Source organism: Suncus etruscus, chromosome 1 (genome assembly GCF_024139225.1).
Source record: "Suncus etruscus isolate mSunEtr1 chromosome 1, mSunEtr1.pri.cur, whole genome shotgun sequence".
Classification (NCBI taxonomy): Eukaryota; Metazoa; Chordata; class Mammalia; order Eulipotyphla; family Soricidae; genus Suncus; species Suncus etruscus.
This window is the reverse complement of record NC_064848.1, coordinates 20,226,474-20,370,652: the sequence shown is the minus strand read 5'-3', so window position 1 is coordinate 20,370,652 and position 144,179 is coordinate 20,226,474. Positions and strand designations below refer to the sequence as shown.

At 37.5% G+C, this 144,179-nt stretch overlaps 2 protein-coding genes, 2 non-coding genes and 1 pseudogene across 5 annotated transcripts; 4 read left to right on the top strand and 1 right to left on the bottom strand.

Moving 5' to 3' along the window:
• Nucleotides 1–26,658: 26,658 nt before the first annotated feature.
• Nucleotides 26,659–26,870, bottom strand: LOC125995056 (small nucleolar RNA U3). Its single transcript, XR_007490708.1, has one exon. It is a non-coding gene; the product is annotated as a small nucleolar RNA U3 (small nucleolar RNA).
• A 2,795-nt stretch (nucleotides 26,871–29,665) lies between these two features.
• TUT7 (terminal uridylyl transferase 7) lies at nucleotides 29,666–96,024 on the top strand. 2 transcript variants are annotated; one of them, XM_049784130.1, is made up of 28 exons: nucleotides 29,666–30,207; nucleotides 35,597–35,778; nucleotides 36,263–36,379; nucleotides 36,830–37,007; nucleotides 39,705–39,793; nucleotides 41,767–41,818; nucleotides 42,978–43,047; nucleotides 45,293–45,419; nucleotides 46,506–46,625; nucleotides 53,410–53,562; nucleotides 56,791–56,971; nucleotides 58,030–59,075; nucleotides 60,092–60,242; nucleotides 61,774–61,860; nucleotides 62,621–62,721; nucleotides 65,653–65,710; nucleotides 66,337–66,440; nucleotides 68,400–68,489; nucleotides 69,263–69,376; nucleotides 73,554–73,631; nucleotides 74,210–74,387; nucleotides 75,515–75,562; nucleotides 75,647–75,738; nucleotides 77,872–77,987; nucleotides 79,831–80,156; nucleotides 82,757–82,833; nucleotides 83,147–83,210; nucleotides 95,808–96,024. In XM_049784130.1, exons 1-28 carry the CDS (start codon nucleotides 29,694–29,696, stop codon nucleotides 95,873–95,875), a joined length of 4,581 nt encoding a protein of 1,526 aa, XP_049640087.1. In that variant the 5' UTR covers nucleotides 29,666–29,693; the 3' UTR covers nucleotides 95,876–96,024. The 2 variants fall into 2 exon arrangements, with proteins under 2 accessions (XP_049640087.1, XP_049640085.1); XM_049784128.1 differs by lacking the exons at nucleotides 82,757–82,833; nucleotides 83,147–83,210; nucleotides 95,808–96,024 and having other exon boundaries at nucleotides 79,831–80,269.
• LOC126027946 (uncharacterized) lies at nucleotides 49,452–49,539 on the top strand (annotated as a pseudogene).
• Nucleotides 61,125–61,257, top strand: LOC126030305 (small nucleolar RNA SNORA72). The gene has a single exon (XR_007503100.1). It is a non-coding gene; the product is annotated as a small nucleolar RNA SNORA72 (small nucleolar RNA).
• A 4,669-nt stretch (nucleotides 96,025–100,693) lies between the features above and the next one.
• ISCA1 (iron-sulfur cluster assembly 1) lies at nucleotides 100,694–116,576 on the top strand. The gene is made up of 4 exons (XM_049784281.1): nucleotides 100,694–100,790; nucleotides 109,097–109,150; nucleotides 115,135–115,240; nucleotides 116,297–116,576. The coding sequence occupies exons 1-4, from the start codon at nucleotides 100,710–100,712 to the stop codon at nucleotides 116,443–116,445; spliced, it is 390 nt and encodes a 129-aa protein (XP_049640238.1). The 5' UTR covers nucleotides 100,694–100,709; the 3' UTR covers nucleotides 116,446–116,576.
• Nucleotides 116,577–144,179: the final 27,603 nt, after the last annotated feature.

The following is a 144,179-nucleotide window of genomic DNA, read 5'->3' as shown; positions in this document are numbered from 1 at the left end:
TGGACATTTTAAATTAATCAAGGGGTATGTTAGAACAGGGAAGAAATAACTCTCCTAAAGAAATATGCACCAAATGATGGGCCAGCAAAATATATAATACAATTGTTGACAAATCTGAAAAATAATATTATAATCAACACAATAATTCTGGGGGACCTTCAACATGGCTTTGTCAACACTGGATAGTCAACCAGACTGAAACCCAACAAGAATATACTAGACCTGAGGAGAGAAATGGAAGAAAGAGGGCCTAGTGGATATATATAGAACACTCCATCCCCAGAAACCTGGATACACATTCTTCTCCATGTACATGGGACATTCTCCAGGATAGACTACATGCTGCACATAAAACATACATCCATAATATTAAGAGGATAGAAATTTTTGCAGACTACCTTTGCTTGACCACAAGGCTCTGAAATTATTTGTGAATTTCCAAAGGGACACAGAAGAAAAACTTTAACACCTGAAGTTAAACAGACTCATACTGAATAACCAGTTGGGTCGGAGATGAAATCAAGGAGGAAATCAAAAGGTTTCCTGGAAACAAATGACAATAAAGACACAAACTATCAGAATTTATGGACACAGCAAAGCAGTTACTGAGAGGAAAATTTATAGCTTTGCAAGCACACATCAGGAAGGAAGAAGGAGCTTACCTGAGAAGCCTTAATGCCACAGCTCATAGAACTAGAAAGTGCTCAAACAGGAAGGACCCCAAAAATAAGGAGGATAGAAGGAAATAACAAAGCTAGAGCAGAAATAAATGAAGGGGAAACCCCAAAAACAATCCAAAAGGTCAACAAAAGCAGAAGTTGGTTCTTTAAAAAAATAAACAAGATTGATAGACCACTGGCAAACCTAACAAAGAAAGAGAGAGAGAGAGAGAGAGAGAGAGAGAGAGAGAGAGAGAGAGAAACTTGATAACTCATATTAGGAATGAAAAGGGAGAGATCACTACTGATATGACAGAGATGCCAACGGTAACCAGAAACTACTTTGAGAAACTCTACGCCACTAAAAATGAGAACCTGGAAGAAATGGATAAATTCTTGGACTCTTATAATCTTCCAGAGTTGAAGGAAGAGATGTAGCATATCTAAACACCCCCATCACCATTGATGAAATTAAAACGGTAATCAAATGTATACCCAAACACAAAAGCCCAGGCCCAGATGGATTCACTAATGAATTCTTTCAAACTTTCCAAGAGGAACTACTACCAATCCTGGCAAGACTCTTTCATGAAATTGAACAAACGGAAACACTTCCAAATTAGCTTTTATGAAGCCCAACATCAACTTGATACCTAAACCGGACAGAAATGCTACTAGAAAAGAAAATTACAGACCAATATTGCTGATTAATGCAGATAGCAAAGATCCCTCAACAAAATCCTGGCAAATAGGATTCAATGCCTCATTAAGAAGATTATCCACTTATGACAAGTAGGTATCATCCCAGAAAAGAACACCATTCACAACAAGAAGAAAAAAATCACACTAAGAACTGTGCTATATCACAGAAGCAAGTATTTCTCTCCGGACTGTCTTCTCTGTTGCAGTGCTCGGGCCTAAGATTTGATCCAGTGTGAGGCTTCATCCACGGAGGACTCCCCTCCCTTAGAGGCAAGTCAGCCCATCCAGAAAGGGGGGAGCCAGAGGAGTGTGCTGCCCTGCATCATATAGCCAATGAATACCACCACAACACATAGAAAAACCCACAATACAAGTCTGACAATGGGGAGAACAACGCAGGCCAGCATCAGACATAGAGAAATTACGTTCAAGCAAGCATCCTTGAGATTTTACAGCAGACCTATCACCAGAAATACTCAAGGCCAGAAGCAGTGGTGGGATATTGTGACAAGACTGAATGAAATGAATGCCTTCACCCCAGAATACTATACCCAGCAAAACTCACTTTCCGGTTTGAGAGAATACATGCTTTCACAGACAAAAAACAGCTCAGAAACTTTACAGACACAAAACCAGTCTTAAGAGAAAACTGAAAGACCTAATTTAAGACAAGACTAACCAAAAGACACACCAAATTTTGATATAAAGATGGTATTAATCCCAGGACAATTCTTTCTCTCAACGTCAATGGACTAAATGCAACAGTCAAGAGACACAGAGTGGCTAAATGGATCAAAAACTCAATCCAACCTTCTGCTGCCTACAAGAAACACACCTTGAATAGTCAGAAAAAACATAGACTCAAAATAAAAGGCTGGAGAAAAATTATCCAAGCAAACAACACCCATAAAAAAGCTGGAGTGGCCATACTAATATCAGTATTAACAAACTTTTATACTCAGAAAGGTTGTAAGGGACAAAGATGGACATTTTATAATAATCAAGGGGGTACGTTAGGCTGGAAGAAATCACTCTCCTAAACATATATGCACCGAATGAGGGGGACAGCAAAATATTAATACAACTGTTTGACAAATCTGAAAATTAATATCAATAACAACACAATAATTGTGGGGGACCCTTAACACGGCTTTGTCAACACTGGATAGGTTCAACCAGACTGAAACCAACAAGAATATACTAGACCGGAGGAGAGAATTGGAAGAAAGAGGCCTAGTGGATATATATAGAACACTCTCATCCCCAGAAACCTGGGATACACATTCTTCTCCAATGTACATGGGACATTCTCCAGGATAGACAACATGCTGACACATGAAACATACATCCATAATATTAAGAGAATAGAAATTTTGCAGACTACCTTCGCTGACCACAAGGCTCTGAAATTATTTGTGAATTCCAAAGGGACTCAGAAGAAAAAATTTAACTCCTGGAAATTAAACAGCCTCATACTCAATAACCAGTGGGTCCAAGATGAAATATAGAGAAAATCAAAAGGTTCCTGGAAACAAATGACAATAAAGACACAAACTATCAGAACTTATGGGACACAGCAAAAGCATTACTGAGAGGAAAACTTATAGCTTTTCAAGCACACATCAGGAAGAAAGAAGGAGCTTACCTGAGTAGCTTAATGACACAGCTCATAGAACTAGAAAGTGCTCAACAAAAGACCCAAAAATAGGAAGACAGAAGGAAATAACAAAGCTGAGAGCAGAAATCAATGAAGTGGAAACCCCAAAAAACAATCCAAAAAATCAACAAAAGCAGAAGTTGGTTCTTTGAAAAAATAAACAAGATTGATAGACCACTGGCAAACCTAACAAAGAAAGGAGAGAGAGAGAGAGGAAACTTGATAACTCGTAGTAGGAATGAAAAAGGAGAGATCACTACTGATATGACAGAGATATCAAAGGATAATCAGAAACTACTTTGAGAAACTCTACGCCACTAAAAATGAGAACCTGTAAGAAATAGATAAATTCGTTGGACTCTTATAATCTTCCACGGTTGAAGGAAGAGGATGTAGCATATCTAAACACCCCCATCACCATTGATGAAATTAAAATGGTAATCCGGTAATCAAATGTCTGCCGAAAAACTAAAGGCCCAGCCCCAGATGATTCACTAATGAATTCTTTCAAACTTTCCAAGAGGAACTGCTACCAATCCTGGGCAAGACTCTTTCATGAAATTGAACAAACGGAAACACTTCCAAATAGCTTTTATGAAGCCAACATCACCTTGATACCTAAACCGGACAGAGATGCTACAAAAAAAAAAGAAAATTACAGACCAATATCGCTGATGAATGCAGATGCAAAGATCCTCAACAAAGTCCTGGCAAATAGGATTCAATGCCTCATTAAGAAGATCATCCACTACGATCAAGTAGGTTTCATCCCAGGAATGCAAGGATGGTTTAACATCCGGAAATCTATCAACATAATACACAACATCAATAACAAGAAAAATAAAAACCACATGATCATATCAATAGATGCAGAAAAAGCATTTGATAAGATCCAACACCCATTCTTAATCAAAACTCTCTGCAAGATGGGAATGGAATAAACCTTTCTCAATATAGTTAAGGCCATCTACACAAGCCAGTGGCAAATATTATCCTCAATGGAGAAAAACTAAAAGCCTTCCCTCTAAATTCTGGCACAAGACAAGGCTGTCCTCTCTCACCACTCCTATTCAACATAGCACTGGAAGTACTTGCTATAGCGATTAGGCAAGAAAAAGATATCAAGGGAATCCAGATAGGAAAGGAAGAAGTCAAGCTCTCACTGTTTGCAGATGACATGATACTCTACTTAGAAAACCCTAAAGACTCTACCAAAAAGCTTCTAGAAACAATAGACTCATATAGCAAGGTGGCAGGCTACAAAATTAACACACAAAAATCAATGGTCTTTCTATACACCAATAGTAATAAGGATGAAATGGACATTAAGAAAACAACCCCATTCACAATAGTGCCAAAAACTCAAATATCTTGGAATCAACTTGACTGAAAATGTGAAGGAGCTATACAAAGAAACTATAAAACTCTGCTCCAAGAAATAAGAGAGGACACACGGAAATGGAAACGCATACCCTGCTCATAGATTGGCAGGATTAACATCATCAAAATGGCAATACTCCCCAAGGCATTATACAGATTTAATGCTATCCCTCTAAAGATACCCATGACATTCTTCAAAGAAGTGGATCAGGCACTTTTGAAATTCATTTGGAACAATAAACACCCTCGAATAGCTAAAGCAATCATTGGGAAAAAGAATATGGAAGGAATTACTTTCCCCAACTTTAAACTGTACTACAAAGCAATAGTTATCAAAACATCATGGTATTGGAATAAGGACAGGCCCTCAGATCAGTGGAATAGGCTTGAATACTCAAAAAATGTTCCCCAGACATACAATCACCTAATTTTTGATAAAGGAGCAGGAAATCCTAAATGGAGCAGGGAAAGCCTCTTCAACAAGTGGTGTTGGCACAATTGGATAGCCACTGGCAAAAAATTGAACTTAGACCCCCAGCTAACATCATGTACGAAGGTAAAATCCAAATGGATTAAAGACCTTGTTATCAGCCCAAAACCATAGATACATAGAACAGCACATAGGCAAAACACTCCAGGACATTACAGGCATCTTCAGGAAGAAACTGCACTCTCCAAGCAAGTGAAAGCAGAGATTAACAGATGGAATATATTAAGCTGAGAAGCTTCTGCACCTCAAAGGAAATAGTGCCCAGGATACAAGAGCCACCCACTGAGTGGGAGAAACTATTCACCCAATACCCATCAGATAAGGAGATAATCTCCAAAAATATACAAGGCACTGACAGAACTTTAACAAGAAAAAAACATCTAATCCCATCAGAAAATGGGGAGAAGAAATGAACAGACACTTGACAAAGAAGAAATACAAATGGCCAAAAGACACATGAAAAAGTGCTCCACATCACTAATCATCAGGGAGATGATTAGATAATCAAAACAATGATGAGATACCACATCACACCACAGAGAATGGCACACATCACAAAGAATGAGAATAAACAGTGTTGGCAGGGATGTGGAGAGAAAGGAACTCTTATCCACTGCTGGTGGGAATGCCATCTAGTTCAACCTTTATGGAAAGTGATATGGAGATTCCTCCAAAACTGGAAATCGAGCTCCCATACGATCCAGCTATACCACTTCTAGGAATATACCCTAGGAACACAAAAATACAATATAAAACACCTTCCTTACACCTATATTCATTGCAGCACTATTTTCCATAGCAAGACTCTGGAAACAACCAAGATGCCCTTCAACAGACGAATGGCTAAAGAAACTGTGGTACATATACACAATGGAATATTATGCAGCTGTCAGGAGAGATGAAGTCATGAAATTTTCCTATACATGGATGTACAACGGAATCTATTATGCTGAGTGAAATAAGTCAGAGAGAGTGAGAAAAACGGCAAAATGGTCTCACACATCTATGGGTTTTAAGAAAAATGAAAGACTTTCTTGCAATAATAATTTTCAGACACAAAAGAGAAAAGAGCTGAAAGTTCCAGCTCACCTCAGGTAGATCACCACAAAGAGTGATGAGTTTAGTTAGAGAAATAACTACATTTTGAACTGTCCTAATAATGAGAATGTATGAGGGAAATGGAGAGCCTGTTAGAGTACAGGCGGGGGTCGGGTGGTGAGGAGGGAGACTTGGGACATTGGTGATGGGAATGTTGCACTGGTGATGGTGGTGTTCTTTACATGACTGAACCCAAACACAATCATGTATGTAATCAAGGTGTTTTAAATTAAAAAAAATCCAAAAAAAAGAAAGAAGAAAGAAAGAAAGAAAGAAAGAAAGAAAGAAAGAAAGAAAAAGAAAGAAAGAAAGAAAGAAAGAAAGAAGGGAGGGAGGGAGGGGAGGGGGGGGGGGTGGGAGAGAGAGAGAGAGAGAGAGAGAAAGAAAGAAAGAAAGAAAGAAAGAAAGAAAGAAAGAAAGAAAGAAAGAAAGAAAGAAAGAAAAGAAAGAAAGAAAGAAAGAAAGAAAGAAAGAAAGAAAGAAGGAAGAAAGGAAGGAAGGAAGAAGGAAGAAGAAGGAAAGGAAGGAAGGAAGGAAGGAAGGAAGGAAGGGAAGGAAGGAAGGAAGGAAGGAAGGAAGGAAGGAAGGAAGGAGAAGAAAGAAAGAAGGAAAGAAAAAGAAAGAAAAGGAAGGAAATCAAATACCTCTGAATAAACTTTACAAAAAAGTTAAAAGATCCATATAAAGAAGGCAGGAGGAAATGGAAAATCACAACCTGCTCATGGATTAGGATTAACATCATTGAAATGGCAGCATTGTACAGATTCAATGCAGTTCCAAAAGGATACCCACGATGTTTTCAAGGAAATAGAGCAAACACTCTTCTTTTTTTTGTTTTTGTTTTTTGTTTTTGTTTTTGGGCCACACCCGTTTGGACGCTCAGGGGGTTACTCCTGGCTATGCGCTCAGAAATCGCTCCTGGCTTGGTGGAACTATATGGGACTCCAGGGGATCGAACCGTGTTCTGTCCTACTCTAGCGCTTGCAAGGCAGACACCTTACCTCTAGCGCCACCTTCCCGGCCCCAAGCAAACACTCTTGAAATTCATATAAAACAATAGAGCTCCAAGAATAGGTAAGTCAATTGTTGAGAAAAAGAAAATGGAGGGCATCACTTTTCCAACAGCAGACTCTGTTACAAAGAGGTAGTAATTTAAATGGCTTGGTATTGGTAGAACAGACACTCAGATAAGTAGAATAGATTTAAATAGTTTTGTTTTGTTTTGTTTTATTTGAGGGTCACATCCAGTGATGCTCGGAGTTACTCCTGGCTAAGCGCTTAGTAGTCTCTCCTGGCTTGGGGACCATATGGGACACTGGAGGACCGAACTGCGGTTAATCCTAGGCTAGCACATGCAAGGCAGACACCCTACTGCTTGCACTTGCTTTGGACCCTAGAATTAAATATCTTGAGAGCCAGGTATGCAATACTTTAATCTGTGGTAAAGGCAAAAAAAAATTGGAGTAAGAAAAGCCACTTGATCAAGTGTTGCTGGGAAATGTGGCCAACTACTTGCAAGAAAATGAACTCTGGTCTCTTTCTAATACAATGCACAAAGATCAAGTCAAAATAGATATCAGATATCAGACCTGAAAGTATAAGGGACATAGAGAAAAAACACGGACAGACTATTCATGAAATTAAAGCAAAAGATATCTTCAAGGATGAAACACAATTGATCAAATAAGTGAAAACAAAGATTAAAAAAAAGATGGCACTATATTAAAGTACTTTCTGCACCTGAAAGGAAATAATTGACAAGAATACAAATAATGACCATGGAATGGAAGATATTATTCACCCTTTACCTAGCTGATAATGGGTTAATATCTATAAGGCACTTGTAGAGCTTAACAAGAAAAAATAAAACAACTCTATTAAAAATGGGATAACAATTTGTGTAGACATTTTCTCAAAGAAGTAATATAGATGACCAAAGTCATCACTATTTCAAGGAAGCATATTTGAAGGTTACATACTGTGATATCATACATATAAAGGAGGGTACTAATGAAAGAGAATAGAGGTAACAAAGGCACATTTCCCCCAAATAACCATCAAATGATATTTAATTAAAAAAAAAAAAAGACTTAAGAAAAAAAAAGACTTAGGTATGACATTCTTCAGTATTTTATTTTCTGGGGCAGAAGCAATAGCATGATGGGTAAGGTACTTGCCTTGCACATATGTGAGCAGAGTTTGATCCTGGCTTCCAATATGGTCTCCAATTATTTGTTTAACATAAACTCACTTTCCTGTTTCTCTATTTTATTGTGTACAAACTAATGAAAACTTCCTAAGTATTATCAATCTATGAAACTGCATTGAAGAAGAATTGAGTATTTCTTTGAAGCACTTTTTTATTCTAAAATTCTATTATGTTAATGCTGCTTTATCTGCTTACTCTAAATATCCCATAATTCTAAGAGTCAAAGAAAACTTGGATAGGATAGTGCCGTATGGATGCTTGTAAACAAATATTAAAAATAAAACAAGACAGATTTTTTGAAAAAACTTTTTTCTTGTTCCAGGTAAATCTAGAAACTTATTTGACTAAATTTTATTTATAGCATCCAGCACCTACTTACAGAGATGGCCTTCTGTGGCAGAAGGTAAAAGTAATATATATCAGGGCATGGTAAATACTGGGGCATACTGTACCAAAAATTATTTTACAATAATTATCCACTGTATCTTTACTACATCAGGCTTCCCACATTTAAGTTTATTTTGCTCACCTCCAGTATTTTTATTAAAGTGAAATTATTATGTCTTCTTTATTTTATACATCCCTGGAACAAAATTACGTTATACTAAAATACTTTTACTTCATTGCTTCTTGGCCTTTTGGGCTAAGATCAAGTGTAAAATACTTTACTTCATAATATTCTCCAGGTATCAGAATTCATCAAAGTCATGCATTTCTTTAAGATTTATCAGTTAACTCTCCCTACCATATTCCCAAGCAGAGATGGAAGAGAATTCTAGTCCTGGCCTCCAATAAAAATTCACCTATAAGTAACCTGTACATTTTTCAGATGACAGGGTACTATATTATCCTATTAAAAAAATAGAACCATAAGAAAATAGCACAGATGATTCAAAGAGTCACTGAGAAGTACTACTGCCAACTTATAATTACAAATGCAGGAGTAGGTGGAACATCTATATTATGAGTCACCACCCTTTCTAGCTGAGAGCAAATTATTACTCTTCCTGTAGCATTAACCTTTGTGCCTTTGGCAAGTAGCTCCAGCAATTTACCACAGTTTACTATCTTCTAAGACAGCAACTGATCCCTCCTCTGCTCTCACAGAATTCAATATATTTTTAAATAATTTTAATTAATTGACCACCACCAGGAAATTTTTATATATCTTTTTGTGTGTGTATGGGGTGGTGGTGTGGGTAGTTACTGAAAAGAAAGTAAAACTTAAAGTTCTATTTCTAACTTTGTTTCTCTCGTGTTTGGGCATGAAATACATTTAAGCATATTAATTTTGGGGTAAGAGATACGTTTTTTAATCAGAAGAGAGACAAGTTTTATTTTTTCTAGAAAAGTATTACATTCCAAAAGAGAGCTAGTTGGGCTGTTTTTATTGATGATACATAAAGATGATGGCTATTAGAAAAATAAGACTAATAATAAAAAAAAAGTAAATACTAGAGCTAACAGTAGCCAAGCAGAGCCAAGTACACCAATGTATTTTTAGGAATTACTGCCTCTGCTTCTGTGACTCTTACAGGGAAATTTTATTGTTTGAAGTCTAAGCTTACCTGCTTACAAGAGAGTAAATATGTAAAAATATCAGCCCCACTTCCACTAACCATGGCAAGATGATCTGCTTTTAGGTCCTCAAGTACTGGTAGGAGTTTTGAACTCTGGATATACTATTCATGTCATTTTGTGTAAAGACATACTTATCCTGCATGTGTAAGGATTAAGCTTCCTATTCTCATTGCATCTGTCTAAAAGAGGTGTAAGCTTATCAAATTGAATGGACCACTGCAACAGCCCAGTACTGAGCACACACAGACGTGTTGATAACTTTGCATGAGATAACATCTTTACATTTGATTTTTATCTAAATAAAGGCACCCACTTAACAACCTGGTATATAGATCAGAGAGTAAGTACAGTGAGTGGGTTATTTGCCCTTCATGTAGCCCACATTGACTCCATACCTTGTGCTGTACATAGCCCAAATTTAGCATCACTGAGAGTGACTTCTAAGTATAGAGCTGGGAGTAGCCCCAGATCACAGAAGAGTATGGGCCAAAACTAATAAAATATATAAAGCTTTAAAAGTGATACCATATGAAATATTTGTACAAGATAACTTTGGGAGAGAAATGCAACAGAACTTAAGAACAGAGAATGGCATAAATACCATTTAGGACATTTAGATATACTCAAGTATTGTGATATAGAAGAATGACATTACAATTAGGGACTCCTGAAACTTTTCACCATAATGAACAATAATTCAAGGGGTATATTCTGGGTTTAGAAGTCTGTTTAATATGGGAAGACAGGATATACTTACATAAGAAGAAAATTTACTAATGAGCTGGTAGTGCAACCTTTAAAGGACTCCTAATAACTGAGAATGGTGTATAGACTGAATAAAAAAAGATTAATTCATTAAACTAAAGTCAAATGGATGCCAAATGAAGCACTATGGCTAAGGAAACAAGAGGAGTGGACAGCGTTTATATATCTTGAAGAGCCTCTAAAATAACTTTAAGGAAAAAATATAGAATCCATATGAGTATTTTCCATCGTAGGGCATTAAAGGGGACATACCTGAGGGTAATGATATAGTTATTAAAGACTCTAACACAAAATTAAAAAGTAAATAATGGGTGAAATTAGTAATTAATACTACAAGTATTTCAGGACCCCAGACTAGCAATTTGATGCCTGCCAATTTCTACCTTGTTGATACTTAGAGTACTTCAGAAGCAACTTGCAAAGACAAATAAATGTGTTGTCAGAATCAAGTAGGTTCATTGGTCGCAAGCCGTGGCTTGCGTAATGGGCATCATCCATGTCCAGGTTAGAACATTGTTATTACTACTAATATCCAAAGGTATTTACTACTTTAAGGGGGAAATTCTTTAAAAGGATTGAAGCTCATGGTAGATTTATCAAAGGTTACTCAAAAAAAAATGACTATCAAAATATACAATGAGGGGCCAGAGCAGTGGCACAAGTGGTAAGGTGTCTGCCTTGCCAGCGCTAGCCTAGGACAGACCATGGTTAGATCCTCCAGTGTCCCATATGGTCCCTCAAGCCAGGAGAAATTTCTGAGCACATAATCAGGAGTAACCCCTGAGCATCACCTGGTGTGGCCCAAAAACTAAAAAATAAATAAATAAAAGAATAAAAAAATATACAATGAAATTCCTTATTTTGAACCTTCTCTCTTCCAGGAATCCTAGATCAAATACCCAAGGTATCCACTAGGACCTTTGAAGTGGGATCAGATATTTCAGGAAGAAATCTCTTAAAACTATTATTTTTGGTGTTTGTGAAGAATGTTACTTTTCCTAATTATCATTTCTGTCACAGTTTGCCATTATGAATCTAGTAAACCTATCAATGCTCATATTGCTCCTAATTAATGGTGATAATTGAGCTAAACAACATGTAAGTTCAGATGGAAATGAGACCTTTATTGTATATTGGCTCTATATAGGATAATTATACAAGAAAAATAATATTGTAGGATTGTATCACTGCTTTTTCTGGCAGTGTGGATATAAGACCCCAAAACAATCCTCATACTTATAATAAACCTGTTTTATATATTCCTATCCTTTTTCTCCATTCTTCTCCCTTCCCCTAACTTTACCCTTTTTTTCTTTTAAAAGAAATAATTAAGAGAAGCCAGTCAATTGGCTTCTCTAAAATTGTTCTCTAAGTGTCATTGATAAGCTGGTAGTGGCAGTTATTCAGCACTCTATATACCCTGACAGGTATTGTGCAAAAACAAGCAAACAACTAACTCTTGGATGCATTTCCAACTGATTGAACAGGAATTTGTGACATAATTCAATTGGTCATTCTATTCAACTTAGCTTTTCACCAAATAGCAAAACAATATTAAGATGATCTTTGATCAAAGAGAGCACTAATAGGGTCTTTTGACTCTCCACTTTTTCTCTGTATATTTAATAGAAATCCAAAGTGAGCTTCCAATGAATTCAAAGGCTCAAAATCAGATAGCTTTTGGGTATGCTCTCTTTCCCAGCCTATGTGTGTGTGTGAATATAACCTCTCTTGGCTGATTTAAAAAAGCTTGTCCATAGTATTGGCTGATTCAATGTTTTGTATTGAATTCCTTACTCTCTTGAGTGAAGATGGGCTTTAAACCCCTCGGTATTTTTATATTGTGCTAAGACTTGTCTGAGTGCTTTCCAATACATGCAGTGGGGAAATGTTTTCTAATGAAGCTAAAACCAAGTTTCACTTTCTATATTGTTCTGGAACAATGATTGCAGAAGTTCATTTATCTTAGAAATTTTTGATAAGGAAAGAGGCTTCCTCAGAACCCCACAGACAGACAAATTTATCCAGTGCTTTTTTAGAACTACTCTGTAAAATTGTACTGTGTGCTTGGAAGAATATTGATGCAGATGAAGAATTTAAGGGTAGTTTTACAAAGATTTTTCAGACTACATTAGAGTCATATGTAAAGTTTTTGAAAAAACTAATGGATTCTATCTAGAGACAAGTTAAAGGCAAGAAAGTACAGCAGTACCTGGCAAAAATGTTAATTTTTGAGAATACCAATGAGGACTGTCAGGATATCCTGCACCCTCTAAGAGAAAAGAAGGATAAAATGGGATTTATACAGGTTTATAGAAGTGTTGAATCTATAGAACATAAGTCTCATGTGAATGCTTGTGTGAATGGCAGCCTATACTGTATGAAGGCAAACTTGGGGAACCAGATTGGATCAGGCTATCATTTTAGAGAATAAAAAGACCCCTACAATACCCCCCTCCAAGAGGACTACCTGAACTTTGCCCAAGATGTGATAAAAAAAATTCCACTGGGCAAGACAGTGTTTCTCATCTTATTTTATCTAAAGAAAAACTGGAGAAGAGATCAAACCCTAGCTCCACAAGTTCATGTCAGATGCTTTAACTATGGCAAATTGTTACATTTTTGTAGAAACTGCAGGATTCCTCCTGAACCTGCTGCCTGAGGCCAAGATCTAGTCATCCAGTCTTGGAAACTGGGTTGGGGTCTGTTCAAAGCCCAAAAAATCAGGGAACATTGACATCAGTAATTCCACTTCTTGACCCAGACTAAGAGAACTGCAATTAATAGACTCATTACAACCTGCTACAACAGGAAGCTGTGCCTTGATTATACCCTGCCATGAAACTATGTCTATAACACTGGCCCACTTCCCTTATAAATCTTACAGATCTGGCATAAAGGGGATGATCTCCTGAGGCACACTGGGCTTCCTAATGGGGAGAAGCAGTCTATCAAAAGTATTTCTGTTTACCTGAAATTATAGATTCTGATTATGTTGGCTAAATATACTTGAAATTTCTGTAAATACTATTTGAAGTTTTGAAAAAGGTGAACATGTGATTTAAATTTTATTACTTCCTTTTGTTATGCCTGATTGTTCTGATTGCCCTAGGATCAGAAGCTTTTTGGAGTACAAACCCCCATGCCTCCCTTAATCCTCTAATAGCCTTTACTGATAAGCTTACACAGTGTTAACGAGTGAAATTCATGGCAAGAAATTTATGGGCATCTTTGACACAGACACAGAGTTCTCTGTGCTATCTTTACAACATTGGCCCCATAATTGAACCTGGAAAGATATACCTTATGGTCTGGGTGTAATAGGTGGTATTTTGTCTTCATCCTCTGACTGAAAAAGCTCAAGGCAGCTCAAATGTATTCGCCCTGAAGGCCAGCAAGCTATGTTTCTGCTATATGTAACTCCCATTTCTCTGACCGTCTGGGACCGCGATCTACACAGACTGTGGGATGCTGAGTACCATATCCATGAACCAACCCCCTCACAGGCCTCTAGCTCAGAGGTTTTGCCTTTTTAGTTGGGGCCTCTGTGGTTTAGCACCCACCACCTCTACCTATCAAATGGAAACCCAACATAGCCATTTGGATACCCCAGTGGTCCTGAACAATACAAAATTAAAGGCATTTATAAATTTGTGGAAAAACATTTTAAACTGGGGCACATTGAGATCTCTTTTTCAGATTGGAATTGTCTTGTGTTTATCATTCAAAAAAGTCAGGCAGATTGCATATCTTAATGGACTTAAGAGCTGTGAATTTAACTATGATAACAATGGGCAATCTACAACCAGGTTTACAACCGGCAGGAATTTTGAATGAATGACCTTTGGTAGTAATTGACTTAAAAGATTATTTTTACAACACATCCATCCACTCCACTGACCACAAATGCTTTGCATTCTCCATCCCAGTTCTTAGGAATAGGGATCCCATGCTGAGATTTCAATGGACTATTTTACTTCTGGGCATGAGTTATTTACCCACAATGTGCCAATATTTTGTTGATATGGCTTTTATACCTTGTTCGTGTAGTTTTCCCCATGCATATATAATTGTCTACACGGAAGATATATTATTGGCATGTCCTATGGACAGAGTTTCATTGTTTGTGTAACTATGCCATTACTTCCTTGCCAACAACTGGCTTAAAAATAGCCACAGAAAAAATCAGACTCTTCCCCATTTCAATATTTGGGCTACATTTTGGAATGCACCTCACTGTGCCTTAGAAAATATCTATTTATCAGAAAAATATTAGAATTCAATGAAGAGCTTTTCTGACTTTGCAGGAGAAATTTCCTCCCACAAGCCCACTGGAAAAACTTGGGATATTTTCAGAAGGATGCATATTGTAATTTCTTCAATAATTTGTTCCTTCCCCATAACTGATGCTCCTGTATTTAAGATTGATTGCTCATCACCAGGGAAAGGCAGCATCACTGGTTCCTCACTGACCATAGTGTCCAAAAATTCCAATTCTGCTCAACAGGTGGAATTTGCTACTTTAATGTACTTACTCTTCCATGTCTCAGTACCATGCAACTTGTTGAGTGACTCAGCTTACATGGTAACATTTTCCCTGTAATTATCACTGACTCTCTAAATACCTGCCACCAAGTGTGTCATGATTTGCTTCAGTAATTACAAGCTCTTTTAAGAAAAGTGCTCCAAGCAAATTTTCATCACTCATATAAATTCACATTCTGGTTATACCAGGGCCAATGGCTCAAGGAAATGAAACTTCTGATCATTTAGCCATGACAATATTTAAGTCATAGGTAGAACATCAAGCCCCACACACAAATGACCACTGCTTTCATGTGGATTACCACATTCCATGGAGGCAAGTCAGACATATTATTAATAAATGTACTATTTATGCTCATTTGCATAAAACATCACCTGTAGCTGGGGCCAATCCCCAAGGCTTACAGACAAATAGATTATGCAAATGGTGTTACACATATTAACATTTTTCAAAAAAAGAAACAACCCTATATCCATGTGGCTGTGTATACTTACTCTCATTTTATGTGGGCAATACCTATGACTTCTGAAAGATATAATGCTTATTGCAACTTCCTACTACAATGTTTCTCTGTCATGGGCATCCCCAAACCATCAAAACTGACACTACATAAGTAAAAACTTTTAATCATTTTGCAAAGAATGGCAAATCAAGCACATCACAGGGATATCCTACAATCCTCAGGAACAAGGCATAATTGAACAAGCTCACAGAGATCTCAAAATTCAATTATTAAAATACATGAAGAGGAGCACGCCACTGGTGGACCTTCTATCCTGAACACTGTTTTTACTAGATTTCTTTATTTTACCCAAAGGAGAGCCTCACATAGCCACAAAAGACACTTTCAAGAGGATGCACAGATTCAAAAAACAATTCAGCTATTTGGGTAAACATTGATAATGAATGGAGTGCTGGTAATCTCCTCATTTGAGGAGAAGGATATCCTTATGTTTCCACAGATGGCAACTTTACCAAGAAGCTCTGAGTCCCACTATGCCTCATCAGAAGCAGAATTCCCACAAATGATGAAATCCAGCCACAGGTACCTGCAAAGGCACCTACAAATCAAAGAATTCCTGTTTTTCCCAAGATCCAACACAGACTACTCTTGAGGATGAGAGAAAGAAACCAACATAGACCCCAACAGGTAACCACGACAACAAGCTAACACTTCATACTAAGGCAGAGACTACAGGAATTGGAAATAACCAGTTCCAGAACCTCAGTTCTGTTTAAGAGGGAACTGGTCCTGCTCTCATTGAACTTCATAATCTATAAAACACTTTTTACATAAACTCAATATTAAAATGCCTGTGTAACACTTCAGATACAACTGATTATTTTAATCAGAACAATTACAAAGGTGATCTAAACAGGTCAAATCCATTGGGGCATACAAGCTAAGCTGGCAAAATTATGAATGCCTTATGGGCAGGACAGAACAAATATATCAACTCAAAATATAACCATTGGGAAGCTAAATCACAAGCTTTCAGGGCACTACCAATGAGATTTATAAGAACTACTTCTAGTTCTGATGGTCTCAATGGAGACCTGAATAAAGCTAATGGGAAGAAAACACATTCAGAAAAAAATAATATTCATCTCAATGACTTAAAAGCTGAGGAGAATGTTTGGGAGAGACACATGTAGCTTAATGAGTCTATTATTGTTACACTTTTCCAATGTCAGCTCAAATCCACAATCCAGGGCCTTACATAGAAAGTTTCAGACATTTGAGACTTTCATGTATATATTCTTGCCATTGGCATCCACAAGTAAATGTATCTCACAGGACTGTCTCAAGCTGTTTTTCAAAGAAGAAAAACTGACCGACAAAATAAGTCCTACTGCTACCACTGCAAAGCACAGAGAAACTCTACAAAAAAATATAGGTATTTGGAAATGCCACCTGTGTCTTTAATGAAAGCTATGTGTTTAATGAAACACTTTTCCTATGATGGCAAGCAGATCTAAGTGGACTTCCTCTTAGAAAAATTTGACTTGTCATGATACATTATGGATTCTAAGAACTAACTCTGAAGAATACAAATTACTCCATTTTGAACCATTATAGTGACATAGACTAAAGTCACTGCACAGCATATTGTAAAAATACAGCAAGACAAACTTTGTCTTAAATTTGATGATCATGAAGTTTCAAAAATCCCCAACTTATCTGTGAAATCTTTAGCAGCTTATATCCTTTTTTATACTTCAAAGAGACCTGCAGCAATGGATACAGCTGCATAAATTAAAGCAGGTGTTCAGCTAACTTCACATTATAGATGTCTATGCTAATGTTCTAATGTTTCTACCCACAGAAACATTTGCAGAATGGATTTGGATGCCATGGATTTCTATTCTAGTCTCACTATAAGGAATGTTTTATTGATTTAACTTTATTTTTTGTTTTGTTTTGTTTTGGGGTCACACCCTGCAGCGCTCAGGGGTTACTCCTGGCTCTGCACTCAGAAATCGTTCCTGGCAGGCTCGGGGGACCATATGGGATGCCGGAATTCAAACCACCGTCCTTCTGCATGCAAGGCAAATGCCCTACCTCCATGCTATCTCTCTGGCCCCTTTGCTTTAACTTTAAACTAATATGTTTGCAATAGCTTCCTAATGCTTTTGTTCACAGAGGTTCTTGGAGAAAAATGTTGGGTGCCCTAAGTACACACTAAAATGCTCTATATTATTATACTCTTATTACAACACTCTTTATAAAATGTCTTAGCAAATATTCAATGTCTTAAACTAATCATTTCTAATTGATCATGACTGCTAAAATGGTTTAATGTTTTTGTCTATAGATATCTTTGAAGAAGGTATCTGTATGCCATAGACTCTTGCTACGTGCTCATTCATGAGAATGTTTGCAACCTATTTTCAATTTAAGCATGTTTGCAATCATAACCTAATGATTTTGTTCACAGATTCCAACAAGAAAGGAACCTGAATGCTCTAGACCCATAATATAATAATCCATAATGTAATCTATTTTCTTAGTGATTATTACAGTAAATTATTTAGTAAATTCTGGAAAAAGCTTCTATGATATGCTGCAAAATAGGGTTTGTAAAAGCTAATTGTCTTGAGAATGATGTATGCACAATCTAACCTATTAAGCTTCTACAGCCAAGTTTACTCTCACCAGCAGTGATTTCTTGGAATTGAAAAAAATATTCTATCCTACATGCCGGTTTTATATTTTTTGAAACACTTCAACTCACTTCTAGCTAGGTCATATTGACAGTTGTAACTTATTGATTTATCTACAATGTGTGTGTGTGTGTGTGTGTGTGTGTGTGTGTGTGTGTGTGGTGGCCAGCCACCTTTATGTTAGTCTAATGTTCATCTATACTGTACATTATATCTATGTTGTATATAGATAGTCCTTCCTCCTAGCCCATCCCATGCCTATCTACACTACAAATCCCTTTCTATTGTTTTCCTTTGTTCTCTCACCCAATATTTAAGCTTTCTTTTACTCCATAGCTCTATCACAGAGCATTGGCCCCCACAACCCCTTCCCTTCCTCCTCTCATCCCTGTGGACTGCTGCATGTAACTGTATTCGGCTTTTGAGACAGCATCACCTCAAGGATATATCCTGATCCAGACAGCCACTTTTCAGACTGCCACAAGTCACTTCACTGGCTGAAGCTGTGTTCTGCATTCGACCACCTCAGGTTTATTCAAAAGACATAAGAGGATATGTATATTTCTTTAGGTGTATTTCTTCACTATTTGTAACTCTTTACGCATACTTCCTTATTGAGATGTAATTTTGCCCCCTTTAGACTTTTAGCAGAAAATTTAGGAGATATGTATTTCCTGGGAACTGTGTTGTTGCCAGACCCATGTAATGGGGATTGTTTAGCGTGTTATTTATGCCCCCCTAGTGCCCCAATAGTAAGTTTCCTGTGACATTATTCCCTTTTGCATAGATATAAGAAATGAGGAAATCCTAGGTAAGGGAGAAGTTTCTATCTATTAGGGATAGGAACTCCAAATTTTTTGTTTCATGAGGGCTTTCCACCTTAAACATCTGTCATAAAGGGGCCGGAGAGATAGCATGGAGGTAAGGCGTTTGCCTTTCATGCAGGAGGTCATCGGTTTGAATCCCGGTGCCCCATATGGTCCCCCGTGCCTGCCAGGAGCAATTTCTGAGCCTGGAGCCAGGAATAACCTCTGAGCACTGCCGGGTGTGACCCAAAAACCACAAAAAAAAAAAAAAACATCTGTCATAATGACTTTACTTAGGCTTCAGTTGCTTGGACATTGGCTGTTCACTCCTGAACCTTGGATCCCATCATTTGGAACTGACATGGGTTTCTGCACCGCACTAGGAATTGACCTACAATCAGGGTAGGCTTTTGTGCTGCCCTAATGATGACCTGGAAATAGCAATGACTTGCATCCAGGTTAGGTTTCCATACCATGCTACTTGATGGCAAAATGAAACCAGGACACACTTCATGATGCCCTGATATCAACACAGAACATGTGCAAAACCCAAGATCACTAATTACAGAAGCCTGACTGCAACAACCATAATAAAAAGAGCTTTTCCTGGGACCTAGAAGAAAGACCGTGGGGTTAGATAAATTTAGACTACCTGAAGCCTGTAGTTGATCTTCTGACCAGATATTTCATGGGTAAGGACACCCTGCTCTTAGGCTATAGGTTTTTTATTTTTATTTTCCCAACTTTTACTGTGCCTATGCAAAATGAAGCCACCCCTTAGCCTCTAAATAGGGGCTCCCACCTATTACAGAGGATTTTGAGACATGATTTAATTCATTTTATCTCAAATTTCTGCTTTTTTAAATGAAGTCAATAAGGGGGGAGTAACCAGTTTTCACCCTAATCAAAGTGATTTCTTCCTTGTATGTGTTTGTCCCACCTGTGTGGGAAGAACCCCTGATAGGCCTCTAACCCTACCTGTTTTCCACCCAAGGGGACGGTCCTATGCTTCCCAATAAAGACCTTGCTTCAGAGAGACTTCTGCCAGTTTTGGTTCCACAACCTATCTGTCTGCGAGTGTCCTTTGCCTGCTTGCTGCTAGCTTGTGATGGAAGTTTCTGAACTTGTTTTATCTCCCTAACCTCTCCTGTGGATTATTTCTCATGTATGACATTGCTTCCAAACCCACATTCCCAAATACTCTTAGGATTGGGGTATGAGGCTTTCTCTACACTTCTCAAGGGTGAGAAAAACCAGCAAATCATAGAGCAATTTAAAAATAATGTAAAGGTAAAAATGAGAATTCTGAAAAATAAATAAAAATATAATAAAAATGAACATGGGAAATGGGGAAAATTTGTTTAAAAAAAGTCAGTAGTTGCCCGTTTTCAAGATGAAGCATTTAATCTTGAATGGAAAGTTTACAGTAACATGCCTACATAAGGACAGGCAGTTATAATAGAGTATTTGAACAAACAAAATGTCAGAATTGGGGAGCAAAAAAAAGTGTCCAGAAAGTGCATATCCTAGAAAAGACTTTCTGCTACAGGAGAACAAAAGGAGACAGAGACAACAAAAGCTTACTTCTAAAACTCAGCCAATTCTATAGGATGCAAGCATTCAAATTATCCAATAAAACCTAATAAAATTTAGGTGATATTGGGGATGATTTTATGCTCTATAATACTCAGCTAATGTGAAATGGATGGATACTTGCATAGTAGAAAATAAAATGCTTGGAACAACTACTTTGTATGTACCACCTACCAGACACAGTATCTTGAAACACTATCACTACCCACCTCTTTTTCACTGTGATTTCATATTCCACAGTGTTTCATGTCTCCATACCTATTCTTTCTATTTTGGACTGGATGAGTTTGTTTCTCACAGTTGTTTCTACCAGTTGTCTTGAGCATTTGTGAAGCCCTGTGTCCCCATCATTTTCCCTGGATTTGTAGCACTGCACAATCCTTGTGGCTGGTAGTAATCCATGTACTGGGATGGGCATAGGTCGCCTAAACACAACCAAGTATTGCCCTCCAAAAGAAGCAAATTAAATTTATTTATAAAACATTTCTTTTTTTTTTTTTTTTTGGTTTTTGGGCCACACCTGGTGACGCACAGGGGTTACTCCTGGCTATGCGCTCAGAAGTCCCTCCTGGCTTGGGGGACCATATGGGAAACCGGGGGATCGAACCACGGTCCATCCAAGGCTAGCACAGGCAAGGCAGGCACCTTACCTCTAACGCCACTGCCCGGCCCCTTATAAAACATTTCTAAACTATTTAAAGAAAGGCAGCATCATAGCTAGGAAGTAGAAAAATATCGCAATAAAATGTAGCATATTGAATTATTTCATAGTTTCCTATAAAGGGTAGAACAAGGCCATTAACCAAAAATATTGGTACTTCAGGCTAGGCTGTCTTCTTTTAAGGAAAAAGGGAAAAGCAGAGGAAGGGGGCTATATCTTGAAAAATATTAAATTGAGCAAGAATCCCCAGATCTATATATTTAAAATTCTACTTGTTAGAGAGACTGAATGGAAATTAAGCTATTATTGAGTCTTGACAAACTTACATTAAAAAATACATTTTGAGCCAGTTGTTTTTTTTGTTTTTTTTTCTTCCCATCTCTTCCTTCCATTTTCATCCCATCCCCTAATCTTCACCTCTTTCTTTTTTAAAGTAAACAATTATCAATAAAAATTATAAAAAAATAAAATTAAAATAAAATAAACAATTAAGAGAAGCCAGAATTATCTAAATGATTACCCTAAGTTTCTGGAAATGTGTTTGAACCATGAAACAACTTCACAAAGAATCTGAGAAATTTTATTTCTTCAGTTCACATTCAAAGGAAAAACAAATGGAACTTTTCAACAGAATTTTAAGAATTCCCATTACAGGGGCTTCTCTTGGTTTAGAGCCTTGCTCTCAGTTATGCATGGCCGGGGGTGGGGGGTAGGGAGATTGCTGCCTCTCAGTTGTGTTGAAGAAACATGCTGTGCCAGATTATACCTGGAACTCCTGCACACAAAGCATATGCTCATTGCATTAAACTCTCTGTCAATATTAATGTAATGGATTTCACTTAATCATACCAAAAGCATTTTTAGGCTAAAAAGCAAGGAGACTTTATTAGTAATGTCTAAATGGACTACAGTTATGCAAACTGATCTGAAGCTACAACCAAGAATACGGATTCACAGCACTTTTGTAGGAGTTTTTCTGGTAATCATAGCAAATGGTCCACCAAAAAGAAAAGAAGGCATAATAATGGAGTTTTATAACAGCCCAGCTCCCCAGCTAATTTCCAAAAGGACATAAAAGCTGCCAAATCTTCCCAGGAAGATTGGTCTGGGATGACAACTATGGGACCTTCTCAGAATAGGGACAGATTCCCCTTTCTGCCTAAAGGTACAGGTGCCTGCAGCAATATCTGCCCTCTGACAGAAAGGGCCCAGTTCCCCAACTGAACATCATCAAACTGCCAATCCACCAATTTGTTCCTAAGGATTTTACAGATCCCGGAGCACACAGCTATATAACACCTCAAAATTTCATGGTAATGTCAGCCCAGTACGATCACAGCAAATCCTATCAGCCCAATAGAATCACAGAAAAGTTGCGCAGAAAAACACTAAGCTCAGTGAGTCTCAATAATAACACAGAAGGTAAACTAACGACTGTAGCCCAGTAAATCCTTAGACAATGATTTTGGTTATACCAGAGATATAACAATTATTTCAAACTGATCCAGATTGATCTAAATTTTGAATAATTCTATTTACCTTTGTTGTAATAAGCAATAAGAAGTAACTTTGTGCCTGAATGAAGGCAGGCTATGATATTGAGTGGGAGACAGGGGACACTGGTGAAGGGAAGGTCACATTGGTAGTGGAATGGAATTTTTCATTGGTTATTTCACAATTTACCTTGCAAAAGAGGTACTGTGGGTGGGTGGGGAGATTATAGTTAAAAATATTTGTGTTGGGTCCATTCTTTTATTAATTTACTTACTATTTTGGTGGCTCCGTCCCTATTCTGGCCAAAGAAACAGGTTGGTCTGGATCCCTCTGTTCTGTTCTGAATCATAGCTTATAATCCATTCATCTCTGTCCAATTCCTAAAATAGGTCACTCAAGGTACTGCCTCCTACTTACCTGCTTAGCAGCTGTTTATGCTCCGAACTTTCGCACTGCACTCACGAGATGGTAGTTTAGATCAACAATGCATCAGGGGGCCAGAGTGATGGCGAAGTGGTAGGGCATTTTCCTTGCACGCAGCTGACCCAGGATGGACAGCGTCCATGATGACCCCAGCGTCCCAAATCATCCCCCAAGCCAAGAGTGATTTCTGAGTGCATAGCCAGGTGTAACCCCTGAGTGTCACCATGTGTGGCCCAAAACAAAACAAACAACAACAGTGCATTAAGATAAAACACTCCCTAACCAAAATGTAAAAATATTAAAAGTAATCAAAAACTAAAATTTTGACTCTTTTCATGTCCTTAATATATTTTTGTCAGCATTTTCTTTGGTTTTGTTTCCAATAAGAGAACTGAGGACAATTTTAAAATAGAAGTTAGACTTTGGGAAAAAGGAAAATAAACAAGAAATTTAAACCTTAAAGTGATGTATTGTCTATGGCTACTCTGGAACTCTAAACAACTGCTGTCCAACTTTTCCTAAGCCACACACTACTTAATGGATGAAGTGATTTTGCTTCCACATAATAAAATGTAAGCATGTGTCATCACACTCCATTTAACCTCTAATAAAAGATAGCTGCCATATTATTGGCTTGATTCTCATGCAACTTCAGAACTAAAATATTTTACATAAGACATTGTACAAAAGTTGTATGAATATGCTTCAAATCACTTAGTGTAGACAATGATTATGTATAGACTGCCATGTTAGGGTTTGGATTTCAGTTTGCTGCAAATATTTCATTTTTCATTTAAAATTTAAAACTATTTAATTTTTTCTTTCTGATTCTTCTCTAGATTTTCTTTTCCTGATGGGTCCATCATCTCGGTATGGAGTCTGGATTTCAGCATCTTGGTGGTGCCCCAGTTTCTTCTTTAGTTCAGGATTTGTATTTCAAAGAGATGTGGGCTTTGTTTCTTTGGGCTATTTCAGGGTTAGGCAATTTCTTCTGAAATTCTATAATTTCTATAACAGCACATTACCATCTTTCCCCACTACGTATATGCCTGGAAAAATAACTTTGGTGGGGCCAGAGCGATGGCGCAGTGGTAGGGAATTTTCCTTGCACACGGCTAACCCTGAGTGGACCTGGGTTTTATCCCCAGGGTCCCTTATGGTCCCTCAGCCAGGAGCGATTTCTGAGTGCATAGCCAGGGGTAACCCCTGAACATCACTGGGTGTGACCCCAAAACAAAAAAAATAATAATTTTGGTTTTTACTTTATTTTGGTTTTAGTCCTTATCCAGTAGTGTTGGAGAAAGGACCTGATCCTGGTACCTTTGTACAGTGTGCAGAGGGGAGCCTGCAATTCCTGCATACAAAGATACTCCAACCCTTTAAGCCATCTCTCTGCTCTCTGTTCATCAAAACTTTAACTATTATAAAACTGTGGCCTAAAAGCAGAGGCATGGAATGTCAGCTCCAGACTGTAAAATCAGATGGAAAAGATAAAATATATCTATGCAGCTTCTCATAAAATGGCCTTAGCAAACAAAACCAAAACTTGCTGATAAACTTGCTGATGAACTTGGCCTAATGCAGTGTTTTAGGAAAAATGCACAGGAACTATGTTAGCATTCTCTTTGTCCTGAGAGAGCCTGCCTTTCATCAGGTATTTGATTTTTTTTTTTACCCTAATTACCTTGAACTCTACTTACAGTTTTCAAGTAGATAGGAATAAAGTTTAAAGCCCCTCCTCCTGCAAAACATTTTCTGAAACAAAGAAATGAGGTTGATGGAGACTTATACCTTCCTTCATTGCACCAGGGACTGCATTTTCTTTCTTGCTAGAGGGATCACACTGATGGCATTCTGCTTCACACCACAGAGAATCATTAAGTCTTATTCAGATTATGTTGTCATACAGAAACCCTAGCATTGAAGTTTATTCTTAAAACACAGAGAAATCAAAACTATTCCTCAACACTACTTAATGCTTTTATTTGTTTATTTATTTATTTATATATTTATTTATTGTTTTTGGGCCACACCCGGCGTTGCTCAGGGGTTACTCCTGGCTGTCTGCTCAGAAATAGCTCCTAGCAGGCACGGGGGACCATATGGGACACCGGGATTCGAACCAACCACCTTTGGTCCTGGATTGGCTGCTTGCAAGGCAAACGCCGCTGTGCTATCTCTCCGGGCCCAAGAAAGTATAATTTCTGACTGCTGGGCTTAGCTTTTCAGAAATTGAGTTTCTTTCCCTTAGCCCTCAGTATTCATTCTACTTTGCTCACCTGCAAGACTGTTTAAACTAGCCGCATATGCTTCCGGTTCTCAAACCGAATAGGGTGGGAGACGGCAGAATTGGAACTAATTTCTAGGAAGTGGGGTTCACAGCCTGGAACTGCTTCGTCTTGCTTCTCTGGCCTCCTACTCTCATACTCTGGTTTTACAAATGTTTTCAGTAGGGGACGGAGATAGCACAGTGGGTAGGGTGCTTGTTTTGTGTGCAGCTGACCTACTGTATTTTCCGCCGTATAAGACGACTTTTGAAACAAACAAAGTCGACCGAAAATCGGGGATTGTCTTATACGCCGAGTATATCCCAAAAAATGTTTCAATATGCCCCTAAACGAAAATTGTCTGAATATTGCCACCAAACGAATTTTCCAACTCCATTCTGCAACAATCACTGCCAGCCTGCTCTGACCGTCTCTCTAACTCAGCCAATCCAAGCAGGCTTTTGATGCATGCAAATTAGACAATGTTCTAGACCCGAATCTACACTGTAAAAAGCCTGCTCAGATTGGCCAGAGTCAGAGAGGAAGTCTATTACAGTAGAACCTTTGGACCTTTGCTTGTTGTGATTGGCTCACTGTGGAAGATACAGTTGTAGCACAGGAACATTCTGTCTTATACAGCGAATATAGGCCTAAACCTATGTTTTAACTGCAAAATTAGGGGTCGTCTTATATGCTGGCAAATACGGTAGCTTCAGTCTCCAGTGTCCCATATGGTCCTGATTACCGATTACCAGCAGGAGTGATACCTGAGTACAGAGCAAGGAGTACCTCTGAACATCACCAGATGTGGCCCCAAAACAAGAAACTTTTTTTTTTTTTGGAGGGCCACACCTGGTGGTGATCAGGGGTTACTCCTGGCTATCTGCTCAAAAATAGCTCCTGGCAGGCACGGGGGCCCATATAGGACACCGGGATTCGAACCAACCACCTTTGGTCCTGGATCGGCTGCTTGCAAGGCAAACATCGCTGTGCTATCTCTCCGAATGCTTTTATTTTTATTTGCTACAGGTTCTCAAAGCTTTTACAGCTCAACAAGACGCACATACAGTAAGGACTGAAAGTGAGAAATAAAAAAAGAACAAGGGGTTATTTATTTATTCCAAGTTTTGTATTTTTTCTCTTTATTTTTAATTTATTTTATACCACTCAGACTGTATCCTCTCCCTCTACCCTCTCCAGAGGAAAGGGAGAACGATCATCAAAGGCAAAAGGAAGCCACAGAAGCAACACCTAGAGCCGGCTTCACGTTCAGGAGAGGACGCTCTGGCTCCTCCTCTTGGCTTCGGATGCTCTACACTATCAGAGAAACTTCTCTAGTCAAACTATAGAAATGATCCCTGAAAGTATAGTCTTCCAAGTGTTGTATTTTAAGGTCCAAAAATTCGACTAAAAACCCTTCCTGGAAATGCTCCTGAGATAACAGATAGTGTTCAGAACATACTTTCTTTTTACTTTTTAAATAATTTTATTGAGACCAATGTGAACTACAAATGTTTCACAGTTGTATTTAAGGTACATAGTGACAGTGAATTATGGTCATTCCCACCACCAGTGCTGACTTCCTTCTGCCATAGTTCCCCAGCATGCATCCTATACCTTCACTGTAAAATCACCCCAATTCTCTGTATCTCCAACCCCAGGTGAGAGAGTTTGAATCAGGGTCTCACATGAAATAATCCAAACCAGGCTGAGGGCTAAAGACGTGCAGTCTGCCAGCCTTTGGGTGAAACCAAAACAGATACAGATACAAAGAAACAGGGGATAAACTTTGTTTTAGGTGAAATAAATTGTAACCCAACATCCCACCCTTAGCCCACTGGACTGCTAGTGTAACAGGTCCCTTTTGTGTATAGCTTGTTGTAGTTTGGGTCTTTGATGCTATTGTCGTTGACTTTTGTTTGGGTATTTAGGTCTAACCATTTTTTATTTCCACTCAATGCTCCTGAGACCACTTGGCCCCTGGATCCCATCCACTTTTTTCCCCCTCAATTTGTAGGAAGACATAAAAATATGAGACAGAACAAGATAATTCGTGTTTTATGGTTCTGTAAAATAAATGCGGATGGGGACTCCTGTCTAGCATAGCTATAAATATAAATAAAATGAAAAGAAAAATAAGGAAAAAAAGAAGTGTGTGGGGACAATTGTGACAGTTGTTTGTTTATTTATTTATTTATTTATTTATTTATTTATTTATTGCATTAGCGCAGTAAATATTGGAGAAATTAGAAAGGAGATTTCCTTGGCCTTAAGAGATACAGGGTGTCTCTACTGTTGAAGCATACTGTCATGAGAACGACTACAGGCTCGGGACATGTTAGTTGTCAAAGTCCAAGGTCTTTCCTTAGGGTGCCAAGAAACGTTCTGCTCAGTCAGTCGCGGTGGTCAAAGTCACAGAAAAAATACTTTTTAAATCAAAGTCAAAGAGATTCGTTTGACAAAGCCTAAGAAAAAGGGCTGAGTTGTTTTTTGTCTGTAATACCTCTGGGACTAGCTAGGTCCAGGGTGCTTCAAGGGATAGTTTAAATCATTCGGGATTACACGAACAATGGCAAGATCTCAGATCTAAAGTCTGATCACCTCGGAAGCAACGAAGACTCTATCCACTAGCAAAGAAAGACACGCCTCTGCGCATCTCTTCCCTTAGAGCTGTTCAGTTCCCCAACTGAGACAGCTGTAGGCAAGAACAACTGATCCCAGCGCAGCCTCCGGAGGAAACCCACACCCAGTTCCGGGTGGTTAGTTGAACGTCGGCGAAAGTGGGCGGGCCTAGTTAGGGCATGGGCGGGGCAAGCCTCGCGAGAGGGGCGGGGCGAACAAAGAGCCTGAAGGCTCTTGTGGGTGGGCGGAGCGAGAGGAGACCTCCGATCTCGCGGCGGGATTATGGGGCGTGGCTATAGGTGGGGCGGGGCTCTCTGGAGAGGGGAGGGGAAAGGGGCGGGGCCGGCAGCGCGTTTCCGGCCTGCGCGGTGGGAGGAGGAGAACTCGTGCGTGGAGGCGGGGAGAGGAGGGGAGGGGCGGGGAAGCCGTGTGGTTCCCGATCGCGCACAATGAGCAAGCGCTGAGCGCGCCGGAAGTGGGGCTGGAGGCAAAACCCGGAGCAGGTCCAGCCGGGACCGGAAGCGACGAAGGAGCGCGGCCGAGGTGGTGAGTTAGTTTTCTTCTTCGCTCTCGCTTCTCCTGGTTCCTCCCACCCGAGAGTCGGGGCGGGGGGGGGTGGGTCTATGGCGATAGCGGGCTATTTCAGAGCCTGACCGGAGTTAACGTTGGCTCCCCGATCTCCGCTTCCCCTCTTCCAGGGGGTTGAGGCTTCCTTCGTCCTGGGGTGGGTTGAGTCCGCGGCCGGGGAAACCCGGAACCTCACTCACCTGCGAGCAGGTCACTTCCTGCTTCCTGGTTCTGCGGCGGTTCCAGCCGGGAGCGTCCGGACTGCGGTCTCCCGCGGGGGAGAAAACAGGCCCGGCGGGTTTGGGGCGAAGCGGGAGGAACCTTGGTTGTGACCGGGATGCTTTACGTCCTGCCGGAAATGAGGATCGGCGAGGCTGCGTGGGGTGGTCTCCCCTCCCGGAGCTCGCCCGCTGCCACCCGGACTGGGTCCGCGGCCCCCTAGACAAATCCCCGTGCGGAGTCCCAACCCGGCCGCCTAGTTGTGTCTGCTGGATTCCGAGCCGGGAGGCAAGAGCCAGAAGCAGCGTGTGTGTGTGTGTGTGTGTGTGTGTGTGTGTGTGTGTGTGTGTGTGTGTGTGTGTGTGTGTGTGTGTATGTGACACTTCAAAGGAACTGTCAACTTGTTGAAGAAGGGATTTGGGCGACGTTCCCTTTGTTTTCATTGGAAGGGAAAGCTTTTATTTTTTTTTTGTACACATCCAAAACACCTATCTGCTTTTGGGGCGAGAGACCTATTTTTATGTTCAGATCTATCTAGAACGCCGATATTGGTTCGTGACTAATTTTTTTTTTCCACCAAGAATAGTGCTTTGTCAAGTCTTGAAACGACTCATGGGATGTACAGACTATCCAAGTGTGACGGAATATATTAAGACTCGAAAAAGAATTCCCCGGTGTGTGGTGAATCGGGATTATTTTGTGTCCTCCGAATCTCTTGCTCGAGTTTGATCTTTCCTTCACATGTTTCCTTTTTCAGGTACAAAGTAAGAAAATTGAAAGAAAAAGACCATGGGAGATGCAGCCAAGCCTTTCTTTGTCAAGCGTGGTAAAGACCGGGGGAGTATAGATGATGAGGATTTCAGAAGGGGTCATCCCCAACAAGATTATATAATAATGGATGATTATGGCAAAGGCCATAGCAATAAAGTAGAAAAAGGCCTTCCCAGAAAAAAAGTGATGCCAGGTAACTATGGGAATGCCCCAAGGAAAGGACCATATGCTGTTTCCAGCAATCCCTATGCATTTAAAAACCCGATTTATAGTCCACCTGCTTGGATAAATGACAACCACAAAGAGCAGAGTAAGAGATGGGTATCTGATGAACTCACTGGCAATTCAGATCATTGGAGAGAACTTAAAACTGGGCCTAGAATTCCTGTTACAAACAGACCAAGAAAAGACTCTTTTCAAGAAACTGAAGATGGTTATAGGTGGCAAGATGGAAGAGGCTACCGGAGACGGCTGTTCCATAAAGACCTAACAATCCTGGAAACAATGGCAGAAGCAGAAGCAGGAAGCCCTGGTAATGTGTTCCAACTTGCCAAGTTTCAACGTCAAAGTCAGCTGTTTGTTTTCCTTTTTCACCCAAATGAGTTTTATATTCAGGAAAGCAATTTCAACTTTCTCAATCACTGTTTAATGTGCTTATTTTTATTGGTTCTTCGAAGGGTTTACTTTGCCATTGGGCTCATTTTACTTTGATAAACATTTTGCACTGGTACTTTTTTAGAGTTAGGGGTTATATTCTGGTAACTGTACGATAATTTCCCAATGGGGAATATGTATTTCCAAATAACTTGATTTTGTATTGAATAGTGAATGTGTGTATGCTATATAAGTGCCAAAATATAAGCTAAATAAGTATTAATGTGAAAACAACAATATAGACAGCAAGACTCCGTCCATGGTGGATTATACAATTACAAAAGCTTTTCTCTCTAGGGGCCCAAGAGGTGGCCCCTTGCATGCAACTAGCGTCTTTAGATCCCTGATACGGCATATGTTCAGCCAAACACCACTGAACATAAAGCTAGAAATACTGGATATGACCCTAAGGTCAGACCTCCACATACTTCCTCTACAAGAAAAGAAGAAACGTTTTGCCTTTACTTTCTGTAAAACCAAAACCCATTTCCAGGTATAATTTCCTAGCTGTATTTTTTGTGTATTTTTAGTATGTTGATATGAACTCTATTTAAGAATTCCTTGAAATTGGGCCTGGAGCGACAGCACAGTGATAGGGTGTTTGCCTTGCACGCAGCCGACCCGGAATGGACCCAGGTTTTATTCCTGGCATCCCATATGGTCCCCTGAGCCTGTCAGGATTGATTTCTGAGCACAAAACCTGGAGTAATCCCTGAGCACTGCCGGTGTGGCCCAAAAACAACAAAAAGGAGTTCCTTTAAGTAGGAAAAAGTTGACTGGCTAATTACTAAAAAGAAATCACAAATCTTAGGAAAAATAAAATATTTAACCTAAAAGTGTACATTGTGCTTGAAAGATGGATTTTGCAGTTTATTGGCTTAAGGTTATTTGGTGATTACATAGACTAGGTTTCAAACTAGTTGACTTGTTAAAAGTTGTTTTGAAGCTTCAGTGTATTTCCTTAGTTCTGGCACCTTCTGTTTCTCCAAAACCCTTTATCTTTTTGTGGTACACACTTGTATGTTTGAGTGTTTGAGCATTTGTTTGTGTGTGTGTGTGTGTGTGTGTGTGTGTGTGTGTGTGAGAGTGAGAGAGAGGAGAGAGAGAGAGAGAGAGAGAGAGAGAGAGAGAGTGAGAGAGAGAGAGAGAGAGAGAGAGAGAGAGAGAGAGAGAGAGAGAGAGAGAGAGAGAGAGAGAGAGAGAGAGAAAGGGGAGCGTGAATGACGTAGATACTGACTGACAGACACACACACAACCTGGAATTTGAAAGTAGCCTGGACTTTGAATTTATGACCTAGTCATTTAGAATAATAAGGGAAAGGCAATATAGATTTCTACTAATATTCAATAGAAGAAAAGATACTATGTGTTATAAAATAGGAAAAGGAGGAGCTGGAGAAATAGCACAGCAGTAGGTTGTTTGCCTTGCACACAACTGATTCAGGATGAACCTGGGTTCAATCTCTGGCATCGCATTTGGTCCTCTGAGCCAGGAGCGATTTCTGAGCTTCACAGGGTGTGGCCCAGAAATAATAATAAAAAAAAATAGGAAAAGGAAGAGAAAATGCATCTTCCCTACTAAATAAAAATAGAATAATGTATGAAATAGTTCGTTCTGCTGGGGTAAATGTTCCCCTGTGAGCCCCCAGAATATTATTTCACTGTAGGTGAAAATTGCGTAAGAGGGTGAAATTACATGGCAGGGAACTAGGAGGTCAGCTGGTAGGACAGGGGCAAGCCACATTTGGTAAACTATTGAGAAATACTATTAAAAAACTAAGATTGAAGGAAGAGAACTTTAATCTCATAAGTCTTTGAAGCAATAAAGAACTTGGAAGTTTTTCTAAAGACTTGATCAGTCATAATATATTAAAGATATACTCACAGATTGCCGGGCTGGTGCTATGTCCTTTAGAATCTTTTTCCAGACTAGTTTCTCTGAGCAGTGGATGAGGATGTGGAACTGGAAAGCTATCTGCACTGTCACCAGCATAGAACTGATGGGTCTGTAGCCTGTCAGGGATTCTTGGGCACATACCTCACAGTTAGGGCATGTATTCTTTTGCTGAACTACATCCTATTTTTACTTTTTATCTATTTCAAATTCCTTTACTTTAGTCCCTGGACATCCATGTTTCCATTGGGGATAATAGCATTCATGATCACTGTAGGAATTCATGAAGCAATGAAAAAGTGTTGGCATAACATCTATCACCTAATAAATAATATTGGTAGCTTCCTTTTGATGTCAGCATCTAGAGAGAATCTCCACAACTGTTTACTTCTCTCTTTAAAGACTCCCAAAGGAGTCTCTGGGTCGGGGGAGTGGGAGATGATATCTTTTATGAATATGAAATTGTTATTTTGTAAACTAAAAAATGGGGAAATTTATTTTGTGACAATGTAGTAAAGGAATTTTAGTTGCTTTTTTCATTTTGGTTACTGTTTGGTGAACCTTTTCTGTAAGGTTACATATTAGAGTAGCTCTGTTTTCTTAAGTTAGATACTCTGTCAAGGAGACTGAAGTCAGAAACAATTATTTGGTGTTTTTACTAATACAAAGGAAATAAGAATAGATACATACAACTCAGAAGAAGGGCTTAACCTCAGAATTTGAAACACTTGTGTAAATTTAGAGTACTTACTACCATAAAGCATTGTGATTATTGCCAATAGGAAAATGCAAGTATTAAGGTAGCCCAACTTTCTAATGAAATGATTATTTTTGATGTTTTGTACATTTTGATTTCTTAAAAAACTATGACTATTTTGAACATTTTTTCTTACCCTTTTTTTTTTTTACCATTGTTAGAATTATTTACAGAACTTAATTCTATCTTTATAGTAGTTTTAACACAATGCTTGGTGACTTTTATTTTTCTCACCCTCCCTCTCCCCTTCCTTTCTTTGCTGTTGATGTGATCAAGGTTGCACACACAGGACTGTGATGCTTGCTAGGGCTTGCTTATCATTTGCTTGTAGGCACAATTTGGCCTGAAGCTCACAGAGGTTTGCAAGTGGCTGAAAATTGCTTGTTGCACAGGAGATCACAGACAGCAAAGCAAGCTCCAAACTCCAAGCAGTATAGCTGCTGGGATCCTATTCAGTACATGTGGAACATTGGGGGAACTGAACTTGTAACCAAACTTGTAAAGCAAGCACTTTTAAGTCCCTACATTTTTAACATCCCCTCCCATCCCATGATAATGGTTTTCTTTTAGAGTTTCTTTTTTTTGGGGGGGGGGGGGAGGGGACAACACTGGTGATGCTCAGAGGTTATTTCTGGCTATATGCTCAGAAAATCGTTACTGGCTTGGGAACCATATGGGACGCTGGCGATGAAAGGTGGTGCGTCCTGGGTCAGCCTCGTGCAAGGCAAAGGCCCTACAGCTGCACCATCACTCCTGCCCCCTTTACAGTTTCTTGTAATGACTTCCTTAAAATTAAGAGTCTCATAAATTCCTCCCCCCCTTTTTTTTGTTTTGTTTTGTTTTGGATTTTGGGCCACACCTGGTGATGCTCAGGGGTTACTCCTGGCTATGCACTCAGAAATCACTCTTGGCTTGGGGAACTCTATGAGATGCCGGAAGATTGAACCACATTCGTCAGGTTAGCATATTCAAGGCAAATACCCTACCACTTACACCACTGCTCCGGCCCCCATAATTTCCTTTACTGAGAGAATTTTTTTATTCTGATTTCATTGTAACTGCTCCACAAGTAAGAGTTTCACTAAAGAACTAGAGATAGCACAGAGGACTGAGCACATTCTTTGTATACAGGAGACATAGCTTCATCACCTGGTCCCCTAACCACCACCAGGAATAACCTCAAACTGGGTATGACCAAATTTTTTTTCCAAAGTTCCACCAAAAGCTTGACCTAGTTCTATTTCATAGTACTGGGAGTTAAAGGACTTGCCTTGCATATTGCAAACCACAGTATAGTCCATGACACTATTTACCCTGTACACAGAGCCAGATACAAGCTCTGATTACCATGAGGTGTGACTCAAAGTAAACAACTTGATTTGAATGTGTGAATCTCTGGGTATAGTCCTTCTGTCTGTAAAGGGGAAAAAGAAATCTCAACAACCTAGAGTTCACAGTAGTTAATAGTTCATTAGGGCAGTTCAGTACATTTTTAAAGACAATATTTAATTCATTTATTACAGTTCTAATTGGAGACTTAAGTTTTACTTTAATGTTATGTTGTTGTTTTTTTGTTTGTTTGTTTGTTTTGTTTTGTTTTTTTGGTCACACCGGGAGCTCAGGGGTTTTACTCCTGGCTCTTTGCTCAGAAATCGCTCCTGGCAGGCTCGGGAGACCGTATGGGATGCTGGGATTCAAACCATCATCCTTCTGCATGCAAGGCAAACACTTTTACCTCCATGCTATGTCTCCGGCCCCAATGTTATGTATTTTTTAAAATTTGATAGATGTAATCAAAGTTTTATATTTCAGTCTCAGAACCTCTATTGGCATAGATTGAATTGTTCATTAAAAATAGATTTATTAGTTTACAAGAATAGTGTGAACAGCGGAATTTATATCAAATAAATTAGTCTTGTAGAAAATTTATCAAGTTTTTTTTTCCCCTTGAAATGTGCTCAATGTGCAGGGGCTAAAGTTAAAGTGGGCAATTTTTTTTTTTTACAAAAGGTTTAGTGAATAGAAATTTGGCGTGGACTTCTTGCTAAGAATGTAGAAGGGAAGTTTAGTTGTATAAAGAAAACTTGCAACTACTTAATGCTAAATTTACAATTAAAAGATGAATTTTTTTACTACGGATGAAAATGTATTGGGTCTGTAAGTTCTCTGGAGGCATATTAGCTATATTTTTCTTTTTGAGATATTCACTTATCAAATGTTAATAATTTTCATTACAAGTATGCTTGTAGTATTTAGGATATTTTATATACATTTTATAGTCTGATATATTAGATGAATTAGAAGTACAGGTATATTTGCCTTTAGAGTATTAGTTTTACTCTTACTGAGTGTGGTTATCCCCATCAGGAAGAGATAAAATCAAAGTGTATGATTAAAGTGGACTTTAAAGATTTTCAGTAGCTTGATTATATTCAAGTATTCAAATGAAGTTCATGATGAATATTTAAGTATTTTATTAGTGTGAAAGCTGATTTTTTTGTACTCTAATCAGATAACGATCAGGTAACATGATATAACTAATATGCATGTAAGTTCAATTTTTATTCATGACAGTATTTTTCAATATTACCAATAATATATTCCTCCTAATTTAAGAAAATAAGAAGCAGAGGGCCAGACCTAGGAAGCCACGAAGGACTAGAAATGACGAGAATGAACAGGACGGAGACTTAGAAGGCCCTGTGATTGATGAATCTGTACTGTCAACAAAGGAGCTACTAGGCTTACAACAGGCTGAGGAGAGATTAAAGAGAGACCGTATTGTGAGACTAAGGAGGGTAATGTCTTTGTATATATTTTTTGTTCATTAAACAAAATACTTGTAATAGTTCAAACTGTGTTAATAAATAAGTGCTTTTGATAAATTAGGGTATTGGGTTTGGTGATCTATAATATGAAAGCCCTAGAGGTTACAAAAGAAATCTGATTTAGCAACATTGCTTGAAAAACAGAATGATCAGTAGGGGCTGGAATTCATGCCTTGCATGCGTTCAAACCTGGGTTTGATCCCTGGTACCACAAATGTTCCTGAGCACACCAGGACTGAACCCTGACTGCAGAGCCAGAAGCCCTGAACACTGCCAGGTGTGGCCCAAAAGGAGAAAGAAAAATAGTTGATTGCTAGGATGGTAAAAAAAGACTGAAAATTATACATTGGTAATTTTTAAATGAAAATTAATTTCGTGACAAAAGTTTGTTTGCCTACATTTTACGTTACGGCATGTTTATATATATATCACTCTAAATCTCTTCAAATTATAGCGACTTCGAAACTACCCAACAGCCAAATACATCTGCAAACTTTGTGATGTTTTCATTGACTCTGTTGCATTTGCCCATAAACATATCAAAGAGAAAAGGCACAAGAAAAATATGAAGGTAACTTGAATAAAATTCAAACAAAAATGTGTCATTAATATATCTGTGGCTTTCTTCTGCTTAAGACTATGATTTTAATAACTTTACTAATAATTATTAAGTTATATTTAATCAAAATAAACATCCAGATGTGTTTTGCAGAGCAGTTTTATGAATTTTCTTTAGGACAGTGTTAGAAAAATGAAATCACTGGTAAAATTTAGGTTTTAAGTGAAGCTCAATAAAGCATGTAAACAAATGTTATGATTGCTACTTCTAATGTTCTTGCCTTGTATCTTCTTTGTCTTCTTTATATTATTACCTGATGTGCATAAAGAAATGTGTTTTTGATATATGACAACTAACACAGCTGAAAGGGCTAAGAAACGTATTCCAGAAACTTCTATAGGTGTTGTCTCAGTGAATGTTAAAAGGTAGAGTTATTATTAATTTTAGCATTAATCTTAAAAGGAAAAACAAGAGGAAGAATTACTCACGACGTTACCCCCACCAACACTCTCCCAGATAAATGCAATTGGTAATGCCATTGACAAAGTGGTACAGGAGTTTGGTTTACGCAATGAGAACTTGGAGCAAAGACTAGAAATTAAACGTATCATGGAAATTGTATTTCAGCACAAGTTATCAGGTATTTTCTAGATTTATTTTCTATTTAGATATCTAGAATTACCGAATTCATTTTCTTATGCCAGCGATAATTATGTTTTGATAAAAAATGAGTTGTCATGTCCTGAAGCTCTTCATATTTTATGCATTTTCTTTTCGTTGGTTTCATTTGAGATAGATTATTACATGTATTGTTAAGATTATTACATGTACTGTTATTGGACTTGAGTATTAATTTTATGTGTGCAAATACAGCGGACTTTTGTCCACATATTTGTTTATCTTTCTAAATTGACAATATTTTGAGTTACAAATATACAGATTCTGTATACAAAGAATACAGATTCATTTTCAGGTTACTCATCTCCATAGTTCTTTTTTTTTTTTTTTTTAATTTTAATTGTGGTCATCTCCATAGTTCTGACTTAAAAGAATTATTGGGTCTAAAATGAGCATTGAACTAAGTAGTAGTAGATTTTTGTATGTTATTTAATTGATTTTTTAATGCATGCCTGAGGAGTTATGTTTAGAAATCATTCCCACAAGTGATTTTAATTCATTTGTAATACTTTATTTAAATTAATCATGTTTATATAATTCTTTCTTTTGCTGAGATTATATAATCTATCATATATTTTGATGTATATGTGTTTAGTAAAAATAAAGGATGTGACCCAAAATACAAAATACAAAATAATTAGAACCTGCTCATTTCCTTATGCCATTCTTCCTTTATTTTTAATTGTATTTTTTTCTTTTTGTTTCTCTTTGTTTTTTTTTCTTTTTGTTTTTATTTGGTGCTCTGACTTATTCCTGTCTCTCTGTTCAGGGATCACTCTTGGTGGTGCTTAGGGGACCATCAGGAATGGTGGGGGTCTAATCTGGGTTGGACACAAAACAAGACAAGTTGCCTTAGTGGCTGTGCTATTGCTTCAACCCCATAGATCACTGTTCCTTTAAGGTAGCCATATCTGAAGGATCATTGTGATGTAAAGCATCAAAACCAGACCTCTTGCATGCACAGTATGTGCTCTAGCCATTTGAACCATTTCCTAGTCCTGTTTATTTTTTATAATAGTTTTAATCCTGCCCCATTCGTATGTTATCCTGCCCATGTCCTCGTCTCCCTTCCTTCCCCTTGTAGACTCAGTCCTGTTGCCAAGAGTCTAGGAACTTTCCATTTTCGTTTTTTGTTTCTTATATGGGGAAATACATTTTAGGCTGCACGTGGTAGTCTGTGGCTGGGGTGGGCTACCCTGGACTTACTTGGGAATTACTTCCTGTGATGCTTGGGCCTATGGTGCCATGGATTGAACCAAGGTTAATCAGCTGCAAAGAAAGCACCTTAAGCCCTGTATTATCTTTCCAGTCTTCCTTTGTGTCTTTATATGCCACATAGGAGGGAGATAACCTGGCATTTGTCCTTTCTCTGAGTTTATTTAATGTGATCGCTTCTAAGTCTTATCAGTGTTGAAGCAAAAGGCATCTTATTGCTGAGTAGTATTTTATTGTGTATATATACCTCAGTTTTTATCTTTTCATTTGTTGTAGGTCATTTGGGTTATTTTTAAATTTTAGCTATTATAAATGGCATTGCTGTGAACATGTTGCATATATTAAAAAACAAATTTCCTTGCAAACTTCACACAAGTAAACTGAGTATGTAAGTAAGTGGTAGTATACATGCCTTGCATATATAAAACTCTGGATTGGATCCCTGGTATTGTACACATGAGAAAAGATTGAACCCTTGTAGGCTATTTTTTAAAGGTAGAAGGGGAGATCAATATATTGAGTTTGTACTTTGCATGCAAGAGAAATGACTAGTATCCGGAGCCACCTGGGTCTCTTTAACACTGCTAAGAGCAATTCCAGAGCTTGGAGTAAACCTAAGCACTGCTTAGTTGTATGACACAAAAACAAAACAAAAACAACCTCACACAGATCTAATAAAAAGAAAAAAAGATACATTTTTGGACAATAATAGTTAAACATTGTAAAGTTTAAAATGCCATTTATATAAGTAAAGGTAATATGTAAGCATGCCACATGTTTTCCTCTGAAGAATGAATTGATTGCTACCTCATATTTAGTTTTTTACCTTTTGGGGTTTTTGTGGACCTGGTATTGAATCTAGGACCTCCTAAATGCCAGGTAAGTTCTCTAGTTCTTGAATGTCTAACATTTTATGTTATGCTATAATTATTTTTATAATAGTTTCCTAAGGGAATTGTATTATTTGAAAAGTAATTTTCAAATAATTCAGACAATTTGAGTATTTAATGAGTAACTTAATATTAAAATAGCTACAAAGTCATTTTTATTATTTTTCTAAAACATGCTTTTATAGTAAATTACATCTATATCATTCTAAAAGGTTAAATGTTTGCATTAATTCTGGTTTACTAGAATGTATAAATGTAAACTAAATATATCCTTTTTGAATTTCACATTTAAGAGATCACTGTAAATATTATCCAATCTAGGAATTTTTAATTAAGGTGTTGGCTATTAGCTAAATCACAATCAGTACTATTTTTCCCTGTTAAATAAATGGAAAAAACAATTAATTTAGTCATATTCTGTGTTTATGCTGTTCTTTAATACAGTTCTGCTTTTATGTTGTTTTTTAATTAATGGTTCTTATCCTTTGCTAGTAGTGTTTTGCTTTAACTTCTGAAAACATTTGATTTTGACTTGTATTTAAATTATCTTTTAGATTGCTCTTTGAGATTATACGGATCATCCTGTAGCAGATTAGGGTTCAGAACCTCTGATGTAAACATTGACATTCAGTTTCCAGCCATTGTAAGTATAAAATGAAAGGGGGTTATTGGTGTTGGAAAATTCTTATTTTGAAGTATGAACTACATGATTATACTTTAGACATTCGAAGAAGTGGTAGCTTTTTCCCATGCAATTTTATCTTCTGCCAGCCTCAGTTCTAGAGCTTTTCTTTCAGTAGTCTTTCTTTTACTTTTTAAACATTGATTTTTGAAGCTTATTAATGCAGCTCTGTTAAATTCATAAGGTGATAAAGTCAACTTTGTAAAGACAGGCAAGGATTTCATGTTTTAAACACTGTAGCTATGTGGGCACATATGATCTGACACATTTATTCAATCCTAAATTTTCGTTTTCCCTCTGTGTTTTTGAAGAGCCATACACAATTTACATTACTGATTAAAGCATTACTCCTAAAGAATTTGGTTAGCCAAGATGGCTCAAAGGACTGGCACTAATACTTTGCATTTGGAAGCCACTGTTTCGAGTCACAGCACCACATAGATCCTTGTGCACTATTGAAGTGACGTCCAGCACTAAACTGGGTGTTGCCCACAAACAAAAATTTTTTTAAAATGTTGATTCAGGACTAGATGACATATTAAGTAGATAAACCATTTATCCACCTGTGGTTCCTAGTCTCTTTATCAGTATTTTATGCCCATTTAACTTGGGATGCTAAAGATACAGGTTACTGGCTTTTATCGCCAAATGCTCTAGTCACAGCCTCTTTTTCCTTGTTATTCCTGACTTGTAAAAGCCACATAATCACCTGAACTGTTCTTTTTCCTTAAATTATGATTAGAATTTTACCAGCAGAGCAGTTATTTTGGTTTCATTTCATTCATTTGTTCAATATATGTTATTTTACTGGGCCCCTATACCAAGCAGTCTGTGCTAGAGCACAAACGAGGATTCCTCTCTCAGAAATGATACCTAGTGAAAGAGAATTTTTAATATATATAATTAGAGTTTTAAAGAAACATTTGTCTGATAGAATAAGGAACTATTCCAAAGCTCTCTTTGATGAGGTAATATTTAAGCTGGGCTATAAAAACAAAAAGTGGGATTTGGGGAAAGCAAAGACTTTTAGGCAGAAAATAAAATATTAGGAAATTCCCAATTAAGTTTAAATTAAAGTTTCATTTGCTTTTGAGTGTGTGTGCACGCGTCCCCCACCAAAAACAAGATGTGTTCTATCACTAAGCTACATTCATGGTCCTGAAAATTTTAAAGAGGGAGGCATGACTAAATTAAATTAATGATTTAAAACCATCTCTTTCCTGAAGACAGAACCCTATGTATCAACGCTAAACAAGCAGTTTAGTTTTTTTCTTGTTTGTTTTTGGTCATACCCTGTATTGCTAGGGGACTACTCAGTGATCTTTGGGGACCTTAAAATAGCAGGGGAAAGGCTAAACCAGAGCTCTACCCTTTGAGCCATGTCCTCTACCCCAGTCATAAAGTATATTAGTTAGGACAAGGGGTAGGGCACATGTCTAGCATTTGCGGTGCCCTGAGTTTTGTTACTAGCACTACATGACCCCTGATCAATACTAGATGTAGTCTTAGTGGTCCTTGATTACCTTACTGCCTTCTACTTTCTCTACACACTACCTATGCTGGATATAGCCCTTCAAAATAAAAATAAAATCAAGAACTAAAAATTTTCTTATATAATTAGAGGTAAATACTATGTAGTAAGAATTAAACTGGCACCTTTTCATGACAGCTCTTGAGACTTAACAACAAGCTAAGTATCTTAGATATTAGGAATTATCCTTACAATTCTTTTGACTATTTCATCCTTGTTTGGTTCTTTTCTCTGTCTTTTTTGATGTGTCCAGAAAGATTAATGGTTGATTTCTTTAAGGTGTCAGTGTACAAAGCAATTTAGATAACTTGAGGGGTTGGTTATATTAGAAAAGCAAAAGTACTGATTATTTAATCTATTTGCTAAAAAATGTATTTATTCTATCTGTTGATTTATTTATTAGATGTCTCAGCCAGATGTACTCTTACTTGTGCAAGAATGTTTAAAGAACAGTGGTAAGGACAGACTTTTTTCCTTATTTTGATCTTATAGTTCTTATGTTTTTCACTGTAATATACTTATTTAGGAAGCCATTATTTTCTTATTTATTTTTATGTAGTTCTCAAACAAAACCAAATGTATGTGACTTAACAGCAAGTTAGAATCCTATTAGAATATCTTTTGAAGTAAAGATTTTAGTTTGAATTAAATATCAAATATAAAAGATAAAATGAGTCCTAGAATAAAACTAAAAAGATATAGAATGTTACATCTAATCTACTCTTAAGGTAAAACTTAAAGATAATGTTTTAGTCAATGTTTTAAGTTAATACTTTTTTTTCCTCCTTCCCTAAGTTAGTAGTTTTATAAGTGTAATAGTAACAAGTGTGGTTAATTAATAACTAAATAGTTATTCCTAGCTAGGTTTATCAGTTGTCCAAAGTACTGTTGAACTAGGATGGATTTGGGGGGATTGGGGACAGAGTGGGAAATTTGAGCTGTACCCAGAAGTGCTCAGTGACTACATCTGGATCTGCTCAGGAGAGATCTTTGATGATGTTGGAATTGGGGCACATGTATTGTTCAGAGTTGAACTAGTATTGGTTGTCTTAAAGTTCTTTATGCTTTCCATAGGCCTTATCAAACTACCCTATACTTTGAATTAGTATTTTTTAATTCTTTTAATTTCAGTTGGATAAAACATTTAAAAATTACTTCAGTATGAGTGCTGGAGAGATAGTAGATGGTATAAATAAAGTGCTTTATTTGCACAGAACTGATTCCTGTATATAGGGTCTCCTGCTAGGAGTAGCCCCTAAGCACTGCTGGGTATGTCCTAAAAACCAAAAAATAAAAAAAAATGTTTCAATCTGTATTTTTTAACAGCAAATATTTTAGTAGCTTTAGCAGCACTTTATATATATAACACTGAAATATACTGATCTATTAACTTTACTTTCTAAAGAGTTTTGCAAAGTTAGGATTTTAACTTAATATGATTATTTGAGGCTGGAATATAATACTGTTTTTTCTTTTGAGTCATGTAAAGGCACTATATATTGTAGTGGTCTTTGTAAAGGCTGAGCAGTTTACAGCCATCCCATTTGTCACATCATCATGTTTATCATGTTTTGCTTTAGAATCTACTTCGAATATTTTTTCTTCTTTTCTCAGATTATTTTACTGATGTTGATGCAGATTTTCATGCCAGGGTACCAGTAGTGGTATGCAGAGAAAAACAAAGGTACGTTTCTTTAACATTTTTTTTCTTTTGGTTTTTGGGCTGCACCCAGTCACCTCAGGGCTTACTCCTGGCTATGCACTCATTGGGATCTAACCCTGGTGCTTACAAGGCAAACACACACTACCACTGGGCCACTGCTCTGGCCCCATATTTCTTGAACTTTTATCTTACTAAATAGCAGCTTTGTGAAAGTAAATGCTTTGCTAATTTCCAATGTTTTATTTCCAGTAGTTAATTTTAAGTAGTTATGTTTATGTTGTTAATTTTATGAGTTTATTACTGACATTATCTTTATATTTTTGGTATTTGCTACAAGAGGGGAAAGGTTTTATTTTTAAAGAATAAATGTAAATGAAGGGAAGGTAAAATCTTCTACCTATTTCAGCTCAAAATAAAATGACTTGATATTATCAGGGGCCAGAGTGATAGCAGTGTGGAGAGAGCTTTTCTTTTGCACACTGCTAACATGGGACTGACCCGGGTTCGCCTTTGGCATTTCCTATGGTTTCCTGAACCTGCCAGGAGCAATTTCTGAGCACAGAGATAGGAGTAACCTAAGCACTGCCAAGTGTGCCCAAAACCAAAAAAACAAAATAACAACAACAACAAATATTGTCTTTATCAGATAGGTAAAGGTATCTTGGGCTGTGGGGGAAGACAGATTGTTCTGTTCCTACTGTGACTCCTGACAGTCTCTCATAGAGGACCATGTGGTTGGTAATAGGCTTTACTCCCTCATGTGGAGCTCTATTTCTTTCAGTCATCTCCCCAAACTTTTTTTTTTGATTTATAAAAATGAATTTTATTTTGTTTTGGGGCCAGACCTAGCTGTGCTCCAGGCTTACTTCTCGCTTTGTATCCAGGTGTCACTCCTGGTGGTGCTCCAGAAACCATATGGAGGGGTCAGAAAGGTAGCATGGAGGTGGGGCATTTGTCTTGCATGCAGAAGGACGGTGATTTGAATCCCGGCATCCCATGTGGTTCCCCGAGCCTGCCAGGAGCGATTTCTAAGTGTAGAGCCAGGAGAAACCCCTGAGTGCTGCCGAGTGTGACCCAAAAAACAAACAAAAAAAGGAAACTATATGGAGTTCCAGGGATTGCACGTGGATCAACTACGTGCAGGGAAAGTGTCCTGCCTACTGTACTGTCTCTCTGGCCTCCCATATAAACAAACTTTTACTTCTGGAAAAAGTAGTGTTTTTAAAATTTAATTTATTTGATGTACTACTATTGTAAATATAAATTATCTGTGTAAAACTTACTTAACTAACCTTATAGCACATTTTTTCTCATTTTATTTAAGCATTGGTTTATAAAGTTGTTCACAATACAATGGTTTCAAGCATTCATGTTCCAGCACCAATCTATCACCAGCATGGCCTTTCTTTTAGCATTGTCCCCAGTTTCCCATCCAGAACGTCAAGTATGTCCCCCTAGAAGGTACAAAATAATTTATTTTATATTGCTTATTACAATAAAATGGTAAGTGGGATTATAAAAAAGTCTGTAAAAGAAAATTTGTGAAAATTGTTTCATCTCACAATGGTGTTATTACAGTCATTGTAATTTATTGGACTATTTGTTGCTAATGAGCAACAAATATTAATTTAATATTTATTAAATTTATTTTATTTATTATTAATTAAATATTTATTACATTTATTAAATATTCATTTGCTATTAATTAATATAATTAATTTAATATTAATGTTTTTATTTTATTTTTTTTTATTTTTGGTTTGGGGACCACACCTGGTGATGGTCAGGGGTTACTCCTGGCTATGTGTTCAGAAATCGCTCCTGGCTTGGGGGACCATATGGGAGGCTGGGGGATCGAACTACAGTCTGTCCTAGCTTAGTGCATGCAAGGGAAATGCCCTACCGCTTGCTCCACCATTCTGGCCAAATATTTTTGTATATTAAGCTAAAGACTTGTATGCTACTGTACTGTCTAATTTCTATGTTACTATTGGGCTGTGAGTTTAGAATTTGGAGGTGTCAGATCCAAGAATAAAAGGATCTATAGAACTGGTATAATTCTCTGCCCATCCGACTTTTGAAAAGGCCCCAAAGTTTTTAGCCTAAAGACCAGTGTACCTATGACTTTCTTTGACTTGGAGTCTCTTTCAAGTAGTAGTGAGGCTGGGCTGCTTAAAGGCAGCAACTGTGGGATATAGGTGTTCCTGTGTAACACTTTTATTTTTTTTCTTATTTCTCTTATTCTGTCTTTCCTTATTGCCACCAGTGGTCTTCTTTGTAAAGTGAGTGCAGGAAATGAAAATGCTTGTCTGACAACAAATCATTTGACTTCCCTTGGAAAATTAGAATCGAAGTTGGTTCCTTTGGTGATTGCATTCAGATATTGGGCAAAGGTAGGTATGAGTTATTTAAAAGGATGAGTATATTCGGTGTACACAATAGGTAGCATACTTTGAATTTCACCTGGCTAATCTTTGAAGAAATCAAAATGATTTATAGTTAATTTATAGTGCTTTTTAACAGTATCATTTTTAGTCAGCTCCCCAAGAGTTATGGTCTAAGAATTTTTATATTAATTGGAATGAGGGGCTGGAGTGAACCTGGGTCTATATCCCCCAAGGTGCTCTCTGAATACAGAGGTAGGAGTAAGACTTGAGCCAAAAACCAAAACCAAAACAAACCTGAGATCATTTTTGGGCAAAAGAAAGTTTGACATGAGGCTTCTCAGTACATTTTCTAATAAAATAACCCAAAATTTCAGAAAAAATAAAGATACTTGCTTACCTCCATAACCTTTTAAATGTAGTGTCTAAAACATTATAGTGTTTAGTGGTTCCTGAAAATACAAGGTCCCTTTATGGTTATAAAATTGAGATCCTATGTTAGTATTATATAAAGAAAAGCTAAATATTTACAGATTACGGTTGTAATAATAGTAAAATGTAATTCCTGAACCTCGGAATAATATCTCACTTTTAATTTTGTGAATTGGTAATTACAATATGCCCTCCTTTGAGAGCTGCTTTATGTTCCATCATTAAGTAGGCCATACCTTTTAATTTGCTAATTCTTTTACTTCGATTGCCTATATTTTCCATTTTGCTAGTCTATTTGACTAACGAAAAGTCAGTTTATTAGATTAAGGGACCATTAAACTGAAGCAAATTGACTTGCATTTAAAATTAAACTAATTTTTACTTCATTAAAAGGTTTCTTAACCAAATGAATGGATCTACGGTGGATGTCAACCATTGAAAGAACAATTATTAGTAAGCTTAATAAGATTAAATATTTGAAATTAAAATGATCACTAAATGATAACGTCATTTATACAAAAACATAAGGAAATTTAATATTTAGTCACTGTTTTTGTTCTGAGATATATTTAATGTATACATGGCAGTGAAGTTAGAAAATTCAGATGAAATTGTTTAAATAGGTTGATACACAAAATGCTCATCCTCTTCTCTTATTTGTAGCTTTGCAGTATAGATCGTCCTGAAGAAGGAGGTTTGCCACCTTATGTGTTTGCTTTGATGGTCATTTTCTTTCTTCAACAAAGGAAAGAACCTCTTTTGCCAGTTTATCTAGGATCATGGGTAAAACACTTTTTTGTTTATGTTTTTGAAACTAAATTTATCACAGAGTACAATAACTTATTAGTACAATTCAGATTCTTAAAACCTGGCCAGAATTAACATGAATTTATCTGTTGTGGATATTGTCTATACTGAAAAAAAGTCCTACTTGTGAAAACCATATAGTCTTGAAGGTTTCAAACAAAAAAAAAATTTGTTTGAAATTACAAAAAAAATCTGTTTGAAATTACAAAAATATTGTAATTTTTTGATAGTTTTACAATGTATCACTTCTAAACAAATTATGGAAACATTTGGTTCACTATTTCCTAACTTCCTGTTTTTAGTTTTTTTAATGTTCGTTATTACCTATACCCCAAAAATAAGAAGATCGAAGTGTTGTAATTTTGTCTGCGGGTCAGTCTTGCCCCTGGTTTCACATGGCAAAAATCGGCACATCTTTTAAAAACCATCTTCCTGGCTCTGGAAGCCCCAGGGTTCAGCTAATGGTACTTGAATGGTATTTTTGTACCAGCATTATTATTTAGTACAGTGCCACTTCTCCAACATCAGGTTATTGATGCCCTATTGATCATTATTGACACAAGATAACAGCTCTGGATGGGGATGAGAAGTGTCAAAGGAGTCTGTTTACAAGAAGCCTTGAGAAGATGCAAATAGAGGCAACAAGACTTGGAAGGCACATTGCATACATCTTCTGTAAAGTACAAATTACAGAAAAAAAACAATGAAGATAAGAAAATTGGAAAAAACACTTCCTCAGATCTCAGACTTAATGTTTGTTCAGACAAAACCTTTCAGCTTAACCAGAGAAAATTTGAAAACAGCTTGACAGTATAACAAAATGGATCAGTGTGTATAAAAAAAAAATGGACCAGTAATTTGTAAATATCTTCAGGTAAAAGAAAATTTAACATCATCTGATACCAAAGTAGACTGGAGAGAAACTTAGGATTTTAGTGGACATGAGAAATTTTCCACTCTCGTGTCACACCTCATTAAATGTAGAAGTCAGACTGCAAGAAGCTCTTTTAAGGACTAATGAAAAACCTTTAACTTGATGACTTATCTCTTTAAGGACAAGAAAATTTATAATGGAAAAGAGCCAGTGAAAGTAATAAAACTTCATTGAGTATTTGAAATTGATAAAACTTAGGATTGTTAAGACTTTTTTTGTGTGTGTATGACATACCCATTCTACATTTGAAAGGCCCTACACAGAAGTTTTAAAAAAATGTAAGAAATATGTAACTACTTTCAGCCAAAAGTTAATTTTATTTGACAGAAAATTTCTACTGTAGAGAAATCTGTTAAATGTGGGAAAACTTCCATTCAGATGTCACACCTCAGTTAGCAGATTAGTAATAGTGGCCTTGTTGCCTGTAAGATATATGAGAAAGTCTTCAATCACAAATCAAATCTCACTGAGTTACGAGCATTTTGATAATAGAGAGAAACCTTTCAAATGTAATGTGGAAAAGTCTTTAGCTAGAAGCAATATGTCATTAAACATCAAGATACCATACCAGAGAGCTTTTTGAATCCAACTGTGAAAATCCTTCTGCTAGTAGGAAAACCTACTTACACCAGAAAATTCACACCAGAGAGAAACCGTATCAGTGTAAGGATTGTGGGAAAGCATTCACTCAGAAGTCAAACCTCACAAGACACCAGAAAACACACAGGAGAGAAGTCCTTTGCAAGGAGTGTAAAAAAACCTTCAGTGGCAAATCCAATCTTACTGAGCGCGAGAATATTCATATTGAAGAGAAACCCTTTAAATGTAATGAATGTGGAACAGTTTTTGGGCAGAAGTACCTTATTGAGTGTAACGAGTGTGGAAAAGCCTCTAAACAAGCATCACTTATTTTACATATGGGGATAAGACTTAATATGTATGGGAAAGGAAAGCCTTCTCACGGAGTTCCTCTCTCTCTTCATGTGAGAAATCATACAGGTGAGAAACCCTTAGAGGGTTATAATGAGTGTGGAAAGTTTTTAATTCTCAACCTAGATATGCATTTAATACACACAGGCAAGAAACCCTATCAGTGCAGTGAATGTGGGAAAGCTTTCAGTCAGAAGCCATACCACATCAGACACCAGAAAATCATACTCATTAAATGCCCTTTGAGGATATCATGGATATCTTGAAAAAGAATTGTATACTTCATAGTATATCAAGTTATTATTTTGAAAATGAGCATCACAAATGAAGAAAGTAAGCTAAGAATTAGGGATATGAGAATAGTAAACAGAAAGACTGTTGTATCTACAAAAATCTGATAGCAAAATTAGTGGTGAAACTGAACAATTTTCCATTGTATGTGGAAATGCAATCAAGTTTGTATTGCTCTCTGAAGATATTATAAGACAGAATTATTATAATAAAATAATATGACATATCATACAAGTATATGTTTGTATATAATTGTATATTATATAATATAAATATAGTGATATGTAATACATTATATAATCATATTATGTATCATATTATATAAAGTAATATAATATAATAGGAGACAGAATTATTGGGACAGAAGACCTGTTTTATGGTAGTGAACCAACAGAAAAATCTCTGGAAATAATGGCATTTATTAGAATTTAGAATATCAGCAATGGCATTAAGAATATGAGAATATGGGCCCAGAGAGATAGCACAGCGGCATTTGCCTTGCAAGCAGCCGATCCAGGACCAAAGGTGGTTGGTTCGAATCCCGGTATCCCATATGGTCCCCTGTGCCTGCCAGGAGCTGTTTTTGAGCAGACAGCCAGGAGTAACCCCTGATCACTGCTGGGTGTGGCCCAAAAACCAAAAAAAAAAAAAAAAGAATATGAAACGATATAGAGAAGATTAGCATGGCCCCTGCGCAAGGATGACACGCATATTTATGAAGCGTTCCATATTTTTTAAGAAAAAAATATGAGAATATAGTGGGACTATTTTTAGAAATGATTTGGAGAAAAGTATTTTTTTCTCTAAGAATAAAAAATAGACCATAGAAATGCTGGTTAAGATCCAAAGGTATTAAGTCAGAAATATGAAAATGCTTCATACACTAAAATGATTGTGACTTTAGGAATAGGAAAATATTATGGAAAGTTCAGGACAAATACATCAAGCTGTTTGCTGTGCTGTGGCTTGTAGTAGCCATAAATTGGAAATGACTTAAGCTCCCCTCAGCAACAAAATGGAGAAAACTAAGTACATAATACTGTATATATGTAAAATGAAACACATGTGATCTATGTATATTACAGTAAAAGTTCTCAAAATGGGGGGAAAGAAAATTGTAGAATCACATGATTGATATTTTTGTAAGTTTGAAGTAAATTCCTCATGAAATATAGAACAATATATTGATAATGGTAACGTGCTTGGTTTTTGTTTTTAATGTATCTACTAGAAGGACACAGCAAACTGGTAGGATTGCTGGTGAAGAGTGAAGGTGATGATGTGAGAAGGGGGTGGGGTTGACTTGAGTTTTATATATACACATCTTTTTTTCAAAAGCAAAACTGCAAGTAAATATTAATACTAGATAATTCTGGATTGTAGTAAGTATATGGATATCTTATCGTATTTTTTATATTTTTTCTGTATCCTAAAGTTTTCTCACTGAGAATGCGGGCAAAGATGAGAACACTACCTGTGGAAATTATGTTCTAATGGATTCTTTCCCAATCAATTACTAAACTTTATAGATGCTTCTAAAATTTTTTCAGTGATGAATGGATGGATCGACTTGTTCTCTTTGTAATATGAAATTATCTTTTATTGAAATAAAAAATGAGAGTTAAAAAATGTGTTAAGACATCTACCAACTCTACTAGATGTAGAACTTTACTGTCAAATACTATTTTTATATTGTCCTTATGATGAATAAGATTTCAGTCAAATTAACCATTGCTTTTAGATAAAGTTTTTTGGAGGGACTTTCAGCCATACCCAATGGCACTCGGGTTACTCTGGCTTTGAACTCAGAAATCACTCCTGGCAGGTTCAGGAAACCATATGAGAGCTGGAGATCGACCCTGGGTTTGCCATGTGCAGGTCAACCACATGCAAGGCAAATACCTTACCCACTGTGCTATAGCTCTGGCTCCTCTAGATAAGACTATAAAGCTTCTGAAACAATACAGAAGACGAAATGGACTGCTCTTTTTCCTCAATAGAAAGTCAATTTCCCATATAATATGGAGGCCAGAACTCCTCTTACTACTCCAACCTTGTTATAAATAACAACTACTAATTTTCAGCAAGATGCCCGAAAGAACAAGGTAAAGAAAGACTGGAGACTAAACAAACAAACTTGGGAGAAACCAAAACTTTGAGCCCAATAATCAGCAAAATATCTGTTTTTTCAATAGCTCTGTCTTTAAAGATAACTTTAATAGAAAAGCCATTCTTTCTGGGCCTGTTAACTGGAGTCACCAGATAATTGAGGATGAAAGCCAAGAAAGGAAAGATCAAAGAGATGGAACTTTTACTAGGGTGATACTCACTAGGGACATTTGATAGCAGGGCTTAAACCTTGAGCACCTGTAATATTTAGTATATACTTCAGCCTTGGTCTAGAATTCTTAATTTTCTGTGTAAACTCAGCACTTTTCTAGCCCTGCACTAGACTGGCCTGTCCAATTTGAGCTTGGAAACTGACATTCTTTGTTTATAAGCATTCTGTGTTTATAAAAAGAAATACTGAAAAATGTCATCCACATCTTACATGCATCAAATGATTCAGATCTCAGAGAAAGGCACCCCATCCCATCTCCTGCCCAAATTGGAAAAACATGACTAAAACAAGTTCTAACTTGACCAAAAGCCCAAGGACAGAATCCTGCCACTGAAGCCAATACCAGGTTAGGAAGATTTAGTTTGGATATTTACTTGAACAAGTGCACCCTGCCATAAACTCTCCCAGACATTTCTAGTCTTTTTTTTTCTCTCAAGGAACACCCATCAGATTATCTTAGTTGGAGAAAAATACTCTTAAAGATATTGGCAGGGTCAAGAAGAATAGTAGTGATTTTGAAATATGCCCAGAGTATTCTGTTTTCAAAAGTCTGTCCTCAAGAGAAATCCATCTTAGATTCTGTCAGTACCTAACCACTCTAGTTTACTATACTATACTATACTTACTATACTATACTATACTATACTATACTATACTATACTATACTATACTATACTATACTATACTATACTATACTATACTATACTATACTATACTATACTATTCTATACTATACTATACTATACTATACTATACTATACTATTCTATACTATACTATACTATACTATACTATCACTGTATAGAAAGATGGAGAACTGTACAATGCTTTATACTATACTATACAATCACTGTATAGAAAGATGGAGAATTGTACAGTGCTTCCTTACCCGTCATCTTTTGCCAAATATTAAGTGCTCTATAAGAAAAGTTTTCTAATGGAAAAAAAAACCCTGCATGTTCCTCAATGCCTTCTTGAGGAAATTCTGGAGAATCTTATGACAACAGGGGAGATGAAGACACCACTAGAGAAAGTTTTAACCTGACATCTACAGCTATAACAAAAAGTAAACTTATTAGCTTAACAAGATAAAGTTTAGCCAGATAAAATAAAAGGCATATTTGTTCTCTTACCCAGTGTATGCATTCTGTATTCAATAAATTTGAGAGACTTGGAAAGCCACAAATGGCTACAATCAGGACTTATTTTTTGTGGTGCTCAGGGACCATGTGCAGTGCCATGGATCTGAATTGCTCTGGCTCCCAACAAAAGAATGTCAACACGTAGTAGGCAATAAATGTAATTTAAGGTGAGTGCACAGCATTGTAATTAGCCAGTCATGAATTTTACACAATTAGGATTTAATATGTTACAGGTTATGAAAAGGAAAACAATTTGCAAGAACAGATGAGTAATATAAATATTATATAAGTATAACATATTATATAATATTATATAATTATAATATATAAGATAAGATAAATATTGTTATTCAAAGGAATCCAAAGAAATCCTAGGTTAAAATTGTCACAGTAATAATAAATGACAGTTTTATCAGACAGGACATGGTCGGGGAAAAGGTGTGAGCCTGATCTAAGACAAACTAAAAAGCAAAGTGAAAAATTGATAGTTGTTAAGAGATGCAAAATATGAGAGAAGGAAGAAAAGTGTTATTTGTAATAATATTGATAAGGTTTTACAAATAAATGACTTAAGACATTTCTAGATTAATGACACACTCATTGAACCATACATGTGAAACTAAGTTATGACTGAAGATGTCAACCTGAACTGTGGGCAGAGTCCATGAGAAATGTGGCTGTGTCTGCATTTTGTCAAGCCAATTACCTATAAAAGGTATCCATAATACCTTTTGAAGTAAGGTAAATAAAGAAATTTTACATTACAGAATCATATCACAATATTCAGAATTCAATCCAAAATTAGTCAAAATACATCAAGCCAGGAAAATTCGTCCCAGATTAAAGTGAAAAGAAAGCAGTAACTGCCAAACCTGAGATAAACAAGAGTCAGAAACCATCAAAGTAATTAAAGAGTGGGCATCTTTCCCAACCTTGTCTCAAACTGTTTACCAAAGAAGTATTTCACAAGCTGTATTTCTCTTTTATTTTAAAACGTGTTTTTTTTTAATTTGCAGGTATCACAAATATCCATAAATAATACCTTTTATATATTTTAAAAGTACATTCTTTTCATTTATGTTCCTGAATACACACTGATACAAGTCTTTTCTTTTTTTCCTAGATTGAAGGATACTCCTTAAACAGACTAGGGAATTTCAATCTTAAAGACATTCAGAAAGATGCTGTGATCTGGGAATACACTGATAATGTAGCAACGGATGTAGACAAAGCTAAAGAAGGAGCATCAAAAGAAATTCCTGTCAAAAGGGGACAGGTCTGTTATATTGTTCTTACTTCTAGTTTTATTAATTTAGTTCTCAATGGAGTTTAAGCTTATCAATCCTTTTCTGTCAAATATCAACTTTTCATGACTATTTTCTCTAGTCCTTTGAATAAATGAGGAGGGAGAAAAGGTAAAACTAGGTCATTAAATTTAGTTACTAATGCTTTTTGTGTATGTGCAATAGCCTATAAATAAGTCAGTGATAAATCATCAAAGAATTTAGATTTTTAGATTATATTGTGTATTTTTAAGTAATATAAAAAACAACTAACTCAGATTACTAACAATATAACAAGTCAGTGATTAAGAACATGATTTAGGGTCTGGAGAGATAAAAAATTTAGGACACTTGCCTTGCATGCAGTTTGACCCCAGTTTGGTCTCTGGCACCACATATGATTTCCCATGTACCACCTGGCAACATCTGGTTTTCCAAGTACCCCTGAGCACAACCAGATGTGACACCAAAATGAAATGAAGAATAGAATTCTGCCCCAGATTAGGGACTAAGCACTGATATTATAGCCTTGTTCATATTGGACTAAAAGTCCACAAAATACATCATACAGGATTCTAATACCTGTTTTTCACAAATAAAGTCATGTAATTTCTATAGTTAATATATATTTATACCTAAAAGAAGAGAAAGTGGTGAATCATTTGTCCAGTTGTTTTCTAGAATCTTGAGCATTGTGGTATATAGGAAAAGGATTGCCTTCTACCTCAGCTGCTTTGTTTCCTATTTGGGGTTCCACTAATGGGAAAAAATAAAATAATATTCAGGAAGTTGAACCAGAGTATATGAATTGTATCTCAGCTCTCCTACTTACTAGCTGTGTGTCTTCAAGCAAGATACCTAACTGTGCCCCAGTTTCCTCACCTAAAAATGGAGTTGATATTGTTACTCTCTTAGGGTTGTTGATTTATAGATTGCATAACTCAGTGCCAAGCATGTGGTAAGCACTTAAGTCTTTGTGTCTGTTTTATTTGAAAAAGAAAGTGTGCTGCTCTACTTAATGCCACAATATTAAAATGATGTATGTACTACTGGTCCCAAAATATCAAAGATCTTTTAAGTTTTATTTATGGTACTGTAATTTCAGTGAGATACATAGAAAATCCTTACTAGTGCTAAAACTTATGGATAAAGGGGCCGGAGAGATAGCATGGAGGTAAGGAGTTTGCCTTTCATGCAGGAGGTCATCGGTTCGAATCCCGGCGTCCCATATGGTCACCTGTGCCTGCCAGGAACAATTTCTGAGCCTGGAGCCAGGAATAATCCCTGAGCACTGCCGGGTGTGACCCAAAAACCACAAAAAAAAAAAAAAAAAAAAAAAAACACCTTATGGATAAAGGTGAAATTTAATATGGCTTTAAGTTTCTGGGAGTTTTCTTTGTGTTCTCAACTACAGTATTTAGGATCTAGACATTTTCTATCCCTTCTGCTTTGAAAATCCACCTGATGAATGACTTTATATTACTTGACAGACATTGTGGTTGAGATTTAATGTGAATTTTTAAAATGTGATGAGGGGCCGGAGAGAGATGACAGGAGGTAAGGTACTTGCCTTGAATGCAACTGACCCCAATACAATTCCTTAGCACCACGTATGGTTCCTGGAACATTGCCAAGGGTCCCTCCTGAGCACAGAGCAAGGAATAGACCCTGAGCACCATATCAGGTATGCTCCCCTCCAAAAAAGGCAAAAGCAAAAGAAATTTGAATGGAAAAACTTTTGCCATAAGTCCAATAACTACGTTACCTTTATATTTTTATGCTACTTAGATGAAGTATTTTGCCACTTCTGAAATTGAGTGGAAGGTCTGTATAAGTTGAAGTGTGACAATGTTTTTGTCCTGTCATAATCAGTGGGACCTTTAACAAGTCACTAAAAAGTTCCATCTCTTGAAATATGTGGGAGTTGAACTAGATAACCTCTTAAGAGCATCATCTAATTGTGACATGTTTCAATGATACATGAATTTATTGTTCCTAAAAAAACTAAACTGAAAAAAAAAATACAGGAAACAACCAAGTCTGCCAGATGCATTCCCTTGTTTCTGATTTAATCTTCATAACTATCCTGTGTTATAGGTGGTATCATCCCTACTCTGCAGATATGGTAGCGACCATTTTTTGAACATGTGTGCCAGGCACTGTGCTAAGCTCTTTACAGACACTCACTCAGTCCTCCCAACAACCCTATGAGGTGGGTACTATGATCCCCATTGTTCAAATGAGGAAACTGAGGCTTAGACGGCTTGCATACTTTAATCAGGATCTGACACAGCTAATACATGGCAGAGTTGGATTTCAATTCTAAATATGTCCCGTTCCAAAGCTAGTTAATTTCTTTAGACACTGTGCTACATTGCCAACCTGAGAGGTTAAGTCATAGAGCAATTAAAAGCTATGAAACAGCAAATTTCTATTTGAATCCATTTTCCCCCTACCTTTAATCCTATGCATTCCAGTGTATTACATCACAGTATAATCCAATTTGCCAAGTCTGTGAATATAAAATTAGACTCAAGTTTCTGATATCAAGAGATATTTTACTTTCCAATTGACAGATTCCACTGACAGATTCACTGAGCTTTTTACAGTCTTCACCTACTGCCCATCTGTGTGATCTATTAAAGTTGCCCTCCTCTAATAAAGGCAGTAAAAAGAAGAACTTGGTGCTGAAAATAATAGTAGTCTGTGTACAGTTCTCTGTGATTATAAATTATGCTCAAAATTAGGAATGCTTCCTGGTTCTTAAAAATGTGCCTGTCTGGGGCCGGGAAGGTGGCGCTAGAGGTAAGGTGTTTGCCTTGCAAGCGCTAGTATAGGATGGACCGCGGTTTGATCCCCCGGCGTCCCATATGGTCCCCCCAAGCCAGGAGCGACTTCTGAGCGCATAGCCAGGAGTAACCCCTGAGCATCAAACAGGTATGACCCAAAAACCAAAAAAAAAAAAAAAAAAAAAAAAAAGTGCCTGTCTCTAAAAATAAGTAAATTTTTAACATTTTCTAATACCAGGAATGCAATAAAAGACTGCTTTTTCTAGTAAACAAGATAGATTTTATTTGGCTAGATGGATTGTCACATTCATATCTTTGCTAAGGTTTCTTTTATTTAAAAAATACATGGTGTTTGAATGATCTCTGTAGTTTTTCAGATTATGCTGATCTTAAATAATAATGATCTGTATATTTTCTCTTTGCTCTTAATAGGTATCATTAGTATTTGACTTAAAGCACCAGCCATCAGTACCAGTTGGGCAGCTCTGGGTGGAATTGCTTCGATTCTATGCATTAGAATTTAATTTGGCTGATTTAGTGATAAGTATCCGAGTTAAAGAATCAGTGTCTCGTGAATCAAAGGATTGGCCCAAAAAGCGAATTGCCATTGAAGGTATGCTGTTCCATTTTATTTCAATATCAAGGTACTAGTTTGACATACATTCTTTTATTTCAGCCTTTTTGGCTATGTATGCAAGGTAGGTAGGCCTTACTCCAAAAATAAAATTTCTTTCACACATTATTCAAGGGAACGAAATTGTTAAGACTTGAATTTTTAAGATGCTGCAATAGATTCTCATAATTTATAATATAAGCAACTAAAATATTGCTTGCTGAATTCTTTATAAATTATCAACTTTGGGGCTGAAGCAGTGATATTACAGGTAGGGATACTTGATTTGCATATGACTGACCTGGACTTGATCCCCACCATCCTATATCGTCCTCCAGTCTTGCCAGGAGTAATTCTGGAATGTAAGCCCCGAGCACCTTACTCAGCACCACCTCGCCGGCCCCTGCTTCTAATAATTTAAAAATTTCCTAAATGGAATACTTTTATATTCGCTTGATTTTCATCAAGCTTTATGTTCCATCAGGCTTTATGTTTGCATTTAGCATAACTTCTGTGCCATCACAGAGATCTCACATGTTAAACCCTCCCCTGCAGTTTCTCTGGCTCAGCTCTTCTGGCCAATTGCCTAACCCGCTGGAGTTCTAGGGGAGGAGAAAAGATTGACAGAAGTTTTGTTTCCTCCTGGTGCCTCCCTCTCACCCCTGAATTCAGTCCAGCCAGTTCAGTGATGGGGCTTCCCAGGGCAGAAGAGTGGAGGTAAGCTGATCCAAGAACAGGCACAGGATGAGTGGGGAGGAAGAGTATTCAGGAGAGCCTGGTGGGAAGACCTTGCTTCCTTAGGTTATAGGAGCTGCACTGATGTTGCCTTTCCTGTCCCCACAATCACAGAATAGTAGGTGAGGATTCTGGTTCTGAACAGCATATGCTCTCTTAAGAGATAAGATTATTAGAAGCCTTTCTCTTTGTTCTTTAACTGTTGTTTCTTACTTTTTTATGATAAATTCTGTGTTTACTGTTTATCTGCAGCAGGGTAACTTTTAAAACCTGAAATAAAAATATATATCGGAGTGTTGGATTTTGTTTTGTTTCTGTTACAGATCCCTACTCTGTTAAAAGAAATGTGGCAAGGACCCTAAATAATCAACCTGTATTTGAATATATACTTCATTGTTTAAGGACAACATATAAGTATTTTGCTCTACCACACAGAATTACAAAATCCAGCCTTGCAAAGCCTCTAAATACTGTCAAATGTATTCCCAAGCATTGTAAAGAAGTAGCAGTGCATGATCCAGATGTTGAAATAAAAGGTGGTAAACTAAAAAACTCAGTTTTGGCTCAAGGAATTGGTGCAGCCCCTTCAGCTGCAGATCCCTACAAGGTTCAGCCCCTTGACAGTAAAGAGATGACTGGAAGCCTGCCAGCAGATGAAGTAGGAAACCTGTATCTTGATGTCCAGCTTGGAAGTCCAGGCTCTGTCAAGACAGAAGTCAGCTGTGGTGATTATCAGGATGTTGCAGAGTACCACAAAGAAACTGAAGATAAAAATGGGAAAGAGAAGACTGCAAGGGAAGGCACACATCTTATTACTGTCTATGATCTAGTTTATGGCAAGCAGAGAGATCATGTTATCTGTGACAGCACACAGAATGATTTAGATGTCTGCCAAAATCCTACAGCTAAAGAAAGTGAAGGGTTTGCTAGCATGAATGAGCAGGTTGATGCTAAAGAAAGGATAGAAGGTACTAAAGAACTGAAAGGTATTCTAAGTCACTTTGCCTCTTCTAATCAGAGCCACACATCAGGAATCATTGACTCTGAGGAAGAGGAAGAGGAGGAGGGTGAAGAACTCGGGCTCACTACTACCCACAGGGAAGATAAAGACAACATTGCTAATGAAGATGAGTTAAACAATACTTATGTTGGATCAGGGGATGAGGATGCCCTGTCTGAAGAAGGTGAATTAGGTGGGCCCGCTGGGTATGAAGACTTGAAAGAATGTGAAACACACATAGATGGAGCTCTCCTGACAGAATTGAATAAGATCAGTCTTCAAGATAAAGGCATATGTGAGGAAAATGCACCTGTGGATCAGTCTGATTTCTTCTATGAATTTAGTAAACTCTCCTTCACCAAAGGCAAGGTAATCAGCTAATCCTAAACTTAGGAAGGAGACCTGAGATCAAACTTTAATGTCTTTTTTTCCAGTTTTTTGGTTTTTTGGGGTCATACCCGGCAGCGCTCAGGGGTTACTTCTGGCTCTATGCTCAGAAATCGCTCCTGGCAGGCTCAGGGTACTATATGGGATGCTGGGATTCGAGCCACCATCCTTCTGCATCCAAGGCAAATGCCTTACCTCCATGCTATCTCTCCAGTCCCCTTTTTCCAGTTCTTATGTGCTCAGACATAGCTTTGTTCCTGACTCCTGCTAGGTAAGGTGTTGGTTTTCACTGTGGTACAACCCTCAGTCCATTTCTTTATTTTTAGACTCAGGAATTTTCATAGGTAATGAAAATAATAACCTTTTTCTCTTAGGGTCTTTCTGTTTCAGTTCAGAATGACTTCATGTGTTCTGACCCTGTTGTCCTGTTCCCTCTTCCTGGTACATTTCCCCAAGTTTATGACCCATAAAGAGTGAGTCCAGGTTGATGACCAAAAACCCTTTATTAACTTAGAACAGTACTTACATAGAACCAAAAGAGGGACTAGGATATCTGAAGGGTAAAAGAAAATGGAGAGAGGGATGAGGTGCTAGGGAAAAACTATGCTGGAACCATGGGGTTTAAGAGTGCCCTGGAGCAAGTCACTATTGATTACCTGAGCCTTCTGTGAGGGAGGAGGAACTGCCTGAGGTCAAGCCCAATTAGAATTATTAATGAGGGTAATTGCCCCTCTTTGTGTAGTCCCTCTTCATCTGGAGCAATGATGTCTCCAAGCTTTCAGCCTCAAGCAGAATCCCTGGAACAAATGCTCTACTGGACCGGACTCCCTTGAACAAATAGTTTTACCGAGGTTCCTTCTGCCAGGAGGTTCGGGAACAGAGGGCATCCAATATATTTTCAATCATTTGGAAAATGAAGTAAACTGTGCACTTAAAAAGTCAAGATCCTGCCAAATAGTTTATCTTAAGCCTTGTTTTGCTTTGCCATCTTTCTGCAGACTCCTACAGTAGTATGCAGTTTATGTAAACGAGAAGGTCATCTAAAGAAGGACTGTCCTGAGGACTTCAAAAGAATCCAGCTGGAACCTTTGCCACCATTAACACCCAAATTTTCATATATCTTAGATCAAGTTTGCATGCAGTGTTATAGTAAGTCATTAATATTTCTTTTGGGTTTGTTCAGAATATTAAATTCACATTTTTCTCATTCTCTGAGTTGCAAGTCAGTTAGTTACATAATCTAGGTTAAGTCTGTTCCAGTCTTCATATGTCCATAGTGGTTTATGTATTTGCTTCTATTTGGGACAATCAGTAAGTGAGTGTCACAGACATGGAGAAAGGAAAGAATTACAGATGATTTTTTTAAGTGGTTTGCCTGCCCCACTCTGCACCTGATCACTTTAAGTCTTAAGTTTAGAGTTTTGTGTTTCCCAACTAGTGTTTTTTGAAATGATTTTATATTATTATTTAGTATTTTATAACAAATATTCCTCAGGTCAAGTAAAGAATAACTGTTTTGGAATTGGAGGTGTTGGAGAGGATGGTGGAGAAGCACCTGGTGCTCATGAGCAAATCCCAGAAATTCCGGTGGGGGGCATTTGATGCCGGAGACTGAGCCCAGGCCTCCCACATGCATAATACACAGTCAGTCCTTTAAGATATCTCACTGGTCTGCAAATTTTGAAATAACACTCACCATACCCTCAAAGAGTTAGTTGATTGGTAAAGAATTCCATTTAATTATTTAACCTAGCATTTCTAAAACCTGACCATAGATGATCTCTAATAGCCTCCATATGGCTCTTTAATGTAGGGAAATTAGGGAAATATAGGAAATGGGAAATGTAGGCATATGGAAATTTGAAGTTCTATAAAGATGCATGGAGAGATAGTACAGTAGCTAGGATGCTTGCCTTGCACCCAGCCACCCTGGGTTTGATTCTGATCACCCCTATGTGGTTAGCCAAGCCTCACCATGTATGATCCCTGAGCATTAATAGGTGTGCCCCCCCAAAAAAAGAACAGAGAATTCTGAGAATATTCTCATTTTTATTTTTTAGTAATCAGAACAAGCTAAGTATTCATGATAATAAGTTCATGCTTGTGTCTCCAGACCTCCTTCTTTTCCTTACTAGGTCTGGTTTTATAAATGCTAGTGATATATCAAAGGGGGTGGAGGGTGGAGAAAATGATGGCTCATGAGTAGAAAACATAAATAAATAAACAAATAGTAGAATTTGATGCATCTTTATTATATCTTGAGATATCTGTGCTAGAAGACATTTGTGATTTTGAGTCTTGAGCTATAAAGGAAACTAGATCCAGCTTTATAAAAATAAATGTGCAAATATTCACAAATTTTTGTATTTATTTACATTTTGAGGAATCCTTGCATTGTTCCCTTTATAGATCCATGGATCTCTTAAGAACAATTATAAAATTAAATTTAGTTTAATTTACATTTTTAGAGTGTTCTCAATATTAGACTCATTTAAAGGCATTCGCTATACTCCTAAATGTGTTTTATCTAGAAGGCACATGAAATTTAAGGATTTTTTTTTTTTTTGCTTGCTTGCTTGTTTTCTATCTTTTTAGCTTATAAGTCTAACTTTGATAAAGTTAAAAAAAATTTTAGACAATGTAAACAGTCATTGTTTCTTAATGTTTCTATTTTAAACAGAGGATTTTTCTCCAACTGTTTCAGAAGATCAGGCGCGTGAACATATTCGACAAAACCTAGAAAGTTTCATAAGACTGGAGTTCCCAGGTAAATAATTATGTGCCTTTCTCTGAAAAGAAAGGTCTAACAGAATGAGTACATCAGTAATAAGGAAATTAAATTCTGAGAATAAGAAGATAATCATATTGCTGCAGGACTTTAGCTGATAAATCTAAGATGGTCTGGTCCACCCTGTCTTCAATTAGTATAGAGAATTTGAGTGATATAGAAAACACTGATACAGTGTTTGTCTTAGCTGATGCCACGAGGGAGTTTAACTTAGTATTATGTTTAATGTCAACATCATTCTTTTAAAATGTAAGTCAGGGGCCAGATCGATGGCACAAGCGGTAAGGCGTCTCTGCCTTGCCCATGCTAACCTAGGATGGACTGCAGTTCAATCCCCCGGCATCCCATATGGTCCCTCAAGCCATGAGCGATTTCTGAGCGCATAGCCAAGAGTAACCCCTGAGCATCACCAAATGTGGCACAAAATCCAAAATAAAATGTCAATTAAGTAGTGTACTTGCATCATGAAGTATAATAAATGAAAATATATGTTGATATTAGACGTTTTTCTTGAAATGTTCTTGATTTAAAAATATAGTATTGGGTATTTGTTATGCTATTTATAGTATGTGTATTTACAAGCAAATCTTGAGAGAAAATTTATAATGTTTGATTCATAGGAACATAGTTTGTGAGTTCAGTATAAGATAGTTAACTAGGTTTGATTCATAAAAGTGTTATTTTGATCAAAATATTAAATGTATTCAGGTAATCATTACTTTCTATATATTCCTAATAGGAACTAAGTTGAGCTTGTTTGGCTCCTCAAAAAATGGATTCGGATTCAAACAGAGTGACCTGGATGTCTGTATGACTATTAATGGACATGAAACTGCTGAGGTATAGTAACCATGCAAAATTTTTATTTACTGTGGCAGTGTGATTTGGACAAAATTAACTGACAGTGCACCTAGTATTTTTCAGGTTTATCACTGTGCCATTTAGAGTACATCATTTGGTATTCTGACTGAATGCATAACATCGACTGTGTGTTTTGTCTAGTTTGGTGCCTCGTATTGCATGTCACCCCATCACTAAGCTGGGAACTATCCCTAAACTCTGAGGCAGGAACAAAACTTCTTCCTTATTTTTAGCATTGTTATTAAGGCCCAAAAGCCAAAAAATAGAAATTTAGAAGTGAATGTGGAGAAGGCTTATTCTTTCAGTCTAGTAAACTGAATTTGAAAATGACTTACCGTATTTGCCGGCATATAAGACGACTGGGTGTATAAGAGGACCCCCTAATTTTGCAGTTAAAACATAGGTTTAGGCCTATATTCGCTGTATCAGGCAGAACGTTCCTGTGCTGCAACTGTATGTACCACAGTGAGCCAATCACAACAAGCAAAGGTTCAAAGGTTCTACTGTAATAAACTTCCTCTCTGACTCTGGCCAATCTGAACAGGCTTTTTACAGTGTAGATTTGGGTCCAGAACATTGTCTAATTTGCATGCATAAAAAGCCTGCTTGGATTGGCTGAGTTAGAGAGGCAGTCCAAGCAGCCTTGCAATGATTGGTGCAGGATCGAGTTGGAAAAAATGTTATGTGGCAATATTCAGACAACTTTCGTTTAGCAGCATATTGAAACATTTTTCGGGATATACTCGGCGTAGATACGGTACAAGGGGCCAGAGCGATAGCACAGTGGTGGGCATTTGCTTTGTACACAGCCCAGGTTCGATCGTGGGCATCCTATATGGTCCCCCGAGCCTGCCAGGAGTAATCCCTTAGTGCTGCTGGGTGTGGCCCTCCCCCCCAAAAAAAAGAAGAAGAAGAAAGAAAGAAAGAAAAAAAAATAAAGAAGTAAAATGGCTTACAAGTCTTTTAGAAAGCCAGATCATCCTTTTCAGTGTCCTATTGACATAGCTTTAAAGACAGAGTTTGGCATGTAAATAAACTCACAAAATTTAACACGAACAAAGTTTTGCGTGAGCACAGTCAGCAAACTCAAGCCCATAGGCTAACTCCATCCCACAACTTGCTGTGAAGACATTATTAGAACAGTGCCATTCCCTTCATTTCTGATTTTCTTATTGCTGCTCTAAGAAGTGTTGAGTAGTTGAAACAGTTAATATTACTTGCAATACAAAAAATGTTTGTCAGCTCTGGTGGACAAGAAGATTATTATTGATATTATTTGGGGGATAGACCCAGAAGTGCTCAGTGACCACTCCAGTCCAGCCTTGGGAAACCATGTCAGCCTCTTAAGCTATTGCTCCAGCCTCAGGAGACATTTATAAAATATAAAATGGTAGTTAGAAAGATAGTACAGGGGTAAAGATCCTTGCTTGAACACTGCTGACACAGGCTTATTTCCTGGCACCATACATGATGCCTCCAGTGCCACCAGGAATCACTTAGAAGCAGAGAGCCAGGAATAGTCTCTGTCGACATAACATCTTCTCCTGCCCCACTGCATGAGACAATATAAAAAAACCATTTTAAAATAAAAACTATCAAACGGTGCATAAAGTTATAAAAACTGAGAAATGCTGATTCTTTTTCATTTTATATTTTTCTTTTGAGAGGGGCATAACTAGAATTGCTCAGGGATCAATCCTGGCAGTGCTCAGGAGATCATAAAGGTACTGGGGGTCAAACCCAGGTTGGTCACATGCAAGGCATGCACCCTACCCATTGTACTGTCTCTATACATCACCCCCATTTTCATGTTTTTAAAACAGTAGTCCTTGAACTGTTCATTCAAATGAGTAATGCTACTTTTTTATTTGCTTGTTTTTGGGTTTCTTGGCCACACCCAACCTCTTTTAGGGCTTCTTCCTGGCTCTGTGCTTAGGTTTGGGAAATGATATAGGATGCTGGGATTGGAAACGAGGCTGTCTGTGTGAAAGGCAAATTACCTACCTTCTCTGCTATCACTCTGCCCCCTAATACTATTTTTTAAAAAGATTTTTTATGACTTTCCTTACTTCTGGAACTATCTTTTGGGGGATGTGGGATGAGTGGGGGCTGTTGAGTCACACACACACCAATGTTCAGGAATCATTCCTGGCTCTGCACTTAGGACTTATTCCTATCAGTGCTTGGGAGAACAGAGGGGATGTTGAAGATGAAACCCAGATTGGCCACATGCAAGGCTAGCTGTACTTTCACAGTGGCCCTGGAACTTTTTTTTTTTTTTGCAGATGTAACTAATTTTGGAAATAGCCAGAAGAAAGCCTGAGTAGTGAATAAGTTGGATAAGCTTATTAGATTTAATATCTGATCAGTATTGAATTGAATTGAATCAATACTGATTTTTCATGACTTAAAAAACTAATAGGGGTTTACAGTTTAAAATTCAGGATATGTTCTGGAATATGTTTCAAACCATCAGTATTTATGTTGGAAAATTTTAACCAAAATATTTTAAGTATGGCTTATTTGAAATATCTGTATTGGTAGGATTCTTCTTTTATACATTATATTTTTTGGCTCTTCTATGGAGTACTCAGAATTAATCATTTTGCCTCGTAGTTCATTATCCCTTAGCTTTTAATAGCCATTACAGAATAAATAAGATGGGCCGTAGAATCTATCTTATGTTGTAACATAGTTTAGTTCCAAGTGGCATCATTACCTAGAAGGGCAAAAGAAGTTGTTTTCGCTCATAGTTCACGCTTCTAAATAATGATGTCAGCCTTAAGAGCACCTCTAAAAGTACTTATTAAAGTGCTTTTAAGGGAAAGGTAGAGGATGCTCAGTTGGTTCCTTAGGATGTTTTCTATGAATACTGATGAGTGCCCTTTTTTGACACCATTTTTGTTGCAGGGGTTGGACTGTGTAAAAACTATTGAAGAATTGGCAAGAGTTCTCAGAAAACATTCAGGTACCTTTATGAGCTTTCCTAAAATATTTTTAATCTTGTTTTAATGTATTACATACTCGGAATTTACTAGTACTAGTGATAAATCACTTATGGATATTTGTTTTGTAATATTAGTAGCTTGTTTCTATTTTTTTTTTTTAAACCACACTGTTGGTATGTGGGCTACTTGTAGCTCAGTGTTCCTGGCAGTGCTTAGGAAACTGTATAGTGCTGGGAATCAAAGCTGGTCCTGTATACAAGCATGAACTCTAGCTCCTTCATCTTTTTCTCTGACCTTAATTTTGATATCTTTGAAATATATGATGGGGGAACCATGCCTGAACAGTACTTGGTAGAAGGCCAAATACAGTTACAACAATCTAACTGGGCTGGGGTCAGCCACATGCAAGGCAAGCACCTTAACCCCAGTATTATATTTCTAGCCTCCTCTTTTTTTATACTGTACTTGAAATGATTGTACTTAACAATTGTCAACATTTCAGAAGGATTTTAACAGATACAGAATTTTTTAATCCTAGTGAGTTAAATAAAACATTTATATTATTTTTATGGTAGACCTTGAGCTTAAGGTTTTTTATATTCCACACTGCTTGTATTCAGTGATATGATTTCTATTTCCTAAATAGGACTGAGGAACATTTTGCCTATTACAACAGCAAAGGTGCCAATTGTAAAGTTCTTCCATTTGAGAAGTGGTTTAGAAGTGGACATCAGTTTGTACAATACATTGGTAAAATTTCCTTTTTTTCTTTTGCTTAGATTCAAGGAAAGAAAATACTTATAAAATTTTAAAACCAAAAATAATAAATTTTTTTTTAAAAATTATAAAATTTTATTAAATTAGCTATTACTCTCATTTTATTTATTTTTCTGAATTACGTTGATTATGTTGCTATTAGTGTTCTGAAACTAAAACTAGCTATTGTTACCACAAAAGATGAGTGTAGGTCTCTCTCCAGGCCTATTATTTTATGGTGTAAGGGTATGACATTACTTGTTTTTTTTTTTTTTTATCTCTATGCTCATTCTAGGTTACACATTTAGAATCTTGCCCTTATTTTTTTTTTGTTCGTTTGTTTTTGGGTCACACCCAGCAGTGCTCAGGGTTACTCCTGGCTCTGCACTCAGAAATCGCTCCTTGGCAGGCTTGGGGGACCATATGGAATGCCGGGATTCGAACCGTCGTCCTTTTGTATGGAAGGCAAACACCCTACCTGCATGCTATCACTCTGGCCCAACCCTTATAACATTCTTTATCTACTGAAATCTTGTCCTCTTGCTGTAGCCTACTGCTCTGTAAGCTGTCCTTGGGACCCTAGTAACCCAGTTACTTTTCTTGGTCTCTAGTGAGACTTATGGGTGAAAATCTCTGCTGCCCCTTTTAAACATAATGTAGGGAGTAAAAAGGCAAAAAGATTGTTTAGCTGGATTGGTTTAGTTGGTTTATTTTTCACTGTCCCCACCTTCAAAATATATCCCATGACATATTTTGGCTAGATAACTTTTTAGAGAGATTTTTAATGACCAGTTAAGTTCACTTGTTTATTGGGCAAACATAACAGTTTTGTTAAATAAAATTCTAACCAAGGGAGCTGGAAAGGGAATAAGGGAGAACAAGGCTAAGGTGCATGGCTCACACATGGCTAATCTGAGTTTGATCCCCAGCATTCCATATGGTCCCCATGCACTGCCAGGAGTAATTCCTGAGTGCAAAGCCAGGAATAATCCATGAACATCATCGCTGTTAAAGCCCAGAAACAAACAAATATCTTATTGAGTTAATTCTAAAGATGGGGGAAGGGGGGTTCATACCCAATGATACATATGACTTAATTTTGGCTCTAATGAGGATCACTCCTGGCTTGGGAGACCATGTTAGGTACCTGGGATCAGATCCCTGGTTAACAGCATGGAATGTTAGCTCCCTAAACCCTGTACTATCTCTCCCTGACCTAAGATCTAATTGGTTTTATCAAGCAATTAATGAACAGACAGCTTTTGTATAAGTGAAGAATTTTAGATGCTGAGAGTAAGCTAAGGACAAAGGAAATTATTAGGTTAAGATAACTGACCGTGGGAAATGGAGAAACATCTTGTGGCACATTTTATAGTCTTTATTTGAGGATTGGGAAAAAACTACTTAATTGTTGGGCCAGAGTGATAGTACAATGGTTAGGATGCTTGCCTTGTTGCACAAGCTAACCCAGATTTAATCCCACGTACCCCATGTATTCCCCAGCCATGAATGATCCCAGAGAGCAAAGCTAGGAGTAAGCTTGACAGGTGTGACTAAAGCACAAGAAAAACAATAAAATAAAATAAGATGAAGTCAGAACGTCAAAGTGTTGGATTTCAGCCTTCTTTAATTTTGCAGTGTGTTATTTGTATATGTTTGCATATTTGATTTACTTCAGAGCCTTTTAGGACTACTCTATCCCCTTAAAGCATTTATTTAAATATTAAATATTTTGGGAAACCCCTTTCTATACAAAATTAAGTATTATTGGAATCATGAGATCTTAATTATTTAGTCAGTTAATGTGAGTTAACTCACAGTTATCTTGTGAGTATTAGTGTTTTTCTAAATGTCTTTATCTTGAGATAAATCACATTGTAAACCTTTTCAGAATTTTCCAGTTTTAGCCCTCTCCATTTTGATAGTCTTAGTGTATGATTCTCTTTTGAACAGGCTCTTCATAATACAAGACTTTTATTTGCTTATTCAGCTATTGATCCCAGAGTGAAATATTTGTGCTATACAATGAAAGTATTCACAAAGGTAAATATGATTCCCGTTGTCATTTATCAGGAAATTTGATTGTATGTTCAAAGCTTGTAGAAAACCTGTATGTTATTGTGAAAAACTATAGACATATAATGCTTCTTTTACCTAGTGGGGAAGCTCTCTTCAGTAAGCAAAATCATTACATTATGATTTATTTGAAGTGAATAGTCTCACTGCTTTGTTGGAATTGAAGATTATCTCATTTATTGTTCTTTTTTTTTTTTTTTTTTTTGGTGTTTGGGCCACACCCAGTGATGCTCAGGGGTTACTCCTGACTCTGTGCTCAGAAATTGCTCCTGGTGTGAGGGACCAATATGGGACGCCAGGGGATCGAACCGTGGTCCATCCTAGGTCAGCCACGTGCAAGGCAAATGCCCTACCACTGCACCACCACTCCGGCCCCATTTATTTTTCTTTTGATCAGTTTTGTTTTTATATTTTTGATAGCTCAATGTGTTTTTTATTGAATCAATGAATTTAAAAGTTACAAAGATATTTATGATTGATTGAGTTTCAGGTGTAGTGTTTCAACACTAATCCTTTCACCAGTTTCCACTACCTTCCACCACTATCACCAGTTTCCCTTCTAGCCTACCTCTACAGTTTTATTTTTATTGGCATGTATTAAAGCATTCTAAGAAATAGGCTTTTTAGTCCTTTATGTAAGCACCTTACTTTAATGAACATAGATAGTATGGCTACAGACAGCAGAAAGCACTTCAAATGGTATATATGTATAAGAGATTTTTCCTTTTTTCCTTCCCTAGATGTGTGATATTGGTGATGCATCTAGGGGCAGCTTGTCGTCATATGCGTACACACTTATGGTACTATATTTCCTCCAACAGCGGCACCCACCAGTCATCCCTGTCCTTCAAGAGGTACTAGTAGAAGCAAATTCTCTTATAGATAAAGCTGGGTAATCTTTGAATTCTCTCCTTTCTCTAAAATGTATGGTCCTGTTGACTTTTATATACATGGTCTCCAGTAAGTCTCCATCCCCTACTTTTTCCTAAGATTATTTCTGTTCTCAATACACATTAGTTTTTCTTTTAATTTTAACTGTTAATCAGTTTTATATCATTGCATTATGCACATGGACAAAATCATCCAATACTTGTCTTCTTTTCACTTATCTTTATATATCCCCTTGGAGTTCTTTCATTTTGCTATGATGATAAAAGTTCGTTTTTTTCCAAAATAACTGAATTGTGTTGCATCATATTAATTTGCCACAACATTATATACCGCTTTGCATTTTTAGCTAAGTAATGCCTTAAGCATTGGTGTTAACACTTGAGCTGACATTTTATTCTTTGGATAGATAACCAAAAATGAACTGTCTTGATCATGTTGTAGCTCTCTAGCTTCATGCGGGAGCATCATGGTACATTGCAAAGTGTCAACCAGTTTCTCCTTTTTAACAGTGCTGAAGAGTAGCTTTTTCTACACATCCAGCTGCAACACTTATTTTGACTTTTCTGTAAGCCATTTTCAGGTTGCTAAGTGTGAGAACTATAGCCTTAATTTATATTTCTCTTATGATCAGTGATGATAAGCATTTTAAAAAATTATTCTAGACACTGATTTACAAAACTATTACTGATAGGGTTTTATACTACCAATGTCTGATTCACTTCACCATTGTCCCAATATTTCTTAAGCCCCTCATTCCCTACTCCCACCATGGTAAGCTTCCTCCTGAAGACCACTTCTTAGTTTCTTTTATCTTTGGGCATTCGCTATTTCCTATGTTTTATTATATTTTTGTCTCCTAACTTCATTCAGTATTTTTTTTATATGTCAACTGTCTTCCTTGTCTTAAATCTTCTTCAGGGAAATGTGCACTCCAGGTTTATGGGTATGGCTCAGTGATGGAGCATTTCCCTTGCATGTATGAGGTCCTGTATTTCATTCCCAGCACTACCAGAAAAATAAAAGTTAAAGAAATATTATTTTTCTAGTCTTATTATACCATTTTTTTAAATTAGATTGATTAGTAGTTTTCTTATTGAATATATTTTATATAAAATTGGATATTGGGGCCGGAGAGATAGCATAGTAGTCGGGCGTCTGCCTTGCATTCAGAAGGATGGTGGTTCAAATCCCATCCCATATGGTCCCCCAAGCCTGCCAGGAGTGATTTCTGAGCGTAGAGCCAGGAGTGATTTCTGAGCGTAGAGCCAGGAGTAACCCCTGAGCACTTCTGGGTGTGACCCAAAAACAAAAAAAATAAAATAAAATAAAATTGGATATTAAGCCTGATAAGATGTATAGTATTTAAAGTATCTTTTCTCATTCTGCCTTGCATTCAGAAGGATGGTGGTTCAAATCCCATCCCATATGGTCCCCCAAGCCTGCCAGGAGTGATTTCTGAGCGTAGAGCCAGGAGTAACCCCTGAGCACTTCTGGGTGTGACCCAAAAACAAAAAAAATAAAATAAAATAAAATTGGATATTAAGCCTGATAAGATGTATAGTATTTAAAGTATCTTTTCTCATTCAGTAAACTTCTTTTTAAAAATTTTTATTGAGACCATTGTGAATTACAAGTCCTTCATAGTTGTATTTTAGGCATATAGTGACAGTAAATTAGGGCTATTCCCACCACCAGTGTTGACCTCCCTTCACCAGAGTTCCCAGCATGCATCCCATATCCCCATGCTTAGCCCCTGGATCTACCAGTGTAACAGGTCCATTTTGTATTTAGATTGTTATAGTTTAGGCTTCTTGATTCTATTGTCGTTGACTTTGGCTTGGGTATCTAGTTCTGGCCTCATTCAGTAAACTTTTTGTTTGGTTTTTATGTTCTACTGAACAAAATCTTGCAGCTTAATGTAGTCCCAGTTGTTTGCTTCTCTTACAGTTTTGAGGAGTTCCCAAAGGCATCTGTATAGTAATAATATCAAGTATTTCACTTTGTTTTATATATTTTATGATTTTCATCTTATATCTACATATTTAGTCTATTTTGAATTTCACTTCGTGGAATTTCACTCCTCCCCACCCTGGTTTTTAAGTCACACCTAGCTGAGCTCACAGCTTACTCCTAACTCAACTATTATCAGCTATTACTCATGACTAAGAGGATTTTATGTAGTGCTATGGATTGACAGGATCTGCTGCCTATACTTTTTCTGCTCTGGCCCATGAAATCATTTTTTATTAGAGTGTAGGTAGTAATGCATTTTAATTCTTTTGGATTTAGCTTCCTTTTTTTTGTTCTAGCTTTTATTTTTGGGCCACACCTGGTGGCATCAGGGTTACTCCTGGCTCTGTGCTCAGAAATCACTCCTGGCAGATTTTGTGGACCATGTGGGATGCTTGGGATTGAACCCAGGTCCGTCTCGGGTTGGCTACGTGCAAGGCAAACACCCTACTTCTGCTATCGCTTTGGCCCCTGGAATTAGCTTTTAATGTCCAGTTTTCCTAGCACGTCGTTGGAGATACTCCTTTCTCTATTATGTGGTCTTAGTCTTTTGGTTAGATGGGCAAATTATTTTTTGGTTGAGTGAACATTTTGACTATATTGATTCCCTCCAATTATGCACATAGAATGTCTTGCTATCTATGTGTGTTTTTTTAAAGTGTCTGATAGATTTTTGTTATACAAGTCTTTACCTCCTGTTACATTTATTCCTAGATATTTCTTTTGGGCACAGTTGTACATAGTGTCAATCTTTTGTATTTGCATATAGGAATGCAACAGATACTTTGTGTATACACACATGCACATATATGTTATCTGCAGATAATGATAATTTCCCTTTCCTGATTCTGGATTCCTTTTATATCTTGTCTTAATTACTTTCTTTAAGGCATCTAAAACTAAGTTAAATGAAACTGGTCATTGTCTTATTCCGAATTTAAAGAAAGCTTTTTCAGTTTGTCTTATTATTGGACCTGGTATTAGTTATAGGTTATATGGTATATACTTGAATAATAAACTATATGACCTTTATATATGGCCTGATAGGTAGATGTCTTCTAACCTCATTTTATTGAGGTTTTATTTTTTGTTGTTGTTGTTTTTAGGTCACACTTGGCTGTGCTAAGGGGTTACTCCTGGCTCTGCTCTGAGAAATCACTCCGGCAGGCTCAGGGAACCATATTGGATGCCGGGATTCAAACCCACTTCTGTCCTTATTAGCCTCATGCAAGGCAAACACCCTGCCACACTGCTATCACTTTGGCCCCCATTCTATTGAGTTTTTATCTTGATTGGGTGATTCTCCAAAGCTTCCTTATGATCTTTTGGCATATAATATTTTTCTTTTATTGATAATAGTATGCCACCTGAATTGATATACTTCTCCTTTGCTTCTGTATGATCTTTTGACATACAAATTTTATCTTAGTAATAGTTTATTGGTGAATTGATTTGCATATAGTAAACTAAACATCCCTGGAATCAGATCTACCTGACATGAATTTTATCTTTTGTTGTTCTGTTGAATTATATTTGCTAGTATTTGGTTGATGTTTATTAATACATGTCTGGCAGAGACATTGGTCTCTTATTTTCTTTATATGTATTATGCTCTTGTCTGCTCTTGGAATTAAGATAATGGAAGCTCATAACATGTCTTTTGTGTTAACCTTTAAGCTTTTTGGAAAAGATCAGAATCTAAGTTTTTCTTTAAACAGTAAAATTCATGGTTGAATCATCTATTTCTGGATTTTAGGTTAACTTTTTGACTACTGTTTTAATTTTCATACTTGATAGTTCAAGTTTTCTATTTCATCTTGTTTCACTGTTGGTAAATTACATACTAGTTTATCTAAAAATAGATACGGTTATCATATTTGTTGACAGTAGTTCTTAGTAACCTATTTCTTTATATTTTATGTTTCTATAATATATGTTGAAATTTTTGACTCCTCATTTGGGTTTCATTTGTTAGTTTCTCTCATAGAAACTTAGCTAAAGGTTTATCAGTTTGTGTCCTTCCAAAAGCAGCTCTTATCTATAGTTAAATTTATAATGCTTTTCCTACAAATTACTGTATCAATGCTTTAAGTTTATAATCCATACTAATTGTTTAAAAATTAATTTCAGATATACAAAGGTGAAAAGAAACCTGAAATATTTGTTGATGGCTGGAATATTTATTTTTTTGATCAAATAGATGAACTGGTACGTATTTTAAGAGAAAAGGCTTTTTATAAATTTTGACTAAAAGTATTAGTTGTATATGCTTTGGTGTAGGTGAACAATTATATTAGTATTTGTTAAATCTATATTAAAACAATAAGAACTATCATCCTTTGATGTTGAAAACGCTTTTATTAAGCCAACTGAGTTTTCAGTAACTATGTCCAGGATTTCTTTAATACCTGATTAATAAGGGAATGTTTGATCTGTGATTTTTCTACTAAGATTTTGGAAAGACATTTTGTATTAACCAAGACATCAATTTATAGCTCTTGATCAAGTTTATTTACAGATTCTTTCATTAATAAGTATTTCGGGATTTGACATTTAAAACCTTAAGAAACTCCCTTCAATGACTTGGAGAAGTCATTGAATAGACTTCATTATCAATAAAGTTATAATTGGTGTTTTTAAATATTGATTAATTATAGTGTAGACTTATTTCTTAACTAAGTAGAAATAAGTCTAAATTTTACTCCCTGAGATTAAAAAGAACATCAACATAGTAATACTTTATTATATAAGGAAAGTATGATATTTATTTTTCTATATACTTCTAGCCCACCTATTGGCCAGAATATGGAAAAAATACAGAATCTGTTGGTCAGCTATGGTTGGGACTTCTTCGTTTCTACACAGAGGATTTTGATTTTAAAGAACATGTTATTAGCATCAGAAGAAAAAATCTGCTTACAACATTTAAGAAACAGTGGACTTCAAAATACATTGTTATTGAAGGTATAAATAAGACCAAATTTGAATAGAATACAAAGTCAGAACTATAAGGATATTCATTTTTCTTCTTTTTCTTTTTTTTTTTTTGTTTTTTGGGCCACACCCGGCATTGCTCAGGGGTTACTCCTGGCTGTCTGCTCAGAAATAGCTCCTGGCAGGCACGGGGGACCATATGGGACACCGGGATTCGAACCAACCACCTTTGGTCCTGGATCGGCTGCTTGCAAGGCAAACGCCGCTGTGCTATCTCTCCGGGCCCATATTCATTTTTCTTTATCCATAGAGAGGGCTTCCAAGGCTGTCTTCAGATGCTGATTCGGTGAGATACACAGTGCAGCAATGCCAGTACATCTGTTTCTAAAGTAAAAGTGTATTTTTAAATAATGCCCTCATGTCAGGACTTGCATGGTTACCATGATACCATGACAAGTCCTTTACAATTGACAGCTGAGAATAATAATGAAAGCCAATTTTAAGATGAATGGAATATTTAAAATTAACTGGGTTTAAACAATACCTGTAAGAGGGAGTTTTGCGTTTTGAAGATCCTTACTTGTAATTGATGGAGAATTCTGTAAGTATGGAACATTGATATTTCTTGTTGTTAATTTCTTATGTGCAGGATTTTAAAAAGATAAAATAGTATTTAATTTTTCTTTTCAAAAAAAGAAAGAAAGGGGCTACAAATGTGGTACAGAAGTATAGGTTCTTGCTTTGTATTAAACCAACTGGTTCAATCCCCAGCACTGCACCATTGGTTCAGTCCTCAAGAACTCCAGGGGTGATCTCAAGGTATAGACCTAGGATTAAGTTCTGAACTCTGCAGGCTGTGGACCGAAATTAAAAGGAAAAGCCCATCTGAAATACTTCGGTTGAGTATTTGAAAATTATTTAATTTCACCTAGATAATTTTATCAAAACATGTCTTGGGCATTAAAAAAGAAAAGTAAAGAAAAAGCATGTTGCTAATTTACAACTCATTATAAAGACAGTTTCTTAATATTTTTATTATTGATAAAATAGATCATATTTTGTCCCTATGTAGAATTCATTTATATAATGACATTTCTTCTTTATTATTATAGTGACATTTCTTAATGGATTATCTTATTTATTTTTAATTTTACTAGATCCGTTTGATTTGAATCATAATCTTGGAGCTGGATTATCAAGGAAAAGTAAGTGACCTCGTAATTCAATTCTCTTCCTTTCATTTACTTTCTTTGCAATTCTTCTAATAAGCACATTTTTTTAAATCTTAGTGACAAATTTTATAATGAAAGCATTTATTAATGGTAGAAGAGTATTTGGTATTCCAGTGAAAGGATTCCCAAGGGACTGCCCCTCAAAAATGGTAAGTGTGGACAGTTCTCAAAACCCTTGTTAAGCTATATTTGTAAATATTACTCTATTAGTAATATAGCCTGAAACTCTGGTGAATCTAAACAAGATAATTAAAATACAACATGTAAAAATATTTATTGGGGTTGGTAGTGCTGGGCCACATCTGGTTTTGCTAGGAGCTGTTCCTGGCTTGATGCTCAGCAGGAACCATGGAATGCTGGGAATCATACATGATCTTCACCTGTGAGGCAAGTACTAGACTACCTAACCTCATCTTTAGACCCTAAAAACAGTTTTTATTACCATTGTTATTTGAGGGTCTTTTGAGATGCAACCAGTAGTGTGTCTCAGTTTTCTGGTGGTGTTCAGGGGCCACGGATGAGACTATATATAGTACTGGGGAGTGATGTAGGGACAGGGTGAAGTAACCTTACTTCCTATATTATCTCTGGCTCTCTAAAAATTTTTTTTAAAATGATCTTGTTTTGTTCCAATCATACATTAGGAAGAAAAGGAAAGATGGTAATTATTTGGGGAAAGTAGTCATCTTGGTGCTCTTGGTGTGCTGCTTTTCCTTAGTAATAATTATAGGTATTGCTGTGCCCTCCCAGGACCCAATTCCACTTCTTATTTTTGTCAAACTTTTGTAGATAGCTAAGTCTCTTTTTTTTTTTTTTTTTTTTTTTGGTTTTTGGGTCACACTCGGCAGCGCTCAGGGATTACTCCTGGCTCTATGCTCAGAAATCACTCCTGGCAGGCTCGGGGGACCATATGGGATGCCGGCATTCGAGCCACCGACCTTTTGCATGCAAGACAAACACCTTACCTCCATGCTATCTCTCTGGCCCCAGATAGCTAAGTCTTGACCCATTTTCCTCATCTAGGTGTTTTTGACTTTTTATCAGAGTTCATTAATGGAACTTGGAGAAAGCTATTGCTGCCTTTGCTAGAAAACTCTTTCAGCTTTTTTGGGGGGGGGGGTAAGAAGATTGTTTTGTTTTGGGACTACACCCGAGTCTGTTCAAGCTTATTTCTGTCTCAGCACAAAGGGATCACTCCTGTTAGGGGGTAGGGGATCTATATGGTGTCAGCCTCTTGCAAGGCAAGCACCATGCCTACTGTATTATTGCCCCAGTCCCGGTTTACTTTTTTAAAATAATGTATTTGGGGGGGATGTGTGTATTTATGTGCTTAGGCTACTTCTGTCACTATGTTTAGGGTCATTCCTGCAGGGCTCCAGGGACCCTGTGGATTGCACCTGGGCCTCCTGTATATAAAGCATGCATTCAACCTATAGAGTACTCTCCGACCTTTTAGTTACTTTTTAAATTAGTCCTAAGTACATGAAAATGTAGACATATTCAGTACTGGGCAGTGCTGTGACATTCTTGTACACTTGTGACTCTATAACTTGTTCAGATCACCTGGGATCTTAATTAAAACTCAATTTCTGATTCAGGAGGTCTGGGGAACAGTCCAAAATTGCTTTTTTCCCACAAGCTCCAAGGGAATGCTCAGGTTATTGATTCTCACCTCAGTTGCAGTAGCAAAGAAACTGAAGTCCAAATAATAGCTACTCCTTTTTCTGATAGCTTTATTTTTTCAGAGACTCTAACAAAAAATAAAAGCAACAACATAATTTCTTTCCCTCCATAATTTGTGCAGTGAAAATTCCATAATTCCCATATTAATTAGATTTTAATATAGCTAAGCATTTGTAACTGATTTTGAACTCCTAAGTTTTAAAGAAGCAAACTCTTGGGACTAGGTCAGCTGTTTTATTGATTTGCTCTGCTTTGTTTTGCTTTAGGCTTTAAAAGCTTCCTTCATGGTTACATTTGAGCAGTGTTTTGCATGATGAAAAGGGGAAACAAATGGGAGTTTAGGTAAAAAATAAAAACTTGTAGTTTGAGATTGGGGGTTACTTGGTATAAGTAATAATGCTAAGGGTAATATCATTAAGAAAGCTGAGGAGGTGGTTCAGTGGTAGAATATTTGCCTTGCATGTGTGAGATGCACAGTTCTAGCCCTGGCACCATACAAAGTAATAATCATCATGACATTGAGATACTAGATTTCCAATTTAATACATGAAGCTCACATTAACAGTCCTCTTATATATGTATCTGTATGTTGTTTTTAGGAGTACTTTTTTGATCCTGATGTGCTTACTGAAGGAGAGCTAGCCCCAAATGATAGATGTTGTCGAATCTGTGGGAAAATTGGACACTTCATGAAGGATTGTCCTATGAGGAAAAGGTAAGTCTCTTAATTCATTTTGTTTTTAATTTTCTTCCTATAAAAATGAAGTTCTTTTGTAACTAAAAATAAACTTTGTGGAATCGAGCACTTCTCAGATAAATTTAATGTTTTCTCAATGAAGATGAAATAGTTAAAAACATGACTTTTGAAATCTAAACCACAGCAACCACACTTAAAAATGTGCCTGTTAAGGAGGAAGGGAGTTAGAAAGGGACATAGAGATTAGCAGTGGGAAGTTGACATTGGTGGTTGAATTGGTGTCGGAACATTGTATATCTAGACCTCAACTGTGAGTAACTTTGTAAAGTACAGTGTTTTAATAAAAAATAAATAATAAGAGAAAACATTAGCAGAAGCTCAGTCACAACGAACTAATAGGAGAAATAGGAATTTCTAATAAATCATAGAAATCACAGTTTATCTATTCAGGGTTCTCAAACTCAATTTACCTGGGGGCCGCAGGAGACAAAGTCGGGGTGATCCTGGAGTGCAAAGTCAGTAGTAAGCCTGGAACATTGGGGGGGTGACCCAAACAACTAAAACAAAACAAAACAATAAAAGATTCCTCTAGGGCAGGGCCACAAAATGTTGTAGGGAGGGCCATTTACTGCCTGCAGGCCACGAGTTTGAGACCCCCTGATCTATATAGTAAAGGCTGATAGAAATAAAATGCTGAAAGCTTGAAAAAAAGTAGAAATAGGGTCAGCCAGAGTGGTAGCACAGCAGTAGATTGCCTTGCACACTGCTGATCCAGGACGGACCCAGGTTCGAACCCTGGTATCTCATATGGTCTCCTGATCCAGGTACGATTTCTGAACACAGAGCCAGGAATAACCCCTGAGTGCCACCAAGTGTGGCCCTAAAACCAAAAATATAAAAAAATAAAAACTTGATTGACTTGGCTGTACTCAACAATCTTCTAGGCCTGATCCCCTTTCCTAATTTTTATGATTACTCAGGCACTTGGCCATCAGTCTATTTAACTGGGATAGAAGAATAAATTATTTTCTTTCAGGGAAGTCAGAGGTTAATTATTTTCACTAATGAGAAGTAAAATTGTGTACAGTAATTCAGGTATACCAAAGTAGAGCTCACTAATGGAACTCATGTGCAGTTTAACACATGATCTCAGAACTGCAGCTGTGTACCATTCAAGTGGAGCCAACCAGTGATTCAATCCCTAGTACCACAGGATCCCTAGAGCTCTGTAGGAGTAGCCCTGACTATAGAGCCAGGACTCTACCCTGTGCACTTGTGGCTGTGAAACATAGACACATACAAATACACTCTTTCATCCCCCCAAATTATTAAAAAGCATATCAAAGGTCAGAGTAATAGTCTAGCATGTATGGTGCTTGCTTTGCATGTAGCTAAATCCAGGTTCCAACCTTGAGACCCTATATGGTACCCCAGGTCCTACCAGAAACGATCCTGCAGAGACAGAAATATCCTCCTTTAAAGACATTCTACTTAGAAAAACTTTAAAGACATTCTACTTAGAAAAACTAAGAATGCTGTTGGGCCAGAAAGGTTATTCAAAAAATGTCTCCAAGGGTCATTTTGGTTTCATAATAACCAGTCAGAATGCTTAATTTCAGTATTAAGTAAGGAGTTTCTTTATTTTAAAACACTGGTATTTACAGCTCTAGATTAATTGTGAAAATGAAAAACTAGATACTTGGGTTTGAGGGTGGCTTAATGTACAGCGTGGACTTTAGTTTGGTAAATTTTTGTCTTTCCCTCTTATCTCTCCCATTTTTCTGATTATTCTAAATGTGGAATATCTGTTTCATCATACTCCTGTTTTGAGTTTTTCTAAATGTCTTATCTATTCCTACAGAGTGAGACGAAGGAGAGATCAGGAAGATACCCAGAACCAAAGATACCCTGAGAACAAAGAGAAAAGAAGCAAGGAGGACAAAGAGATGCAAAATAAGTTCACAGAGAGGGAGGTATCAGCAAGAGAAGATAAGTCTGGCCAGTGCACCCCACAGAAAGCCAGACCAACCAGGGCAGTTGTTGATGTGGGGAGAGAGAAAATCCTCAGGCCACCAATAGAAAAATGGAAAAGACAGGAAGACAAAGACTTAAGAGAAAAACGTTGTTTTATTTGTGGAAAAGAAGGGCACATTAAAAAGGAATGCCCCCAGTTTAAAGGCTCTCCAGGTATGGACACCAATAGTTCCTCGATGTTGGCACTAGCATCTCGAGAAAAATCTCATTTTTAGCCTTACTTACTTTTTATTATATTTATTACTTTAGTAAATTTATCAAATCTGTCTTTAAGAAATCAAAAAGATTATTTTTAAGAAAGTGAAATTTCTTTGCGTGCACCCTTCCTTTATTTAATTCTGTTCCTCTGACTCAAGCACCATTTTTTGTTTTTATTTACAGACTAGCGAAAGTCATTTTGTTGGGTTTTCTAAGATTATTGATAAAATACAAACCTGGTCACCTCCCTACACCTATACTTAAAAGTGTAGCCTAACTGACCATGAAATAAGCTGCCACTGGAACTTCAATACTTGGTATTTGTACTTTTGAAATTAAGTCAATCCTGGGGATGAGTTAGCACTCATCATGGGACACCACATTTTATATACATGAGCCAGTAGCACTGGAAGATATGTACATGTCTTGAATAGGGACCAGAGGAACTATGGTAGATCAGATCTAATTGCCGTTCTAGAGTTACTTTATCGTACTCTGTACAGTGAGTGAGATTTCCTTTTTTTTTTTTTTTTTTTTGTCTCCTTTTGGGCCATACCCAGAGACACTCAGGGTTACTCCTGGCTCTGCACGCAGAACTCACTCCTAGCAGGCCCAGGGGACCATATGGGATGCCAGGGATTGAACTCGGCTCAGCTCTGTGCAAACGCCCTACCCGCTGTGCTATTACTTTGGCCCCAGAGTTGCTTATAATGAAGAAAAATATATGTCAATAATTCAAAATCATGCCCCTTTGAGTTATTGACTCTAAATTGATCCTATTAGCAGGGTGAAATATCTTTTATGGGCACCTATTAAATATAAATATAAGGTGTATCGTGTATGTGCAATAAGCTTTCACTTACAGGCTTTATGCCAATAATGTGACTCTGAAAATGTACACCTCAAAATCATGAAGACCTAGGTTTAATCCTAAGCATCTCCCAGAAATAATAATAAAGCTAGATGCATACTTTTTACTTACACTTCAGAATACCTGGGAGAGAAAATAAAATTTGATAAACAATTTTCAGGGCTTATTATTAGCTCTGTGCTCAGGGATCCATCCTGGTGGGCTCAGGTGACCATATGGGGTACAAAGCAAGCACCCTACCCACTGTACTATTGCTCCAACCTTGGAAACTTCATTTTTTATTCAAATAGTAATACTACCAGTTATTTACACACACACATGAAGAAATTAATTACTAAGTTTTAACACCATTTGTTCCCAGTTGTATGTTTCTAGATGGAGAAAGGAATGGTATCAGGTCTACTGATAATTTTCTTATTGTCCTTGGAACTCTGAATATCCTCTTCCATTTTATTGTATCAGCAATACAAAAAGCGTCATTTTTAGTGAAAAAAATTTTAGATTATCCTTATATTTTTAAAACAGGAGCTTTATATGGAAAGAATATATTATGTAGTTATTAATTAGCATTGTAATGGGGCATAAATGTTGATGAAAAATGCAGCATTTGTCTTTCCCTAATTCTCAGTAATTCAATATCAAACATCTAATTCAAAGTTTTTTGCCCTAATATTGGACATACAATAAAGTGATTTTTATTACAAGAGAAATTGTGTTTAAATGATAGCAAAGTAAATATCGAGCATGTACTATGGGAATAGGCACTATTATATCTGGGTAATCTCACCTAATTTTCACCATGGACCCATGTGATACTTAAAACCCCCTACCCCATTTATAGATAAGGAAATAAAAAAATAAGATTTGATGAAGCTTTATCGAAGTATTTTTGTAGAACTGCCCTTCAGAAGATTTCAATGTTTGTGTTTACTAACTCTGATGGATGAAGAACATTATCATTTTTACCTCTTTCATACAGCAAAGTAATGATAGAATACTCTGCTCCCTGATTTGATAGGTTTCTTCTTATTAAGTAGTAGCAAATTTTAAGGTTCTATAGCGTGAAGCTTTTAGGGTAGTTAAGCAGTGATTCTGGCTGGCTGTGGGACAGCAGCAAATGAGAGATGGCTATAATCATCAAACCTGAAAGAAAGAACACTCACCTAGAATCTTGATTTCTTCAGAATACAATTTTGATACAATTAGGTACTTCACATTTCACTGAATAGTTTTCACAAATTCTGTGCTACTTTTTTGCAGGAGAGTGCATCTTGAAATTTAAAAAAAAGTAAGTGGAGGAGATATGCATGTGTGATCATAAGCATACCATTGTGCCAATATTGCTTAAGCATAATTTATTACTGAACTATCTTTGGCATAAGATTAGGGTGCATGAAATAATTTAATTGGACAGTTATGTAGTGGTGAGGATTATAGAGTAAAGAATAGTTAGTAATCATAAAAATAAGTTTGAAAGAGTAGGTGTAGAATCTGATGAATATTTCAAATGCATCCTGTCTAAAAATTAGGTGGTCCCTCTCACTTCTCAGATGTCACATTTTTATCCACACACTATTTTTAGTAGACTTCTGTCATACCAACAGAAATTTTTTAAGAAGATTAGAAAATAGGGCTTCTACTTTCAACTTCAAGCAGGTCCAAAAAGTATCAATTTCTTTCTCAGGTATGTCTAAGTCACATTGTATATTGGGATTTCCTTCTTCACCTAGCCCTTTGAGACCAGCTGCCTCACTTACTCAGGTAAACCTTGCTCAGACCTGAGCCAAAAGCCCTTTTAGGTCCTGCGCAGTTGCTGGGCAGAATTCCAGGACCTTCCTCCTCTTTCCTGGTTAACTGTTGGCTCCTTTCTCTGCTTTTAGCCTGGTGAGGCTTGCTATGCACTAGATGGCAGAGCTTGTTTCAGGGATTTCTGCATAAGTAATCTGCTTTTCATTAACTTGCTGAGATCTGCCACCACATGCCTAATTTCAGTTCTTTGATACGGTTACAGTTTTATGGCGGTGTTGGATGCTGTACCTTTCAATTTTGTAAACCAGTTTATTTCATTTTTTAGGCAGTGCATTTACATGAAGACAAAAAGAAACAAAAAACAACTATATTTTTGAGTCCCCAGTCAGGTATGTGGTTTTTTTTTTAAAACATATATATATTTTTTTTAAATTACTGCATAGTTGACCACATGCCTTTGAGGTGTTAACGTTGAATAAGTGGAGTTTAACAGGAATTGGACATCAGAATCAGTTGGGTAACTTTTAAAAAGATAGTTGCCCACCCTCTACCTTTATTTTTGAACTCAGATCTTTAGAAATTGGGCTTGGGCTTATTTTTTACATATTCTAGATGATTCTTAACATCATCCCTAAGTCTTAGTACTAAAATTGTCTACTCTCACACACTCTATACTCGAGTATAAGCTGACCCCCTCCCTCCAATTTTATCCTAAAAACCAGGAAAACTTAGTGGCTTGGGTATAAGCCGAGGTGGAAAATGCAGCAACTATTGGTAAATTTCAAAAATAAAAATATATACCCAAAACAATTACAATAATTGAGGAATCGGTAGGTTAAATGGTTTTCTATATTTATTTCTAAAGAAAAACTGTAAACTAGCAACAATAACTTTAAAACTTTAAATCAAGTGCAGAAAACCACAGCTTAACAGGTAATCAAGCTAAATCACAAAGGTTAAAATCCTTCAAAACTGGATTCCTCCTCCTCCTCATCAGTATGTCCAAACAGAGCTTCAGCTTAATCTGATATGAGGGTATCAGCATAGACATTGTCATCATCACTGAATCATCATCACTGCTGTCCGTCTCATTCAAAGCGCAGAATATTGTGGGTTAAATAGTTCAGTGGCATACAGTTCAGTTCAGCCGCAGTTTGGGAACTAAGCTGAAGCACCATCCCCTCCAGCAGATGGCAGAAGACGACTGGAGACTACATGCATTTGATTCCGTGCGTGCATACTGAATCAACCTGTATGACCTGAGTATAAGCTGAGTTCGGGGCTTCAGCACAGATTTTGTGCAGAAAAACTAGCTTATACTTGATTATATAGGTATTATTTCTAGCTGGTCTGTTTTCCTCATGGAGATTCTTTACTTTGCACCAAAGTCAGTCCAAAAGGCAAGTTCTTGACTTGAATTTCACTCATCCCTCAGGTGTGTTCTTTATTCATTTCTTTAACAAATCTTTGTTAAACACTCCTCCTTCATGTACTCTCCACTTTGTTTAGTTGCAGGTCTCTAGTCTACATACCTACAACAAAGCAGTGAATAAGCATTGCCCATTTTGTCATTTATTCTCCATTGGTGCCAGAAGATTACATAAATAACTTTTCAGGACAGAGCAGATACGAAGAAATAAAAAAGAATTGAAAGAAAGTGTTGGATATGAAAAACCTGCCTATAAAAGTAACATGTTAAAACAAGAAACGAAAGGAACAAATTAAAGAGAAATTAGAATTAAATTGGTATATCTGAAGTAAGATCTTTTCCTTTTGCAACCTTAAATAAAATAAACAAAGGAGGAAATAGGAAGGGCAGGTAAGAGGCCAGATGGTGTAGATATGCCTTGATCAGTGTTAGGAATAAATTTTCTTCTCTTTGAGATGGGTAGCTATTGGAGTATTTTTGGCAAATAAGTGATAATTATCATACCCAGTTTTTTAAAAATTCATTGTGAATGATGGGAGTAAATTCAAACCAACGAGGAACCACAGTTGTTCACAGAGAGACTTTGATGGCTAAGATTGGGGTAGAATTTCCAGAGAAAATGAGTGCTGATTGTCTTATATATTTTTTTTAACTTAATGTTAGATTTTTTTTAATGGATGAGATAAACAAGTGTGACAGAAACTGATTGAGAAATCATTCTACAATAATTCTACAATTTGGGGCTTCATATGCTGAAAAAGACTCCCAAAAGAACAAATTTAGAAACAACTAGTATGTAGTTTTGAACAAGTTTAAGAGATCTACTAGATATAGATCTACTAGATATATCTTAGTAGGGATGCAAGCAGCATTTTGAAAATACAAATGTGGTATTGGAGGCAGAGATCCAGATTGGGATTAGAGAATATAAAGATTACCATTGTACAGAAGTTTTAAAAGCTTGGGTCTGAGTCTAACCAAGAACAAAACTAAGAGAAAGTATTCACAGTAAAATTGGAGAGGAAGTGGAGCAAGGAGATAAAAAAAAGAAATACTAATATATCACATAATCACTGTTAATAAGAAAAAATTAAAGCTTTAAATCAGAAATACCTGTGTTTTAATCTTGAAACACACAAAGTAACTTCTCTCATTTGTTACTAAAGTAGGGTTAAAGAAGAAAATTATGTAAAAACAATAAACCATATGTAGTCCTGATTGAATTTATTAATTTAATTTAATTTTTTTGGAAACTTATTGCTAGAACTTGGAATTTATATATGCAGTATCAAAAATCCATACTGTATTTTCAAACTATTTACTCTCAGGACAGAAAGATAAAGTACAGGGGTTGAGTTGCTTGCCGTACATGCCACAAACCTTGGTAGTTCAATGTCTAGTACCACATAGGTTCCTCCCATGCACCTATGATCCCGAAGCACAGGCAGGAGTAAGCACTGAGCCACCAAAATATACAGTTTAACCTCTCCACCCTGAAAAAGCCAAAAACGTATTTTCTCTACCTGCAAGTGAGCAAATAGTGCTTTTTGGTTGAAGATATGATATTGGTTGGAAAATCCGTATAAAATAAAAGGCATTCTCACTAATCATTAAATGTCAGAGAGAAGTAATACTCCCAGATTCTTGCAGCTTCCTAAATACCACAGTCAAGAGTTCTTCCCCGCTTTTACTAGTCCCATCTGATAATAAGCTTGGATACAGTTATTTTACACTGGGAAAACCAAAAATGCTTTAGACCAAGGGTTGTGTCTATATTAAGTGTTGTCAACAAAAGAAAGGGGAATTAATAAATTACTTCTATTTCTGCATTTCTGTCAGTACCAAAACGATTAATCTCAGTTACACATAAAAGTAGAAATAGCCGGGGCCGGTGAGGTAGCGCTAGAGGTGAGGTGTCTGTCTGCCTTGCAAGCGCTAGCCAAGGAAGGACTGCGGTTTGATCTCCCGGTGTCCCATATGGTCCCCGCAAGCCAGGGGCAATTTCTGAGCGCTTAGCCAGGAGTAACCCCTGAGCATCAAATGGGTGTGGCTCCCCAAAAAGAAAATAGCCATTTATTTTCATGTCAGTTTTTGTTGCTTTTAATAATTAGAGAAAATATTTGAAGTAGTGGCAAAATATTCAAGCTTTACCCTTACCAAAAGGAGGATTTTACACATCAAAGGAACAGAAGTAGAAGATTCTCTGAGAAAACACAAGAGCAGCTGTTTCCTGGGGAAGCTTTGTAATTCTTCAGAATAGATTACATGAACTTAAGCTTAAATTTATTAAATTAACTTAATAAATTAACTTAAATTATGCTGGGAAAACACTCCCCAAAATCAAACAAAAATAAATGAAATGGATCTTACTGTGAACTTACTGATACAGCAGTCAGGAAGGATGATGGATGAGCTTGACAACTATGTCTGGAAAATTTTAACATCAAATTATATGGGAAATATGCCCCTCTGTCTTAGGGAATTCTCTTAGATATGAGAGTATGAGGATCACATAGCTAACCATATATAAACAAATGAAGGGTTTTGTTTTAAAGAATTAGCAGTTATCCGCAGAACATTTTAATGGGAAAAGAGCCATATATACTCGAGTATAAACCAACCCCCACCTAATTTTACCCTAAAAACTGGGAAAACTTAGTGACTTGGGTATAAGCCGAGGTGGAAAATGCAGTAGCCACTGGTAAATTTCAAAAATAAAAATATATACCCAAAGCAACTACAATAATTGAGAAATTGAGAAGTAAACACATGATTAAATTTACAATACATGATTGTTTGGTACTGTATACCATTAACATACCACATTAACCCATAGTATTCAATGATAACTTTAATAAAGTGAATAAACCATTTAAGTCAATAAAGCATTGTAAAGAAGTAGTTACAAATCCTGAATCCTAGGGCCAGAGCGATAGCACAGCAGCAAGGCATCCAATATGGTCCCCTGACCCTGCCAGAAGTAACTTCTGAGCACAGAGCCAGGAATAACCCGAGTGCCATCAGGTGTGACCCAAAACAAAGAAACAAATTCTGAATTCTTATACTCCAAAGCTCCTGATTATAAGGATTCAGAATTTTTAAACATTTATTTACATGACTTTACTGCCTTAAATGGGTTCTTCACTTACTGTGCCATTAAATATTGTGGGTTAAATAGGCCAGTGGCATAAAGTTCAGTTCAGCCGCCTACCTCTTCAACTCGTCCAGGATTTGTGGACTGAGCTAAAACACCGCCCCCTCCAGCAGATGGCAGAAGATGACTGGAGACTACTTGTGTTTGATACAGTGCACGCACCAAATCAAATAACCTCTATTTGTCCCAGATATGAGCTGAGTCTAGGTTTTTTTTTTTTTCTTCTTCTTTTTTTTTTTCTTCGGCCACACCCGTTTAATGCTCAGGGGTTACTCCTGGCTAAGCGCTCAGAAATTGCCCCTGGCTTGGGGGGACCATATGGGACGGCTGGGGATCGAACTACAGTTCTTTCCTTGGCTAGCACTTGCAAGGCAGACATCTTACCTCTAGCGCCACCTCGCCAGCCCCAGAGTTCAGGTTTTTTGACAAATTTTGTGCCAGAAAAACTCGGCTTATACTCGAGTATATAGGTACTGATTCTTACTAGTTAAAGATGTCTTGCTTCACCCAACAATAAGATATTAAACAACATTCATCCTTCAAAATTGATCTTGAGATCAACTTAGATCTTGAGAGAAAGTAAAAAAGAAAAAAACAACTTACCCTTAATGGTATTATTATAGTATCTGACTGGTGAAGATTATGAGAAATACTTGTAAAAGCACCTCCATATAGTAAGAACTGAGCCAAGGTTTGTGGAGATAGTGATTGTACAGATATTCCTATAAGGTATTTGTCAATAAGTGGGAAAATGTTAGGATTTCTCTAAATAGCTTCTAAGCAAATGTCCATAAATCTTTTAAAAATAAGTAGTTAAAGCTTTTAAGATTTAAATTTATGGGCCGGAGAGATAGCATGGAGGTAAGGCATTTGCCTTGCATGCAGAAGGACAGTGGTTCAAATCCCGGCATCCCATATGGTCCCCCGAGCCTGCCAGGAGCGATTTCTGAATGTAGAGCCAGGAGTAACCCCTGCGTGCTGCCAGGTGTGACCCAAAAAACAAACAAAAGATTTAAATTTATTATGATAAACTTAATCTAAATCATTTTATTAATACGAAATATCTAAACATTAAATGGCAGTAAATTTCCCCAAACTGCTTTTTTTCTATAGCGCTAAGTATAGAGAGGCTCTTGAAATGGATATTTCAAGAATTTGTACTTACAATGAATTTGTACTTCAACCATATTGACTTTAGACTGAGATTAGCTCTTCTTCATTCCAAATGTCTGGTCTCTAAAATGGTCTCTAAAACCATCTGTTCCATAGTTGTTGAGAAGATTCAATCATCTGATTCATAGAAATTAACTCTTCCAGGTCACTAAAGGAAAGAATGTATTTCTTTTCACTCATCAGCATAGCTTTTTACCCCTAAATGAGAAAAGTAGTACATTTGATTCTTGGAACCACATAGGTTGAATTTGAAAGATCCATCCACCTAATTCAAGAATTTTTTTCCCCTATCCAGTTCTCTGATTTCATATACCTACCTGATCAACCATCTATGGATGTCAGTTGGTTAAACCTGTGGATATGGATACAAGTTTTAGGAACTTGAGCTTATATCGCTGGGTTTCTGAAAACAACCTTTCCATACATGCACCCAGATATCAAGGAGACAACTGTAGTTAAGATTTTATACACTTCAATTTTCTTGTCAGTGTAGGTGATTTTGGACACTTGTTATTCAAAAGTGCACCACAGATTTGTTTGTCAGTGGCACTTCCCTCCCCACATATAGGCTTTAGATATTCAGTAACTTTTATTGATTCTTTGAAGGAATAAAAGACATGCATTTTGAAGAAATAAAGATGACTTAGTGAAAAAGAAAACTAATGATTAAGAATATAGTTTTATAGTCAAATATCCAGCCTAATCACTTACTAGCTGTTCACCTCTGTCAAGTTACTAAATCTTTTTCCACCCCAATTTCCTTGTCAATAAAATTGAGTCTGGCACCTTAAAGGCAAAATTAATTTTATGTATATAAAGCTCTAAACAGTATCTGGCACATAACAATAGAAAATGTTCTACTTAAGTTATAGTTTATCTCTCTGTCCTTGGAGAATAAGTATATAATAGAATTTTTAACAAGTATATTTAGGTATTGCAGAGCCATAATAAAAATGGTATTTATACATAATTCTAGTTTGCTTATTCAGTATGAAAATCTTTTGGGGGGGCCATACCCAGGGGTGCAAGGCAAACACCCTACCTCCATGCTATCTCTCTGGCCCCCAATTTATGTTCCTTAATGTTTCTTAATACTCCCTCAGTTTTTGCAAAGAATATTCTTTTAAAAACTATCTCCATTTTTTTTTCATTTTAACTCCTTGGTTTAAAATTTCTTTAATTAAAAACACTATTAGTGCTTACCTTCATGATGATGTATTCTAAGACATTTCTTTGACCAGAATTTTTTTTTGGGGGGTTTTTGGGCCACACCCATTTGATGCTCAGGGGTTACTCCTAGCTATACGCTCAGAAATTGCCCCTGGCTTGGGGGGACCACATGGGACGCCGGGGGATCGAACCGCGGTCCGTCCTATGGTAGCGCTTGCAAGGCAGACACCTTACCTCTAGCTCCACCTTCCCGGCCCCTGACCAGAATTTTTAAAGCCTGCCTTATTACTAAATACTGGTGGCCTTTGTGATAAGAAATTTTAAATGATAGAATAATTTGTTTTAAATTAGGATAAGGCTTTGGATGGGTTGTTGGAAATTAGAAGCTTTGTGGTGCTGGGGATTATTCCTGGCTTTGCACTCAGGAATCACTCTTTTGCAAGCTCAGGGACTATATGGGATACCAGAGATTGAACCTGGGCTAGCCAAGTGCAAGGCAAGTACCTTCCCTTTCTAGCCCAAATAGATATATCAGTGAACTGGATCTTTTTGAGACCCTTCTTGATAGTCTAGTCATATCTTGTTAAAGAACTATTTTCAATTATTTTTATATCAATGTCTTTAAAACTTCAGTAATTTCCCCCAAATACTAAAATCTCATTATCTAGATCTTTGTGTATTTTTTATTGAACTTAAATTTTAAGTTGAATTTTTAGTTATATTAAATCTTCAAACTAGATATTTCACAATTGAGGTTTTAATAATTGTTAGAATAATATAATTGATCAAAATAAATGTGCTAGTTTTAATTAAACTTGATATTTACATTTATTTACTGATAGTGACTTTTACTTAGTGAGGTAGATGTGGTTTTTATATATATTCGTGTATTTTTGGATAAAATAATTCAGGAATAAATATTCTTACATCTTTTTGTCATTGTTGAACATTATATATTAAAATAGTACCACTGAGTTGTTTTTAATCTTTAAAAAAATTCTTTTTGACCAAAAAGAGTCTCATCATAGCATCAAAAATGTTTAATTTCACAGAATATTATTAGATTTCTGTTAACAATGAAATTTTTACAAAGGATAACTTTCTTTACATTTATTATTTTGATTTGGGGCCACACCTGGATGTTCTCTGGTATTACTCTTGGCTCTGCACTATCTATATAGCATATATATATATATATATATATATATATATATATATATATATATATATGTAATTATACTATATACTCCACTGTAATATCTCTCCCCTAGTAGTTGTTTTCCCAAAGATCATTAACATTTACAACAGACACTATTTGGGTGGCATAGAAGGATGGACTTCCCACATTCAGATTTAGGTGATTAGGAGATAGCCCTTTGGTTTGTAATAGAATTGTGAGAGTTGGAAAACTTGGTGTACTTCCTGAGAACCAGCATCCAAAATCTTTCCTACAAAACAGAGATATTCTCAGAAAGAATTTCTGATTGTTGAGAAGCTGTGATCAGTTTTCTTTTCTTCCTTCCCTTTCTTTTTCTTCCTTCCCTTTCCCTTTTATCAATTCAGCATTGTGACCAACTTGACCTGTTTGAAAACCACTGCTCCTATTAAACTATAATGAATATTTGCATATTGACCTAGTTTTTTCCTCAGAAAAATTTCCTATGTTATGGGAATGACAGATTAAAATGTGTACATTTTTTGTTTTGCCTTTTGGGCTACTTGTAGTACTAATCGGCACTGTGTGGTGCCAAGGGATAGAGCCCAGGTCTACTGCATGTAATACTTACATTAATAAACCCACTGAGCTAGCTCTCAATCCCCAAACTGTGAGCACATTTTCAGTGATGTTGTTAATGCCAAATTCTCAACAACTTGTTTCCCAAACACGTCATCTGGCTTGTGTTTTGGATTCAGCATGCATTTCTGTTATATTACCCTGAACATGATGTATTTCCCACATATTTTTATTTGTATTTCTTCGTGTGTTTGCTTTACTGTTAATGAAAACATTAATTATCCTTTTTAGGTCTTTATATATCCATGATCCATCAAATATGTAACTTACTGTACTATTAACACCCTTCGTAGATTTATCTGTCAACCTTATTTATGGTTAGTTTTGCCATACAGACATTTCTTGTTTTAGTAATCTAACCTACTTTCAGATTGTTTCAAGTTAAGCTTAGCTTAATAATTTTCAATTCCCCACTAGTATCATTTTTCATTAATATTTTATTTATAATATATATTTACTTTATTGAGACCAATGTGAATTACAAGTCTGTCACAGTTATATTTAAGGTATATAGTGACAGTGAATTAGGGCAATTTCCACCATCAGTTTTGACCTCCCTTTCCCTGTTCCCAGCATGCTTCCCTTGCCTCCACCCTTAGCCCCCTGGACTGCCAATATAAAATAGTCCCTTTTGTGTATAACTTGTAGTTTGGGTCTCTTGATTCTATTATCATTGGCTTTGGGTTGGGTATTTAGATCTGATTATTTTTATTTCCACTCAATATTCATGGTGCTGTTTGCCTCTGGTACCTGTACCATGCACTTGTTTTTTTCTTAATTTTTGAGACAGAACAAGATCATTCATGTTCTATGGTTCTGTTGTACGGGGAAAAAATGATAAAGAAAGTGGGAAGGATCCCCTGTCAAGAGGCCATGAATATAAATTTAATAGAAGAAAGAAAGAAAAAGAAAAAAAAAAAAGAAGGGAGACTGGTGTGGCACCCAAGATCTCTAATTACAGACGACTAACTTTGACAACCACAAATGAGCAGAACGCTCTTGAGCAACATAAATAGACCCCAGGGTTTACAATGAACATGGCCAAAGCCTGTAGTCAGTCCCATGACAGTATGTTTCATGGGTGGATAAACCCTATTTATAATATATTTTATAGTATTTTTATAATATTTTTACATGCAACTTTTTAATAGCTTTTGAAGGGGCCTAATGAAATTTTTATGTATAATATATAGGTAATAATATGCTTAAATGATACAGTAATTAGACTATTATTACTCTTAGAAGATCTATAACATTTTAGTGAAAATAAAAGTATACAAATAATATAACTACTAGAGAATCAATATTTTGCTTTCACAGTTTCTTTCTTGGTGGGGGGTTGAGGTTTTGGGCTACTTCCAGTAGCATTCAGATGTTGTTATTCCTGGCTCTGCTGCTGCACTCAGAAATCACTCCTGGCAGGCTCAAAGGGCTATATGAGATGCTGGGGATCAAACCTGGGTCCATTGCGTGCAAGGCAAATGACCTACCCACTGTGCTATCACTCCAGCCCATTTTCAGATTTTCTTTTTAATCTTTTTAAGTCAAAGATCGTTAAAATACCGTCTCCTTTGACTATTATCCCCAGGTTCATTCCATCTGTTGTATATCCCTCAAGCGTTCCCCTCAACCCCAAAAGTATCTGATATAAGTTCATTTATCCTTCCAATTCTTTTATTGAACTCTTATTCACCATTGGTGAATATTTTAACTTAAAGTATAAAGTATATTCAGAACTCTGTAGTAAAAAAGTATGCTCTAAAATTGATTTTCATAGCTGTTTAACAATAAAAAAAATTGTAGTACTTTATCAACTGGAATATTTTAGGTAGAAATTGCCTAGCACATGAACATATAGTGCTCAAGTCAGCATGTCAGCATTCCTATGTAAGACTCCTTGACCATGTACAGAAATACTTTTGGGTTCCCCTGTCTAGAAAATTTATATTATTAGATCATGGTATATGTACATTTTTTGTTTCTGTTTACACGATTGTCTGACACAACCATACTGATCAGAGTGGTATTTTTAAGTCAGGTAGTGAAAACATATTTTTGTTTTATTTATATTTTATTAATTATGGTGATGTTAAGCATCTGTTTATCTGCTTCCTGAACAGTTGGTTCTTCTGTGAGTTGTTTTCTGAAATGATTTGTACATTTTCTTACTATTTCTTACTATCATTTTTTTTGTTTGTTTGTTTTTTTGGGTCACACCCGGCAGCGCTCAGGGGTTACTCCTGGCTCTGTGCTCAGAAATCGCTCCTGGGAGGCTCCGGGAACCATATGGGATGCTGGGATTCGAACCACCGTCCTTCTGCATGCAAGCAAATGCCCTACCTCAATGCTATCTCTCTGGCCCCATTACTATCATTTTTTACTTCATTTCTTAGGGCTTTTATTCTGAATACTACTTATTATACATTCCAAATTACCTTCCTCAATATACTTACCAGCATACCTGTTACCAGACCAGTATTTTTAATTTTCAGATAGCCAAGTGACCTTCCTATGGTTTTCAGGGCTCTGTAGTTGATGATTTTAGTATTTTTTAATTTCCAATATTTTCTATTTTAGAGATTAATTCATCTGAATGTTGCCTTAAGTATGAGGTGGAGACCTGAAATTCTCTTCATTAGTAAAAATTAAAAGCCTATTCTCTAAACATGTCTGGTTCCAGTCAAAGATGTGTATCTACAGAGCAGCATGCATTCTATGATATGTAATAGAGTACTTGGCTTCTTATTTTTGTTTTGTTTTGTTTCTTGTGTGCATGTGATTACATTATGTATATATGCAATCAGAGATCTTAACTATATATTTGTATCATCACCTTATATACAGGAAATTAAAGCCATGGGATTGCATATTATATAACAGTAGAGTATTGCTATGGGAGAAAAAAAACATTTAGGAATGAGAAGATAAAGCAATTAAGTTTACTGAACTAGTAAGAATAGTGAGATAGGGAGGAATTTGCAGTGGGAGGGGTGCCTTCTTCACTGATACTTCTCATTTTCTACTGTACAGCACAACGTGTAGCACTGGTGTCCCACAAGCACCATGGACTCTGTTGAGCTTAACTAAGCATTGCCATGATTGGCCCATCCTCCAGTTTCTCTGGAGTATTCCCTATAAAATTTTTTGCATAGGGGGCCAGAGTGATAATGCAGCAGTAGGGCATTTGCCTTTTACACAGCTGACCCAGGACAGACCTCGGTTCTATCCCCATTGTCCCATATGGTCCCCCAAGCCAGGAGCAATTTCTGAATGCTTAGCCAAGAATAACCCCTGAGTGTCACTGGGTGTGGCCCCCAAAACAAACAAACAAACAAACAAACAAACAAAAAAAGATTTTTGCTTGGAGGAATGCATAAGTTTTCATTAAATCATCTTCCACTTTGTACTAACTGTACTGGGAGTAAAAGTGTCCTAAGTTTTACAGTGCAATAAGAATCATAGTTCATTGAATACTTAATGAATAATGCTTGAGTACTTTCTGTGTGCTAGGTTCCAATCCAGTTTGTTGCTCTACACATAATCTTCATAACACCAAAGTGCTAGGTTCTGTTGTCATTTTATGGATAAGGAAAATAGGAAAATGAGGCATTAAATCTTACTGGTGAAAGTTATGATTTGTTTTTGATTTTTATGAAAATATTATAGCTTTATAACCTACCTTTTGTTTTTATCCAATCATCTAACACATAATAGCATCAGAATATCTGAATTTTCTTATTTGATAAATTTGTTTAGATGAAAACAAATTTATTAATTGCTCTGATGGTGTTTAGTAATTCACTTAACTGTTTTTCTCTTTTATATCAATAAGTTGTTGCCATTGTCACCATTCATAGTTTCATGCCTTCAAGATGAAAAAAGATAATTATTTCTGACCAAAGAATTCCTGGCAGTCTATTCTGTTCAGTCACAAACAGATCATGTGTTTAAAGCAGACCTGTTTGTTTCACCGGTCCTCTTGCACTAACACAGCAATAGAGTACAGGAAGATATAGTTATTTGTTCACTCACTCTAGCAACTTGTTTGCATTTAAAGGGAATTTTGGCTAGGTTTATGTTTAATAACATCATATTACACATATACACGTTTAGATCTAGCCTGATTCCTGGATCCACATTAAGGAATCAATTTTAGTCTGAAACATTTCTATGATTAACAATAGAAGTAATTTTAAGGCTTTATTTTTTTTATAAAATGGGGCTTGCTTTATTTACACTGGGTTTTGTTTTTTCCCTTCCTCTAGGTAGCCTTTCCAGTAAATATATGACTCAGGGAAAAGCCTCATCGCAGAGGACCCAGCAGGAATCATGAGGGGAGGAAAACACATCATTCTAAAAGGCCATTCAGGCATTCTTATTCACTTGGAAATTAGGTTCATTTCACAGAACACAATAGCATAGATCAATTAACTTTAAAGCTTTTTAACTTAATGAAATAGATTGAGAAAATTTTTAATTTAGTCTTATCTACCACAGATTCTACAGACTTAACGATTTTAACAGAAAGCCATGAAGTATGATTTTGAGCCAGATTTTTTTTTTTAAATGCAACTATGGGCCAGTATTCAATGAATACAATTTTCATGGTTTATAATTGTTTCAAAGCACATTAAAAATGGTGTGCTGGTAACCCCAAGTAAATCAACTTTTTCTCCCATGTAAATCCCTTTTTTGTTTTGAAGAGGGAAAATTATATTTATTGTTGTTTACCAAATTCTCATGTGAGAAATGTACCAGATATGTATGAATTACTACTATTGTATTTACAATTTACGGACTTTATTTTGTTGATATCTGTAGAAGTGAGAATAAAAACATGAGTACCTATTTATATGAGCCTTCTGAGGATGAATAATTCCACTGAGGGGCTTACTTTTTTTTTCTCTTTAAGTAAATTAACATAACTATTCTCATAAAAATGAAGGAAAAGTCCTGCTGCTAAAAATCTTTTCAAAGTAAGAATGGCAGAATAAAAGAACTTTTTACTTATTATGATATTCAGAAATTAGGGTAGAGAACTTTTAAAATCTCTGAAGATTAAAGAGGTGATTTCACCCCATCACAAGTTTGGTTGGAGTCATTTGGGTGTGACTGGAATCCTGATGGAGCTTTCTCCAACCTCGCAAGCCCTGCAATATGATCAGAATTATGCTTCCTTTATAATTTTGAAATAAAATCAAATTTTCAACCTGTATTTTTATTCATTGTTCCTTCAACTCCTAAATTTTAAGGGAAAACAAAATAGAGATGAAGGGCATCTAGTATAGATGAGTTTCTCTTTAATTCGTGATGCTATTGGAGATAATGCATATGCATGAGTAAGGCTGCAGACAGGGTGCTGAGCACATGGGTTGGAGGAGGGATTTAGAAGGATCATGCTGGGCTATCATTTCCAAGAGAGGATCAGTAATGAGAAAGCTCAAATTTAAAAATGAGGCCAGAATGATAGCACAGTGGGAAATGCTATTGCTTTGCACTTGGCCTACCTGGTTTAATCCCTGGCATCCCTAACCCTGCCAGGAGTGATTTAAATTCAGAGTGACTCCTGAGCATTGTCATTTATTTTCCTTATAGAATTTGTCTTGTCTGAAACAAAAGTGAATCTACTTAAATATTTTTGCTTTGTGTTTTCATTTAGAAAGAAATAAGGAAGGGGCCAGAGCGGTGGAGCAAGCAGGTGGGCGTTTGCCTTGCACGCACTAACCAAGCCAGGAGCAATTTCTTTTTTCTTTCTTTTTTTTTTTTTTTTTTTTTGGTTTTTGGGCCACACCTGGTGATGCTCAGGGGTTACTACTGGCTATGCGCTCAGAAATCGTGCCTGGCTTGGGGGATCATATGGGACGCCAGGGGATCGAACCGCTGTCAATCCTAGGCTAGCGCAGGCAAGGCAGGCACCTTACCTCGAGCGCCAACACGCAGGCCCCACCAGGAGCAATTTCTGAGCACATAGCCAGAAGTAACCCCTGAGCATCACCAGGTATGGCCCAAAAACAAAGAGAGGAGAGAGAGAGACAGAGACAGAGACAGAACAGAGACAGAGAGACAGAGAGAGAGACAGAGACAGAGAGACAGACAGACAGACACAGAGAGACAGAGACGGAGAGAGAGAGAGAGAGAGAGAGAGAGAGAGAGAGAGAGAGAGAGAGAGAGAGAGAGAGAGAAGAAAGAGGGAGGTGAGATAGGGAGGCAATATAAAAGAATTGAGCCAGAAAGATAGTATAAGGGGTTAAGAAGAGTTAAAGCCTTTGCCTTACTTCTTACATGTTAATAAGCTGCTTTTCAAATCCCAATACCACAAATGTTCTACTGAGCACCTCCTTAGCATAGAACCAAGATCAGCACCATAGATGTAGGAGCAAAAATATGGTAGGCTGACCATGGTTGACCTGGGTTAGAATCCAGCATCACATATGGCCTCAGAGGATCTCCAGGAGTAATTTCTGAGTGTAGAAACAGCAATAAACCCTTAGCACCACTAGGTGTGGCCCCAAAGCAAAAACAAGCCCTGAACATCGAGATCCCCAATCCATAAGTTTCACTTTTTTTCTTAACATTCTTTTTTAAAATTGTGCAGTCTTTTGTTTAAGGTTGTTTTTGTTTTTGTTTTAGTTTTTATTTAAACCTTTGTAATTTAAAGAGTAATTCATCGTTGGGATTTAGACATACAATGTTTGGGGACTTAAAAATTTTTTTTATAATTTTTTTCATGCTAGGGATAAAAATCCCAGTGTCATTCAACTGTTTGCTGTTTCTAATAAGAATGATGTTAAAACTACATTTTATTCTGCTTTCTATAATAGATATTTGCCCAATGTGTTAGGCTTATTTTTTATAGTGCCTCACAATGATTAATGGACCAAGATAAATTGCCAGCATACCTGGGGAATGGAATACCCCTTTGCTCCCTTTATTTGAATGCCAGTTATTAACCCCTTCTCTGTTCCACCTAAGATACACAATGCACCTACTGCTGAATCCAGTTCCTAAGGCAAAGCTATCTTGCAAATGAAGTTGTCCTGCCTTTCCAAAGAGGCTTCACAAATGCCTACTGGGGTTTTCCTTTCTTCCTATTAAAAATAGGAAAATCTTGTGCACTGTTAAATGCTCAGTGTATTTAACATGAGCAGTTTTACACTTTAAAATGCCATTAAAATGTGAGATAAGTTCAGTGTGTGTGTTTTTAAATAACCTCAGTATATTTCTTGAAATGTGATTCACAAATGGTTCTATTAACATCTTTCCCTAGAGGAAAAAGTTCTCTGTAGATAAGTCAGCAGGGTTGAAGGTGTTATAGGTAAAATAAAATACTGGAAAATAACTAAATTGAACCCTCATATGAAGCAAGGTGCATTTTTTCTTTGAAACCATGTAGATAGACAGCAACAGATAAAGAAGTACATTTCGCTGAATCGAATTCATGATCTAACTAGGGTCTGGGTCTGCCATACAGATGAACAAGGCAGCCTGCCCACCAAACTTCTTCTAAATAAAATGGAATCCTCTGTCCTGTCATAGTAATGGGCAAGTGAATAGAACCTTTACAAAAATATTTAGAAGATTAGAACCTGACATAAAATACAATGCAGTGTTGAGCATTTCCCTATGGTACATTTTTTAACTTGCTAATGTAAAATTGGTTTAGTGAGATGTAAGTGATCATAAGTTTATATTCCCCAATCCACTTCACTGAACACTGCACTGCAAGACAGCTGGTAATATGAGATAAAGGAGTCTACAGTTCTTAGTCATGAAGACGTCTAACATATCGTATTCAGGGACTTATGCTAGCCCCAAATAATCATTAGTTACACAGATCCACTGACCGACTGAATATATGATTTAGTTTTTATATGCAAGGAGCTAAACAAGTTGAAAACGGGTTAGTTTGTGGGTTTTCATCTGAAACTGGGATCCGGTTCCAGGCTAGACAATTCAATACGTGGTCTGAGTTTAAGCTTCCTCCATGCAAAGAATTCTTATCCCTGTTCTGTTCCAGTGTTTTTTCATGAACTTTGGTTTTGTTTTGTTTTGTTTTAGAACATTTTTGGTTTTACAGTTGGACAGTTCTCATCCTTCAAGTCTTTCATTACGCTTCACCGCTCCCTCACTATCTAGATCTGCATGTGGATATATCTGGATGGAGTGTTTGTTACACCTGACAAGCCTACATGGACACTTACCAATCATTTGGATCAGTTATAATGTGGTGCAGGGCCTAGATCTGAAGGACATGAGCAAATGTCCAGTGCTGTCCCCTAGAGAGAATGGTATAGCTGGCCCTTTTAACAATGAACAGTTTGCACCGTTTGAGGAATCTTGTAGCCTTCGACATAAAATAAGGGCATAAGCAGTTAAATAATTGCCTCACCTCCATCTTCAGTAGTGGACTGGGAGATCATTTTAGTAGCAGGGAGAGAGGATTTTTTAACCTGATCTTGCAAGCAGGCTCTTGAAAGAAAAAGTTTCACAGGCATTCTACCTACACCAGAGCAATAGAAAATTCTCAAGGCTCCACACAGCTTCGCCCCATTTCCTGCTAGCACTACTAGCAGAGATTGCAACGCACATCCTACTTCATCGCCTAGACTAGGGAAAGGATACCAAGGACTGGACAAATGAGGCAATTTGCGCTCGTCCCTGTGGCAGCACTGTCAATCTCACCTCCCTCCCAGCCAGCCACTTTCTCCTCCCAAAAACCTGCAAGGCATCCATGCCAGTGCAACCTAATCCGCAGGTCGAGTCTGCAAAGGGACCTAAATCTGCCTGTCTCCCCGGAGGGCTTGGTCCAAAGCAACCAGCTGGGCCTTAGGAGAAAGGTGCTGGTTTAACACTGTTGTTTTTCCCCGGCCCGCCGATGCTTTGCTCCTCCCAATGCATCTCTCAGAAGCGGAGCCATCACGCTCTGCACTGAAAAAGCCTCTCCCCTTCAATCCCCTTGGGTGCGGGCTGAAGGTCGCGACTCATCACGTCACTGGGCCCGCCCTTCGGCTGTCACTCAAAGCACTCGTCCAATAGCGTGGCGGGGGCGGGACCAAGTCTGCGGTGCGCCGTAGCTTGTAGCGTCAAAACGCCCGCGGTGTCCATGGAGAGAGGTTGAGGTGGTCCCGTACCGGCCCCTAGGCAACCCGGGCGCCGTGAGGGCGACGATGTCGGCTTCCTTAGTCCGGGCCACTGTCCGGGCCGTGAGCAAGAGAAAGCTGCAACCCACTCGGGCCGCTCTGACTCTGGTGAGTGAAAAGGAAGGAGCGTGCGGCCGGGCCGTGACACCGGAGAGCAGGAAGGCTTGGGCGTGCGGGTCGGCAGGGTGGCTGCGGAGCGAGTGTGGTTCGGGAGTAGTTCCGCCGCCCTCCCACTGCGAGACTACATTTCCCGGCAGGCGCTGCGCACACTCCGCTCCGGGTGCGAGTGCGCCTGCGCGTCGCTGCCGTCTTCCCGAGTCCGGGTTGACCTGGCCGCGTTGTTGTCGGCTCGGGAGTGGGCCAAGACGCGCAGAACTGTGTGGCCACAGACAGAGCAGCCACCCGCGGATCTACCGCACTGCAAACCTGCCTGTCCATAGCTGGTGCCTGCTGCAGGCCGGGCCCATGTTCCTTGATTGAAAAAGATGTTGTACACTACTAGTCTGTGGGGGTGAAGGGCCAGCCTCGCCTTCGGTGCTTTCCAGCTTTCTCCTCACCCCGTCCCCCAGTGTGTGTAGTTGTATAGGATTATTTCCACTCTTTTTTTCTTGCATATATGTTAAATATATATGTAAAATATATTATATTAATTGATATCATATATTTATATAAAATTATATAATATGTGTTTATAAAAATATTTTAACATTAAACATTTTAAGTCACTGCATCCAGAGCCTGGAGGGGGGGATACATTCTATATCAGAATTAGGATTAGAATTAGAATTCTTCAGTATAGCGCCATCAGAGGGGGAGGAGAGGGGACTCCTTGCTGAACAAGAGATCTAGCATCAGGTATATATATATATATATTACACCGTATTAGTGTTTTAGACCCATGGGAAGTAATCCTGATTGATTAATAATAATAATAATAATAATAATATGCCAATTTGCGTGACTCAAGGAATTAGAAGGCATGGTTCGTATATGGTGTCTCCTTTCAAGTTCAATAAAAATATGTCATGAGTTTCCAATGGGAGTGGTGGAATCAGGAATCATTAAGTGGTGACACTTTTTCATGACCATTTATTTTGCTGTTACCTCTTCCTTCAGTATTTGAGTCCAGCGGGAGGAGGTTATTCAAGTGCTAGGACACATAACTCACATAATGTGAAGTCCTTAGTTTGGTTCCAGGCATCGGGTGGTCCTCAGCTATGGGTATGGCCCTTATAAAAAATAGTGTTAGTTTGCATTCATACTCATTTAACGAAAATATCGTCCCTGTGTAAGGACAGTAAATATTAGTTGTAAATATTACCTCCCTCAAGGGACCAAGTGCCGGACCAGACCATTGCTGCCTCTTATTCAGAGGGATAATTGCTCAGGCTTTCAGATCTGGCCTCTCAACCTTGCTTCCTCCTGCTTCTGTTTCCTTTTAATGCTAACCCAGTTGATTCTGCTGTTAGCACTGCTCAAGCACGTCATTTTTTGAGTTAGGAGACCTGCCATTACTCCAGTGTTTACTCCCTTTTTGTGACTCAGTTGTCTAAATTCGTTCTACCTCACTATCGTCCAAATTTTATGGTACTAGATAGAAAGCCATGTCAGTACTGCTTACTAGCATTTACAGCACTTCTTAGCAAGCTGATGGTCATTTTAATCCTTGAATATCTTTATAGTTTTCACAAACATTTTACTGTGTTTTTTTTTTGTTTGTTTGTTTTGTTTTGGGGCTATTCTTGGCAGCACTTGGGTTATTCCTGGCTCTGTACTCAAAAATGACTCCTGGCAGACTTGGAGGACTATATGGGATGCTGAGGATGAAACCCCAGTAGGCCAGGGTGCAAGGCAAACACCCTACTCGCTGTGTAATTGCTCTGGTTCCTTTCTTTTTCTTTCCTTTTTTTTTTTTCTTCTTTTTGGTAGTTTTCACAATCATTTTTAATCACAGTGTATTTTGTTAAGGGCAAGAGCTGATGAGCAGAAATAGGTAATAGAACTAGAATTAATTCAGTAAAACTAGTCAGGGATACATACATGTGAGCTAAACATTTAAGTGTAGTTATCTGTTCTGGGAAACAGTATCTTTAAATATGTTAGGGCTCATTGAAAGACTAGCAGCAGTCCTTTGGGACAGTAACAATTAAAATTGTAAGTGTATGCATTTTAATGTGTATTATAAATAAAATTAAAAAAACAAGTATCCCACTGTGAAAAAATATTTTAACATTAAACATTTTAAGTTATTGGAAGAAAATTGACTGTCAAACTGAGAGATTGGTTAAGTAGGGACTGGAGCAGTAGCACAGTGGTAGGGCATTTGCCTTGCACGGCTGACCCAAGACAGACATGGGTTCGATCCCCGGTATCCCATATGTTCCCCGAGCCAGGAGTAACCCCTGAGCGCTGTCCAATGTGCCCCCCCCCAAAAAAAAACAAAAAGAGACTGGTTAAGTTTATTAGAGTACTTTCACTGCATAATTATGTTTGAATTTTGCACAAAAAAGTATACTATAATCCTATGAGAAGCCTTTTTTAAATTGTGCTGATATTAATTATTTATTACAAAATTTCCTTTGGTGAAAAATTAGGTTGCATGAATATCATGGATATGAGCTATTTCAACAATAATTACCCAGTGAAATAACAGTAGATGAGGTATCATTATTGAAAATTATGATTTGCTTTCATTTTAGAGCCATACTTAGTAGTGCTCAAGACTTACTCCCAGCTCTATGCTCAGGGATCACTCCTGGTAGTTGACATGAAAAGCAAGCACTTTACTTGCTTTACTGTCTCTTCAGCTTAGTAATTTTTTTTGATTGGGAGTCATAACTTCATCACTTGTACTGTGAAAATTATTTCATCTTAAATATATAAATCATAGATTGTAAGAAATAAAAATGCTGCAAATAAGCAAGCATCTAGCAGATTTCAGTAATGGTAATTACATTTTATTACTATATAAAATTAAAGATGTTAACGTTTAGAATATAAGTTTAATGATATGTATATTTTGGGGTGGGGGCACACATAGTGTGGTCAGGGTTTATTCCTTGCTCTACACTGGAATCACTCCAAGGCTTAGGGAACCATATCGGGTTCAACTATGGCTTTGACCCTGATTGTGAGTTTATTTGTAGCTGAGTATTGTATTTATAGGTGGTGTTTTCTGATATTTCCTTTGAAGATTTTATATACAATTCTGTGTTGTAATCATTGTCTGTGTAAAAAGTCAAAATATAACCATGATGTATATAATAGGAAAAGAAATAGACGAAATAACACCATAATACTAGTCTAGTCCCTCTAAGTTGGTTTTACATCTTTGTAAATTTCTATGTTGGAGCCCTTATTAGAAGTGGCAGAAAAATTACACAGCATGGCTGGCTGTTGGCTCTGTTACCTCACCACATGCTTGAGTTTTGGCAACAAGTGCTATCAGTAACATAGGTCATATGACAGTCTTTGTAATTTCACAAAGTATTAAGTAGGCAACATGGGAGACCAACCTGACATGGCCAGTTGCTAGTTGTACACAGGCATGATCATGTCTTCATTCTGATATGTTCAGTGTTGTAATGTCTGGCTTATCTTGAGCTCCTGGCACCTTTCATGCTTAGATTTACTAATCATAGTTTTGTTTTTGTTCATAAGAATCCTGTGGAAGAGACTTGTAATCTACCTTTGTTCCAGAAAGCAGACTAGACAAGCTAAGGAAGTGGATCAGGAATGATAGCCCCCCTCCCAAGAAAGGACATGATGATCTAAATATATGTGTTATGCTGATATTTATTTTCATTTTGAGAACTAGGTTAGGAAAACAGCATTTCTTCTAAAAAAATTAATCCTAGTTCTTGGATTTTTGGCTTTTGGTAGGGATGAGGGAGACACCTAGCCGTTCTCAAGGCTTATTCCTGGTTCTGGACTTGGATCTCTTCTGGTGTGCTTCGGGGACCACAATGTTAGAACTTGTTGGCTACATGTAAGGCCACCTTACTTGTTGTACTGTCACCGACTCCAACCTTAAATCTGTTTGTATAGTTGACTAACTTTTTTCTACTTAGATGCTCTGAGAGACTATTTTTTGCCACATTTAGAAATATCTGTGGTCATTTGATAGAACTGAAGTAGAAGCTCACTGTAGATTGATGTTGGTAATACTCTTAATATACTTAGGGTAAACAACAGTTTACTGTTAAAAAAACAGTTCATCATAATTAGCAAGAAAAATACCTGAAGGCTGTTTATTTCACAAATGGATTAGTATACTTGGTGGTTTTTATTATAATTTATTTCTATTTGTGAAACAAGTTAATTTTTATTGAAAGAAGTTTACATAGATACTGAGGGAAGAGAAAGAGAGGAACACATTTACAAGAGAGAACATAGTCTTCTCCAGACTGGAAAAAGCAGAGAGATTCAAGTTCAAGGGAGAGAACAATTTGAGAACAAGCAAGGTAATTGTTTTATCATTGACTATTGAACCCCTTCTGCACATCAGGCAAAGTACGTATTGTTCCTGGGCCTATAGAAGCACAAAATAGATTAGACAGGAAAAATTCCATTTATATTGTCCACAATAGGGCTTATAATGGGGAACTGATACTAAGGAGAACAAGATTAAAGGATGTAATGGGGAAGTTGGGGACATTTTTGTTTGTTTGGGCCACAATTGATAATGCTCAGGGTCTAGTACTAGTGCTATTTGATCAGATGTGATGCCCTGGTGATGCTCAGGAGACCTCATACTTGGTATCAGAGATTTCAACTGGAGTTAAAGGCATACAAAGCAAATACCTGACATCCTGTACTATCTTGCCAGATCCAGGAAAAAAAATTTAATATATTCAAGCACCATGATTACAAACATGTTTTAGTTGGGTTTCAGTTATAAAAAAGGACAACCCCATCTTCAACAGTGCAATATTCCCACCACCAATGCCCCACATCTCCCTCCTCACTCACCTCCTACTTGTATTCAGAACAGGCATTCTAGTTCTCTCACTACCATTGTCATGATAATTGTAAATTTAGTTATTTCTCTAACTAAACTCAACTTTCTTTGTGATAAGATTCATACCATGGGCAGGTCCTTATAGCCTCATCTCTATGTCTTGCTTTTTTTTTGGGGGGGGGGGTCACATCTGGTGACATTCAGGGATTACTCCTGGCAATGTGCTCAGAAATTGCTCCTGGCTTAGGGGACCATATGGGATGCCGGGGGATCGAACCATGGTCCTTCCTAGGCTAGCATGCAACGCAGATGCCCTACAGTTTGTACCCTACTCCGGCCCCATATTTTTCTTAAATCCCATAAATGAGTGAGACTATCCTTTGTCTTTCCTTTTAACTTATTTCCCTCAGCATAATAGTTTCCATGTCTATCCATGTATAGGAAAATTTCATGACTTCATTTTCATGATGACTGCATAATATCCCATTGTGTATATGTACCATACTTTCTTTAACCACTCATCTATTGTCAGACCTAGGTTATTTCCAGAGTTTGGCTATTGTTAATAGCACTGCAATGAATAGGTGTAATACGGCATTTTTTAATTGTGTTCTTGTGTTAGGAGGGTATATCCCTAGGAGTGGTATGCTGGTTCATATGGGAGCTCAATTTCCAGTTCTTTGAGGTGATTTCCATATTGTTTTCCATTAAGGCTGGACTAAACGGCATTTCCCAGCAGTGAATGTGAGTTCCTTTCTCCCCACATCGTTCCAGTATTGATTGTTCTTATTATTTGTAGTGTGTGCCAGTCTCTATGGTGTGAGTTGGTACCTAATTACTGTTTTGATTTGCATCTCCCTCATGATTAGTGATGTGGAACATTTTTATATGCATTTTGGACATTTATATTTCTTCATTAAGGAAGTGTCTATTCATTTCTTCTCCCCATTTTTTGATGGGGTTAGATATATTTTTCTTGTTAAGTTCTGTCAGTACCTTGTATATCTTTTGTTTGTTTGTTTGTTTTTGTTACAGCAAGTCTAATTTTGGTATCAGGGTGATGTTAGCTTCATACAAACTACATGGGAGTGTTTTGTTTCTTTAATTTCCTGTAGATCAATTGGTGGTAGTTGAGAGGAACAACTGAAACAATTTGTGAGTGAATCCATCTGGGCCTGTGGCTTTTGTTTTTTTTTTTCATTTTGGGAAGACTTTTGGTTATCATTTTAATTTCCTCAATAGTGATGGGTCTATATATGTATGCTAGATCATCCTGACTCAACAGTGAAAGGTTATAAAAGTCCAAGAACTTATCTATTTCTTTCAGGTTCTCATCTTATATGGCATAGAGTTTCTCAAAGTAGTCTCTGATTATCCTATGAATCTCTGTATTATCTGTAGTGATCTCCCCCTTTTCATTTCTAATCCTGTTTATTAAGTTTCTCTAACTCCCTTTGAGAGTTTTGCTATACCACCAGGTATATATACCTGGTTTATTTTTTCAAAGAACCAACTTTTGCTTTTCTAGATCTTTCGGATTGTTTTTTTTGTTATTTCCACTTCATTTGTTTCTGCTCTTGGCTTTGTTATTTCCTTCTGCCTACCTATTTCTGGTTAATTTTGTTGATCATATTTTAATTTTATAAGCTGTGTCATTGAGTTATTTATGTAGGCTCCTTCTACCTTCCTGATGTGTGCATGCAAAGCTATAAATTTTCCTCTTGCTACCATTTGTGTCCCACAAATACTGGTAATTTGTGTCTTCATTTGCATTTGTTTCCAGGAGCCTTTTTATTTCCTCTTTGATTTCATCTCTGATCCACTGGTTGTTCAATAGTAAGCTGTTTAATTTCCAGGTGTTAAAGTTTTTCTTCTGTGGTTCTTTGTAGTTCATTTCTAATTTTATTGCATGTGATCTGAGAAGGTAGTCTGTATAATTTCTATTCCTTGATTTTATGGAGATACGTTTTGTGGGCCAGCATGTGGTCTATCCTGGAGAATGACCCATGTGCATTGGAGAAGAATGTGTATCATATCCTGTTTTCTAGGGATGGAGTGCCCTATATGTATCTACTAAACCTTTCTCTTCCATTTCTCATTTAGAGTTAGTATATTCTTGTTAGGTTTTATCGTTGTTGACCTATGGAGTGATGACAGGGGTGTTGAGGTCACCTACTATTACTGTGTTGCTATCGTTGTCATCTTTCATTATTTGTCAATAATTTTTTAAAATATTCTGTTGTTCCCTCATTGTATATGTTTGATTGTGATTTCTTCCTGTTGTACATATACCTTGATTATTAAAAAATGTCCATCTTTGTCCCCTTATAACTTTTCAAAGTTTGTGTCATCTGATATTAATATGGCCACTCCAGCTTTTTTAAGGGAGTTGTTTGCTTAGATGATTGTCCTCCCATTTGTTTTTCCATTGTCTGATCATAAGGCTCTTTCCATCCTCTTTTATTGTATGTAGTTTTATGTACCTCATCTTCCATAGGCCCTCAGCTCCTTTTACTCTGTTGAAGAGGCTTTCTAGTGAGGTTTACATCTCTCCTACCACGTTTTCCTGTTATTTCAGTTTGGAGCTTTCTCATTTTTATTTTCCTATCCTCTTGAAACTTATTTGTGATCCATTCAACTCAATCTATGATTTCTTCTAGTTCTGTCAATAGCCTCCATATTTCTTCTCTAAACTCCTTATCTGAGGGGCTACTTAGGTAATTGGCACTTTTTGGGTCATCTTTATTCTTTATACATGCTGTTGGCCTGAGTTGTTTTTCCATTGTCACACTTGTAGTGTAATGTTTTCTGTATGTTGTGCTATGGTTCGTTGACTAGGAATTGTGTGCATGGCCACAGAGCAGCGGGCTTTTAGGCTCCACCCTCCTTGGATGGTACCATCTCATCTCCGATCACGTAGCTTCCACAGACGCTTCATGGTCGAATTGGTCTCAAAACCCACAGCCAGTGGTCAGGCAGCAGCTGCTTGCAGTGCTGTTCTACGGCAGTCAGGCTTCACCCTCCTTGGATGGTGCCAGCTCACCTCCAGTATCATAGCTTCCTAGAAGTTCCCAGGAAAATATATTGAAGATAGAAAAAAGCCAAAAAAATATATATTAAAGATAGAAAATGCTTGAATTTAATAGAGTTATGTATAAAATCCATAAAGTTGTCTAACTAGAACAGAATATAATTTGTCACCTGAATTTGCTAAAGATAGATTTGAATTGTTAAGATTAGTAAATATAAGTTTTAGAAGAATTTTTTTATAGTTAAAAAGTTTGGCCTGCAGAGGGTAGATAGTTCAATACACTTGTGTGGCACATAGCTTGCCGGATTTGATTATCAGCACTGCATATAACCCCCTGCACACTGCCACAGTAGTCCAGAACCCTCTTAAAAATTAATTTTAAAAACTATATTTATTAAAAGTTAATATATTTTCTTTTTTCAGACACCTTCAGCAATTAACAAGATAAAACAGCTTCTTAAAGATAAACCTGAGCATGTAAGTAAAATCTGTCATAAACACTAAAAAGATCTGAAGCATTTTTATAAAGACTTTTATCTTGTGAACTGGGTCCTCAAAGGATATACCTGATACTTTCTGTGACAGTATTGCAAACCACAGTATCTAAAAGGTAAAGAGGAAAGAGAAAGTGAGAGAGTAAAAAGAAAGCAAAATGCCAGGAGGGAAGCTGGGGACTTTGATTCCTGGTAGGAAAAGTACAATGGTGTAGGGATAGGTGTTGTCTAAGTGAAATTCAACCATGAACAGTTTTATAATGTCTATCTCAGGGTGAATCAATTAAAAAAAAAGTTTTAAAAAGAATTTATCTTATGATAAACAACATGCTTTTATTGATTAGCGATTGGGTAGATTTGCTTTGGGGCAATATTTATAATGTTCTACAGCAGGGGTCTCAAACTCGAGACAACATTTTGTGGCCTGCGGCCAGCCTTCAAATATCGCACTATTCACGATTATTCGCTTACTATTCGCTTACCGAATAATTGCAATAAAAATCACATTAGTAAGAAAAAAATTGCATTAAACATTTTCATACCCCAAGCAGTTTCGTTCAGCGTATACAAATGTTTAATGCGATTTTTTGCTATTTTTTTCTAACTAATGCAATTTTTTATTGCGAATATTCGGTAAGCGAATAATCGTGAATACTTTGCACCTAGAGTCGTCATTTCCACTGCTCCTGCCCGCTGTCCCTTGCATTATCGGAGGCCTAAGTGAGAGAAGTTTATTACAGAATTAGATTTTGTCATATCTTTATCATGACTTCATCAAAGCCTGCAGTGAAGAGAAAGATTGATGACAAGCAAAGACAATTACAGGAAAAGTGGGAGATGCAGTATTTCTTTGTTGAGCACAGAGGCATCCCCACATGTCTTATTTGCTCAGAGAAAGTTGAAGTGCACAAGGAATACAACTTGAAACGCCATTATTCAACTAAACATGCTGAGGAATGGGCAAAATATCAAGGAAATGAGAGAGCCAAGCAGGTTGCCAGTACCTTAAAGCATGTCTAATGAGGCAACAAATTAGTCGAAGCTAGTTACATGGTTAGTGAGATGATTGCTAAGGCAGGGAAACCATTCACAGAAGGAGAGTTTGTTGAAAAATGCATGTTACAGGCTGCAAGTATTATCTGTCCAGAAAAGAAAGGTCAGTTTAGCAAAATCAGCCTTTCTGCCAACACTGTGGCAGAGTGCATTTCTGACATGTCAAGTGACATTTATCATCAACTGTGTGAGTAAGCCAAATGTTTTGATGCATACTCAATTGCTCTTGACAAGGGCACAGATATAACAGACACTGCGCAGCTCACAATTTATGTCCGTGGTGTTGATTGCAATTTTGAATTGACAGAGGAGCTGCTCACAATTCCAATGCATGGCCAGACCACCGCTGATGAGATATTTCGGCATCTGTGTGATGCCATTGAGAATGCAGGTTTGCCATGGAAGAGGTTTGTTGGAATAATAACCGATGGAGCGCCATCGATGACAGGGAGGAAAAATGGACTGGTGGCACTTGTTCAAAAAAAGAACTTGAAGGGGAGGGTGTAGAGAAGGCCATTGCTCTTCAGTGCATTATCCATCAGCAGGCCCTTTGCAGTAAATGCCTGCTGTGTGACAATGTGATGTCTGTTGTGAAATGCATCAACCAAATCAGATACAGGGGCTTAAAGTACAGGAGGTTCCGTGCTTTTTTAGAGGAAATGGAGTCAGAATATGGAGATGTGCTCTATTTCACCAAGGTACGTTGGCTCAGCAGGGGAAATGTCCTGAAAATATTTTTTGAGTTGAGAGAAGAAGTGAAAGCCTTCATGGAGAAGGATGGGAATGCTGTTTCTGAGTTGAGTGTTCACAAATGGCTCATGGACTTAGCTTTTCTTGTTGTCATCACACATAAATTGAATGTACTAAACAAGATGTTACAAGGCCCCGGGGCAGCTTATCAGTGCTGCCTATGACAACGTGAGAGCATTCGCCACAAAACTTGTGTTATGGAAATCCCAGCTCTCTCAGACAAACCTTTGCCATTTCCCAGCATGCAAGGAACTTGTGGATGCAGGCATACCATTCAGTGGTGAGAAATATGTTGATGCTATTATTAAGCTAGGGAAGGAATTTGATCACAGATTTGCAGACTTCAGAAAGCACAGAGCCACTTTCCAAATTTTTGTGGACCCCTTTTCCTTTGATGTGCAAGATGCCCCTCCTGTGCTTCAAATGGAGCTCATTGACCTGCAATGCAACCCTGATCTCAAAGCCAAGTTCAGGGAAATTGTTGGAAAAGCAGACATTCATGGGCAATTTTTGAGAGAATTGCCCCCCAGCTTCCCTGAGCTTTCCCTAATGTTCAAGCGCACCATGTACCTTTTTGGGAGCACATATTTGTGTGAAAAGTTATTCTCCACATTGAACTTCAATAAGTCAAAGTACAGGTCTAGACTTAATGATGATCATCTTCAAGCCATACTGAGGGTCTCAACTGCTTCCTCTCAAAAGCCAAATGTGGTTCAGTTTTGTGAGAAGAAGCGCTGTCAAGTCTCTGGCAGCAAGGAATAGGCAAAAGATGCCATGTTCAGAAGAATTGTTCATGATCTTCACTCATTTTCTATTCATGTTCAGAAGAAATAATTAAAACGGTTAATAATGATGTTTGAGGACTTTTTTTTTTTTTTGTGAAATCCCTTATGCGGCCCTGCCTCACCCCGACTTTGCCTCCTGCGGCCCCCAGGTAAATTGAGTTTGAGACCCCTGCTCTAGAGCAACTCCCAGCTTATTCCTAGGGACTTTGTAGTGCTGGGGGTTAATCCTGGGTTTTAGTACATAAACCACATGCCCCATTCTTTGGTGCTGTCTTTCTGGAGCTATGTTGTTTTTTTTTTTCAGGCCACACCCATTTGAAGCTCAGGGGTTATTCCTGGCTAAGTGCTCAGAAATTGCCCCTGGCTTGGGGGGACCATATGGGACACCCGGGGATCGAACCACGGCCCTTTCTTGGCTAGCGCTTGCAAGGCAGACATCTTACCTCTAGCACCACCTTGCCAGCCCCAGGGTTTTGTTTTCAATAAGTGCAATATGCTCATTATATGTTTCACTTTGGAGCTATACCCAGTGTACTCAAAATTTAGCTGTGCATAGGGATTACTCCTGGCATGCTTGGAGTCCACATATGATGCTGGGGATTGAACCATAAGTTCGCTTTGTGCAAGGCAAATGCCTTAACTGATATACTATCACTGTCTTTGCTCTTTTTTGTTGTTTTTTTGGTTTTGGTTTTTGGGCCAGCCCTGTGTTAAAAAGATCACTCTTGGTGATACACCGTATGGGATGCCACGGATTGAACCTCAAATCCACCTCTTTCTTTTTTCTAATTGCATATAATTCAATTTTACTGAACAAATTTTGTTTGTTTTTTTTTAATCAGTGACCTTTAATATTAAAAGATTACCTCAAACATCACTCAGCACATTTTCAGTATGTATCGTAAACAGGCACATTGTTCTAGCACTCTCGTGCCGAGCCTGATCATGTTCCTAGTCCTAGATAAAGAATTGTAAGAGGTTTAATCTGATTTGATCACATCAAAGTGGTGAAATTTCACCCTGATGTGTGTAGGCTAACCAGAGTACAAGTTGACCAAAGGAAATAAGAACCAGGGAGACTTAACTCAAAGGACTGGCCTACACTAGATTAGGCCCTACCACCACTAGGCTCACCTTGCCAGGTTTATCCAAGCATAGAATAAACAGGCCTGCCTAAGTACAAACTACAGTCAGCAGTGGCTGTGGTTTCTCTGAGCACCATGAAAAATAAAGGTTTTAAGTTCAAAAAAAGACTTTAGCTGTATAGATTTGAGGGACTATTTGTTGACATGTGCAAATGCTTCATTGGAGTTAATTTATGGCCCAGACATTTCCTTTTCCAAACTCAAGTAAAATACTTAAAATATTTTCACATACTCCATGTGTCTATATTCATTCCTCGTAGTTGTACTTCCTGTTTGCTTGAATCTTCCTGTTCACAAAGAAAAAAGTAAAATTAGATGGGCTCCAGAATTTCAGCAAAGCAGTTTTTCATTTAATTTTTTTCCTCTCAGTAGGAACTAAGATTCCCATGGTGCATGCTAGAGATAATAAGCACACACATGCTCTAAGCACTTTCTAAGCCATCTTCTGGGCACTTTCTTGCTGGGAATCACCACCTGTTGAGCTATTAGTATTGCCTCAGGATTAACAGGGAGCAACAAAGTATAAATATTTGTTGTGGAGGCCAGAACAATAGTATAGCAGGTTGGGTACTTGCTTTGGACACTGCTGCCCAGAGCATCATTTCAGGCCCCCAGATCCTAGAGCAAGCATAGAACATAGAGTAAGCCATGAGCACTGCCAGGTGGTACACACATGCGTGCGTGTGTGTGTGTGTGTGTGTGTGTGTGTGTGTGTGTGTGCACACGCACACATGCATACAAACACAAATACACACTTTGAAGTTTTGGGTACTGTAAGCCACTGAACCTCAGGGTTCATTGCTGGGCCTCCTTGGTAATTATTGATCATACCGAGTATTTGAAATTCCTTGCGCATCTTATAAGCTTTGCCTTTAATGTAAATAAAGCCATTATTCTGATAGTCCAAAAACCAGAAATAAAAAAAAAAAAAAGCCATGTTCTGTCCTTTTTATTTAAAGACATTACAAATGCTTTAGCTTGTCAAAATCAATCAACTTAACTTTCTCACACTTAAAGTTGTTTTTTTTTTTTCATTTATTTTTCTTAAAACAAGCACATGTTGCAGCTTTTTAGAGAATCATCTGCATCTTATGATTTTTTTCCTGGGGAAGTGCTTAGGTTTTAATCCTTCCTGGTTCTGTGCTCAGGGATCACTCCTGGTGGAAATCAGGGACCATATGTAATGCGGGGGAATTGAATGTGGATTGACCTTACTGTCTATCTGACCTCCAAGAATATTTTTAAAGTAAGTAATAAAACAGGAACCAAAAATAGAAGCTCAGTAGATTCTGTGAGAAAATTACATTAAGGGATTTTATGATAGTTTCAAAGGACTTTTTGGTCACATTTTAAACTTTTGCATGTCCTTTGCTTATAAGTTAGGGGCATTTTCCTCCCTTCTGTCTTTTATGTAATTGATTGTATTATTTTTGGATTCCCACCAAGTTCTATGATATTTTTAGTTAATTTTGTTAAATATCTGAGCACTATTTTGATTTGTAAATGAACATTTTGTGGCTGAAAAGCTATTATTTATCTTCTTAGACACTTACAGAGAATGGGGCCGGAGAGATAGCATAGTGGTATGGCATTTGCCTTGCAAACAGCCAACACAGGACCAACAGTGGCTCAAATCCCAGCATCCCATATGGTCCCCGAGCATGCCAGGAGCGATTTCTGAAGCCAGGAGTAACCCCTGAGGACCACTGGGTGTGAACAATTTAAAAAAGAAAAAGAAAGGGCCCGGAGAGATAGCACAGTGGGGTTTGCCTTGCAAGCAGCCAGGACCAAAGGTGGTTGGTTTGAATCCCGGTGTCCCGATGTCCCATATGGTCCCCCGTGCCTGCCAGGAGCTATTTCTGAGCAATCAGCCAGGAGTAACCCCTGAGTACCACCGGGTGTGGCCCAAAAACAAAAAAAAAAAAGAAAAAAAGAAAAGAAAAGAAAGAAAAAGAAAAAGGAAAAAGAAACTTACGGAGAATAAGTAATAAAAAGAGTCAGGGTTTTAATGTAGTTATTTAACCAGCCCTTGCGCCAGAGCATAGCACAGCGGGTAGGGTGTTTGTCTTGCACATTGCTGACCTCAATTTGATCCCCTGCATCCCAAATGGTTCCTGAGCCTGCCAGGAGCGATTTCTGTGTTGCAGAACCAGGAGTAACCTCTGATCAAGCTTGATCAAAAACAATAAAAAAAAAAAAGGAAAAAATTCAGTTTATATTCAATGTTTTTTCAGGTAGGCCTGAAAGTTGGTGTCCGAACCAGAGGCTGTAATGGCCTTTCTTATACTCTAGAATATACAAAGACAAAAGGAGATTCAGATGAAGAAGTTGTTCAAGATGGTAAGTTTTGTGCAAACTTTTTCTGAGTACTTGCTTAAAATTTTTAGACTTACAGATCCTGAGTAGTCATGAGTTGAAATGGTGCATATAGTTCTCCTTGTGGTTTAGAAGACATTTTTCGTATTAAATGAACTATGCACAGTGTAGGATAAAATGAACCCATTTTGCAGATGAAGGAACTCAAGTCCAAAGTGTTTAAATATTGCCTGAGGTCACACAGCCTGAATAACTTGTTTTAGTTATTCAAGGTCATTATTGTATACAGAACAATTTTAGTTTTTTGTTTGTTTGGAGGTGATATGGTACACTCAGCAGTGGTAGTCAGTGATTCCTGGCAGGGCTCAAGAAACCATATGTGGTACTGGGGATCAATCAAATGGTAATCAGCCACATGCAAGGCCAGAACCCTAACCACTAGTCCATTCAAAAATATTTTAAGATAATAATAAATCTTTTGTGGGGAGGGAACCCACACAAAGCTCAGGGGCTGTTTTATCTCTGAGGCTTGGTGGTACTCGGGACCACCAGTATGTGGTGCTAGGAATTTGAACCAGAGCCTCCACTGCATTATGGAAGTTAAGTACTTTTCCTCCTCTGCCACCTCTGCAGTCCAAAATGATGCAACTCTATGTAAAATAGCAGCTTGACATTTATGTTGAATATTGTCATTTGCTTTTGGGGAATATTTGTTTCTTTTAATTATTAAAGATTTCAGTATTTTAAAGTCAGGATTGTCTGTATGTTAGAGAACTTGCCTTGCATATATGAAGCCCTTGGTTCTGTTCCCAGCATCATCAAAAAAGGGGAAATTTGGATCTTCAATCATTAATTTCCTGCCACTCTCTATCCCAGACCAGTAATCAATAACACCTATTTTAAATAAGATACATAATGTTCAGCCTTGGGAGAATTTAGTTATACATAGGTTTTGCAGTAGTGGCTTCCGACCCGGGAAGGTGAGGTATGCAGGTAGCTTATTTTGGGGGGTTTTTACTGTGGCCTTATTAATTATTTAAAGTAGTTTTAACACATGTTCTTTTCTCTCCTTCCCCCAAGGAGTTAGAGTGTTCATCGAAAAGAAAGCACAACTGACACTTCTAGGAACAGAAATGGACTATGTTGAAGACAAATTATCCAGTGAGTTTGTGTTCAATAATCCAAACATCAAAGGAACATGTGGCTGTGGAGAAAGCTTTAATATTTGACTCCACAGGACTACTCCCAGAAAAGTGGAGACCCTGAGGCTCGCTGAAGAAATCATGTGACGCCGCACTCTTAGAATGTATAATGAGTGCTGCCTTGTGAGGAAAATAAAGTAATGCATTTGAAAATTAAATCAGTGTGTTCACTTCCAGGAAAAGGGATATGTATTTCTCTTTGTTTCAGGGGACAGAAAACAAGATGCCATCACTCTCTCTGAGTCATTTTTCTATTCTATAAAAGGAAAACCCTGAATCCTTCACTTTACTGTCTTGTATTCTTTGCATTAGAACCAGTTTTCCGAGAGTTACTTTCTTGGGAGAATTTTAAGAAATGTATTCACAATTGGTTTGTGCTTATAGCTTTTTGTGCCTTGAGTGTACAATCTCCAGATTAAAGAGGTTAAGAATTTGGATGTCCTGGCTGCTGATAAAGGAGGTTGGGAGGTGGCACATTTCTCTTCTGCCCAACATTTCATGGCCTTTCAACTTTCTCATCCAAAATTTTTTCACAGCTGCCTCATTTATTTACAAAGATTTTTTTTGAACTATAGTGCAGATTACTTTGAAGGAGTGGGACTAAAACGTGAGAACACTTCCACCTGCCTGTTTTTAATCCATTTCATTTGCCATAGTAAATAAATGTCTGCTCAAAGGTGTAAGCACAGATGTCTTAGGTCTTTTTAAGTGAAGCATCTCTTAAAACCCATTTGTCCCATCCCCTGGATTTTTAACTTGGAGAGGGAAAACCCACAGGGAAGCTATGGGTAGAGTAGGTCAACCACATCCCCTCTTTGTAGGTAACAGGGAGCTCTGAGACCATCAGGGAACCTAAATAGATAATTCAGTTTTTTGACACAACTTTGTAGCTTGTTGGAAATTATACACAGTTTTATTTTGAGTGAGAAATCCTTTTTAAAACCCATTTGTGTGAATTACCATCTTGTTTCTTTAAAACAAACATTGATTTATAGTAGCAAAGAAGAGAACTTAGAACTAAAATTACTCTTCCAGTGTCATAGTAATTTTACAGGAAAGCATTGGGATCCTCTCTTATAAATCCCAACAGATATGCACTTTCCAGATCCTAGGTTCAGTTGCTAAAATTTAAAATCATATTATTTTAACCTTAGATTTTTGTGTCCATGTTTTCCTTTTGTCATTTAGTTACAGATTTTCCTAGGTTTGATCGATTGTTTTATGAGTGATATCTGCTTATTTTTTTTGAAAGCCAATTCTCTTACGTGAAGCAGCTGAGTTATTTTATATATTGTGTTTGCTAAAGTTCTGGCACGAAATGTACAGGCTAGTGCTTTATAAATTGATCATGAGTTTGTATCATTAAATGTCTATCCATTTATAATCTGTGCAATATCTATGTAGTAATTGCGTTGTCAATAAAAAAAAGTGGCTCTCTGTGATCATAAATTGCCTTTCTTTGAAGAAAACGGGGTTGCAAATAGTGGTGCTATCGCTATAGTTAGTATTGCTGTGATTTTTCTAGCTTGTCTCCCTGCCAACATGCTTTTTTAGTGTCTACTCCATGCTGTTTTTTGACAAAACTATTCATGATTGTTCTTATGTCCTCGTTCTTTACCATCACCCATGTCTTTCCCCACTTTTTTTACATCAGGGGTTATCAGCCTCATCTAGGGCATTTAATTCTTGCCTGGACTGCATCTCCAAAAAGGTACTTTTTTCCCCCGTTTTTGTTTTGTTTTGAGCCACAGCAGTACTAGAGGCTACTACTCTCAGCTTTGCGCTTAGACACTGCTCTTAGCAGATGAGGACCAGGCATTGTTCAGGGGTGAATTCCAAGGTTCCCGCATGCAGAGATTATATTCCAGTCCTTGAACTATCTGCACCACCCTTCCACCACTATTCATAAATTTCAGGTAAGTTTTTTAATTGAGGCAACTTTTTTTTTTTTTTTTTTTTGGTTTTTGGGCCACACCCATTTGACGCTCAGGGGTTACTCCTGGCTATGTGCTCAGAAATCGCCCCTGGCTTGGGGGGACCATATGGGACGCCGGGGGATCGAACCGCGGTCCGTTCCTTGGTAGCGCTTACAAGGCAGACACCTTATCTCCAGCGCCACCTTCCCGGCCCCTTGAGGCAACTTTTTGAACATATACTCTTTTTTTTTTTTAAATATCTTCATTTAAACACCTTGATTACAAACATGATTGTGGTTGGGTTTCAGTCATGTAAAGAACACCCCCCCTTCACCAGTGCAACATTCTCATTACCAATGTCCCAAATCTCCCTCCTCCCCACCCCACATATTCTTAACCTTTCCTAAGAGCTTACCATTGACCAGAGAAAGCCCCTGATCTCAAAAGATCTTAGAATTTACAAGGTAAATTTCTAAGGTAAAACATTGTCAGTGACTAAATTAGAATGGATGCCTATTCCATCTGTCTCTGGTCTCCTTCTAGTAAGAGCATTCTATGTGCCAAGAAGTGACAGTACATCTCAAAAGGTATATGACATGAGCCAAGTCTAAAAAGACAGTACTTGGAGAAGTGGCAAAGCATAATAAAACTTAAAGAGACATACAGAGATGCATAGAAGTTTAGGCATCCAGAAAATTGGGGAAGCACAGCAAGAGGGAGCAAGCAAGACAGAATAGGGAATGCCTGGAATTTTTCTACATTCTGTAGAAGGTCAAAGTCGCTGTTGTTTTTTCAGAGGAAGACAATTAGAAAACAATTACATTTGAAATTTTAATATGGAGAAGGCATATCTGGAGTTTTGGCCCAATTGGTGTCTCTGCAGAAAGCCATAGATAAGTGGTGAACAGGGCCATTGGCAAAGTGGCAAATGCAGGTGATTGGTGCAGGTAGCATGTCATGGCAGTGTGGGGTCTTGGCCTACCTTTCTTCCCAAGATTGCCAGATTTTAGCTGTGTGGCCAGTGTATCCACAGTTTTTCACTGCTTGGTTTATATCTCTATTGAGAACAGATTGAATCTATGGAACTTGCTTAATGCAGACATGGTGACTGTATTCCAAATAGTTTAAAATGTTTGAACTTTCCTGCAATCTCTCCATTCAAAAATATTTATATTTATAAAAAGAAAAATTCTGACACGTTATATCATGACAACCTCAAAGACATACTGTTAAGTGAAATAAAACAGTCAACATAGTCCCAATGGTGTAGGATTCCACTTGTATGTGGTACAAAAAGAGGTCAGATCATGGAGGCAGGAAGGAGATAGGTGATGTTTTGGGAGCTGGGAAACGGAGGAATGAGAAGTTGTGTAAGCTCTATACATCACTGTCAAGGAAATGTAAATCAGAACAGCCATGAGATATCATCTCATACATCACACAGATTAAAAATAGCCCATATTGGCGGGAATGTGAGTGAAAAGGAACCTTCATCCAGTGCTGATGGGAATGTTGACTGATCCAGATCTGAAAAAAATATGGTTATTTCTCAGAAAACTAAGACTTGATCTCCAGAATGTTCCAGCAATTCCAGTTTTGGGCAATTATCCTAAGGGCCCAAGAAACTTCTCAAAAAAGACATTTGCACATTCTTTTTTCAGTTCTATTCATAACAACAAGCATTTAGAAACATCCCAAGTGTCCAAGAACAGATGACTGGATTTAAAAAAAAAACAGCCAACCCTATGATAATATATATAATGGAATATTACTCATCTGTAAAAAATAATGATGAAATCATACAAATTGTGACTATGTGATCTGGAGAATATCATGCAGAGTGTAGATATAAAATGAGGACTAAATACAAAGTGAGCTCATATATAGGGTATAAAAAAGGCACATCCTCAAGCAATGGACAGTGAGAATTAGTGTTTAATAAGCAAACCACAGTAAGGTAGATGGGTGAGGATAGGATAGTTGAGGAAGGGTAGGATGATTGGGAGGAAGGAAATACTTAAGACATGGTGGAAGAAGACTGATGCTCTTGGGAGGGTGTGGCACGGGAAAATCTTATTGCATAAAACCCTACCATTATCAGTATTTTAAGCAACAGTGCATAAAATTAAAAAGTATTTTTAGTTTGGTGGGGGCAAGAGGGGCCACCAACCATGGGTCAACAGGCATGTTGGTTGTAATTATTTGTAGAGGCATGAGCTGGGGACCGAGAGGGTGTCTTTCGATGAGGAGCTGGATGGTGGTGGTGGGGCAGAAGTTCAGTCTTGGTGTCTACCCAGTTAGGAACTGAGGATAAAGAGGGTTGAATAAGGGGAAGATAATGGTTCAGGGTTGGGGGATGAGGAGGTAGGAGAGAAACAGGGGTGAGAGGAGAGGCAATACATAAAAAAACTAGGCAATAAAGGTCTATTTGAGTGTTTTATCCAAGTCTTGGGCATCCTGATTCCATTCCTAGGAACAGTCTAGGATCAGGAACATTTTTGGATAATGCTTAAAAAGTATATTTTAGTAGCAAACAATACAGAGGGTCCAGTATACATAGGGGAGGGGTTTCCCTCCTCCGCCCACCCCCCAGGGCCCGAGTTGCCAGGGCCAGAATCAGCTTCAGCAAAATCCCTAATTCAAAGACAATACAGGGTTCCGTAATGCTGCAAAACATGTCTCAAACTCAACTATCACCTGTTGTCTTCAAATTTTTCTTTCTTTTTTTTCTTTTTAAAACATAAAAGAGTCACATGTATCTTTTTTGTATATCTCAAATGTATTCCCTTAACATCTATAACTTTTCGAATATCCTGATATAGTGACAATTTTGTCCACTAGATTTGTTATTTGATTGTTTGATTTTCCCCCTTTGAGATCTGTTTTATAAACAATACTGGTAGAAGAGTATTTCTGTATAGATTTCACGTTTATACCAAGTTACAGGGAATGTTGGACTTTATTCGTCGGCCCCCAGATGCACCAACAATATCTTGTGGCATTGCTTCTCTTTTGCATAGGCACATTAAATGGGAAAATAATACATATGCAAACAAGTTCTTATCTAATAGAGATGGGAACACAAATTTGGTAATGTAATTAGGCCTTTTATCCTGAACATTGGCATAATGATTTGGCTCAGGCCTCAGAAGAATGGGCATCGCCCACACACACCTGAACAATGGATACCATCTATGGAAACAACCACAATTGTCTACAACATTACCAGGATCCAAGCCTCTACCAGGGAAGACCTACCACTGCTTTGGCATTGACTTACTCCAAAGAGTGCTCCCAACACCCAGATGACTCAGGAACAGTCTGCATGCAGGGCAGATCGCTCTGCATTTAATGGTATCTGAAACTAGAGGATGCTCCACATCAGCCTGACATCGATGAAAGAAATGCACAGAATCCAGAGTCTTTAAATATAAGAATCTGATACCAACAATAGCTAAAGTGTGAAAAAGTTTCACCGGGACCTTGAGAATGACTGGAGTTGGAAAGACTGGTATGCCTGGAACCCAGAGTCTGTCTTATGCCAATAAACTTTTGGGGTGAGGCCTTTTTGTAATCAGGTCAAAGATTTTTTTTCCATTTTCCCCATTTTTCTGGACCTATGCAAACAATGGCGATTGCCACTATCACACCTTTACTATATTTTTTTACTCTTATCCTTTAAAAAAAATACAACTTACTGAACTTAAAAACAAATAACTGTAGTAGAATGCCTGTCTCGAATACAGGCAGGGGATGGGAAGGGGGGAGGGGGTAATGTTACACTGGTGAAGGGGGGTGTTCTAGTTATGACTGTAACCCAAATATGATCATGTTACTTAAATACAAAATATATTAAAAAATAAAAAATAAAAAAAAAAGATTTTTTAAACTTAAACCAGGACAATTTGACATTACAGATAACTCTTTTATGGCAGCTTTTTTTTTTTTAACCTCACTTAATTATTGTTCCAATTGCTGAATCAAACAGGTTCAGGGGGCAGAGTGATAGCAGAGCTGTAGGGTGTTGTTTTGCATGCTGCTGACCTGCGACTGACTCATGTTTGATTCCAGCCATCTCATATGGTCCCCAAGCCTGACAGGAGCTATTTTTGAGCACAGATCTAGGAGTAACTCCTGATCACTGCTGGGTGTTACTCAAAAAACAAAACAAAACAAACAAACAAAAATACAGGGTTCAGGGGCCGAAGAGATAGCATGGAGGTAAGGTTTTTGCCTTTCATGCAGAAGGACGGTGGTTCGAATCCAAGCATCCCAAATGGTCCCCCGTGCCTGCCAGGGGCAATTTCTGAGCACAGAACTAGGAGTAACCCCTGAGAGCTGCCAGGTGTGATCCAAAAACCAAAACATAACAAAAACCAGGGTTCAAATAGGAACCAAACCTAGCAGGTGACTAGGTCTGTATTTAGAACTTTGATGCTGTAACCTCCATTCTCATCAGAGTCCAACTTCCTGGCCACTGTTACCTGAGGCACCAGAATGCAAGTTGTGTATCTAGTTTTCACTGAAAGCTGTGTATCTAGGAAGACCTAATGACAATTCACTTAGATGCTTTCTCATCTTTATGTCAGCTGGTTCAAGATGAAGCAACAATGTGTTTAATTTTTTCAGAGAACCTCAGCATGAATAGTATCTTGGCGATCTAGTTCAGAAATCATGAATTTAGAGCTTTCCATGAGTCCTTCCACCTGTGTTGAACAGTGTCACCACTCAAACTGAGTGATGATCATCTATGATGATGCCATCATAGATGGCATAGATCTTGGAATTTGAGGCACACCTCAGGTACTCCACCATAATCCTCTCAAACCTTAGCCTGCCATGTAGACTACTTGCAGCAACTACCAGAGCTGGCCCAGCAGCCTCTGCAGAGTAACTGATTCTGCCAAATTATGACTGGTAAGTTAATAACTGATTTAATAATCAGATTACTTCATTATCCAATTGGGGTTGTATATGCATTTTTTAATGAAAACCCTAATAATACATCAGTGAGTTCTATTCTAAATAGTTATTTGAGTCATGTTTATTTGGTGGGGGGACACACTGGCAGTGCTCAGGGGTTATTCCTAGCTCTGCAGTCAGAAATCGCTCCTGGCAGGCTCAGAGGACCATATGGGATGCCAGGAATCGAACTCAGGTCCATCCCAGGTCGGCCACTTGTAAGGCAAATGCCCTACCGCTGTGCTATTGCTCCAGCCTCTTGAGTCATGTTCAGTGATGACTAATTTATGATGATGGCTAATATATCCCAGCAAGCACCATGGTTAAAATGTGTAAGAACTGTAACCCAGCCTCTGTGTGAATCCTGTTATCACAGTAATATCGACAAGAGCAACCAAGAGATCATGATGGAGGGGGGCAGTAAAAATAAGATAAAGTTTTTCAATTTTAAAAATTATCTTGGATACAGAAGGGCCTTGAAGACTGAGCCAGAGACTAGCTTCAAAGGTGGGTTATGCAGACCCTAATCCACTACCACCCAGAACATTTGTGTCGTTTGTATTTAAGGCACCTTGGGCTTTAATTATCCTATCTAACAGCCTCCTTGTTAAACTCCACTGATAGCAACAGAACTGAAATCTTAAATAATTTTGAATTATTTTCATAGTACAGTTATTTAGTGTTAACTTTAGAAAAACAAAGCTTTTAACAGCCCACTGTCCACCTTTTACCTTCATAAAAGAAAAAATTACTCTGGCCCGTAATGTAGCTAAAACTGTTTGTGTGATCTTGAGGGTTCTCATATGTCATAATGGACAACCACTCATTAATTCAATACTTGGCTTTGGGATAAGTCAGGAGCCTGCTGAAATACAGTGAATGAGACATGTCCTAAAACTGCAGGCTTCAAATTCACAATGATATGGACAATTGAAAGATCACTGTAAAACAAGTGGTATGAACAGCAATTGGTTATTTATGGGGCATAATGAGATTATTAAAAAGTGAAAAATAAAAGCCTATCAGGAATTGGCAAGGAGAGTTGAAGGACCGGAGCTGAAAGATGAGATGGTGACTGGGCTCATTTCTACAAATCAGAGTTGGGAGAATTTCTTTCCTTTCAGTAAGTCTTCATCGAACCCAGCTGGTCAAGGCTGAATTATACTGTCTCCCACTTCCCTTGGTGCCTTCAGCAATAAAAGTCCTCTTCTCTCTTTTCTGTATCCCTGTCAGACTGTTTTTCTTGTTTCTGTTTTTCTCTGTCTTTCTGCCTCTGTCTCTGTCTTTCTGCCTCTGTCTCTGTCTTTCTGTCTCTGTCTCTGTCTGTCTGTCTGTCTGTCTGTCTGTCTGTCTGTCTCTCTCTCTCTCTCTCTCTCTCTCTCTCTCTCTCTCTCTCTCTATTTTATCTTTCCCACCACATTCCAACCAATGCTTATAGCTGACCTAGCTCTGCTTTCCCCCATGCCAGGCATACTTTTTATTTCCTTCCCCAAGTCCTAATCCTGAACATGAAGTCTCAGTATAAATGATGATCTGAATGTAGAAGAACACAAAAAATAGCAGATAACTTCCTCTCTTCTTGCCACCAACCAGCATATGGAACAAACTGACTCGGGTCAAAAGTGAACATAAATAAATATATATATAAATAAATAATATATATAAATAAATAATATTATATAATATCATACATAATATAAATAAGTGACTACGTCAAATTGGCTTCTATTCAAGAATGTCAATATTGCCTCCTCAACTCTGCAGGGCTGTTGGTCCACAAGCTACTATAAAAGTAACAGTCCATTCAACCAATGAATGCTGTTTCTTGTAGAGCAGGGGTCCTCAAACTTTTTAAACAGGGGGCCAGTTCACTGTCCATCAGATTGTTGGAGGGCCAGATTATAGTAAAAACAAAAATTATGAACAAATTTCTATGCACACTGCATATATCTTATTTAGAAGTGAAGAAACAAAATGGGAATAAATACAATATGTGGCCCGTGGGCCATAGTTTGAGGACCATTGTTGTAGAGTGTCTACCCAGAAGATCTGGGAACAAATAACTGCAATGCTCCTGCCTGCCTACTGTTGGGCGGGATGAAATTTATTACTTCTGACACACCCAACTCATTTCCACTTCTTCTCTACCTAGGCACAGTCTCATCCATGCTTAATGGACAGGAAAACCCACGCAGGCACACCCTGGTGTCGTGGATAGCATGTAATGTGTCTTTAGTATATTTTCTAGAGACTATCTAGGAAATGGAACCCCTCTGCAGCTACACAGTTCTTCTTTGGCATCAATGGGCATAGAATATAAATAGTCATAGATGTAGAGATGGAGTGTGGGAGGCACAGTTAAAATCACAGAGGCAGTGCGGGCCTGATGCTTGAAACTTGGACCTAATTGAGCTGAGGTTCACAAAAGTCATATTTTTAGCAATGTTCAAGGAGGGGTATGAGGTGCTAGGGATCAAACTTCAGGTCTTGCTATTATATAAGGCATGCACTCCACTTTTGAGTTCTCACTCAAGCTCCAACTTATTTGTTTTCATTATTTTGCTTGTGCTTTTGGTTGTATCCCAGAAACATTGTGGAAACCAGCCATGCAAATTTACTCTATTTTTTCTGATAAGGATTTTAATGGCTTCCTGTTTTGCTTGTATTACTTACATTAAACATTTTATATTAATGTTGTAATGGATTCAGGTCAGGTTCAGTCTTTTGCCTGTGGCTATCCAGTCTCATTACTAAAAGGACTATTTTTTTTTAGTCCATTGACTTGTCTTGACCACCTTGTGAAATCATCAGTTGATTAGCCAGGAAGATAGCTATGAACATATTCCTGGTATGTGGAAGCACTGAGTTCTATTTCAGACACCATGAGGCCCTAGCATTCTCTGAACACTACTTGAAAGACACCTTCCCCAGCAAATCAATTGACCATTTCTGAACTTTTGCCATTTTTTAATTGTTTTCTTTTTTTTTTTTTGGTTTTTGAACCCCTTCAAGGGTTTCATGATTTACTTCTGGCTCTGCACACAGGAATCATTCCTAGTGGGCTCTGGGAAACATATGGGATACTGGGGATCGAACCTAGGTCAGCTACATGCAAGGCAAGCACCCTACCCACTGTACTACTTTGCTGCAGCCAATTTTGTTTTTTAATTGCAATATATTTTTTTAAGCATCACGATTACAAACATGTTTGTAGTTGGGTTTCAGTCATAAAAAGTACGGGGCCGGGCGGTGGCGCTGGAGGTAAGGTAAGCCTTACCTGCGCTAGCCTAGGAGACGGACTGCGGTTCGATCCCCCGGCGTCCCATATGGTCCCCCAAGCCAGGAGCGACTTCTGAGCGCATAGCCAGGAGTAACCCCTGAGCGTCACCGGGTGTGGCCCAAAAACCAAAAAAAAAAAAAAAAAAAAAAAAAAAAGTACATCCCCTTTCACCAGTGCAACTTTCCTGCCACCAATGTCCCCATCTCCCTCCTACACCAACTCCTGCCTGTCTTTGAGAAAGGCATTCTATTTCTCTCGTTCATTATCATTGTCATGATAGTTGTTAGTGTAGTTATTTTTCTAACTGTACTCACCACTTTTAGCAGTAAGCTTCATATCATGGACTGGTCCTTCCAACCCTCACCTCTATTGTCTCTGGGTATTATTACTATACTGTCTTCTATTTTTCTTAAATCTCACAGATGAGTGAGACTATTCTGTGTCTATCTCTCTTACCTGATTTATTTCACTCAGCATAATGGTTTTCATGTACATCCATGTATAGGAAAATTTCCTTACTTCATTTTCCCCTGACAGCTACATAGTATTCCATTGTGGATATGTACTATAGTTTCTTTAGCCACTAATCTGTTGTCGAGCATCTGGGTTGCTTCCTGATTCTGATAATTGTAAATAGTGCTGCAATGAACATAGCATGTATTGTGCTTTTTGTTCCTGGGGTATACTCCTAGGAATAGATTGCTAGAACATATGGGAGCTCAATTTCCAGTTTGGGGAAAAATATCAATATTGTTTTCTATAAAGGTTTACTATATGGCATTCCTACCAGCAGTGAACAAGAGTTCCTTTCTCCCACATCCCTAATTGCACTGATTGTTCCTATTCTTTGTAATATTTGCCCATCTCTGTGGAGAGAGATGGTATTTCATTGTTGTTTTGATTGGCATCTCCCTGATGATCAGTGACGTGTAGCATTTTTTCATGTGCTTTTAGATCATCCTTATTTCTTCTTTGAGGAAGTGTATGCTCATTTTTACTCTCCACTTTTTTATGGAGTTAGGTGTTATTTTTTCTTGTTATGTCTGTCAGTACCTTCTCTATCTTAGATATTAGCCCATTAATCTGATGGCTTTTGGGTGAATAGTTTTTCCCATTCTGTGGGTGGCCTTGTATAGTAGTTACTACTAAATTTGAGGTAAAGAAGCCTCTCAGTTTAATGTAGTTCCATTTGTTTATCTCTGCTTCCACTTGTTTGAACAGTGATATTTCTTCCTAAAAGATGTCCTTTGTCTCCATGTCATGGAGTGTTTTGCCTATATTTTCTTCTATATACCTTATGGTTCTGGGTTTGTTATCAAGGTCTTTAATCCATTTTAATTGAACTTTGTGCATTGTGTTAGATGGAGGTCCAAGTTTGCTTCTTTTGCATGTGGCTGACCAGTTGTCCCCACACCACTTGTTGAAGATGCTTTCCTTGCTTTATTTAGCATTTCTTGTCCATTTATCAAATATTAATTGATTGTATGTCTGGGAAACAGTCTCTGAATATTCAAGTCTATTCCACTGAACTAAGGGTCTGTCTTTATTCTAATACTAAGCTGTTTTAATGACTATTCCTTTGTAGTACAATTAAAGTTGGGGAAAGTGATGCCTCCCATCTTTTTTTTTTCCTTAGGGTTACTTGAGTTATTTGTGGGCATTTATTGTTCCAAATTACTTTCAGGAGTGTTTGATTCACTTCTTTAAAGAATGTCATGGGTATTCTTAGAGGAATTGCATTGAATCTTTACAATACTTTGGGGAGTATTGCCATTTTTACTATGTTAATTCTCCCAATCAATGAACAGGGTATGTGTTCCTATTTTCTAGTGTCCTCTTTTATTTCTTGAAGCAGTGTTTTGTAGGTGGTTTTTTTGGTATAGGTCCTTCACCTTTTCAGTTAAGTTGACTCCAAATTAAGTTAGAGTTTCTGTGGTACTAATGTGAATGAAATTGGTTTTTTTAATGTCCATTTCTTCTCTATAATTATATGTGTATAAGAATGCCACTGATTTTTGCATGTTATTTTCGTAACCTGTCACTTTGCTATATGAATTCATTGTTGCTAGAAGACTTTTGGTATTCTATGTTATCTGAAAACATTGAGAGCTTTACGTTTTCCTTCCCATTCTGAATGCTTTTGATCTTTTTCTTGCCTAATTGCTATTGCAAGTACTTCTAGTACTATATAAAATAGGAGTGGGGAGAGGGAGCAGCCTTGTCTTGTGCCAGATCTTAGGGGAAAGGCTTTTATTTTCCCCCATTGAGTTTAATATTTGCCATTGACTTTTAGTAAATGGCCTTAACTATAATGAGAAAAGTTCCTTCCATTCCTATCTTGTTAAGAGTTTTTTACCACAAATGGGTGGTGAACCTTATCAAACACTTTCTCTGCATCTATGGATATGATCATATGGTTTTTATTAATTATTTTGTTGATATGGTGTATTACATTGATTTGTGTATGTTAAATCATTTTTGCATTTCTGAAATGAAACCTACTTGGTCATGGTATATGACCTTCTTGATGATAAGTTGGATCTTATTTCCCAGGATTTTGTTGTGGATCTTTGCATCTGAGAACAGAGCTAGGATTAAGCCCTGAGCACAGCCCAATATTATTCTTTTTTGGGGGGAGGCACACGCAGTGACGCTCAGGGGTTACTCCTGGCTATGCGCTCAGAAATCTCTCCTGGCTTGGTGGACCGTATGGGACACTGAGGTATCAAATTGTGGTCCCTCCTAGGCTAGCACGTGCAAGGCAAATTTCTCATCTGAAATCACTGAAGAATAATATGCCTTCTAAAGTGGCAGGCAGGGTCACAGTGAATGGGAGCACTGGTGATGAGAGTTGACAATGATTGTGGGATTGGTGTTGAAATATTATATGCCTAAGGCTCAACTACCAATAGCTTTGTAAAACTATGGTTCTTTAACTACTAAATAAAAAATTAAAAACAAAACAAAGAATCCAAATTTGTTTCATCGTAAGGCTGAAATTAAATATCACATTGAAGGAATATCATGAAAATATAAAATAACAAGCTATAGATGTACAGGAAATTAAAAATTCAAGAGTTGGTGCTAAGATTAGAGTCAATATATTTTTTTTCTCCTTTTTTATTTATTTATTTTTTTGGGGGGCCACACCCGGCATTGCTCAGGGGCTACTCCTGGCTGTCTGCTCAGAAATAGCTCCTGGCAGGCACGGGGGACCATATGGGACACCGGGATTCAAACCAGCCACCTTTGGTCCTGGATCGGCTGCTTGCAAGGCAAACGCCGCCGTGCTATCTCTCCGGGCCCAATATATTTTTTTAAAAGCACTCATTGGGCGTTTCAGTAGTAACCCACTGCATTGTCAACAAAGAGCAAAATTAAGATACCGCTTTTGAGTAATGATGTAGCATGTTCTATTTTTAATCTGTTTTTAATCGGTAGTGTGATAAGGGAAAAAAAATGAGTGGAATCAAGATACCCTATTTTTCCCCAAATCAAAGATAAATTGTGATATTGTATCTTTTGAGGAAAGGAATGAGATGTTTGGGAGCATGAGATTGGCAATAAAAGGCTTTAAAAAAAAGGATTAAAAATGTTATTTTCCCATCAAAAAGTTATAAATAAAAAGTTATTTTCCCCCCAAAATATTTCAAAATATGTATGAGAAAAATATAAAGTAAACCCATCTGGTAGAGGGGGTACAGAGCTGTAAACTGTGTATATGTGTGGGAGTGACAAAAAGACAGACACACACAGAGTTATAATTAGGTGAGCAGAGTTCATCCTTTTCTGTCTGAATAGAAGTGTGAAAGTTGTGTGCGGTTGTTAAAATGGAGATATTACCCAGATGAACTTCTGTGACATTAGCTTGCTCTTCTCTGGTGGGTATAGGCAAGGATTAATTGACATTTAGGCTATGAATTGCCCCTAAGCTAAGAGTTTAAAAAAAAACTGCCTGCTAGGGACCTGATAGATGATACACATATGGTCCTCTGAGCACTGCCAGAGTGACCTTTGAATACAGAACCAGGAGGAATCTATGAGCACGACTGAGTATGGTCCCCCTACATTTATATTAATGATGACATAATTGACATGGATAGAAGCATCTTTGACTACCGATGGAAAAAAGATAAAAAGAAACATCCTCAGTGAAGAAATATAGATGGACAAAAGGCACATGAAAACTGTTCCATATCATTAATAATCAGGGAGATGCAAATAAAAAAATGACATATAATCTCATACCACAGAGACTGGCACACATCACAAAGAACAAGAACAATTAGTGGTAGCTGAGGGGAGAAAGGGCCTCTCATTGATTGCTGGTGGGAATGTAGTCTGTAGTATTTTGAAAACAAAATACGCATTCCTCAAAAAACTAGAAATTGAGTTTACATTAGACCCACCCATGAATACCACTTATGTGAATATATCCTAGGGACCCAAAAGCAGAATGCAGAAATAGCCTCTACTATGAACTCCTATGTTGATTGCAGTAGGTGTGCTGCATAGAAAATTGGATAAAAAATAATGATACATATACACAATATATACTATGCAGCTGTTAGATAAAATGACGTTATGGAATTTGCTTATACATGAAAAGATATGGAGTAAAATAAATCAGAAAGAGAGGGACAGACATACAATGATCACACTCATTTGTGAGATATAAAAGCAAAAACAAAAAAAACCCAACTCCATAAAATAGAAATTATTGGGGCATGGGAAATGCAGTTAGGACAGAGAAGGGACTATTATGACAGTAATAATTGGACATGATCAATCTGGACAAGAACTGAGAACTCAAAGGTAGCAAAGTGATATGTATGATGCCCTGTCAGTAACTTTATTGCAAACCAAGATACCTAAAAGGGAGGGAGAGAGAGAGAGAGAGAGAGAGAGAGAGAGAGAGGAGAGAGAGAGAGAGAGAGAGAGAGAGAGAGAGAGAGAGAGAGAGAGAGAGGGCACTAGGGGCAGGCTCTAGGTGAGTGGGGTGAGTGGGGTGGGGTATAGTCACAGGAAATAAACATTGGTGAAAGAATAGGTGTCGGAACATGTATCATTGAATCTCAACTATCAACAACTTCTTGTTTTTGTTTTTGGGCCACCCCCAATGATGCAGAGGGCTTTCTCCTGTCTATGTGCTCAGAAATCGCTCCTGGCTTGGGGGGGGGGACCATATGGGACGCTGGGGATTATGGATTGAACCCAGGCCACATGCAAAGCAAATGCCCTACCGCTGTGCTATCACTCCAGCCCTCAACAACTTTTTAACACTGTCTCACTGTGATTTACTTTTAAAAAAGTCTTGAAAAAGAAAAGGAATCTAAGGGGCTTCTAAGAAAATACTTGGTTGCATATGATTAATTTGACTGACCTATTAGAAAGAGAAAATAAAAATTTAAATCGCCTAAAATTTTATTTTATTTTATTTTTTTGGGTTTTTGGGCCAAACCCGCTAACGCTTAGGGGTTACTCCTGGCAATGCGCTCAGAAGTCGCTCCTGGCTTGGGGGACCATATGGGACACCGGGGGATAGAACCACTGTCCCTCCAAGGCTAGCGCAGGCAAGGCAGTCACTTTACCTCTAGCGCCACCGCCTGGCGCCTAAATCGCCTAAAATATTTTAATGTGGCACAGTTTTTTGGTTTTGTTATTTTGTTCTTATTTTGTATCTAAGTTTTTAAATTTTGCTTTTGTTTGTCTTATATTTTTAGAAATTGAAGAATAAAATCCTAATACCTGTACAACAGAGATATGGACCCAACTGAAGTCTCTGTGGCAGAAGATTATCCTACATGCTCAGTAAGTATTTAAAATTTTTGTTTTGTTTTGTTTTGTTTTCCTGTAGACATGAAGGGGCTATTCCTGACTTTAAGGCTACAAGTGATCCCTAGTGGTGAATGGTTGGCAGCATGCATGACAAATGTTTTAATTTATTCTGCCTGATAAGAATTTTTCTTTATTTTTTTCTTTTCAGAAAATTGCTCCTGGCTTGGGGGACTATATGGGATGCCAGGGGATCAAGCCGCAGTCTGTCCTAGCAAGGCAGACGCCTTACTGCTCCAGTCCCTGATAAGAATTTTTTCTATGTGAAGTATACCAGCATCTTTCCCCAACATTTCACATATAGTTATTTTCTTTGGTTAAATACTTCACTAAATAAGGTTATTAAAAATTTATTTGCACAGCATTCCTGTACATTTAGAGTTCTTCAAGCACCAGGATGCAGCTTTGATATTATAGTATCAGACTTCCTTTGTTCTTTAAAAAAAAATTAGCCTAGTGATAATACAGCAAGTAGGATAGTTGTCTGAGCACCACCAGATGTGGATTCCTTAACCCCTACCAAAAATGTAACCTACTCAAAGCCAAAAAATCTATTGTAAGCCCTAGAAGCACCATGTCCATAATTAGAAATTTTGAGGGGCCAGAGAGATAGCACAGCGGTACGGTGTTTGCCTCACAAATGGCCGACCCAGGAGCAATGGTGGTTCTAATTGCGGCATCCCATATGGTCCCCCATGTCTGCCAGGAGTAACCCTTGAGCACCACCCGGTGTGGCTCAAAAGGAAGGAAGGAAAGAAAGAAAGAAAGAAAGAAAGAAAGAAAGAAAGAAAGAAAGAAAGAAAGAAAGAAAGAAAGAAAGAAAGAAAGAAAGAAAGAAAGAAAGAAAGAAAGAAAGAAAGAAAGAAAGAAAGAAAGAAAGAAAGAAAGAAAGAAAGAAAGAAAGAAAGAAAGAAAGAAAGGAGAGAAAGGAAGGAAGGAAGAAGAGAAAGAAAGAAAGAAAGAAAGAAAGAAAGAAAGAAAGAAAGAAAGAAAGAAAGAAAGAAAGAAAGAAAGAAAGAAAGAAAGAAAGAAGGAAGGAAGGAAAGAAGGAAGGAAGGAAGGAAGGAAAGAAAGAAAGAAAGAAAGAAAGAAAGAAGGAAAGAAGGAAGGAAGGAAAGAAAGAAAGAAAGAAAGAAAGAAAGAGAGAGAGAGAGAGAGAAAGAAAGAAAGAAAGAAAGAAAGAAGAAAGAGAGAAAGAAAGAAAGAAGAAAGAGAGAAAGAAAAAAGGAGAGAGAGAAAGAAAGAGGAGAGAGAAAGAAAGAAGAAAGAAAGAAAGAAAGAAAGAGAAAGGAAGGAAGAAGAGAAAGAAAGAAAGAGAGAGAAAGGAAGGAAGGAAGGAAGAAGAGAAAGAAAGAAAGAAAGAAAGAAAGAAAGAAAGAAAGAAAGAAAGAAAGAAAGAAAGAAGAGAAAGAGAGGAAGGAAGGAAAGGAGGAAGGGAGAGAGAGAGGGAGGGAGTTGGGAGGGAGGGAGGGAGGGAGGAAAGAAGGAAGGAAAGAAAGAAAGAAAAGGGGCCGGGTAGGTGGCGCTGGAGGTAAGGTGTCTGCCTTGCAAGTGCTAGCCAAGGAAGGACCGCGGTTCGATCCCCCGGCGTCCCATATGGTCCCCCCAAGCCAGGGGCGATTTCTGAGCACATAGCCAGGAGTAACCCCTGAGCGTTACCGGGTGTGGCCCAAAAACAAGAAAGAAAGAAAGAAAGAAAGAAAGAAAGAAAGAAAGAAAGAAAGAAAGAAAGAAAGAAAGAAAGAAAGAAAGAAAGAAAGAAAGAAAGAAAGAAAGAAAGAAAGAAAGAAAGAAAGAAGAAAGAAAGAAGAAAGAGAGAAAGAGGAGAGAGAGAAAGAAAGAGAGGAGAGAGAGAAAGAAAGAAAGAGAAAGGAAGGAAGGAAGGAAGAAGAGAAAGAAAGAAGAGAAAGAGAGAGAAAGGAAGGAAAGGAGGGAGGGAGAGAGGGAGAGAGGGAGGTGGGAGGGAGGGAGGGAGGGAGGGAGGGGGAAAGAAAGAAAGAAAGAGAAAGAGAAAGAGAGAAAGAAAAAGAACGAAAGAAAGAAAGAAAGAAAAGGAAAGAAGAAAGAAGAGAGAAAGAGGAGAGAGAGAAAGAAAGAGAGGAGAGAGAAAGAAAGAAAGAAAGAGAGAAAGGAAGGAAGAAAAAGAAAGAGAGAAAGAAAGAAAGAATGAATGAAAGAAAGAAAGAAAGAAGAAAGAAAGAAAGAAAGAAAGAAAGAAAGAAAGAAAGAAAGAGAGAAAGAAAGAGAGAGAGAGAGAAAGAAAAAGAAATTTTGAATTGGCAAAACCTTAGACTTCAGACTCCATATATAACAAGCTCGTTTTATCATAGGGGGTTTAGTTAACTTGTATAAATATAGTTCTTAGCAGAAATTCATCTCTGTTCTCTTTTCCATGTTGCTATAGTTCACTGTTTAATTCAAGAAGAGAGTAGTACTGTTTTTATGCACTTATGATCCTACTTATTCTATCTAGGTTGTCAGCTCTGACATTTCCTTCAATATTTTATCATCTCACCCTTTCCCCACAGCTGCCAGAACTATATGTATCTGCTAATAATGTTACTAATGAAAGGAAGAAATATAACCTCATGAAAATTCAGGGTGTCACCCCTGCTGAAGCAAAGAAAATACTTAGTCAAAACCTAAAGGCCATTAAAGGAATGAAAGTGACCAAAGAGACGCAAGATTTTTTTCCATGTGAGGTGGTTAAAAAGGAGAAACCAGAATCTATGAGCGAGCTTCTGCAACATCGTTTGTTAACCAGCTCACTTGCCTCAGTGGAAAGGTTGTCTAGATCACAGCAGAGACTCTCTGTTTATGGGATTCCTCCTCTTGTGCACAACTTTCCTTATGATATCCTTATCAATTATGCCAAGTCTTTGACAGTGGAAGAGAAAAAGAAGGTGCAAGGTATCAAAACAGCACGCCATCCTTCCATGAAATCGTCAGAAAAGTTTATTATAGAAGACAAAATTACTCCATACTTAATCATTGATCCAGGTAACAAACTGATAAAGCCCTACAGGAGTATAAAATTTTTTTTGACAGGGGGCACACCCTTTTGACGCTCAGGGATTATTCCTGGCTATGCGCTCAGAAATTGCCCCTGGCTTGGGAGGACCATATGGGGCGCCAGGGGGATCTATCCACTGTCCATCCTAAGCTAGCGCTTACCCTTAGCGCCATCTCTCCAGCCCCTAGGGAGTATAAATCTTAATGTAACTAGCTCTTACCTAGATTTCTAGAGCAGCTAGTTGAATATTGACAAATGCTGATGTTTGTGATTATTCCTCTTTTTGACTGTCATGGCAATATGAAGTAGGGACAAATCTAAGGTTCATTCCCCCCCCCCCCAAATATTGCGTACCTTTATAAGTTCTCAAGATAAGTACTTAAACTTACCTTTATTAGATCATCCAGTTAAACATGAATATTAAATAACCCACATTTCTCTGTTTCTCATTTTATGAAGCTTGTCAAGCTAGCTAAATGGCTGATCTGTATTTTGCTACAAATCCAAATTTGGATATTTTAAAATTACTTTGTTTAAAACCATGATCACAATGTTCTTTATAATATAGTGGTTTTTTTTTTGGGGGGGGGTGGGGCACACCGGCTGTGCTCAGGGGTTACTCCGGGCTACCTGCTCAGAAATAGCAGGCACGGGGGACCAAATGGGACGCTGGAATTCAAACCAACCACCTTAGGTCCTGGGTCGCCTGCTTGCAAGGCAAACACCGCTGTGCTTTCTCTCCGGCCCCAATATAGTTTATTTTTACAATTGCAAAGTTGTTCAAGGTTGAGTTTCAATCATATAATGTACAACACCTTCACCAGTGCACATTTCTTGCCACCGTGTCTTCAATTTTCATCCAGCCCATCCACTTCCCCTGCCTCTGAGGGAGGCATTTCTTTTTTGTTTATTTTGTGTTTTATTTTGGGGGGCACACCCATTTGACGCTCAGGGGTTATTCATGACTATGTGCTCAGAAATCGCCCCTGGTTTGGGGGGACCATATGGGACGCTGGGGGATGGAACCGTGGTCCATCCTAGGCTAGCACTTGCAAGGCAGATGTCTTACCTTTAGCGCCACCTCTCCGGCCTCGGAGACATCTGTCTTCTTTTCTTTTTTCCCACCCTTTTATACACTGTGGTTTGCAGTATTGTTACTAAGGGGGTATCATGCCTATTGACTTTATTTCCTTTCAGTATCCAATATTTTTCCAGAGTGATCATTTCCAACTATCATTGTCATAATGCCCTTCTCTGACCTAACTATTCCCCTTCTATTTGTGGCAAGCTTCATACCATGGACTGGTTCTTGTGGCCTTTTGTTTCTGGATATTATTATCATTCTATCTTATTTTTTTTATCTCCCACAAATGAGTGTGACTATTCTATGATGTTTCTTGCTCAGAATCATTTTGATTCTCTCCATTTCCATCCACATATAAAGTTCATGACTTCATTTTTCCTAACAGCTGCATAGTATTTCATGTGTAGATATACCATTGTTTCTTTATTTACTTAACTATTCTTGGGCACTTGGACTGTTTCTAGATTCTGGCTTTTTAAAATACCACTGCAATGAACACAGGGATGCAGAGAATTTTTCTGCATTATGTTTTTGGAACCCAAGGGTATATCCCTAGGAATGGTATTACTGGGTTATATGGAAACTCAATTTCTAGTTTTCTTTTTTTAAGAATATTCATTTTATTTTTCAAAAAACAAAGGACCAGTCAACATTTTCAAGTGCAGTGAGTTAGAGTCTTTTTCTCCTTGCACATATGTCAACACTAGTTCTTATTTTTTGTGATGTGTGCCAGTCTCTGCTGTGTGAGATGATGTTGTTTAGATTTTCCTCTGATGATTAATAATGTGGAGCATTTTTTATGTGACCTTTGGACATCTATTTTTTTCTTTGAGGAAATGTCTTTATTTCTTTTCCCCATTTTTGGATGAACTTGGGTGCTTTTTTCTTGTTAAGTTCTACTAGGACTTTGTTTATTTTGGATATATATCACTTTTAGATGTGTATTGGGTGAATAATCCCTTGCATTCCATGGATAGTCTTTGAAACCTAGACACCATTCTTTGAGATGCAGAAGCATCTTTGGTTAAAGTAGTCCCGATTATTTTTCTTTACTTCCACTTGCTTGGCTAATGTTGTTTGCTTTTGAAGATGTCTTTTGCTTCAATGTCATGGACTGTTATTACATTTTCCTTCATGTACCCACCCAATGGATTCAGGGCTGATATAAAGGACTTTAACCCATTTTGGTTTGACTTTTGTGCACAGCATTAAAAATAGGTCATTTTTTAAATGTAGTTGAACAGTTTTCCCACAACATTTGTTGAAGAGGTTTTCCTTGGTCCACTTCCTATTTCTTGCCTCTATATCAAAGATAATCGATCAGATATTCTGAGTCAGTCCCAGAATATTCAAGTCTATTTTACTGATCTGAGCACCTGTCTTTATTCCAGTACCATACAGTTTAATTACTATTGCTTTATAGTGCAGTTTGAAGTTGGAGAAAGTGATGCCTCCCCCCAATAATTGCTTTAGTTATTCATGGGATTTTATTGTTTTGTAAGAATTTCTGAAGTGTTTGATCTATTTTTCTTTGAAAAATGTAATTTTTCAATTTTATAAGAATTTTATTTAATTTGTACAATGCTTTGAGAACTATTGCCATTTTAATTGAAATTTAATTCTCCCAATAATAAGCAAGGGGTGTGTTTCCACTTCTTTGTGTCCTCTTTTATTTCTTGAAAAAGTGTTTTGTAGTTTTATTTGTATAGTTAAGTTGATTCTTTAGTTAAGTTGACTCGAAGGTACTTGATTTTCTGAAGTACAGTTGTGAATGAGATATTAAAAATGCTTTTAATATCTCCTCTTTCACTGTTTGTATATAGAAAAGCCATGGATTATTGCTCATTATTTTTAGCCTGACAATTTACTATATACCGTAAGTCTACTGTTTCTAGAAGCTTTTTTGTAGAGTCTTTAGGATTTTCTAAATATAGTATTTCTAAATATAGTATTGCAGACATGGGCTCTTGACTTCTTACTTTCCTATCTGTATGCACTTGATATCTTTTGTTGTTGTTGTTGTTGTTTGTTTTTAGGCCACACCTGGTGAACACTCAGGGGTTACTCCTGGCTATGCACTCAGAAATCGCTCCTGGCTCGGGGAACCACATGGGGTGCCGAGGATTGAACTCGGGTCCGTCCTGGGTCAGCTGTGTGCAAGGCAAATGCCCTATTGCTGTGCTATTGCTCCAGCTCCTGCACTTCATATTTTATTCTTGTTTAATTTCTATGGCAAGTTCTTTCATTACTATATTAAATAGAAGTAGTGAGAGGGAGCAATCTTGTCTTGTGCCAGATCTTAGAGGAAATGTTTTTAGGTTTTATTCAATAAGCATAATGTTTGTCATGGGCTGTGGTATATGGCTTTGACTAGAGGAATGTTTCTTTAATTTCCATCTTGTTGAGAATTTTTATCATGAACAGGTGCTGGAAGGTGTCAAATGCTTTCTCTGCATCTATTGCTATGGTCATAAGATTTTTTTGGGGGGCCGTACCCTGTGATGCTCAGGAGTTACTCCTGGCTTTGGGCTCAAATCACTCCTGACTTGGGGGACAATATGGGATGCTGGAGGATCGAACCACGGTTTGTCCTAGGCTAGACACCTTACCGCTCTGTGCCACCACTTTGACCCCTGATAATATGATTTTATATTTTCATTTATTGATATGGCATATTATATTGCTTGACTTGCATATGTTAAAACATCCTTGCAAATGGTGTATAACTTCTTGATGAATTGTTGAATTCTATTTGTTACTGTTTTGTTGAGAAGCTTGGCATCAAAGATATTGCCTGTAATTCTCTCTCTCTCTCTCTCTCTCTCTCTCTCTCTCTCTCTCTCTCTCTCTCTCTCTCTCTCTCTCTTCCAACCTTTGACTTTGAGTCTGTGTTTGCTCTGACTATTCAAATATATTCCTTGCTGGAAGCAAACTCTTGAATTCAATTTTCTTTTTTTCTTTTTTAATTTATTTTTATATAAATCTTTATTTAAGCACTATGATTACAAGCATGTTTGTAGTTGGGTTTCAGTTATAAACAGCACCCCCCCCCAATCACCAGTGCAACATTCTTACCACCAATTTCCTCCCTCCTCCCCCCATCCCTATCGGTATTCGCAACAAGAATTCTACTTCTCTCATTATTTAACATTGCCATGTTAGTTATTAGTGTAGTTATTTCCCTAACAGAGTTCACTACTCTTTGTGGTGAGCTTTGAATTGTGAGCTGGTCCTTCCAGCCCTTCTAGTCCTTAACTCTATTATCTCTGGGTCTTATTAACAGTAATATCTTTAATTTTTCTTAAAACCCATAGAAGAGTGGGACTATTCAGTGTCTATCTCTCTCCCTCTGACTTATTTCACTTAACAAAATAGGTTCCATGTACATCTATATATAGGAAAATTTCATGACTTCATTTCTCCTGATGGCTTTATAGTATTCCATTGTGTATATGTACCATAGTTTCTTTAGCCATTCATCTGTTGAAAGGAATTTTGGGTGTTTCCAGAGTCTGGCTATTATAAATAGCGCTACAGTGAATATAGGTGTGAAGAAGGAATTTTTGAATTTTGTTTTTGTTTTCCTAGGGTAAATCCCTAGGAGTGGAATAGCCGGGTCATATTGGGGTTCAATTTCAAGTTTTTTGAGGAATCTTCATATTATTTCCCATAAAGGTTGAACTAGTGGGCATTTCCACCGGCAGTGAATGTGAGTTCCTTTCTTTCCACATCCCCGCCAGTACTGATTGTTCTTGTTCTTTGTGATGTGTGCCAGTCTCTGTGGTGTGAGATGGTACCTCATTGTAGTTTTGATTAGCATCTCCCTGATGATTAGTGATGTGGAGCATTTTTTATGTGTCTTTTGGCCATTTATATTTCTTCTTTGAGGAAGTATCTGTTCATTTCTTGTCCCAATTTTTGATGGGGTTATATGTTTTTTTCTTATTAAGTTCTGTCAGTATCTTGTATATTTTGGATTAGCCCCATTGTCTGATGGGTATTGGGTGAATAGTTTCTCCCATTCTGTAGGTGGCTTTGTATCTTAGGTACTATTTCCTTTGAGGTGCAAAAGCTTCTCAGCTTAATATAGCCCCATCTGTTTATCTTTGCTTCCACTTGTTTGGAGAGTGCTGTTTCCTTCTTGAAGATGCCTTTAGTCAAAATGTCATGGAGTGTTTTACCTATGTGTTGTTCTCTATACCTTATAGTTTCAAGCTTGATATCAAGGTTTTAATCCATTTGGGTTTGATCTTAGTACATGGTGTTAGATGGGGGGGGGTCTAAGTTCACGTTTTTTGCAAGTGGCTAACCAGTTGTGCCAACACAACTTGTTGAGGAGGCTTTCCTTGCTCCTTTTTGTATTTCTTGTCCCTTTATCAAAGATTAGTTGATTGTATATGTGGGGAATATTCACTGAGTACTCAAGTCTATTCCACTAATCTGATGATCTGTCTTTATTCCAATCCCATGCTGTTTTGATAACTATTGCTTTGTAAAACAGTTTAAAATTGGGGAAAGTAATGCCTCCCATATTCCTTTTCACAAGAATTGCTTTAGCTATAGGTGGGTGTTTATTATTCTAAATAGATTTCAGAATTGTTTAATCTACTTCTTTGAAAAATGTCATGGGTAACTTTAGAGCAGGGGTCTCAAACTCACGATCCGAGGGCTGTTTGCGGCCCTCCATACAACATTTTGTGGCCCACGGCTGGCCTTCAAATATTGCAGTATTCGTGATTATTCGCTTACCAAATAATCGTAATAAAAATCACATTAGTAAGAAAAAAATCGCATTAAACATTTGCATACCCCGAGCAGTTCCGTTCAGGGTTTCTTACTAAAGCAATTTTTTATTGTGAATATTCAGTAAGTGAAATTCCTTATGTGGACCTGCCTCACCCTGACTTTGTCTCCTAAAGCTCCCAGGTAAATTGAGTTTGAGGCCCCTGCTTTAGAAGGATTGCATTAAATCTGTACAATGCCTTGGGGAGTATTGCCATTTTAATGATATTAATCCTGCAAATCCATGAGCAGGGTATGTGTCTCCACTTCCTTGTGTCCTCTCTTATTTTTTTTTTTTTGGTTTTTGGGCCACACCCGGTGACGCTCAGGGGTTACTCCTGGCTATGCGCTCAGAAGTCGCTCCTGGCTTGGGGGACCATATGGGACGCCGGGGGATCGAACCGCGGTCCGTCTCCTAGGCTAGCGCAGGTAAGGCAGGCACCTTACCTCCAGCGCCACCGCCCGGCCCCCTCTCTTATTTTTTAAGTAGGGCTTTGAAGTTTACTTTGTATAGGTCTTTCACCTCTTTAGTTAAGTTGACCCCAAGATATTTGAGTTTGTGGGGCACAAATGTAAATGGAATTGTATTCTTAATGTCCATTTTTCTGTATAATAATTAGTGTATAATAAGGCAATTGACTTTTGCATGTTAATTTTGTAGCCTTCCACTTTGCTATATGAATCTATGGTTTCTGGAAGCTTTTTGGCAGAGACTTTAAGGTTTTCTAAATATATTATCATGTCATCTGCAAACAGTGAAAGCTTGACTTCTTCATTACCTATCTGGATGCCCTTGATATCTTTTTCTTGCCTAATCGCTATGGCAAGTTCTTCCAGTACTATGTTGAATAGGAGTGGTGAGAGAGGGCAGCCTTGTCTTGTACCAGATTTTAGGGGAAAGGCTTTTAGTTTATCTCCATTAATAATAATATTTTCCATTGGCTTGTGGTAGATGGCCTTGACTATATTGAGAAAAGTTTCTTTCATTTCCATCTTGATGAGGGTATTTTTTAAATCAAGAATGGGTGTTGGACCTTATAGAATGCTTTATCTGAATCTATTGATATGATCATATGATATTTGTTTTTCTTTTTGTTGATATGGTATATTATGTTGATTGATTTGTGGATTAAACCATCCATGCTTTTCTGGGATGAAACTTATTTGGTTGTGGTGAATGACCTTTTTAATGATGCATTGAATTCTATTTGCCAGAATTTTGTTGAGGATCTTTGCATCTGTGTTTATAAGTGATATTGGTTTGTAATTTTCTTTTTTTGCATCATCTCTGTCTGATTTTGGTATCAAGATGTTGTTAGCTTCATAGAATCTATTTGGTTTTTGGGTTACACCCGGCGGTGCTCAGGGGTTACTCCTGGCTGTCTGCTCAGAAATAGCTCCTGGCAGGCACGGGGGACCATATGGGACACCGGGATTCGAACCAACCACCTTTGGTCCTGGATTGGCTGCTTGCAAGGCAAATGCCACTGTGCTATCTCTCCCGGGTCCCATAGAATCTATTTGAAAGTGTTCCTTTTCTTCAATTTTATGAAAGAGCCTGAAAAGAATTGGTAGAAGTTCCTCTTTAAAAGTTTGAAAAAATTAATTAGTGAATCCATCTGGGCCTGGGCTTTTGTTTTGGGGAAGATTTTTGATCACTATTTTAATTTCCTCAATAGTGATGTGCTGTTCAGATATGCTGCCTTATTCTTATTTAACCATGGAAGGTTATAAGAGTTCAAGAATTTATACATTTTCTTTTCTTTTCTTTTTTTTTTTTTTTTTTTTTAGTTTTTGGGCCACACAAGGAGGTGCTCAGGAGTTACTCCTGGCTATCTGCTCAGAAATCACTCCTGGTAAACACAGGGGACCTTATGGAACGCTGGGATTTGAACTAAGGTTCTGAGTCGACTGCCTGCAAGGCAAACACCGCTGTGCTATCTCTCCAGCCCCAATTTATCCATTTCTATCAGGTTTTCATGTTTAGTGGCATAGAGTTTCTCAAAGTGGTCTCTGATTACCCTTTGAATCTCTGCAATATCTGTAGAGTTTTTACCGTTTCCATTTCTAATCCAGTTTATCAAGTTTCTCTCGATTTCTTTGTTTGTTTTGCCAGAGGTTTATGAATCCTGTTTATTTTTTTCAAAGAACCAACTTTTGTTTTTGTTGATCATTCAGATTGTTTTCTGCATTTTCACTTCATGAATTTCTGCTCTAAGCTTTGTTATTTACTACTGCCTACTTATTTTTTGGTTCCATTTGCTAATCATTTTCTAATTTTATAAGCTGTGTTATTAAGCTCTTCAGGTAGGCCCCTTCTTCCTTCCTGATGTGTGCTTTCAAAGCTATAAATTTTTCTCTCAGTACTGCTTTTGCTGTGCCCCATAAATTCTGATAATTTGTGTCTTTATAGCCATTTGTTTCCAAGAAATGTTTTGATTTCCTCTTTGATTTTATCTCTGACCCACTGGTTGTTCATTAGTAAATTGTTTAATTTCCAGGTGTTAAAGTTTTTCTTCTGTGTCCATTTGAAGTTTACATCTAATTTTAGTGCCTTGTAATCAGTGAAGGTAGCCTACAAAATTTCTATCCTCTTGATTTTATGGAGATATGTTTTATGGGCTAATGTGTAGTCTATCCGGAAAATGACCCATGTGTATTGGAAAAGAATGTGTATCCAGATTTCTGGGGATGGAGTGTCCTATATATATATATATATATATATATATATATATATATATATATATATATATATATATATATATATATATATATATATATATATATATATATACTAGTTCACTTTCTTCCATTTCTCTTTTCAGAGCTAGTAATTTTGTTGTATTTCAGTCTGGTTGACTTATCAAGGGGTGGCAGGGCAGTGTTGAA

Coding starts and splice junctions, on each gene's coding strand:
- TUT7 (XM_049784130.1), top strand. CDS start 29,694: ATGGGAGATGCAGCCAAGCCTTTCTTTGTCAAGCGTGGTAAAGACCGG. Junction 41,819..42,977: donor AGAATGTTTAAAGAACAGTG/GTAAGGACAGAC, acceptor TTCTTTTCTCAG/ATTATTTTACTGATGTTGAT. Junction 53,563..56,790: donor TTCCTGTCAAAAGGGGACAG/GTCTGTTATATT, acceptor TGCTCTTAATAG/GTATCATTAGTATTTGACTT.
- ISCA1 (XM_049784281.1), top strand. CDS start 100,710: ATGTCGGCTTCCTTAGTCCGGGCCACTGTCCGGGCCGTGAGCAAGAGA. Junction 100,791..109,096: donor CTCGGGCCGCTCTGACTCTG/GTGAGTGAAAAG, acceptor TTCTTTTTTCAG/ACACCTTCAGCAATTAACAA. Junction 115,241..116,296: donor TGAAGAAGTTGTTCAAGATG/GTAAGTTTTGTG, acceptor CCTTCCCCCAAG/GAGTTAGAGTGTTCATCGAA.